We start from the raw sequence: 144,179 nt of genomic DNA on the forward strand, positions 1-144,179 counted from the left end.
TCTCAATCGCACTCCACACTGCGCTTTCCCACCTGGACAAAAGGAACACCTATGTGAGAATGCTGTTCATTGACTACAGCTCAGCGTTCAACCTCATAGTGCCCACAAAGCTCATCACTAAGCTAAGGACCCTGGGACGAAACACCTCCCTCTGCAACTGGATCCTGAACTTCCTGATGGCCGCCCCCAAGTGGTAAGGGTAGGTAACACATCTGCCACTCTTATCCTCAACACCGGGGCCCCTCAGGGGTGCATGTTAAGTCCCCTCCTGTACTCCCTGTTCACCCACAACTACGTGGCCAAGCACAACTCCCTCAATGTGAGCAAGAAAAGGAGGGACGAACAGGCCCCCATTAACATCGACCAGGTCTGTAGTGGAGCAGGTCGAGAGTTTCAAGTTCCTTAGTGTCCACATCACCATCAAACTATCATGGTCCAAACACACCAAGTAGTCGTGAAGAGGGCACGACAACAAGATTTTGCATGAGTCCCCAGATCCTCAAAAAGTTCTACAGCTGCACCATCAAGAGCATCTTGACCGGTTGCATCACTGCCTCGTATGGCAACTGCTTGGCATCCGACTGTAAGGCGCTACAGAGGGTAGTGCATGTGGCCCAATACCTCACTGGGGCCAAACTTCCTGCCATCCAGGACCTATATATTAGGCGGTGTCAGCAGAAGGCCCCAAAAAATTGTCAAAACTCCAGTCACCCAAGTCATAGACTGTTCTCTCTGCGGTACCTGAGTGCCAGGTTTAGGTCCAAAAGGCTCCTTAACAGCTTCTACCCCCAAGCTATAAGATTGCTGACCTATTAAATAATCAAATGGCCACCCAGACTATTTACATTGACCCCCCCCCCTTTGTTTTTACACTGCTGCTACTTGCTGTTCATCTATGCATAGTAACTTTACCCCTTCCTACATGTACAAATTACCTCAACTAACCTGTACCCCCACACATTGACTCGGTAACGTTATTGTTATGTAATTTTATTGTGTTACTTTTTCATTTCTTTTTTCATTTTGTTTATTTAATAAATATTTGATCAATTCTATTTCCTGAACTGCGTTGTTGGTTTAAGGCTTGTAAGTAAGCATTTACACCGGTTGCCTTCGGCGCATGTGACAAATAAAATTGGATTTGATTTTAGAAGTCGCATATAAGTGTCAAGTGTAGACATGACCTCGGTTAGACGGAATGTGTGGGCGGGGTTTTTACTTTGAGATTATACAATGCATTGCAACTGGTTACAATGGCTTTACTCAGAACTACATCAGAGCCAAGTGATACTCTTGCTCTTATCAAAGTGTCATTCTTTTATATTACAAATGACAATTTATGCTTTACTGGTTATCATCATGTGCAGATGATAACCAACCATTCCAGCTCCTCCACATCCTCTGACCCCATCTTTTCCTTTTAGCCGTACAAACTCAACACGGACGTCTTAAGGCCATTTTTCACACTGTTATGAAGGGATCAATAAACTATTGAGCACAACGGTTAAACAACAGTCATTAAGGAAGCGCTGAGTGAATTGATTTGACACTGAGAGAAACGGATCACCTTCTTAACTGGTTGTCCTTTCGGTTGAACAGCAGAGTGGACTCCACAGAGAGGTGGACCAACTTGCGGAGCGGCAAAACACACATCCAGGTGTCGAATCCTCATTTGACCTGTGACCTCATGATCTTTATTTACTCTTATGTCTTTTGTTCTGAGCGAAGCTAATCCCTCGCCATTTCTCTGTGTCTGTCTACCCCAACTCCATTTATTTTCCTTTCTCTCTCTCTTCCCCTCTTCCTCCTATTATCTGTCTGACGTTGTCTGTCAATCTCTTTCTCTCTACCCCCCTCTGTCACTCGATTGATACCTCTGCAAGTTTACCAAGGGCTGCGCCTCTGTTGACACATCACCATGACAACATCATGTCACTCAGTTGCTGTCTCCATCTGTATCTTTAATTACATTTAGACAAAAGTCAGTGTCGGTTTTTTTCTTTCTTCTTCCTCTTTTTCACATTCCCCCGTCGGAACCTGCCCTCCCAGCTCGGGCTAGACGTGATTAGCGTTCGTCGGGTGAGACAGTGGCGGCAGAGATGTGGTGTAGAAGACCCCAGGAGAGATTAGCGACATTAGCATGCTGGAGCCTACAGGGCCCTTCCTACAACTAACTGTGTCTGTGCAGGAGGCTCCACTGATCAGCTTCTTAGAGAGAAACATGGACAGTTGAAGGTTGGACAGATACAATTTACATGCCGTATTATGACTAATAGGATCTCTGTAATTGTACACAGGTTTCCTATGGGCCTAGTACATACTCTGTCCTAGGGTCCCTAGACCTGGGCTAGGGTAAGTCTAATTAAATCCAATTTTAAAATTCCTTTTAGTGCAGCATCTTGGTTAGTGTGGATCTGGCCTGGAATCTGAGCTTACAAGAGCTGCTTGTTTGCCAAGGGGCTTTTCTTGTCTATGAGGTTGTTGGCTGGGGTTTTTTTCTATGCTTTTGACAGGACAGAGAAGCCAAGGCATTCATCTCACTGTCTGTACCATTCTATACATCTGATCACAGAGATGAGAGTCCCAGAGAATCAACTACTGCATAACTGATATCAACTACTGCAGAACTGATATCAGCTACTGCAGCACTGATATCAACTACTGCAGCACTGATATCAACTACTGAAGCACTGATATCAACTACTGCAGCACAGATATCAACTACTGCAGCACTGATATCAACTACTGCAGCACTGATATCAACTACTGAAGCACTGATATCAACTACTGCAGCACTGATATCAACTACTGCAGAACTGATATCAGCTACTGCAGCACTGATATCAACTACTGCAGCACTGATATCAACTACTGAAGCACTGATATCAACTACTGAAGCACTGATATCAACTACTGAGGCACTGATATCAACTACTGCAGCAGTGATATCAACTACTGCAGCACTGATATCAACTACTGAAGCACTGATATCAACTACTGCAGCACTGATATCAACTACTGCAGCACTGATATCAACAACTGCAGCACTGATATCAACTACTGCACTGATATCAACTACTGCAGAACTGATATCAACTACTGCAGCACTGATATCAACTACTGAAGCACTGATATCAACTACTGCAGCACTGATATCAACTACTGCAGCACTGATATCAACTACTGCAGCACTGATATCAACTACTGCAGCACTGATATCAACTACTGCAACAATGATATCAACTACTGCAGAACTGATATCAACTACTGCAGCACTGATATCAACTACTGCAGCACTGATATCAACTACTACAGAACTGATATCAACTACTACAGAACTTATATCAACTACTGCAGAGCTGATATCAACTACTGCAGAACTTATATCAACTACTGCAGCACTGATATCAACTACTACAGAACTGATATCAACTACTACAGAACTTATATCAACTACTGCAGAGCTGATATCAACTACTGCAGAGCTGATATCAACTACTGCAGCACTGATATCAACTACTGCAGAGCTGATATCAACTACTACAGAGCTGATATCAACTACTGCAGCACTGATATCAACTACTGCAGCACTGATATCAACTGATATCAACTACTGCAACAATGATATCAACTACTGCAGAACTGATATCAACTACTGCAGAGCTGATATCAACTACTGCAGAGCTGATATCAACTACTGCAGCACTGATATCAACTACTGCAGAACTGATATCAACTACTGAGAACTGATATCAACTGCAGCACTGATGATATCAACTACTGCAACATATCATATCAGCACTGATATCTGATATCAACTACTGAGCACTGATATCAACTACTGAACTGATATCAACTACTGCAGCACTGATATCAACTACTGCAGCACTGATATCAACTACTGCATATATCAACTACTCACTGATATCAACTACTGCAGCACTACTGCAGAACTGATATCAACTACTGCAGCACTGATATCAACTACTGCAGCACTGATATCAACTACTGCAGAGCTGATATCAACTACTACAGAGCTGATATCAACTACTGCAGCACTGATATCAACTACTGCAGCACTGATATCAACTACTGCAACAATGATATCAACTACTGCAGAACTTATATCAACTACTGCAGAGCTGATATCAACTACTGCAGAACTGATATCAACTACTGCAGAACTGATATCAACTACTGCAGAGCTGATATCAACTACTGCAGCACTGATATCAACTACTGCAGAACTGATATCAACTACTGCAGAACTGATATCAACTACTGCAGAACTGATATCAGCTACTGCAGCACTGATATCAACTACTGCAGCACTGATATCAACTACTGAAGAACTGATATCAACTACTGCAGCACAGATATCAACTACTGCAGAGCAACTGATATCAACTTATATCTGCAGAGCTGATATCAACTACTGCAGAACTTATATCAACTACTGCAGCACTGATATCAACTACTACAGAACTGATATCAACTACTACAGAACTTATATCAACTACTGCAGAGCTGATATCAACTACTGCAGAGCTGATATCAACTACTGCAGCACTGATATCAACTACTGCAGAGCTGATATCAACTACTGCAACACTGATATCAACTACTGGGGTCAGGAATGAAATGAGTTCACTGTGCTGAAGGAAATCAACATTGAGAGAACGGAGTAGCCATCACAGCTACACACACATAAACACACACAAACATAGACACTCTCACACACATAGACACACACATTCAGTCTCATGATACAGAAATGCCTTCTCTCTCTCTCTCTCTCTCTCTCTCTCTCTCACTCACACACACGCACACGCACACACACGACGACTCTGTGTCACAGTCCATCAGCAGCAATGCCCAGCCTTGGCTGAGATGAAACGTAATTGCCCTGGCCTGCTTTGAGACTTTGAGACCACCACACAGCTGGAAAGGGCCTTCGCCATAAATAGGCAGCAGTATTTTGCTGACAGTGTGCAGATACATCACGGAGAGAGGAGCAGGACAGACTACCGCTATCATCAGGGGATATGTGCAGGAGTCTGGCTCAGAAACAACACAGGGCTGAAAGTTTGGCCCAGAGCTTGCTTCGTTTACACCTGTGGCAATGGACACCTTTCTGTCACCTTTTCCCATTTACTGAATCCATCCCTCTGCCCTTCCGCAGCATGACTGTTTTTCTCCATGTACAGTCTTTCTGCCAGTGTAACTGCGCTCTGTCCCACTGCATAGCGCTCCCTCTGTGTTTGTATAGGGTTGCTGTGCAGTTTGTGTGTGTAGAGGTGGGCTGTGTATGGGGGGGGGCAGTTGGAACAAGGATGATGATAGGAGGAGTGTGTGAACAGATGCAAATGAGAGTGATCATAATGTCCACTGGGATAATTGCTGTCTGCAGGGGCAGAGCTTAGCTTTCACTCCCATGGGTGGGAGGCATAGCCAGGGTCCCCCTTTTGTGCGTAAAATTGTGCCCAAAATGGGCAATCTCTACCTGATTTTCCAAGTTGAACATGTACAGAGAATATTGTTTTTAATATAATTTTCCAATGATTTAAGCAAGTTTTCTCTCCCATTCATGTCTTAAAGTAATGATGCAGAGTCACCTCTCTTTGCTTATTTGAGCTGTTCTTGCCATAATATGGACATGGTCTTTTACCAAATAGGGCTATCTTCTGTATACCAAGCCTACCTTGTCACAACACAACTGATTTGCTCAAACACATGAAGAAGGAAAGAAATTCCACAAATTAACCTTTAACAAGGCACACCTGTTAATTGAAATCCATTCCAGGTGACTCCTCATGAAGCTGGTTGAGAGAATACCAAGAGTGTGCAAAGCTGTCGTCAAGGCAGCTGCTTTGAAGAATCTCAAATATAAAATATATTTTGATTTGTTTAACACTTTTTTACTACATGATTCCATATGTGTTATTTCATAGTTTTGATGCCTTCGTTATTCTTCTATTATGTAGAAAATAGTCAAAATAAAGAAAAACCCTTGAATGAGTAGGTGTGCCCAAACATTTGACTGGTACTGTGTATATATGTATGTATGTGTGATTTGATGTATAGACATTATGGACAGTATGTGAATAGAATATATAGTATATCTGAAGAATACGTGGATAGAATAGTATGTCTACAGCAATAGTTGAATAGGGCACCCTGAGAGTTGATTAAGTATTCAGATTTAGAATTCAAAGCCATGCCAATGACTCGTGCAATAGAAGCATTGTTTCAGTAGTTCATTAGGTTTATTATGGAAAACGCGGTAATGCTATGTTGGAGTAAAATGAAATAAGGTTGAAGAGTTGAAATAATGTTGAAGAAAGTGTGTTTGCCTGAAAAGTGTCAGGAGTGAATGGCAGAAAATAGAAAAGCAGGCTTATGGTCATTTTTATTGGTGAGATATTCTTTTCATCATCGCTATGCAAACAAGGCTGATTTCAAATCTGGACCTCGAAGCCAGTTCCACTGCTTGTTTTCATCCTTCCCCTCTCATCAGGGACTGATTTAGACCTGGGACACCAGGTGGTGCAATTCATTCTCAGGAAGAACAGAAAAGAACATCAGCTATGGACCTCGTACGGAATAACATATTAAAGTAACCCGTGTTCCATGTCTATGTGCATAGGGAAGGGGGGGCAACATTAGGCTATAAAGGTACAAATTGAACAGGATTCATCTAGGATTCATGAAAAGGATTTTCAAAAAACATTTCAGCACTGTCTCCCTCTGGACAGCTCCCAAGACATGGGCAGATCAGAATGCCACTTTCCTAACCTTCATCGGGCCACCGTTTCCTGTCCTTCTCCGTAATTTCTTATTCAACAAAAAGAAGAGCAAGGCAAAAGAGGCGCTTCAAGTTTTAATCAACTTCAGACAGCTGAAGGACTACTCTGTCTGCGCGCTGCTGATGTTTAGGCTAATAGTAGAGTTAGCCTAAAGACAAAATTAAATTGACAGTAGTCTAATGGTTGAGAAAATGAATTGATTGTTAAATTGTAGGCCTATATGAAGAAAATGATGAACAGAGCAGGTAGGAATTGACACAGAGGCAAGGAAGCGACGCCAAAAAGAATCACACGTTTCTCTTCTACAGAATGAAATATATTGACATCTTTATAGTATCAGAAAAAGCTGATTCTGTGGTTTCCAATTATAATTTATATATTTTTTTAACTACCGGGGAACAGTGGGTTAACTGCCTTGTTCAGGGGCAGAACGACAGAGTTTTACCTTGTCAGCTCAGGGATTCAATCCAGTAACCTTTTGGTTACTGGCCCAACGCTCTAACCACTAGGCTACCTGCTGCTCCAAATCAACTATCCTTGACAAACAGCTCTTAAAAATTACTCCTTGAGCTCTATAATTTAGCCTAATATAACCTATAACTTTTTGCCAGAATTATCACAAGTCCTTGCGTTCCCTGCACCTGAACTCTCAACACTCAAAGCACAGTAATACTGTATATTTAAACAAAAGAATATGCCATTCTGTTCTTTTGAAATGCATTTTCTTAAATTCATAATTCTTTAAGACCTACCTTAACTCCTTTATAATGAATTATCTTTGTAATGGTGTTTGTTTAATGGATTTTTACACATCAATTGTGGTGTTTTAGTGGTTTTTCATTTGTTCATATAGGCTACAGTTACATAAACAAATGAAAATGCTATCGTGTTCTTTAACATACATTTTCTTTTTTCATTCTAATGTTACTTAAGACCTTCATAAACACAACTGAATTATAATTTTGGGGTTTGTATAATGAAATGTATTTAATAGACTGTTTGAATGTTGACATCCAAAAGGCTTGAAGGGGGGTCTGTCGATGCCAGGCTTTTCTAGTGTTAAATTAATGCAGATATAAATGACTTATCAATGCCAGAATACCTATTTTATAAACTAAATATAGTAATCAACAACAACAAATTCATAATATCATTTATCCTGCTTGTGACTCTTTTTTTTGCAATATGACAAACGTTCTTGGGGGCCCCTCTCATTGGCTGCCATGGTGAAGCTCCACCCCTGGCTGTGTGGTTCCCAGGAGAATCTTTTGGTCCAAATCACACAATATATCTGTGAAGGGGACCACATAATTATACCCAGCTTGTTAAAAGAGGACAGGGGACCCCACACACCTGGTTGGTCACACATACACACACACACCTGTGTCACAGTCCATTTGCTGTGATTGTCCTTTGTAGATTTCAAGGTGATCCAGTCAGATAAAATGGAGGACCTTTATGACACAGCATCCCATTGATGTTCTACAATACTGCTTCTCGTGGGAATTTCTGGGCTGTGATGAGGGTCCTTTTCTCTCACAGTTGGAGTTTTACACTGCGCCTTTTCCCAATGAGTGTGTGGGTGTCTGCGTGTTGTGTGGCACAAATGCTAGAATTTGTTTTGCTCATTGACGATGATCAATCTCTCTCTCCCCCTTTTTCTCTACCGCTCAATACAATTTGTTCACCCCCAATACCAGGGGTATTCAAATCTTACCCAAATCTTACTGTACGAGGTCCATAGCTGATGTTTCTTTCTGTTCTACTTGATAGACCTGGTGTCCCAGGTCTAAATCAGTCCTTGATTAGAGGGGAAGGATGGGGGGAAAAAAGGAGTGGAACTGGCTTCGAGGTCCAGATTTGAAATCAGCCTTGTTTGCATAGCGATGATGAAAAGAATATCTCACCAATAAAAATGACCATAAGCCTGCTTTTCTATTTTCTGCCATTCACTCCTGACACTCTTCAGGCAAACACACTTTCTTCAACATTATTTCAATTAACTCCAACATAGCATTAGCACGTTTTCCATAATGAACTACTGAAACAATGCTTCTATTGCATGAGTCATTGGCATGGCTTTGAATTCTAAATCTGAATTCTTAATCAACTCTAAGGGTGCCCTGTGGCTCCATCACTCAGTAAAATGCTACATTTTGTAAGCTTAAAGGGATACTTCTGGATTTTTGCAATGAAGCTCTTTATACTTCCCGAGAGACAAATTAACACACGGAAAGCATTTTTATGTCTCTGCATCCAGTATGGAGGAATTTAGAGGTAGGTTCACAAGAGCTACCGAAATGACTCTCAGTCTATGGCATCTACTATCATGCTAGCAGTTAACATAGAATTCCAGTCATTGCGCTTACACTAGTTAGCAATTGTGCTAACACTAGTTGCACCTTTCTTCAAAATGCATGCTGAGACATACAAATGGTATCCACAGGTTCATTTGTCTCTGGGGAAGTAGATAAAGGGCTTCATTTAAAAATTCTTGAATTATCCCTTTAAGTTGTGTGAACTGGATGGTTAAAAGTCCCTCCCAGAGCTGGCCGTTTATGCAGATATGTGATTGAGGCATGCATTAATGAAGGCAATTAGCCTTTGTCACAGAAACAATTAGCATGAATATGTGTCTGGTCATAATGCTGTGTGTGTGTCTGTGGTTGTGTGTATGAACTGTATAATGTGTATGTGCTTGTGCATGAATGCACCTCTCTTTTGCTCTTTCTTTCTTCCTTCCTCTCATTCTCTCTCTCATTCTCTCTCTCTCTCTCTCTCTCTCTTCTTACATCTTTCTCTCATTTAAATACTTAATAAAGACATGAAATGCCATATTGCCAAAGCGGATATCCATAAATAACTAATGAACTAACTACTGAATCTCTCTCTGTGTGTATCAGCAGAAGCGGTACCAGCGGTATGCAGCGGAGGAGTGCCTACTCCAGATGGGAGGAGTGTTGTGTCCAGATGGGAGGAGTGTTGTGTCCAGATGGGAGGAGTGTTGTGTCCAGATGGGAGGAGTGTTGTGTCTAGATGGGAGGAGTGTTGTGTCCAGATGGGAGGAGTGTTGTGTCTAGATGGGAGGAGTCCAGATGGGAGGAGTGTTGTGTCCAGATGGGAGGAGTGTTGTGTCCAGATGGGAGGAGTGTTGTGTCCAGATGGGAGGAGTGTTGTGTCCAGATGGGAGGAGTGTTGTGTCCAGATGGGAGGAGTGTTGTGTCTAGATGGGAGGAGTGTTGTGTCCAGATGGGAGGAGTGTTGTGTCCAGATGGGAGGAGTGTTGTGTCCAGATGGGAGGAGTGTTGTGTCCAGATGGGAGGAGTGTTGTGTCTAGATGGGAGGAGTGTTGTGTCCAGCCCTCTGTGGAGCAGGCCTGCTGCCTGAGGACGACAGAAGGATGATCCAGTGTCTGATCAGCAACGGTTTGGGATGCAGGGAGCGGCACACACACGCGCAAGCACACAACACATGAAAAGACACTGGATCTATTGTTCACTGCCCTTCATTTAGATTGGATACCCTGACCCTTGGCCCCTCCTCATCTCTTCTCGGATTGGTGTTTCCATCAGCAACACCCTCCCTGCCCTCCATCACGCAAATGCAATCATAGTACAATTAAGATGTAATTATGACACAATTTGCATGATGTTCTGTAATTAGCCAGTCGATTAAAGATTAGGATGTAGTTCACCATTCATTAGGGCTGACTGATTGCATGTTTGCAAACATCAACATCATCATTACATCTCTCTCACACACTTTTTCCTTTCTCTGTCTCTCTCTCTCTGGCTCCACTAATGGAAACAAGGTTATTTTATTGGAGCCACAGGAGTCTCCTTGCCTTCAAAGAGATATACGTCACTCAAGACTGCTGTTTTAAAAAGAGAGAAAGAGATAGAAAGAAGGAGTTTGTGCCTGTGCCTGTGTGTGTGTGTGTGTGTGTGTGTGTGTGTGTGTGTGTGTGTGTGTGTGTGTGTGTGTGTGTGTGTGTGTGTGTGTGTGTGTGTGTGTGTGTGTGTGTGATGGCACACTCGCATACGTGCGTTCCAGTCCATCCAGAAGTCTGGGGGAAGCAGATAAACCCTTTATAGGTGGCAGGCTGCTACTATAAGAGGGTAGTCCTGTCACTTTAACACTCCCGGTGATGCAGTCCACTTTCGGGGGGGGTTGATGTGCTCAAGACAGTAGGATATTGGTGAGCTGGCTTCTCTCACAGACTCCACATACATAAATCAATATCGCCCCCCTCCCTGTCCTTTTTATGTCCTCCCTGCTAGTGTTTGTGAGCTGGCTTTAGGAGCCCCCTGCTGCAGCTCTGGCAGGAAGTACAGCTCAGATAGGCTCTGGCAGGAAGTACAACTCAGATAGGCTCTGGCAGGAAGTACAACTCAGATAGGCTCTGGCAGGAAGTACAACTCAGATAGGCTCTGGCAGGAAGTACAACTCAGATAGGCTCTGGCAGGAAGTACAACTCAGATAGGCTCTGGCAGGAAGTACAACTCAGATAGGCTCTGGCAGGAAGTACAACTCAGATAGGCTCTGGCAGGCTCAAGTACAACTCAGATAGGCTCTGGCAGGAAGTACAACTCAGATAGTCTGGCACAACTCAGATAGGCTCTGGCAGGAAGTACAACTCAGATAGGCTCTGGCAGGAAGTACAACTCAGATAGGCTCTGGCAGGAAGTACAACTCAGATAGGCTCTGGCAGGAAGTACAACTCAGATAGGCTCTGGCAGGAAGTACAACTCAGATAGGCTCTGGCAAGAAGTACAGCTCAGATAGGCTCTGGCAGGAAGTACAACTCAGATAGGCTCTGGCGGACCAGGCTGCAGCCGTAAGCGCCAATAGGAACTGTGGTCAGGAGAGGCGACCTGTAAACATGGAATAGGACTGGTTGTCTCTCTGGCCGTGCAGGTCCTCGTCTCGTCCACCAGCCAGCTCTCGGTTGCAATTAGCCGGGGGACAGGCCCTAGCACAGAATCTGAACTCAGTCAGGGGAGGTCTTTAGGGCTGGATAGGGTGAACTGCAGGGTGTGTGTGGGTGATCATGTACTGTGTGTGTGTGTGTGTGTGTGTGTGTGTGTGTGTGTGTGTGTGTGTGTGTGTGTGTGTGTGTGTGTGTGTGTGTGTGTGTGTGTGTGTGTGTGTGTGTGTGTGTGTGTGTGTGTGTGTGTGTCTGTTTCTGTTAGAGAGATAACCATGCAATATTCCCTTTTGTGTGTCGGTGTAATTTTCATTAGCAGATGTACAGCAAGAGAGTGCCTTTATGTCTTGTGTCTGAAGTGACATGACTGTGTGAGAGTCAGAGGCTTTCTTCTTATGAGAGAGAGAGAGGGGGATGAAGAGGGAGATGGAGAGAAAGGAAGGGTGTCAGGGAGGGCAGAAGGGGGACGTCTTTGGCACTTCATCAGTAAGCTCTCTCACAGAGCTCTTCTTAGAGCTTCACTAGAATGCACTCATTTAGATGAGTTCGCGCTGCTGCTGTCACACTTAGTTCAAACCTTTATTCTTCTGTACTGAGACAGACTCTGCAGTGTACTGAACCTACAAAACTATGTCTGTCTGTCTGTCTGGACAGGTGGGTGGGTGTTCCAATAACCAAAGGCTAAACACCCAGCTGGCCAATGGGCGGGTGCGTGAGGGCCTGTTAGTGTTTCTATGTGTTAATGTGACCATGTATTTTTTTGTGTCAGTGTATGTGTGTATGTTTGCCCTCTGAGGGTGCTGTCTGGGGTACTGTGATCCGTTGTGTTGCTCGGTGGAGGGAGGCGAGGGGAAATGGGTTTATCAGCCACCGGAGCCCTTCTGTATCCCTTGCTACACCCACTCATGTGTCTTCCACACTCCATTGGGCAGCTCTGTCTCTGTACCAGCCGTGCAACCCACCCACTGGCCAGCCCTCAACCCCTCAACGCAACCCTCAAACCTCACCCCCACCCTCACCCTCACCCTCACCCTCACCCTCACCCTCCACCCAACCAAGCTTAGCTAGAAAAATACTTAGTCTTTTTTTTTTGCTGACCAAGTGACCTGATCAGGAAAAACAGAACCCTGGTCATAGGCTTTTGTAGATAGGCTCTAGCCGTCAAACAGTTTTCAATTTGAGTTTGTTGTAGTGATACGACGCTTCTGCTGAAGTGAGACTTAAGACGGCAGGGTAGCCTAGTGGTGACAGGGTAGCCTAGTGGTTAGAGCGTTGGGCTAGTAACCGAGAGGTTGAAGTTTGAATCCCCGAGCTGACAAGTTAACCAACTGTTCCTAGGCCGTCATTGAAAATAAAAATTTGTTCTTAACCGACTTGCCTAGTTAAATAAAGGTAAAAAGACAAGCTACTGTGAATGTTGCAGTGGGGCATTAAAAAGTACTTCACAGACAAGCAGGTCAACGTGCTACAGTTTAGTTTAGTGTTGAGTCCTGAGAGTCCCACATTTGGGCAGAGCTGCACATCGCTGTCTGTCTTTGACAAGCTCGGGGGTTTGATGAAGTGACTGTTCAGTTTTCTGCCGAAGATGGTGATGGAGGCTCATCTGAGGGAAGACTGGGAAAGAACGGGGGAGGGGGAGGAAGAAAGAGCCTGTCAGAAGCGCCCCTCTTCTCATCACAGGCGGCGCCATGCAGGAGTTTGGAAACGAAGCGGTGTTTGTCACCCAGACCCTGAGAGGAGAGCTGCTATCTGTCACACTTAAAAACAGCTGATAATATAAGGAAAAAACAACAACAAGCCCCCCTTTCCTTCAAAACTCCAGACCCTTTGATGAAGTGCAAAATCACTGTTGCACTCCAGTCGAGCTAAAAATACAAAGCATCTTCTAGACTTTCACATGCAGGTTGGGTTGCTGCTAGTGGGGGAGGATAGAGAGATAGCACCACCCAGTGTCTATCTTAGGAACTTGTATACAACCTGTGGGAGAAGATTCAGCCGGGCATTATGCCTTGAAACCAGGGGTGCATCTCAATAGGCAAAGATGGCTTCCTCTCCACGACTTGTTTCCCTCATCTGCAGTGACGTGATGGAACTTGACTGATGAAAACAAATGAATGGCTGACATCCATTGGAAAGGAAAGGGAGCCACTATAGACTATTAAGATGGATCCCAGTTCAGGTTTTCAGTGTGAATAAATTGATAATATTATTTAGGCAAGGTGTTGTGTGTCTCCTTGCAGTTTGTGTTCTGCTGTGACTGTACGGAGGGGTTCCATGAGGGGGAATGTGGTGTGAGGTCTGCACCTGTCACAGGAGGAGCTCTGCAGGTAACTGAGCCATCAGCTATGTGCTGCTCACTGATGCACTGTCTCTGCTGCCCCCCTACTGTGACAGAACCAGCATTAGTATCTCAACACTGATGAGGGAACACTCTGAAACACTCTGAAACACACTCGTCATGGCTTGTATTACAAGTGTGGCCCTGGGTCTGAACTCCGTCCTGTGCAACTGGGTCCTGGACTTCCACTCCGCACACCTCCACTCCGCTGGTCCTCAACACTAGGGCCCCACAGGGGTGTGTGCTCAGCCCCCTCCTGTACTCCCTGTTCACCCAGAACTGCGTGGCCAAGCACGCCTCCAACTCAATCATCAAGTTTGCAGACGACACAACAGTAGTGGGCTTGATTACCAACAATGACGAGACAGCCTACAGGGAGGAGTTGAGGGCTCTGGGAGTGTGGTGCCAGGAAAATAACAGCTTTTCAGGCTCAGTGGGAGCATGCCTCCCAGGAGACTATAGATGAGACTATAGATGCCCATGTCCACATTGCAAAGTCCCTGTGGAGAAGAGTGGTAAAGGCACTCTGTTTCTCCATCACTCCATCTCTCTCCATCCATTCTCTGATCCTTGTTCCAATACATACACATTAGGTTATATATCTACATTTTTTCTCATTCTCACTATATAATAGATTTCTCTTTCTTGCCTGTCTGTAATGTTGTGTTTCTATACTGTGGTCCCAGCGGTCTGTGTGCACATGGTGTGCCCCCCTGCCCAGTGTAAGTTTGAGTGGTGCTGGATCTGTCTTGTGGAGTGGAACAGGGAGTGTATGGGCAACCACTGGTTTGGCTGGCTCTATGACCTCAGGAAGGCATGTTGCCACTCAGGGATCTGTACCAAGGATTGGAATGCAAAATCAATCATGTGTTTTTTAAAGACTCAGTAAGGTTTTTCCCTGACCTATCACAAACTCTCAAGCAGTGACCTCATTGCCTTCAGTCACATTGTCTTTCTTTTTTTCACGTGCTTTGTTGACCCAGAGTGGACTTTAGCTCTTCAACACTCCACCCTTCTTTTGACATTATTGTGGCACCTGTCAATCACATTGTTATGGCGACCACGTCCTGTCAATCAATGACAGCTCTGAGCTGTCGCTGCATGTGGCCAAGTCATGGTGTTGTCATTTTGGAGGCTTTTTCTAAGATAAAAATAGATATGAAAACACCATTGGAATCATATGTCGAGGCATGATACTGGTTGTTTGTCAACAGTGGGGCCACATGTGTGTCAAATCAAATCAAAGTTTATTTGTCACGTGCCCCGAATAAAACATTTGATTTGACACACATGTGGCCCCACTCTTGACAAACAACCAGTTTCATGCCTAGACATAGGATTCCAATGGTGTTTTCATATCTATTTTTATCTTAGAAAAAGCCTCCAAAATGACCTTACAGTGAAATGCTTACTTACAGGGCCCTAAACAACAGTGCTATTTTTAAGTAAAAAAAATAGGTATTAGGTAAACAATGGATGAGTAAAGAAATAAAATAAAACTGTAAAATGACAGTGAAAATAACATTAGCGAGGCTATATACAGGTGGTACCGGTACAGAGTCAATGTGCGGGGGCGGCGGTGTCAAGGTAATTGTGGTAATATGTACATGTAGGTATAGTTAAAGTGACTATGCATAGATGATTACTTGCATACTTGGTGATTATATGTACCTTAACAAGCCAAAATGCATCTGCACTGAGCACACATCAGCTGATAAGAAGCCATAAACATGCACACAGTTTCTTCAACACCTTAAAAAACATCTTATGGCTGCAGGGGCAGTATTGAGTAGCTTGGATGAAAGGTGCCCAGAGGTGCCCAGATTAAACGGCCTGCTCCTCAGTCCTAGTTGCTAATATATGAATATTATTATTAATATTGGATAGAAAACAATCTGAAGTTTCTAAAACTGTTTGAATGATGTCTGAGTATAACAGAACTCATATGGCAGGCAAAAACCTGAGAAGAAATCCAAACAGGAAGTGAGAAATCTGAGGTTGGTTTATTTTCAACCCAGCCCCTATTGAATTCACAGTGGGATATGGATGAAGTTGCACTTCCTAGGGCTTCCACTAGATGTCAACCATTGTTAGAAACTTGAATGAGGCTTCTACTGTGTTGTGGAGCTGAATGGGAGCTGAATGAGCCAGGGGTCTGGCAGAGAGCCAAGAACTGGTCACGCGCAATTCACATGATAGCGACCTGCATTCCATGGCTTCTCTACAGACAAAGGAATTCTCCGGTTGGAAGTTTATTGAAGATGTATGATAACAACACCCTAAAGATTGATTCTATACTTAGTTTGACAAGTTTCTTCGACCTGTAATTTAACTTTTTGAAGTCCGACATTCGGATGGACCTGCACGAGCGTTTGGATTTGTATACCTAAGCCCTAACAAAAGTAGCTACTTGGACATAAATAATGGACATTATTGAACAAATCAAGCATTTATTGTGGAACTAGGATTCCTGGGAGTGCATTCTGATGAAGATCATCAAAGGTAAGAGAATATTTATAATGTGATTTCTGATTTCTGTTGACTCCAACATGGCGGATAATTGTATTTATTTTCTGAGCGCCGTCTCAGATTTTTGCATGGTTTGCTTTTTCCATAAAGTTTTTTTGAAATCTGACACAGTGGTTGCATTAAGGAGAGGTATATCTATAATTCCATGTGCATATCTTGTGTTTTCATCTACATTTATGATGAGTATTTCTGTTGAATTGATGTGGCTATGCAAAATCACTGGATGTTTTTGGAACTAGTGAACCTACCTCGCCAATGTAAACTTAGATTTTGTTATATAAATATGAACTTTATCAAACAAAACATACATGTATTGTGTAACATGAAGCCCTGATGAAGATCATCAAAGGTTAGTGATTAACTTTATCTCTATTTGTGCTTTTTGTGACTCCTCTCTTTGGCTGGAAAAATGGCTGGGTTTTTCTGTGAGTTGGTGGTCACCTAACATAATCGTTTGTGGTGCTTTCGCTGTAAAGCCTATTTGAAATCGGATACTGTGGTGGGATTAACAACAATATTACATTTAAAATGGTATAAGATACATGTATGTTTGAGGAATTAATTATGAGATTCTGTTGTTTTGAATTTGGCGCCCTGTACTTTCACTGGCTGTTGTCACAACATCCTGTTAACGGGATTGCAGCCCTAAGAAGTTTTTAACAGTTAATACAAACTCCAATGCTGTTAAACATTAGAATATAAGACCATTGCTTTGTCAGTGTCATTGCCTGTCAACTTTATGACATAAAGGCTGTTTATTCTGTTGCAAAACATGCATGTGTGTCAGACATGGGTCAGAATGTACCATATTGTTCAAGTACAGTACTACAGCCAGGGAACACTTCTCACTAGTAAACAAACAGCTTGACTGAGAAACAGTGAATAGGCCTGTAGAAGACTTTCTTTTAACCTGCTATCTGCCTAACAACAATCCACTCCTTATCCCTGTGGATCACAAGGCTTTAGCAGGTTCAGAATCTATCGGAATCTACCAACTGCCTGTGTTTTGAGTGAAAGCCTTTGGTTTGGAAATAGTCGCTCATTGCAGAGGTACTGTACCCACGCTGGCAGGCTGGTCATAGTCATATTAATGCTGTGTGGTTTGTTGTTTGCAGAGAGGCCTTGAGGCCTGGAACACAGCAGAATGAGGAAGATGAACCAGGTTAGTGCCCCTGGCCATGACAACCCGGCCATGGAAATGAAGATGACTGATGGAATGGTCAACCAGGTGAGGAGAAAATAGCACTTTGAAGTTTAATCAATCAGCCTCTCAATGTTGTTATTTGCAGTGGTGTATAGTACTTCAGTAAAAATAAGTTAAAGTACTACATTTTTGGGGTATCTGTACTTTACTATTCATATTTTTGGCAACTTTTACTTTTACTTCACTACATTCCTAAAGAAATTAATGTACTTTTTACTCCATACATTTTCCCTGACACCCAAAAGTACTCATTATATTTTGAATGCTTAGCAGGAAGGGAAAATGGTCCAATTCACACACTTATCAAAATATCATCCCTGCTCATCCCCACTGCCTCTGATCTGGCGGGCTCACTAAACATACCTCCTTGGTTTTGTCTGAAAAATGGTGGTGATTTGCTTAATATAAGGAATGTTTAATTATGTATACTTTTACTTTTGATACTAAAGTATATTTTAGCAATTACATTTACTTTTGATAGTTAAGTATATTTCAGACCAAATACTTTTAGGCTTTTACTCAAGTCGTATGATACTGGATGACGTTCACATTTACTTGAGTCATTTTCTTTTAAGGTATCTTTACTTTTAGTCAAGTATGACAATTGGGTACTTTTTCCACAACTGGTTATTTGTTGATATTTTTTCATTTCTTTCTAGAGTAATCCGAAGCCCTCTTCTCAACACATTTTCAATCCTCGCTACTCAGTTCCAAACTGTATATGATTATAAAGTGGTGTGTTACTATACTTGCTTTTATTGGGTGATACATGTAGGATTGGTTATTTGAGTATGCTATGATGCAGTTCTATGTACCGCAGTTCTATGTACCGCAGTGTGATGTACCACAGTGTGATGTACTGCAGTGTGATGTACCGTATGTGTGATGTACTGCAGTGTGATGTACTGTATGTGTGATGTACTGCAGTGTGATGTACTGTATGTGTGATGTACTGCAGTGTGATGTACTGTATGTGTGATGTACTGCAGTGTGATGTACTGCAGTGTGATGTACAGTGGACACTGGACACCGCTGACACACAGAATAACTTACAATTCAGATAAACTACTCTAACCCTCATAACCCCTGCACGCCACAATCAAGTCATTTAACCATTCAACTTCCTGAACTGCAGTTCATTCCACTGTATCTCAGCCCTTTACTTCAAAGACGTTTCACTCACTCTCTGGTCTCAGATTGGTATCAGACAGTATGATAACCTTTTTGTTTAGAAGGGAGTTCTTTGAGAGCATGTACAAAGGCCTGGTCTGGGATGAGGACGTCATAGATGGAGGAGATAGAAGCTTCAACCGCAATAAAAGTCTGCTGAACCATTTCAGAGATCTGGGTTCCAGCAATCAGGACACTGACGAGGTGAGGGGTGGATGGCATTCCGCCTTTATATTGTAAATTGGGGCTAAAGGTATAGATTAAGATTAGATATGGTCTGATTCGTACAGTCACTCATCCTGTTTGTTCATAGGTGGACCTTCAGTACTTGAATGATGTGATCGTAGATGGAGCCGACCCCAACCCAACAGACAGGTTCGGACAAACTGTCTTGCTGAAGTCTTTACACGTGATCAAATGACTCAAATACCTTCTGTTGTGGCAGATCGTTCTCTGGGAAGGCCTCCAGACAGTGTGTGTTCAACAGGGCTCTTCCAGCTGGTTGTAGATCTCGACGTTGTGGAGTGTGGGGCTGATGTCCTGCGTCCTGACTCCTACGGGGTCACGCCCCTGCATATTGCTGCATCTCTTGACTATGTGGAGATGATCCACTTCCCGCTGGAGAGGAAAGGTCAGAGGTCAAACGTGTGTTTTCCACTTGTTTGTGTATGTGCGTGAGTACTTTTAATGTGTATTGTACGGTAGTTCACATATGCATGTCCCGTCCCTTCAGCTGACATTGGTTTTAAGACCAACAAGGACCATCAGATGCCTCTCCATTACGCAGCTAAGTGGGGGGCGCTCAGGGTGCTGCTGCAGAATGAGGCAGACATCTCCGCACAAGAATACAAAAAGAGAACCCCTCTACAATTGGCTGCCAACCTAGGTACTGCTACCCTTACAGACGAAGGACCTTAATTTGAGCCAGTTTGCTACAGCAGAAAAATAATCGTGCAGCAACAGGAAATGGGAATAATTATGTGGATTATAATGAAGGGACATTTCTGTAGGGGTTGATACGTTTTTCATTTGAAATGACAACAACAACAACAAAAATACACTACAAGTTTTCATTTCCTGCTATGCAGAAAAAAGCTCAGCAACAAAAGAGTGATCAAATTAAGATCCTACATCTGTACTTGCCTCTGTGTGCACTGTTGATTCTGTTAATTTCACATTCAAATACGTTGTTTTAGAATAGAATAAAACACAACTTTATTGTCCATCCGTAGATGGAAACGTGCCCACGACCTCACGTTGCAAAAAACTACATTGCACATTACACAGTTATACTGGACCTGATCATACTGCTTTTGTGGTGCTCCTGTGTATTCAGACCGGACTGAGGCCGCACGGACGCTAATGGTCCCGGGATCAGATGCTGGGGTGATGGACTCTGATGGTCATCTCTGCATCACTGCCATGATTGACAAGATGACCTCAGTGGTAAATAAGGGTTGGATGGTCACGGACCCAATAAGTCACAGTATACACCTCCAATTGTATGGTTAGGCCTGACAATGTGCTAGTTGTTGTGAATTAGTAGGTTCTGTAGGTGGTCATCCTATAGCTTTGTTTAGCTCTCTTTGGTCTTGTCAGGCTCATTTGGTGATGAACCAGTTCCATGTGACTGAACGGATGACCAGGCAGCAGTTCTACTCCCTCCACCTGCTGGAGCCAGAGCCACCCTGCAAGCAGAATCCTGCGGTACATAGAATCCAACATTTTGTCATCTCTAATTTCTCTTTTCTTGTCTTCCAGAGAGAGTGGCCAGTGAGCCTAGATCACCAGTATGTCATCTTTAAGGCTAAACAGACTAATGCAGTGATAATGGATGAAAACTAAAATGGAAGACAATGTGTGCGGCAAATTTGTCAAGTGAGTCAACTAATTTGATGATAATTGCTGTATGAATTTTCTCTGAGACGTTTCTCTCTCTCTCTCGCCACAGTTGCCGTCCATAGTGCACCAGAGAAAGCTGGATCTCATCATGCACCCTGTGGTTCTAAAGCTCATCACTGTCAAGTGGAAACTATATGGCAGGTCAGTTAATCAGTGAGAGAGAGAGAGACAGAGAAAGAGAGAGAGAGACAGAGAGAGAGAGAGAGAGAGAGAGACAGAGAAAGAGAGAGAGAGACAGAGAAAGAGAGAGAGAGATAGAGACAGAGAAAGAGAGAGAGAGAGAGAGAGAGAGAGAGAGAAAGAGAGAGAGACTTTTGCCAAAAGGATGGGCAGGTGTGTCGCTCGTGCCAAATGGGTCTCCCCTCTTGCCTCCCCCCCCAGTCTCCTGCTCTCTCATAAATAAAATACACCAGCAGCCCTGACCATTCATGAAGTTAGACACATAGCTGAAGGGATCTGTTAATACAGTACTGAATGCTGGCTCAGTATTTCACTCTGAATAGTAAACGAGTGACTCTGTAGATTGGGGGCTTGGATACTCCTACTCCTCAACTTCCTGTTTATCGTCTCCTGGGCGACCGTGGCCATCTCAGACAAGGAGCTGTATGTTTTCCCTGAGGTGAGAAAGTGAAGGAGAGAGGGAACTTTACTCTTTTTTATATATTTTTTAAGATTCACTCAATCCTTAGTTTGGATCCAAAATAAAAAATGATGAATATAAAGGTCCCAACTATTTTACAGGTCATACAGATGCTAGGACATGCTTGGATTGCTCATAAGTCACTGATAAGGTCATTGTGGACTCCATTGTAAAAGCCAATGGGGATCCAAATAAACAAATCGAAATACATAAAGATATATCTTCCTGCATGATTGGTGGCGTGTGTTTGGGGTGGTGGCGACTCTGGGGCTGACAGTGGTGGAGGTGGGTCGGGAGGTGGTGGAGACGATAGGCTCCAGGAGGAAGCTGAAGAGCTGGTAGCGGTGGGGTGAACGCCGGATCAACGATGACCTGCGCTGCACACACCCCATGTGGCCCAAGGTACAGCACCTTTTATTTTGTTTATTTATTTGATTATTTTTTTACACCTTTTCTCCCCAATTTCGTGGTATCCAATTGATAGTTACAGTCTCGTCTCATTGATTGCAACCCCGGGAACGGACTCGGAAGAGGCGAAGGTCGAGAGCCGTACGTCCTCCGAAACACGACCCAACCAAGCCGCACTGTTTCTTGACACAATGCACACTTCACCCGGAAGCCAGCCGCACCAATGCGTTGGAGGAAACACCGTACACCTGGCAACCGTGTCAGCTTGCACTGCGCCCGGACCGCCACACGAGTCAATAGTGCGCGATGGGACAAGGACATCCCTACTGGCCAAACCCTCCCCTAACCCGGATGATGCTGGGCCAATTGTGCTCCGCCCCATGGGTCTCTCAGTCACGGCCGGCTGCGACAGAGCCTGGACTCGATCGCAGATTCTCTAGTGGCACAGCTAGGACTTCGATGCAGCGCCTTAGACTACTGTTTCACTTGGGAGGCGTACAGCACCTTTTCTCACCCAGTAGACACACACAGACACACATCTTACTGAAGTCTCTAGACCTGATCTAGGCTGACACAGTTACCCAAATGAAACTTACTTAAGATCTAAGGAGAGTCCTCCTATTGGTAGTATGCCCTTTGTCAGGCTACAGGTTGTTATAATCCCATTGAGAATGTAATTTGCAACGTTACATATTCTTGCCATTTTTTTGTCTTCCTGCTCCAAATGAAAAACATTTCTTGGAAGAGCAAATCAAGATCATCCGCCGCATGAAGAGAAACTACTTACAAGACCCCTGGTGAACGTGTTTGTCTTATACACAATACATGTCATATGGATATGATTTAACTCTGGCCTAGCTGGCAAGCAGGCGATGTTATCGATTTTGGCTGTGTCACAGGAACATCTTTGATTGGCCGCTGTACATTCTGCTGATGGCAGTGTTTGGGATCCATGTGGCAGATATCTTCTTGCTGGCAGGCACGCTGTGAGACTAGAGCCTGCGCCTCTTTGCTGTGGTCATCATTTTCCTCTGGCTCCGGGGGATGAAACGCGTCCACACTGCAACCACTAAATAGATTCCTCTTTTTGGTCCCATTTCTTTACTTGATCTCACGGCCCCTTCGTTTTAGAGCACCAATCTGGTGGTGGAGATGAATGAGTCTTTACTGCCAAACTTCACCATTCGAGACCGTTCCCTGGTCCCCAATGGATCATGGGAAGGGAGCAAAACAATGGAAAAACATTGCTAAACAGATCACATGGACCGGGTGTTAGGTTCTCATAGCAATGGGTATTGTTCATGGGGTAGCTCAGGTATAATCGTGACACCTGGTCAGTGTCCTCATGGGTACACCTGATGTTCTCAGGTTCCATGACAACAACACATGAATGGGGCGCCACATTGTCCCCACTGTAGCCATGACAAGAAAGGAACTCGAGCTCATAGGCCCCAACATGGTCATGGCCCTCCTGTCCAAAATAGGATACTTTTTTGAAACAGCATGTCTGGATATTTTCAAGTATAAAGTAACCAAATATAATACTATAATACACATAATACTGATCTTAGAATCATCCACAACATTACACCAATACCACTGCCTTTCATCCTCATTTTATACAGGGTTATGATTCCCTTCATTGTCATGCTGGGGAAGATTGTGGGGGATGTCCTATGTTTTCTCTTCCTACATGCAGAGATCTTTGTCCCTTATGCACGTGACTTCTGGATTATATTTCAGAGGTTAACCCAATTTGATCAAACAGATACCCACAAAATGACATAGTATACGCTACTGTAGCTGTGCTAGTATGATTTTTAAAAATACACTTAAAGAAATATATTTACAGTATCTGAGTGTCTGAGTCTGTGTGAACTGTCCTCCCCAGGTCAGGCGACAATGCCCAGTATGACTGTGCCACAGCTGCTCTATAGCCTGTACCGCATCACTCTGGTGGATGAGCACGAGTTTAATTCCATGGTGGAAGTGGACTCTATCGTGGCCCACTTCCTCTGTGGCACCTTCCTGGCTCTGTCCTCCATTGTAATGGTTTTCTTGTGGGGAAAGAGAGGCGGACCAAAATGCAGCGTGGTTAGTTTTGTGCATCTTTAATAAAGATGAAAGTACTACAATCTACAAAACAAGAACCGTGAAAAAACCAAAACAGTCCTATCTGGTGCCACAAACACAAAGACAGTAACAATCACCCACAAAACCCAACACAAAACAGGCTACCTAAATATGGTTCCCAATCAGAGACAATGACTAACACCTGCCTCTGATTGAGAACCATATCAGGCCTAACATAGAAATGGACAAACCAGACACACAACATAGAATGCCCACCCAGCTCACGTCCTGACCAACACTAAAACAAGGAAAACACACACGAACGATGGTCAGAACGTGACAGTACCCCCCCCAAGGTGCGGACTCCGAACGCACAACCTAAACCTATAGGGGAGGGTCTGGGTGGGCATCTGTCCGCGGTGGCGGCTCCGGCGCTGGACGTGGACCCCACTCCATAATTGTCTTAGTCCCCCTCCTTAGCGTCCCTTGAGTGGTGACCCTCGCCACTAACCTTGGCCAAGCAACCCTAACAGCGGGCCACACTGGACTGAGGGGCAGCTCGGGACTGAGGGGCAGCTCGGGACTGAGGGGCAGCTCGGGACTGAGGGATCGGGACAGCAGATCGGGACTGAGGGTGGCTCAGGCAGGTTGATAATGAGCAGATCCTGGCTGAATGGTGGTTCCGGCAGATCCTGCCTGAATGGCGGATGCTGGCTGAATGGCGGATCCTGGCTGACTGGCGAATCTGGAAGATCCTGGCTGACTGGCGGATCCTGGCTGACTGGCGGATCTGGCGGATCCTGGCTGACTGGCGGATCCTGGCTGACTGGCAGTTCTGGCAGATCCTGGCTGAATGGCGGGCTGATCCTGGCAGATCCTGGCTGAATGGCGGATCCTGGCTGACTGGCAGTTCTGGCAGATCCTGGCTGAATGGCGGATCCTGGCTGAATGGCGGATCCGGCAGATCCTGGCTGAATGGCGGATTCTGGCTGACTGGCGGATCCTGGCTGACAGGCGGATCTGGAAGATCCTGGCTGACTGGCGGATCCTGGCTCCCCCTCCTTAGCGTCCCTTGAGTGGTGACCCTCGCCGCTAACCTTGGCCTAGGAACCCTAACAACGGGCAACACTGGACTGAGGGGCAGATTGGGACTGAGAGGAAGCTCAGGACTGAGAGGAAGCTCAGGACTGAGAGGAAGCTCAGGCAGGTTGATAAATCGAGCAGATCCTGGCTGGCTGGCGGTTCCGGCAGATCCTGGCTGACTGGCGGTTCCGGCAGACCCTGGCTGACTGGCGGTTCCGGCAGATCCTGGCTGAATGGCGGATCCTGGCTGACTGGCGGATCTGGAAAATCCTGGCTGACTGGTGGATCCTCACTGACTGGCGGATCCTGGCTGACTGGCAGTTCTGGCAGATCCTGGCTGAATGGCGGATCCTGGCTGACTGGCAGTTCTGGCAGATCCTGGCTGAACGGCAGATCCTGGCTGAATGGCGGATTCTGGCTGACTGGCGGTTCCGGCAGATCCTGGCTGAATGGTCGGATCCTGGCAGAATGGCGGATCTGGCGGCGCTGGGCAGACTGGCGGCGCTGGCGGCGCTGGGCAGACTGGCGGCACTGGCGGCGCTGGGCAGACTGGCGGCGGCGGCGCTGGGCAGACTGGCGGCGCTGGGCAGACTGGCGGCACTGGCGGCGCTGGGCAGACTGGCGGCGCTGGGCAGACTGGCGGCGCTGGGCGCTGGCGGCGCTGGACTGGCGGCGCTGGCGGCGCTGGCGCCTGGGACTGGGGGACTGGCGCGCTGGCGCTGGACTGAGGGGCTCTGGCGCCTCTGGACTGAGGGGCTCTGGCGCCTCTGGACTGAGGGGCAGAAACTCTGGTAGCGCCGGACAGGCGGGAGCACCTGTGTTGATGGAACGGAGAGACAGCCTGGTGCGGGGTGCCGGCACTGGTGGTACCGGGCTGGGGACACACACCTGAGGGCGAATGCCTTGCATACTACGCCAAATCAACTCCTCTCTCTCTTCACACTCCCCCAATTCTATTAACACCTCCTCGAGTGTCTCCTCATCTCCCATCCGTTCACTCTCCTCCATTCTATCCAATAACTCCTCGACCCTCTCAGACTCAGCCCTCAGCTTCGCCGATAGCTCCGATAACATCCATGGCTCCTTACGGTTAACAGGGGGAGTTGGCTCAGGTCTGGCTCCTGCCTCTGCCACACTCTCCCTGTGCCCCCCCCCCAAGACATTTTTGGGGGTGCCTCTCGGGCTTCCAGCCGCTCTGCCGTGCTAGCTCCTCATAATGCCGCCTCTCTGCTTTCGCTGCCTCCAGCTCGGCTTTGGGGCGGCAATATTCCCCTGGCTCTGCCCAGGGTCCTTTCCCGTCAAGGATCTCCTCCCAAGTCCATTCCTCCAAATAGTGCAGCCTCTCCCACTGCTGCTGCTGCTGTTGCTCCTGCTGCTGCTGCTTCTCCTGCTGCTGCTTCTGCTGCTGCCGCTGCCTCTGTTTACCACGCCGCTTGGTCCTTGGTTGGTGGGTGATTCTGTAATGGTTTTCTTGTGGGGAAAGAGAGGCAGACCAAAATGCAGCGTGGTTAGTTTTGTGCATCTTTAATAAAGATGAAAGTACTACAATCTACAAAACAAGAACCGTGACAAAAACCAAAACAGTCCTATCTGGTGCCACAAACACAAAGACAGTAACAATCACCCACAAAACCCAACACAAAACAGGCTACCTAAATATGGTTCCCAATCAGAGACAATGACTAACACCTGCCTCTGATTGAGAACCATATCAGGCCTAACATAGAAATGGACAAACCAGACACACAACATAGAATGCCCACCCAGCTCACGTCCTGACCAACACTAAAACAAGGAAAACACACACGAACGATGGTCAGAACGTGACATCCATTCTGTGTGTCAACCTGATGATCGCCCTCCTCTCGGATACCTTTCAAAGGTAAGGCCCGCTAAAAGTATATATATTTTAAAAAATGTAACCAGGCAAGTCAGTTAAGAACAAATTCTTATTTACAATGACGGCCTAGGAACAGTGGGTTAACTGCCTTATATCATGGGCAGAACGACAGATTTGATCTAGCAACCTTCTGGTTACTGGCCCAACGCTCTAACCACTAGGCTACCTGCCACCCCAATTTGAAGAGTTAGGGTAGTTATTCCCAAACTGGGGTACGCGCAATGCCGTCGTGGGTACGCCAAATAAAAATGTGATTCACATTTAAAAAAAATAATAATCATCATAATTTCACATTTTCGAACAGTACATTTATATTTTCCAACGGGGCTATACATTTGGGTTAGGTTTTTTTCTCGCCTGAGTAGCCTTGTTTCACTGCCCAAAAGAAAATATGTCAAATACAGGTAGCCTAGTCAAATAATTAACATCCAATCACATTAACCGTTACTCTCTCGTGGGAAACCTTCACTCTAGCGCAGACATTTAGAAACGATACATGACAATTAGAAAAATAAGCCGCGGGAGTTTTTTGAGCGAGAATAAAGACAACTTTTCGAGTAGTAAGACATGTATAAAAGCAAAAGTATCAATTAATAAGAAGGTGCTAGAAGCGTATTGCATGGTGAGCTACCGAGTGGCTAGGACAGGCAAGCCCCATACTATTGTGGAGGACTTAACTCTTCCTGCTTCCGCAGATATGGCGACGGACAATGCTGGGGGAAAAAGCCCAAAAAATGACACAGACAATGCCTTCATCAAACAACACTGTTTCACGACGCATCAGTGACATGACAGGAGATGTTTTGAAACAATTACTGTGTTTTATACAAACCAGTGAATTATATGCGTTACAGCTGGATGAGTCAACAGACGTAGCGGGCCTGGCACAGCTCCTGGTATATGTCCATTACATGTATGGGGGGTCAATTAATGAAGGCATCCTCTTCTGCAAACCACTGGAAACCAGGACAATATAAGAGGATATTTTTAAAGTACTGGACAGCTTTGTGACATCAAATGGACTTTGGTGGTCAAGATGTGTTGGTATCTGTACTGATGGAGCAAAAGCCATGACAGGGAGACATAGTGGAGTGGTAACGCGTGTGCAAGCAGTTGGTCCCGACATCACTTGGGTACACTGCAGCATCCACCGAGAGGCTCTTGCTGCCAAAGGAATGCCTGACAGCTTGAAAGACGTTTTGGACACTACAGTGAAAATGGTTACTTTGTTAAAGCAAGGCCCCTGAACTCTCGTGTATTTTCTGCATTATGCAATGATATGGGCAGTGACCATGTAACGTTTTAACAACATACAGAAGTGCGCTGGTTATCAAGGGGCAAATAATTGACACATTCTTTTAAATTGAGAGATGAGCTTAAAGTTTTCTTCACTGACCATAGTTTTCACTTGTCTGACCTCTTGTATGATGACGAGTTGGCCTATCTGGGTGATGTTTTTTCTCACCTGAATGATCTGAATCCATGATTACAAGGACTCTCCTCAACTATATTCAATGTGCGGGACAAAATTGAGGCTATGATTAAGAAGTTGGAGCTCTTCTCTGTCTGCATTAACAAGGACAACACACAGGTATTTCCATTATTGTATGATTGTTTGTGTGAAAATTAACTCAAGCTTACGGACAATGTCAAATGTGATATAGCGAAGCACCTGAGTGAGCTGGGTGCGCAATCACTCAGGGACTTTCCCGAAACGGACGACACAAACAACTGGATTCATATCCCTTTCATGCCCTGCGTCCAGTCCACTTACCGATATCTGAACAAGGGAGCCTCATCGAAATTGCAACAAGCGATTCTGTGAAAATCTAATTTAAAATCATAAGTCACTGCCAGATTTATGGATAGGACTGCGCTCAGAGTATCTTGCCTTGGCAAATCGCGCTGTTAAGACACTGATGCCCTTTGCAACCACGTACCTATGTGAGAGTGGATTCTTGGCCTTCACTAGCATGAAAACTAAATATAGGCACAGACTGTGTGTTGAAAATGATTTAAGACTGAGACTCTCTCTAATACAACCCAACATTGCAGAGTTATGTGCATCCTTTCAAGCACACCCTTCTCATTAACCTGTGGTGAGTTATTCACAATTTTTGATGAACAAATAAGGTTTTATATGTAAGATGGCTAAATAAAGAGCAAAATTATTGATTATTATTTTATTATTATTTGTGCCCTGGTCCTATAAGAGCTCTTTGTCACTTCCCACGAGCCAGGTTGTGACAAAAACTCACACTCATTCTTATGTTTAATAAATGTATTGCGTAGTGTGTGTGTGTGTGTGTGTGTGTGTGTGTGCAGGCTTACAATGATGGCAAAAAAACAACATTTGAGAGTGCGCTGACCCCGGTGCTAGAGGGGGTATGCTGAGTTAGGGGATCTGTGTGCATATCAGTGTGTGTATAAGCCTTTACAGCTTACACTCGTGTACTCACTCAAGTACTATATATTGTTTGTCTTCATCAGGTATCAGTGTTTGTCCCATTCTCAACAAACCTGCATCTGTCACTCTCAGCATCAGTATGAATGAGTGTATCGCACTCACTGTGTTTACGAATCTCTTCTGTCAGGGTGTATGACAATGCACTGGCCAATGCAGTGACGCAGCAAGCAGCCGTTATCCTGCAGGTGGAGGAATCCATGCACCGTCTCTGCCGTTTCTATGACGACCACCACATCCACCGCTTCTATGCATCCGCTTGGGGAGCTTCACAATGATGACATCAGAACTGACCCAAAGCGGCACGCAGAGATGAAGATGATCACCGCTCAGATCAAGGTGACGGAATGGGACATTCATCTTAAACACCAGCATTTTGAACTATACGTCTGTATACAGTACTGTATATCTGTACCTGCCTGTGGGTGGTTAAGCTCAGGGAGGGAGAGTGCTTCTTTCTCTTACACATGCTTTTTTACTTGTTTTTGACACTTCAAGAGATCCTAGATGAGTTCCTGGAGATGCAAAATGAAGTGAATCGCTCCGAACAAGGAAGATCTGGTGATAGTGACAGGGGCTCATGGTAGGCACAGCACTGCCTCTCTTTTACCTGAATTTAGGAGTATACGACACAACTTTGCTGTATTGTGGAATATTTCCAGGCGTGTGTCAAGATCTCTCTCTTCCTGTCTCTCCTAGGGGGAGGTGCTTCTCATCTCCTGTGCAGGGGGAATACCTGCAGACTCTTCAGAGGCTCCAGATGGACGAGACCCAGCAGAGCCAGGACCTCAGTGCCCTGAGGGCAGACATGAAGATCCTGCAGGCCCTGATCCACTAACAGATCCAGTCCCAGACCAGCTCATGTCATTACTAGGTTGACACTAAGACAGACCAAATAACTAATCTAGTGTAGTCTGACCTGGTCAAAGACTTAACAAAGAGTGAAGTCCATTCAAAACCTGAGAGAGTGCGTATATAGATTGAGAGCTAAAATCTGAGTCTTTTCACATGGTGATGTAATTCGTACTGACGTTTGTTTAAATAAGAGAAGGCCTACCATAGAAATATGATCTATGGAGTTTACTCTTTGACCCAGTCAATCTACACTACATTAGTTCTATTTAGGCCTACTATGATAACCTGTCTCTGTGCCTGTTTCTTTTGTGTATCTCTGTGCTAGAGTATATGTTTCACAGTCTCCTGTCTTTCCATAGTTGATAGATTACATTATTGTGTCTCTGTGCAGGTGTGGGCTGTGGTGTGAAGGCAGCAGAAAGCACTGGGTCAGAGACTGTCAAAGCTCCACCATATAGGTGAGGTATCAGTGGTTCATGCATCTTGATTTTCTGTAATGTCTCTTTGTCGTAAGCCTGTAATTGCATAGTGCACTCTGCAGATGGCCACAGTGTGTCTAAGAAGTCTGTCTAATTTGACCTGTTTACTTTGAACTCACAAGTGTTGTACTCTCCAGTCCTCCAGGGCCTCAACAGGCTGACTCTTGATGCTGAAGATGACTGTAACCATAGAGACTGTACCAGCACCAGCAACCAGAGATACATGACCAGAAAATAAGGATGAAGCCTTCTAACTAACATCTACATGACTATAACACGTGCATTATTTTTTGCTAATGCTGTTTAGCCTATTTATTTGACTTAGTTGTCCCAGATCCTTATAACCTGCATTATCATCTAAATATAAGGCTTTGTGTTTTCAAGAGTGAATCAAGAGCCACCCATTTAGTTGTAATTTTACTGATCTGCTTGGAATATGATGCTGGCTTTAAATGTGAATTAGCAACGATCCACTAATGCCTGGCAGTCTGTCTATACAATCTCAACATTATTACTGTACAGTGTAAATAAATCTATTGCACATATGCCCTTTTGCAATGACTAATGACTTTATGGAGTATGGAGTATGTCACTACAATTGTTATCAGCCTAATCATTATCATCATCATCATCATCATCAACAACCACATCATCACCAACAGCATCATCATCCTCAACATCATCATCATTATTAATATGTTGAATTATTCTGATTTTACAACTACAGCGTGTCTAATGTCCCCAGTGCATATTTGAAACAAGTGACCTAGGTTGGCTTTCCCCTGACCCTGTTGTGTAAGCGTTGATCTTGCACAGCCTCTCATTTCCCATTAGTCAGCTTAAAAGTTTCCCCACTCTCTCGCTCGCACAACGAAGTAACGGCTGACATCCGTTTCCTTCCGCACTGGGAGAGGGAGTGAAGATGGCGGCGGCCGAATCTGATCGTGAAGTACCTTCTGCTCTGTGTACTGAATTCCTGAATTTCTCTGTCAAAGACACAGCTTCGGTAAGCGACAGTTGTTATATGTGTATATATTTGATGTGGTTGTTCTTGTCGAAGGGATTAGAGCGCACCAATTTCATCGCTGATATTTATTTCTGTATTTTTTTTTCCATCTCGACTTGTTTTTCTCTGATGCGATGATGGCAGTACGGGAACTTGGCTAACGCTTACTAGCTAGCTAACGTTAGCTATCCTTCTAGAAAATTGTATTTTAGCTAATATATGGCACTGCACTAACGTAAGAAGGATTGGATGTGATACGATTCCAGATATTTTATATTGAGAAATGTGTCCACGATTATTTAAAAACATATGTACTTTAGCTATCTACCGGTAACTAGCCAGTGTTTTATTTCTTAGATAGCGAACAGCTAACGTTAGCTGTTCACTTGGCAGACAAAACAATATTAATTTGCCCGTCTCTGCGTTCGAGCTGCTGCTGTTGTTGATGCTGTTGTTGATGCTGTTGTTGATGCTGTTGTTGATGCTGTTGTTGATGCTGTTGTTGATGCTGTTGTTGATGTTGTTGCTGCTGCTGTTGTTGTTGTTGCTGTTGTTGTTGCTGCTGCTGCTGTTGTTGCTGTTGTTGTTGCTGTTGTTGTTGTTGCTAATAACGCCATGGCTAGCACAGCAGTAGCTATCCTGGCAAACTTGCTTATCAAAACCCCCATAACATGGTTGGGCGATACATTTAAATATATAAAAATGTATGACTGTATTTGCCGTCATTTTAACTATTGTTTTAAATAATAAAAGTTCAAAACATGCACAAGTTATAAGTATGAGTAGTTTGAGACTACTCTAGTGTGGCAACACACACATTACGTGATTTCAATGTTTTTTTTATACTGTTCAATCTAACTTCAACCAAAAACACATTTGTATGCATTTTCATCCATTTCTGCATCTCCTGCACTTTTGTAATACATTCCACACTGTGCCACTTAGGGCTGCATGATAGCTATGCATTTTGGGCAAACAATCTAGGCCTAGTTTATTGGTGAATTGTTGGAATCATGGAAATATAATGATTATTGTATTTGGAATATAGTGGGCAGCACTTTGAATACATTGTTGTTTGACATGAAGACAAATTTAATAAGTCGGGATGAGTTATTGTGACAGGGTAGGACACACAGTTTTGGTCAGTGTTTCCCAGGGGACTGTATATGATGTTACATTTTCATGTAACTACACTACATGACCAAAAGTATGTAGACACCTGCTTGTCGAACATTGCATTCTGAAATCGTGGGCATTAATATGGAGGTGCCCCCCCCCCCCGCTGCTATAACAGCCTCCACTCTTCTGGGATGAAGTTTGACTAGATGTTGGAACATTGCTGCGGGGACTTGCTTCCATTCAGCCACGAGCAGTAGTGAGGACGGACACTGCTTTTTTGACACTATACTCCAAAAAGCAAGTTCTGCAGCCTCTAGTTTTGTCTTATCTTGATTATTAATCAGTCGTGTGGTCAGGAGCTGCAAGGAAAGACTTAGATAAGCTGCAGCTGGCCCAGAACAGAGCGGAACGTCTTGCTCATCATTGTAATCAGAGGGCTGATATAAATACTATGCATGCCAGTCTCTCTTGGCAAATATTTGAGGAGAGACTGACTGCATCGCTTCTTATTTTTTATAAGAAACGTTGTGTTGAACCATTGCATTTCTGTTCAAAATGTTGTATCAAGACTGCCTAAATGTGCCTCATTTGGTTTATTAATACATTTTCAAGTTCATAACTGTGCACTCTCCTCAAACAATAGCATGGAATTATTTCACTGTAATAGCTACTGTAAATTGGACAGTGTTGTTAGATTAACAAGAATTCAAGCTTTCCGCCCATATCAGATATCTCTATGTCCTGGGAAATGTTCTTGTTACTTACAACCTCATGCTAATCACAGACTACGTTAGCGCAACTGTCGCGCGGGGACACACCGATCCAGTAGAGGTTTAAAAAAAGGTTTTATTTTTTTAGTTCTGTCCTTGAGCTGTTCTTGTCTTGTCTATTAATGTTCTGTATTATGCCCTGTTTTGTGTGGATCCCAGGAAGAGTAGCTGCTGCTTTTGCAACAGCTAATGGGGCTCCTAATCAAATGCCAAAGATGTTGGGTGATTAGGCCTGGCTCGCAGTCGGCGTCCCAATTCATCCAAAAGGAGTTCAATGGGGTTGAGTTCAGGGCTCTGTGCAGGCCAGTCAAGTTCTTCCACACCGATCTTGACAAACCATTTCTGTATGGACCTTGCTTTGTGCACGGGGCATTGTCATGGGGGCGGCAATAACATGTTACAGTTTTAAAGCTGGTTTCCAGCAATTTTGCCCATTTTTGATGGGCCGAGAGAAAATGTGCAGTCTTTTTTTTAAAGCAAATTTGCTGCAATTCTACACATTTTGCCATAGCAGAAGAAACACGGCATATGCATTTGAGTGACTCGAACATTATAACAAAATCAATTGGGACCCCATGACATTTAAATGTTTTTTATTTAAAATGAAATATAGCTTCATTATCTTTTCTACATAATTTATCTGGTTTTAGTCGTTTAAGTTCACACTGAAAGTGTTTTACTATCCTGAAAATTATGTAAAGAAATAGTTAAACATAAAAAAAAAAAAAAAAAGATTTTGTAGTGACGGCCTGCTGCTGATAAATGAATATAGGATAAACACTGCAGTGAGAGAAAGGGAGAATTAATCATGTTTTTGGTGACAGTCATCTTTGAAATCAGCATATTTGGGTTATGGTTTGCGAACAAAGTACTAGTGTTGCACGGTATACTGGCACCATAGCAATATCATGGTATGGAAATAGCATGATACTTATGATACCAACATTTGAGTACCAAAGTACCATTTCAAATGATACTACCAAATGTTTCATCCCTACCGATCTAAAGAACCAGCTGGCACCTGCTTTATAAAATCTTTGTAAAGTCAGTTTTGTTTATAAATTCAGTTTCATTTTCCCAGCAACTAGTCTCTTGTATGCGCCAGTTCAATGTCCACTTTCATGGCACCTCAAGTGTGGCAGCTGTCACTTCCAGCCATCACTCACCTGTTTCTCTCCGTTCGCTCCTCCTGCACATCTATTCCTCCATCAGTTTAAAAATATATATATAATTTAGCTGTGATGGCAATTGGGGATACAGACCCTAATAAGTCTTCTGTTACATTTTATAAATTGGAGCAGAGCGAGCAAAGTTGATACTTTGTATAATTTCATTGCCTGGTATAACCAAGAGCACAGGCCAGTCGGAGTAGGCTTTGCAGTTGCATGTTTGCTGTCAAATCAAATTTTATTTGTCACATGGTCCGAATACAACAGGTGAATTTCACCTTAGTGAAATGCTTACTTACAAGCCCTTAACCAACAACGCAGTTTTAAGAAAAATAATTAAAGAGCAGCAGTAAAATCACAGTAGTGAGGCTATATATATACAGGGGGTACTGGTACAGAGTCAATGTGCAGGGGCACAAGTTAGTTGAGGTAACATTGTATCTCTCATACAGCTTCTGAGTGACAGAGGAAAATGGAGTGCAGCTCCATCACAGGCATGCTTGTAGCTTTAAAGCAAAGAATGGTGTTTCTCTAGCCAAAACGGTTTTTAAAAATCTGACCTTATTACCGGAGCTACCTTTTTTCTTCCGGAGCGATTTCGCACACATTTTTCGCACATGATTTTGCACACATTACACAAACCATGCCGCGGGCTGTTTTTTTAAACGAATTCCAGGTCGCTAATTATTGGTTTCTTATTAACAAACGTTGTTCAGTCATGTTACCTAATTAGCTAACAACCTGCTAACGTGACAGTAGGTCTGGGCAAATTTGATTGGCACAGGAAGAAAGGAACGCGGTCTGTTACTCATGAGATGTGCTTCAAAGGTAGGATTCATATAGGCCAAAAGTAAGCCACAACTCTTTCTGGTACTCCTTAAATTATGTTTGGTACGTAATGTTTTTAAAGTTGGGAGCAGTGTTTGTGTGAGAGAGGGAGACCGTGTGTGTGTTAACAGAGAGTGAAGAAGGTTTCATGCAGTATTTTCCCCTTACTGCCCCAATGAAACGCTGATCATTATGCATGTTTATTCCTCCAGACAAGTCACAGTTAGGCCTTTGCAAATGAACTCAGCAAAAAAAGAATTGTCCTCTCACTGTCAGCTGTGTTTATTTTCAGGAAACTGTGTAAATATTTGTATTAACATAAGATTCAACAACTGACACACAAACTGAAAAAGTTCCACAGACATGTGACTAACAGAAATGGAATAATGTGTCCATGAACAAAGGGGCGCATAATCAAAAGTAACAGTCGGTATCCGGTGTGGCCACCAGCTGCATTAAGTACTGCAGTGCATCTCCTCCTCGTGGACTGCACCAGATTTGCCAGTTCTTGCTGTGAGATGTTACCCCACTCTTCCACCAAGGCGCGTGCAAGTTCCCGGATATTTATGGGGGAATGGCCCTCCCTCACCCTCCAATCCAACAGGTCCCAGACGTGCTCAATGTGATTGAGATCCGGACTCTTTCTCTGTCTTGCAGAGCACTATGGCTGGTGGCATTGTCATGCTGGAGTGTCATGTCAGGATGAGCCTGCAGGAAGGATACCACATGAGGGAGGAGGATGTCCTCCCTGTACCGCACAGCGTTCAGATAGCCTGCTAAGTCCGATGATGCTGTGACACACCACCTCAGACCATGACGGACCTCCACCTCAAAATCAATCCCACTCCAGAATACAGGCCTCGGTGTAACGCTCATTGCTTCGACGATATGAGCGAATCCGACCATCACCCCTGGTGAGCGACTGTGGGTTTGTACCCATAGGCGACGTTGTTGCCGGTGATGTCTTACAACAGGCCTACAAGCCCTCCAGTCCAGCATCTCTCAGCCTATTGTGGACAGTCTGAGCACTGATGGAGGGATTGTGCGTTCCTGGTGTAACTCGGGCAGTTGTTGCCATCCTGTACCTGTCCCGCATGTGTGATGTTTGGATGTACCAATCCTGTGCAGGTCATGTTACACGTGGTCTGCCACTGCGAGGACGATCAGCTGTCCGTCCTGTCTCGCTGTAGCGCTGTCTTAGGCATCTCACAGTACGGGCATTTCAATTTATTGCCCTGGTCACATCTGCAGTCCTCATGCCTCCTTGCAGCATGCCTAAGGCATGTTCACGCAGATGAGCAGGGACCCTGGGCATCTTTCTTTTTTTGATTTTCAGAGTCCGTAGAAAGGCCTCTTTTAGTGTCCTAAGTTTTCATAACTGTGACCTTAATTGCCTACCATCTGTAAGCGTCTTAATGACCATTCCACAGGTGCATGTTCATTAATTGTTTATGGTTCATTGAACAAGCATGGGAAACGGCGTTTAAACCCTTTACAATGAAGATCTGTGAAGTTATTTGGATTTTTATGAATTATCTTTGATAGACAGGGTCCTGAAAATGGACGTTTCTTTTTTTTTTTGGTAAGTTTGAGCAAATCAGCCATTATATGCGGTTTTCTATTACACGGTGTGAAGTTAATTCTGTAAGTGTTGTGAATATCAGTGACAGTTTTGCGTAGGACATGCGCATAACATTTAGAAAACGGGAACAAGTGTCCATGGGACAGGGTGAACAGGATGCAAGGCTACTGAACTGTACCCCCCTGTGTTACCTTGATACTTGGCCTGGTGTCGTTACTAAAATGTTGGTATCGTGACAACACTACAAAGTTCTAAACAAAATGAATGTTTATTTCTCACATGCGCCGACTACAACCTTACAGTGGCATGCTTACTTACAGGCCCTTAACCAACAATGCAGTTTTAAGAAAAATACGTGTTGGAAGTATTTTTTAAAACTTATTTTACTGCTGCTCTTTAACAGTGGCGAGGCTATATACAGGAGGTACCGGTACAGAGTCAATGTGCGGGGTCACCAGTTAGTCAAGGTTATATATACAGTTGAAGTCTAAATGTATTTGGCTTAGGTGTATGTAAACTAATTTAATTTTCAAATTTTAATGTCAGAATAATAGTAGAGAATTATTTATTTCATCATATTCCCAGTGGGTCAGAAGTTTACATACCCTCATGCACAAAGTTTAACTATGATGTCCTAACTTCCCACATTAAGTTAGGTGAATTTTGGCTTTCCTCCTGCAGAGCAAAACTATAGTTTGTTAACAAGAAATTGTGGAGTGGTTGAAAATTGTTCATTTTTGAGTTTTAATGACTCCAACCTAAGTGTATGTAAACCTCCAAAAGCACCCTCAACTGTACATGTAGGTAGATGTTGTAGTGACTATCCATAGATGTAAAAACAGAGTAGCAGCAGTGTAAAAGAGTCTGGCTTTTTTATGGGGGTTTGGAGCAATGCAAATAGTCTGTGGATATAGATAGCTGTTCAGGAGTCTTATGGCTTGGGGTGTAGAAGCTGTTAAGAAGCATTTTGGACCTAGACTCCTACAATTTTTTTTCTGGGGTCTTGGCCGCTGATGTCAAGCAAAGAGGCATGCGGTAGCAGAATTATTTCAATTAGCCTATCAGAACAGTCTATGATTAGGGTGGCTGGAGTCTGACCATTTTTAGGGCCTTCCTCTGTCACCGCCTGGTATAGAAAAATTAGGTCCTGGATGGCAGGAAGCTTGGCACCAGTGATGTGTTCACTTATGGCTTGCTGTTAAGAAGCATTTTGGACCTAGACTCCGGTACTATGCCATCTGTTAGTGCTTTGACCATTTTTAGGTTCCTCTGTCACCGCCTGGTATAGGGTCCTGGATGGCAGGAAGCTTGGCCCATGATGTACCAGGCAGTGATACAGTGCTTTGTCAGGATGCTCTCAATGGTGCAGCTGTAGAACCTTTTGAGGTTCTGATGACCCATGCCAAATCTTTTCAGTCTCTTGTGGGGGCATAGTCTCTTGATAGTTTGGATGGCATAGGCTTTGTGCTCCACTGCAGCCCTCTTCACCAAAATCTCTCCTTTGTCTTGATGTGTTTCTGACCTCCTTATAGGCTGTCTCATCGTTGTCAGTGATCAGTTTGTCATTGGCAAACTTAATGTGGTTTGGTGCCTGGCCATGCAGTCATGAGGGAACAGGGAGTACTGGAGGGGACTGAGCACACACCCCTGAAAGGTCTCCGTGTTGAGGATCAGCGTGGTGGATGTGTTACCTACCCTTGCCACCTGGGTTCGGCCTGTCAGGAAGTGCAGGATCCAGTTGCAGAGTGAGGTGTTTTAGTCCCAGGGTCCTTAGCTTAGTGATGAGCTTCGTAAGGGCACTATGGTGTTGAATGCTGAGCTTTGGTCAATGAATAGCATTCTCATATAGGTGTTCCTTTTGTCCAGGTGGGAAAGGGCAGTGTGGAGTGCAATAGAGATTGCATCATCTGTTGGGGCAGTATGTGAATTTGTGTGTGTGTGTTTAGGGTTCATGGTGTTTTGGGTAGTGAATTTTTATGTTAGATTCAGCTGTAAGCTAATACGAAAATTGGCCTACAATGCTGGAAGCTACCGGTGTCGTCTTGCATTGTAAAGTGTTCTAGCCTGTAATGGACATTTTGTTTTGCGAACAGTAATTAACAGTTGACGGTTTCTACATGCTGCGGTGTATTATTCAAGTGCGTTAACTTCTGTGGGGAGCTAAATTGATGCAGCCCAATGAGTGCAGTGGTTCTCCAGGACAGGCTAATTCTAGCAATGAGTAAGTGGAGCAGGCAAGGTGCGCTCGCGCGATGTCAGGGGACATCAGCTGTGCTGATAGACTTGGTCCTTTTTCAATCAGTAGATGCAAGACATATTTGACAGAAGTGCTGAAAATACCCAAAACTTTAGTACTAGTCATGTTCTAGTTTCGAAAAAGTACCTAGGTACCAAAGATGGTGGATAAATGTAGAGTTCACTCAGGCTGTTTCCCATAGAAAAAGGTCAGTTCCGGTCTGCTGAAGGGGGGTGGCTTTCCCATACAGCAGCTAGTTCTGGTCTACTTAGTTCATTGACTGTAATTGAGGTACTTTATATTATGACAAGATGGTGTCGGGTTGCATTTCACAATTTTGTTAAAAAAGATTACGCATCAGACACGTCTTTAAACGCTGATCTAAAATGCTTCTTAGTTTAATTTCTGCTCGGCATCAAACTAATTTTGTGCTTCAGTTGCACTTCTCCACTCTGAGAATTCACAAACCGGCATCCCATCAGCTACGTTTCTCTGGTACTTTTTTCAGTCTAGCTTACTTTTCTCCAGTAAATGCAAGATGATTAATTATAAACAAAACATTAGGAAATGTAGCTGGCTCCAATTTTCTGTAAAAACATTAGTGACAGATTGACCGGAGTGGACCCTCTCACTTTGCGTCTTCCTCTCTGACTAACTAACGTTACCAGCCTGCTGCATACCCACTGCTGGTAGCCATGTGTTCTTCTAACCGTAAATTCGGTGTCCTAAAAAACACATTGCAGTTTTACCCAATAAAGCCTATGCTCACTCACAATTACAGATGCACATTTTGGCACGCTCCTGTCTCATAGATTTTCAAGTAGATTTAAATAAATGATCTCGACCACTCAGGAACCTTTCTCTTCTTGGTAAGCAACTCCATTGTATATTTGGCCTTGTGTGTTAGGTTATTGTCCTTCTAAAAAGTTAATTCAACTCCCAGTGTCTGTTGAAAGGCAGACTGACCCAGCTTTTCCTCTAGGATGTTGCCTGTGTTTAGCTCCATTCCATTTACTTTTTATCCTGAAACTCCAGTCCTTAACAATTACAATCATAACATGATGCAGCCACCACCACTATGCTTGAAAATGTGGAGAGTGGTACTCCATAATGAGTTGTATTGGATTTGCCCCAAACATTTGTATTAGGGACAGAAAGTGAATTGCTTTGCCATTAAATTCTTTTCAGTATCACTTGAGTGCTTTGTTGCAAACAGGGTGCATGTTTTGGAATATCTTTATTCTGTACAGGCTTCCTCCTTTTCACTCTGTCAATCAGGTTAACTTTGTGGAGTAACTTCAATGTTGTTGATCCGTCCTACATTTTCCCCTGTCACACCAATTAAACTCTAGCTATTTAAGTCACCATTGGCCACATGGTGAAATCCCTGAGTGGTTTCCTTCCTCTCCGGCAACTGAGTTAGGAAGGATGCCTGTATCATTTTAGTGACTGGGTGTATTGACGCACCATCCAAAGTGTAATTAATAACTTCACCACCCTCAAAGGGATATTCAATTTCTGCTTTTTTACCCATCTACCAAAAATTGCTCTTTGCGAGGCATTGGACAATCTCTTTGGTCTTTTGGTTGAATCTGTGTTTGAAATTCACTGTTGACTGAGGGACCTTACAATTATCTGTATGTGTGGGGTCATGTTAAACACTATTATTGCACACAGAGTTAATGTGACTTATTAAGCACATTTTTACTGTTTAGGCTTACTAAGGTGTTGAATACTTGACTCAAGAAATTTAGAAACATAATTCTACTTTTGAGTTTACATTTTATTTTAAATTCTATTTTAAATTTGGGTACGTAACATTTTTATTTTTTACCTTTTTATCTAACTAGGCAAGTCAGTTAAGAACAAATTCTTATTTTCAATGACGTCCTAGGAACAGTGGGTTAACTGCCTGTTCTGGGGCAGAATGACAGATTTGTCAGCTCAGGGATTTGAACTTGCAACCTTTCGGTTACTAGTCCAACGCTCTAACCACTAGGCTACCCTGTCGCCCCAACAAAATGTGTGGAAAGAAACAGTGTGAATACTTTCAGAAGGCATTGTAACTTGGTCAAGTTCATACAAGTTGAACTTTGAGTGTGTTGCTACATGCCCACATGTCTAAAAACTGGTTTGTTATAATATTCATGGTCTCACTGTTGCCCCCCTCTACACAGAAATGGCTCCAAGTGACTGACCTGTACAAGGAGGTGTACCATCACCTGGCCCGCTATGTCCCAAAGATCTACTGCCTGGGGCCCAACCTGAACCCCCAGAGTGAGGACTTGCTGGCCCAGATGCTGCTGCAGGCCCCTCTGGAGTGGTACCTGTGTGGGGAGGACCCCTCCACGGGCCTGGCCAAGCTGGAGCAGAACAACCAGCCCTCACAGCTCTGCGGACACGTCTTCAAAGTGGGAGAGCCCACCTACTCGTGCAGGTGGGGGTAGTTAAGGTCTCGTTCAGACAGACGGAGACGCGAGTGCACATACTAGCTGTCCTTTCCTGTGAATTGGGTCAGGTTAAGTCTGAGGTCAAACCATAAGCTTCCTGGTAAGCGGTACTTTCTGGATAAAGTCAAGGTCACTTCCGTTTACAGGAGCAGCTTGCTAATACTAGCCAATTCCATACACTCAGGTGTGTGTTCAATGGAAAACCATTGGGACTCATACCCATGCTTATTGTACTTGTATAGCCTAATTGTACATCCGGTTCCATGAGTATCGCTGTTTTTAAATTTTTCTTGGACTCCTTTGTATTGGCTTTGAGTGACATGTTCACTGGGTCATGTTAATATGGGATCTAGACATGACCTGGTTGAATATTGGAGGACGATGTTTGACACTGTTGGCTGTCCCTCCTGCCTCACTCACCGTCAATCTCTCCTGCAGGGAATGTGCTGCAGACCCCACCTGTGTGCTGTGTATGCAGTGTTTCCTGGGCAGTGTGCATAAAGAACATCGCTACAGGGTAAGAACAACGACGACGACAACCTCTACCACGCACTCAATGGTTCAGTAGAGGCAGACCAGCAGCCTAAACAATGGCTAGGTTTCTGTAGAGGTGCTGTCGCAGAATGGTTAAGTGAGTGTGTGATTGGCATGAGACGGGTCATTCGGTTGCTGCTCTGAATCCAGGCTGAGGATCAGGAAGGCTAATCCCATTTGGGGCTGGCCATTCTGCTGCCATGTGGTCCTCAGGATGGGTGCACCTAGGCTCCTCAGCTCTGTTCATCCAGGAGTAGGTACAAGTTGCCCCTAAGCACTGATACAGGGTCAGATATGTAGTTGCAGTCCTATTAACGATTAAGGTTAGGATTGGGGATAACGTGAATGGATCCATGGCAAATTTGACCCGGAGTGCTGACTCATGCATTCTGGTCTTATCTTACTCCACTTGTGTTTGTGTTCTAGAGCATTGTAGAACATTCTAGTTCAGGGCAATCAGATGTACATATGTCTGTTACAGGTTATGTAGAAGGTTCTAGTTGTTGTCGTCTTCCAAATGTAAATGATCCATCAGCTTCTCTTGTCTACCGTGTGTGTGTACACAAGTGTTGTCTTGCCTCATATCTCTTGTCTGCCCTCCAGATGACGACCTCTGGGGGAGGGGGTTTCTGTGACTGTGGAGACACAGAGGCATGGAAGAAGGGCCCTTACTGTCAGAAACACGAGCCCAACATCAGTGACTCCTGTCAGGAGGTGAGCATCTCTTAGCCACAGCTATATTGCGTCTCATTGACATCCAATAACTATACACAGTTCGTTCACTGCTGTTGCTCTTACACGTGTTATTACGTTACAAGTTGTTAGAGATTGCTAATTGGCACTCTAAAATAGGCTATTTCATTTGATTGAATCATTGTTTTAGTTCGACACTCCCATAGTTGCAGTGCATTTGGAAAGGATTTAGACCCCTTGACTTTTTCTACATTTTGTTATGTTACAGCCTTATTCTAAAATGGATTTTAGAATAAGGCTGTTTACACACAATACCCCGTGATGACAATCTACAGTCGTGGCCAAAAGTTTTGAGAATGACACAAATATTAATTTTCACAAAGTCTACTGCCTCAATTTGTTTGATGGCAATTTGCATATACTCCAGAATTGTGAAGAGTGATCAGATTAATTGCAAAGTCCCTCTTTGCCATGCAAAGGGGCTGAATCCCTAAAAAAATCATTTCCACTGCATTTCAGCCCTGCCACAAAAGGACCAGCTGACATCATGTCAGTGATTCTCTAGTTAACACAGGTGTGAGTGTTGACGAGGACAAGGCTGGTGCTCACTCTGTCATGCTGATTGAGTTTGAATAACAGACTGGAGGCTTCAAAAGGAGGGTGGTGCTTGGACTCATTGTTCTTGCTCTGTCAACCATGGTTTTCTGTACGGAAACACGTGCCATCATCAATGCTTTGCACAAAAAGGACTTTACAGGCAAGGATATTGCTGCCAGTAAGATTGCACCGAAATCAACCATTTTATCGGATCATCAATAACTTCAAGGAGAGCAGTTCAATTGTTGTGAATAAGGCTTCGGGGCACTACCAGTACAAAGCTTGCTGAGGAATAGCAGCAGGCAGGTGTGAGTGCATCTGCACACACAGTGAGACGAAGACTTTGAGGATGGCCTGGTGTCAAGAAGGGCAGCAAAGAAGCCACTTCTCTCCAGGAAAAACATCAGGGACAGACTGATATTCTGCAAAAGGTACAGGGATTGGACTGCTGAGGACTGGGGTAAAGTCATTTTCTCTGATGAATCCCTTTTCTGATTGTTTGGGGCATCCGGAAAAAATCTTGTCCGGAGAAGACAAGGTGAGCGCTACCATCAGTCCTGTGTCATGCCAACAGTAAAGCATCCTGAGACCATTCATGTGTGGGGTTGCTTCTCAGTCAAGGGAGTGGGCTCACTCACAATGTTGCCTAAGAATACAGCCATAAATAAAGAATGGTACCAACACATCCTCCGAGAGCAACTTCTCCCAACTATCCAGGAACAGTTTGGTGACGAACAATGCTTTTTCCAGCATGATGGAGCACCTTACCATAAGGCAAAAGTGATAACCAAGTGGCTCGGGAACAAAACATCGATATTTTGGGTCCATGGCCAGGAAACTCCCCAGACCTTAATCCCAATGAGAACTTGTGGTCAATCCTCAAGAGGCGGGTGGACAAACAAAACCCACAAATTCTGACAAACTCCAAGCATTGATTATGCAAGAATGGGCTGCCATCAGTCAGGATGTGGCCCAGAAGTTAATTGCCAGCATGCCAGGGTGTATTGCAGAGGTCTTGAAAAAGTAGGGTCAACACCGCAAATATTGACTCTTTGCATCAACTTTATGTAATTGTCAAAAACAGCTTTTGACACTTATGAAATGCTTGTAATTATATTTCTGTATTCCACAGTAACATCTGACAAAAATATCTAAGGACACTGAGGCTGCAAACTTTGTGGAAATTAATATTTGTGTCATTCTCAACTTTTTGCCACGACTGTACACACAATACCCCGTAATGGCAAAGCAAAAACTGTTTTTTAGACATTTTAGCAAATGTATTAGAAAAAAAACAACTTATTTACATAAGTATTCAGACCTTTTGCTGTGACACCTGAAATTGAGCTCCGGTTCATCCTGTTTCCATTGATCATCCTTGATGTTTCTACAACGTGATTGGGGTCCACCTGTGGTAAATTCAATTGATTGGACATGATTTGGAAAGGCACACATCTGTCTATATAAGGTCCCACAGATGACAGTGCACGTCAGAGCAAATACCAAGCCATGAGGTTGAAGGAAATGTCCCTAGAGCTCAAAGACAGGATTGTGTCGACATAGATCCTACGAAACGGTACCAGACTTGTATTGAAGGTCCCCGAGAACACCGTGGCCTCCATCATTCTTAAATGGAAGAAGTATGGAATCACCAAGACTCCAATGGATGCTCTGACTGATCTCTAGAGTTCCTCTGTGGAGATGGGAGAACCTCCCAGAAGGACAACCATCTCTGCAGCACTCTACCAATCAGGCCTTTATGGTAGAGTGGCCAGATGGAAGCCACCGCTCAGTAAAAGGCAAATGCCAGCCTGCTTGGAGTTTGCCAAAAGGCACCTAAAGAACCTCAGACCATGAGAAACAAGATTATCTGGTCTGATGAAACCAAGATTTAACTCTTTGGCCTGAATACCAAGCATGACATCTGGAAGAAACCTGGCACCATCCCTATGGTGAAGCATCGGGGTGGCAGCATCATTCCGTGGGGATGTTTTTCAGCAGCAGGGACTGGGAGACTAGTCAGCATCGAGGAAAAGATAAACGGCGCAGAGTACAGAGGGAACCTTGATGAAAACCTGTTCCAGAGCGCTCAGGACCTCAGACTGGGAAAGAAGGTTTACCTTTCAACAGGACAATGATCCTAAGCACACATCAAGACAATGCAGGAGTGGCTTCGAGACAAGTCTCTGAATGTCCATCAGTGGCCCATCCAGAGCCCAGACTGAAAATGGCTGTGCAGCAACACTCCCCATTCAACCTGACAGAGCTTGAGAGGATCTGCAGAGAGGAATGGGAGAAACTCCACAAATACAGGTGTCTAGCTTGTAGCGTCATACCCGAGGCTGTAATCGGTGCCGACGGTGGTTCAACAAAGTACTGTGTAAAAGGTCTGAGTACTTATGTACATTTGATATTTCTGTTTTTTTGTGTTTTTTTGTAATACATTTGCAAACATTTCTCAACCTGTTTTTGCTTCATTATTGGGTATTGTGTGTAGATTGAGGGGGGGAAATCAATTTAATATATTTTAGAATAAGGCTGTAACATAACAAAATGTGGACAAAGTCAAGGGGTCTGAATACTTTCCGAATGTGCTGTGTATTTCGCTGATCATTATTTAATTGTCTATTTGCAGGATCCCCTGGCCCACCTCTCAACAGACATGATTGCCCGCTGCTATAATGTCTTCTCCGTTGTGCTGAAATACGCCGTGGACATGCTCACCTGGGACAAGGAGGATGAACTGCCCCTGGGCCTGGAGCCTCCGTACGTACACACACACACACACACACACACACACACACACACACACACACACACACACACACACACACACACACACACACACACACACACACACACACACACACACACACAAAATAATTTGTGATCAGTTTTCATGTTCTTGCTGGTCATCATGACAACCCAATAATTTCCATCTATATCCAGTTGATAGTCATGTTTGTCTGCTTCTGATTTCTCAGAGACCGAAGTGACACTTATTACTGCATGCTCTTCAATGACGAGGTGCACACCTACGAGCAAGTCATCTACACCCTCCAGAAGGCGGTCAACTGCACCCAGAAAGAAGCAGTCAGCTTCGCCACCACAGTGGACAGAGATGTGAGTCGTTTGTGTAGCCCGCAAACCTACGTCATCATTGACTAATGGCTTAATATGTGTGTAATCATCTCCTGCTATACAGGGAAGGAAATCTGTGCGCTTTGGCGACTTCGCTTTCTGTGAGCTGGCCAAGTCGGTCATTGTGGTGAGTAGCCTGGTTTGGGGATCTGGATGCACCTCATTGAAATCTCATGACATCATACCGCTGCCACCAATTCATCTGTTAAGTCATTTTTAATGAGTCTCTATATATTAATTTTGTGTGTGTGTGTGCGCCCGCACGTGTGCAGAGGAACACGAGTCGTCAGTCCAAGCCCCTGCGGGTCCAGGTAATGCACTCCTCGGTGGTGGCTCATCAGTGCTTCGCTCTCAAAGCCCTCCACTGGCTGGGCCACGTCATAGGATACTCAGGTTAGTCTCCTTCCACTCTACAAACTATAAACGTGAGTATTGTCTACCTGCTGTTGGATGGTGCACTCAGTATCCTCTTGAAATATAAAGAACTTAACACAATATTTAAATGTTTATTGGGGGGGGGGCGGCATGTGTTCACCCCGTGTGCCCGAGGGCCCATTGACACTGTGTGTGTGTGTGTGTGTGTGTGTGTGTGTGTGTGTGTGTGTGTGTGTGTGTGTGTAGATGCTCTGAGGAGGATCCTGTGTCAGGTGGGCCTCGAGAGGGGGCCAGAGGGTGAGAACTCCTCCCTGGTGGACACGCTCATGCTCTGTGACTCCAAGATGTGGAAAGGTGGGGAGAAACTGCATCTTTTTAGTTCTTCCTACAGCTTTGGGAACAGTTTCACTCAATAATAAAAATCCTCAGATTTTGGGATGGGTATTGACCGACCCCAACCATATCTCCTGCAATGCACATAGAACTCATGGAAGTGTTTGTGTTTTGACTCTTAACACCTAATTTCCACTCTAGGAGCCAGGAATGTCTACCACCAGCTCTTTATGAGCAGCCTTCTCATGGACCTCAAATACAAGAAGCTGTTTGCTATCCAGTTCGCAAAAGTAAGCTCCTTCTTTTGATCCTTAATATGATAAGCCACTATTTGGGAAGTCATAGTGCATTCTGCATTAGGGTAAAGGCTAGACGTGCTAAAGTCAACTAACTGCTTCTCCAGCTGACCCCCCCCTCCCCCTTAGTTCCTCATTAATGTGTCAATATCACATCAGCAAGGGCTAGGTTTTAGTCCTAATGTACGTAAGTGCCAGCTCTGTCTCTCTCTAATGTAAACATGCTCTGGATGCACATTTCTGTCCATTTTGCTGCCGACTGAGTGTTGTTAACCGGTCAGCAAATGGTAAAAAAAAATTACAAAAATCGAAACCAGTAGAATGACGTGATCAACAGAAGTTACTATCAGAGTATATAATGACGAGATGCTTATGTCTCCACCCTAACGATGCGAGTCGTCCTAAGGCGAAGGCCCAGCCATCAGTCCATAGAAACGCAGTGGACTTATTATGGAAAGATTTTGGCGAGAGTGAAACTTCTCGCTTCGTCTCTTCTAACCCTGCATACAAGGATAGAACATTTTTTTTTTTTTTGAACTTAATGGAAACATGCAACAATAGCGAACCTATCGCCTTACAGTCAAAAGGCTATAGCAGGTAATGTAATGAAGCACTGAATGAAATGCCATTTCAAACATTTTCCCAAATTCAATTTGCGGAAAACCCAATTCAAAACTGCTCACCTAATGCGAGCCATTGCATATGTGACAGGGATGAAAATCTCTGTTAGAAAGAGGGGGGTATCCAGCAACTAATATGATGGGTTGCAAATATGACTAGGATTGGGTCTTTGGCCTCTGGACAACGAAAGAAAGTTGTTCTGAAAACCAATAGAACAGCAGAGAAATGCTGCTTGGTGGCATGAGGAAGTCTTTAGAAAAGAATTGCCTCCACGTTTCTATGGATGGATTTTTACAAGTTAAGACATGGCTCATCATTTGAAGTACATTAAAACGTTGAGGTTTCAACCAATTCTATTGCCTCAGGCTCACATTGCAAAGTGGTGGGTGATGCTCTGATAGTCAACGGTAGGCAGGCTATAGTCCTATGCATCCAAATGGCGAATGGGAGTTGCGCTTTACTAGCTGAAATTGAGAAATAAAAATAGTTTTTTATTTTCTTTTTTTTAACATTCTTTTTTTCTTTCCACGGCCAGCAAAGTTTACAACATGTAATTTGAATAGTTTGTTGCACGATGGCCAGGCTTGCAAAAGCAGGTTTCACTCAAGTTGCCTACAGGCTTTTCAAGGAGCCACTCTCGCGATGTTTGACAGGTGGTTGTCTATTCCGCTCCTCAAATTAGGCTCTGCATTGCTGAGCGAGCGTGATTTTAATTCCACAGAATTATGCAAATGAACCGATAGACCGACAAGCATGACCGGCCACCGGTCAAATGTATTTTCGCCAGCTAACCGGTTTAATAGTTACCCGTTAGCATATAGCTCTGAAAGAGAATTTGATACTGTCTTGAATTGAAGATTGATGTCAAACAAATGTATTGTATGAATATGAGTGTTTTCATAAAGATCATCCCATGAGCTCTCTGACAGAGACTGACACCATACCCATTTGGTCATGTAAACACACCAAAGCGGGTATAGTCTTATCATAACAGCAGATTGAGGGTATTTGGCACGAGCCCTGGATGGGGCGTTAACTGCGCCCATCACATCCTTTTACTCTGTCCTCCTGGGTGGCATAGCTGAGAGGACGGAAAGAGCCGGCTTTACAGCAGGCTTTTCTCTCAGCCTGCTTGACATGTAACACAGCCCCACACATGCCCAGTCCCTGTCGGACCCCTCAACCCAAACTTCTAGGCTGTCCGCTCTGCTCTCACACACCCAAACCCAAAGCTCTACAGGTGTCTTGAGCTGAACCTGAGAGCATAGATATGCACTCACTCGATCACACGAGCTGAACCTGAGAGCATAGATATGCACTCACTAGATCACATGAGCTAAGACTTAGACTGGATATTGGGTAAGATTGACTGCCCAAAGCGTGCGTGGAGAAATATTGAATCCAAACTTTTTGATTAGACTCTATTGGTCTCTGATACTATTTTGTGATTCTGTATCTATGCTCTCTGAGACCTGGGTGGTCAAGGATCAGAGCGCTTTAGATGCTTAGTAGGGGGAGTAGGATGAAGTTGCCCGTAGACACTCATCTGAGGTCAGTTTTGCTTTCGCTCTCCAAAAGGGTTAAGCTTACGATTTGGCAAGTAAACTGATCCTAGATCTGTGTCTAGGGGCAACTGCTCACCAGAGCTTAGAAAGGTATTGGGGGAGTGGGGAAGGGGGGCCCACGGCCTTTGACCAGGAGGTGAATGTCCCCCTTGTCATTTAGAATTACCGGCGCCTCCAGACAGATTTTATGGAGGATGACCACGAGCGTGTAGTGTCAGTGACCTCTCTGTCAGTTCAGCTCTTCACCGTCCCCACCATGGTGAGTAACCCAAAACTCCATGCCTGACCGCACACATCTCAACACACACCTCTTCTCTTGTCTTCCCCCATTCCACTGCTGTTAGAATTATGAGCGCTTGCAGAGCGACTATGTGAAAGATGACCACGACAGGGAGTTCTCGGTCACTGACCTCTCGGTGCAAATGTTCACAGTGCCCTCCCTGGTGAGTACATGCTGCACGGGTCGGGGTGACGTGAGTACCACCCGAGATGGGACGCATGCTGAGAACCACAAGGATTTTTAGACTGTTAATTGATGTCACGCCCACAGAGTGAAAGGATGGCTGTCTTAACCACGAGTGTGTCATCTTCATTATGTTCAGAATATCTCCGTTCTCGTCGTTGATTCCTTGAAAAGGGTGTTGCATGCCAAACTGATGTTTTAGATGTTTCTTAAGTAAAACATTATACATCTAGGATCCCATTTCTTGTGTTTATCACAATAACTATTATAGAAATGAAACTGTTAAAGATTTGTGATCACCCTAGCAAAGTATGCTATTCCAGTTGTATGCTAATGATGTAGTGTACTTTTAAAGGGATACTGCAAGATTCTACTTACCCAGAGTCAGATTAACTCGTGAATACCGTTTTTTAAAATCTTTTTTATATATAGACAGTGGGGCAAAAAGGTATTTTGTCAGCCACCAATTGTGCAAGTTCTCCCACTTAAAGATGAGAGAGGCCTGTAATTTTCATCATAGGTACACTTCAACTATGACAGACAAAATGAGAGAAAAATATCCAGAAAATCACATTGTAGGATTTTTAATGAATTTATTTGCAAATTATGGTGGAAAATAAGTATTTGGTCACCTACAAACAAGCAAGATTTCTGGCTCTCACAGACCTGTAACTTCTTATTTTAAGAGGCTCCTCTGTCCTCCACTCGTTACCTGTATTAATAGCACCTGTTTGAACTTGTTATCAGTATAAGACACCTGTCCACAACCTCAAACAGTCACACTCCAAACTCCACTATGGCCAAGACCAAAGAGCTGTCAAAGGACACCAGAAACAAAATTGTAAACCTGCACCAGGCTGGGAAGACTGAATCTGCAATAGGTAAGCAGCTTGGTTTGAAGAAATCAACTGTGGGAGCAATTATTAGGAAATGGAAGACATACAAGACCACTGATAATCTCCCTCGATCTGGGGCTCCACGCAAAATCTCACCCCGTGGGGTCAAAATGATCACAAGAACGGTGAGCAAAAATACCTATGATGAAAATTACAGGCCTCATCTTTTTAAGTGGGAGAACTTGCACAATTGGTGGCTGACTAAATACTTTTTTGCCCCACTGTATAAACCTCTGCGTGCGGTACAGTATGAAGGATGTTAGCGGTAGTTTTACAAGCCAATGCTAACTATTGTTAGCGCAATGACTGGAAGTCTACAGGTGTGGTAGCATAACCGGTAACTTCCTGTATACTGCACACAGAGACATAAAAACGTAATCCACGACTGGGTAAATTGGGCCGAAATGCCAGAATATTGAAATATCCCTTTTTAAGTCTGTAGTATATTGTCATATTTTTACATAGATTTGCCTGGATTGTGTTTAGGGGCGATTTTTGACTCCGGAATGTCCTTCTACTTGAGGCCTCTAACCCTCATCCTCTCCCCCCTGGCCCAGGCGCGGATGCTGATCACCGAGGAGAACCTGATGACCACCATAATCAGGACCTTTGTGGACCACCTGCGCCACCGAGACTTGCAGGGCCGCTTCCAGTTTGAGCGCTACACCGCCCAGCAGGCTTTCAAGTTCCGCCGCGTCCAGAGCCTCATCGGAGACCTCAAGTAAGATGACTGTGCTAACACTGGGCTGTGTGTGTAGATTTAGTTAAGAAAGTGTTGTACAAAGCCAGTGTGTGTTGTAAACATTGTTGTTTGTGTGTGCGCGCAGGTATGTCCTCATCAGTCGGCCCACAGAGTGGAGTGACCAACTCAGGGAGAAGTTCCTGGAGGGCCTGGACACCTTCCTGGAGCTGCTCAAGTGCATGCAGGTTAGAACTAGTCACTGTTAGTGATGGGGGACTGCGTGTCCGTAACCCCTCTGAGCTTGATTGAGACTATACGGGTCTATGGAACAGAGTGACGATGTGTCTATGTGTATCTCTGTAGTCTAAAGGTGCTTCCTCTCGGTCTCCCCTCATTCACCTACACTGCCCTACAAAATACGATTTGGTGAAAGAAATATGATAGTAAAACTTGCTTCCACCTGTCCAGATCTTTCACATCAGATAAGAACGAGGCATTTAGGTCAGAGGAATGCATTTCTGACTCCTATGTAGAGGTCGACCGATAAATCGGAATGGCCGATTTTAATTTCAGGCCGATTTCAAGTTTTCATAGCAATCGGAAATCAGTGTTTTTGGGCGCCGATTTGCCGTATTTTATTTATTAAAAACATTTTTTTTACACCTTTTTATTTAATCTTTATTTAACTAGACAAGTCAGTTAAGAACACATCATTATTTTCAATGACGGCCTAGGAACGTTGGGTTAACCGCCTCGTTCAGGGGCAGAAAGACAGATTTTCACCTTGTCGGCTCCGAGGATCCAATCTTGCAACCTTACAGTTAACTCGTCCAACGCAATAACGACCTGCCTCTCGTTGCACTCCACAAGGAGACTGCCTGTTACGCAAATGCAGTAAGCCAAGGTAAGTTGTTAGCTAGCATTAAACTTATCTTATAAAAAACAATCAATCATCACTGGTTAACGACACATGGTTGATATTATCTAGCGTGTCCTGTGTTGCTATAATCTGACTGAGCATACAAGTATCTGACTGAGTGGTGGTAGGCAGAAGCAGGCACATAAACATTAATTCAAACAGCACCTTCGCACTATTTGCCAGCAGCTCATCGTTGTGCATCAAGCATTGCGCTGTTTATGGCTTCAAACCTCAAACTCCCGAGATGAGCCTGGTGTGACCGAAGTGAAATGGCTGGCTAGTTAGCGTGCGCTAATAGCGTTTCAAACTTCACTCGCTCTGAGCCTTGGGGTGGTTGTTTCCCTTGCTCTGCATGGGTAACGCTGCTTCGATGTGCTGGCTGTTGTCGTTGTGTTGCTGGTTCGAGCCCAGGAAGGGGCGAGGAGAGGGACTGAAGCTATACTGTTACACTGGCAATACTAAAGTGCCTATAACAACATCCAATAGTCAAAGGTTAATGAAACACAAATGGTATAGAGGGAAATAGTCCTATAATAACTACAACTTAACTTCTTACCTGGGAATATTGAAGACTCATGTTAAAAGGAACCACCAGCTTTCATATGTTCTCATGTTCTCAGCAAGGAACTGAAACGTTAGCTTTCTTACATAGCACATATTGCACTTTTACGTTCTTCTCCAACACTTTGTTTTTGCATTATTTAAATAAAATTGAACATGTTTCATTATCTACTTGAGGCTAAATAGATTTTATTAATGTATTATATTACGTTAAAATAAGTGTTAATTCAGTATTGTTGTAATTGTCATTATTACAAATACATTTTTTAATTTTTTTAATCGTGCCGATTAATCGGTATCTGCTTTTTTGGTCCTCCAATAATCGGTATCGGCGTTGAAAAATCCATATTCGGTCAACCTCTACTCCTATGTTCCTCCCCATGTCTGGTTGATTTTGGGGGTGGTGTTTAGCAGCGTCTGTGCTTTCTGTCTCTCCCTCATCAGGGAATGGACCCGGTTGTGAGGCAAGTGGGCCAGCACATTGAGATGGAGCCTGAGTGGGAGGCAGCCTTCACCCTGCAGATGAAGCTCACACACATCATCTCCATGATGCAGGAGTGGTGCGCTACAGATGTGAGTGACTTGACATATACATGAACACGCACGCACTTTTCTCTCACAAACTCTTTGTGGGTCACTCGCAAACATGCACCAGCCTTTTCTCACCTGTGGTTCCTACTGTTTTTTCTTTTTTTTTTTCTTCCTGTGTGTTTACAGGAGCGTGTGCTGATTGAAGCCTATAAGAAGTGCCTGACAGCCCTGACACACTGCCACAGTGGCTTCGCCGATGGGGAGCAGCCCATCACACTGAGCATGTGTGGACATTCTGTGGACACCATCCGCTACTGTGTGTCTCAGGAGAAAGTCAGCATCCACCTGCCTGTGTCCCGCTTACTTGCAGGTCGGACACTAGCACACAGCTGAATGACATACCGTTGATGCTTTGGCTATGATATTGACGGAGATTCTACCCTTTTGTTAATATGGTCACTGCTTTTTTCTGTTAAGGTCTCCACGTTCTCCTCAGTAAGATGGAGGTGGCCTACAGATTCCCTGAACAGCTTCCGCTGGTAAGTAGGGCTGTCACGGTGACCGTATTACCGGCGGTCACGAGGTCATGACCGCAGTCAAATTCCACGTGACTTATTAGTCACGGTAATTAGGCTTTTCCAAGCTCTGATGCTGCTGATGGTCATTAGTAGCCGACCAAATGCCCTACTTGTCTGGTGCTTTGCACTCTCTTGTCCCTCGAATCACCCTGACATTAATGCAAATGTCATTGAACATCTGAATCAAACAGATGTTCATGAGAGCCCATGAGCTCATGTTGCGCAACATTTCTATAGGCTATGCAGTTGCGTGAGGAAACAGTGATGTCCTCCATTTAAAAAGAGGATCCCATCAGCTTTCTATGGGCTAGGCCTACTATATTTATTTCTCAACGTTCTTAATATTAAGCACATTGCTTCTCATTACAACAGGAGTATAGCCTACCTGGCTGGTGTGAAAATGCATGATAATGGTCCAAATCAAAATTAATTTCACACATATACTAAATGATACACTAAATAATAGTACATATTAATAATATATGTATAGACCAGATTTAAATCAAGAATAGTCTGATTGGTGACAATATTACCATATCACTTTTTCATGCCTTTTTTTGCGACCTTTTTCTAATCATAGGCGCACACTTAGCATAGCTTAGCCCATAGGCCTATATTTTCTGAACTAATGTTGCCAATTAACTTCTTAAAATGAAGCACATTAATCAACCGGTGTAGAGTCTAACTGGCATACATAGGCGGCGTGTGAGTTTCAAGGGGAAGAGAACTATTACTGTAAAAATGTACCTTTTTTTAATAAAGCATTACATAATAATTGCATTTGCGGTCACTTTTGAGAATGGTGTTTTTTTTTTCCCGGCTAATTGTTTGCATGTTGGAACATTATAGCCATTTGACGTGTGCACATTGCTGCGCTTATAATGGGAAGAAATAGTTTATCAACATTTGAACCTAAATGTTCTGATCTGTTGCATCAGCCTCATTGCTTTTAAAAGTTTTATTTTTTATGTTAGTGGTTGTATTAATCTGTCGCATCCCACAACTGTCTCAGACTATGTTTTGAAGTATTTATTTCTCGCACAGAAGGACAAGTTGACCAATAGAATAGGTCAACTTTTGTACTATGGGGTACAGTAGAATGTCATGGGTTTGTGCTTTTGCTGTTCGTTAGGCCTGCTCATCTTGTTGGCTGACAGTAAATGTGTACAGTTTTTTTTTTTTCAACATCTTCAATATAAGCGCCTCGGAATTTGATAAGGACACGCACAGGTGCGTCCCCGACGTGTCTGTCTTCACTTGTAGCCTGTGAGAAGGACCTGTGATGTCTGCAGGACCCGATCACAGGCATTGGCTGATAAGAATTGAGATGCAGTATCTGAGAGAGCCATGTGAGTGCGAGGCGCTTCGGAGCGCAAAGTGGGCAGAAGGGAATTATAATTATTATATTCAGCCCAAGGGCACAATGGCCGCAAAAAGCATGGATTTTTTTTTTTAGGGATCATTATTGCCACAAAGGGGATGCCGCCGGGAAATTCGAGGAATTATCAAGTGCATGTGAAAATGTGAATGAGGGACTGATTAAACGTGTGCTGCCTGCTGCCTTCATGCAATCCCCCAAAATCGTCTCGTCATGCAGTCTTAGAATGTATTAAAATCAAAACATGTAGAACAACCTAAAGTTACATAAATACCTCTAAATTAAGCGTATAGGAGGACCTGTTTCTTTGTTAACCGCTCAACACAGAATGGCTGCATGCGCACACTCCCTCAGAAATCACTTGGAGAGAATATCCTTTCTATTTTATTCAGCTATGTTCAGTTGTATTCGTCCTACTATAAAATAATGCCACTGAATTCTATGAAAATCTTGTCTGCTTAATGAACTAGTGTAGCCCACCGCCATATGGCATAGCCGGATCAGGGTCTAACATAAGGGCAACTCAGAGTATGTTATTCTGTTCTTCTGAAATAGACTACATTTTCTTCATATCATGCTTCCTTTAGACCTGTCTAAAATAAAAAATGGATTTATTGTGATGGTGTAGGCTATATTGCCAGTGAGACTGGCAGTTATTTGCTTGACAATCACCAGCTGACACATTTTCATCACTGCCACAGCCCTACTGTTAAGCATGCAGGAGTTGTCTGTGTATTTCTGTAGCAGCTTGCCTTGGCAAAACGTGTGTCTTTTCTAATAAATGCATCTCATTTGTCTACAGAGTGAGCTAAGCCCCCCCATGCTAATAGAACACCCCCTTCGCTGCCTGGTGCTCTGTGCCCAAGTGCACGCTGGGATGTGGAGGAGAAACGGCTTCTCATTGGTCAATCAGGTAAAAATGTCCCCTTCCATCACAATAATACCTTTTTTTTTCTCTTTTCCCTCTGCGCTGTGTATCAGAGCACTAACACGTGTACGTTGTTGTTCTTGTGGCATTTATAATGAAGGTAGTTCATAGTGTACTCTGGTTGCAGATCTACTACTACCACAATGTCAAGTGCAGAGTGGAGATGTTTGACAAGGACCTCATTATGCTGCAGGTCAGTTTTTCTTTTGTTGTTTCAGCTGACAACTTAACGACGTTACCGTTAAACGGAGGCGCTTCGGGCTTTAACGAGAGCGCGCGCGCGTGTCTGTCGCCGTTATCGTTCTCTACAGGCCGGCGCTTCCATGATGGATCCCAACCACTTCCTGATGATAGTCCTGAGCCGCTTCGAGCTCTACCACATCTTCAGCTCCGCCGACTGCAGGAAGAGATACAACCGGGAGAACGTCAACAAGGTCTGCTCTCTCGCTGACAATGACAACATAGATTAGGCGTTTTATGCCCTTGCTCATCTCGGACTGACCTGACTCCCTGTGCCTCTGTCAGGATGTGGTCCAGCAGAACAACACCCTAACGGAGGAGATGCTGCACCTCATCATGATGGTTGTGGGTGAGTGCCACTCTACGCTACCGCTCACTAGGACTGGTTTTGTTTCAGCTTACATTGTATTCTGAGCCTCTGTTTGACTTGTTTCCTTATGTTATGGACATTTTTTTGGGGGGGGAAGTGGGTAAATGGTTGGGGTTTGGCTGGTAAATGGTTGGGGTTTGGCTACAGTACCTGACGGGTATGTGTGTATTCAGGTGAGCGTTTTGAAGCTGGTATCGGCCAGGTGGAAGGCTGTGACGAGATCAAGCGGGAGATCCTTCACCAGCTTTGTATTAGACCCATGGCCCACAGCGAGCTGGTCAAAGCCCTGCCTGAAAACGTAAGGCTTTTCACTCGCGCCCTCTCTCTCTGCCTCTCCCTCCCTCCCTGTCTCACCACATCTAGATCAGGCTGATTTTCCGGCTGCAGTTTCCACTTGGAATATCTCAACAACGAGTTATAGCCAACAATATTTAACTAGTTACGTAAGCTGTCGTGGCATCTGCTTAGACGGCTCCTATTTCCCATGATCTACACGCCATCTGCACTTTTGGGTGTGACGTTTTCTCTGCAAGTGGATTAATAGTGTATCTATTTGACTAGCCTGACACCTAGTGGCGAATCTGGGCGGTGCAGGACAGGTGCAAGTCGAAGCTAGTAATCTCGGATGGTTAACCCAGAACTAAAATGTTTAGTGATTTGGTCAGATATATTTACATAGTCCACATGAGAATAAGCTTGGCCAAATGACCGCTAGGAATGAGGCTGTACTAAAGCCAACCTGTATGTGTCTGACACTTTATCCTTTAGGAGAACAAGGAGACTGGTATGGAGAGAGTGATCGACTGTGTTGCTTCGTTTAAGTAAGTAGCTTTCTTCAGTTGTTTGATGTTACATTGAGTCTCAACTGACCACTTCTTGACCACCCAGGTTGTTAACGTAAAATAGTTTGTTCCTGTTTGCTTGGCTAAATGAAGATCTGACAGTTGGATACGTATGATGCGCCCGTTGTGTCCAGCTGTGTGACATGTTGATCACACATGCCCTCTGTGCCCACAGGAAGCCTGGCGTGACAGGCAGAGGGCTGTATGAGCTCAGGCCAGAGTGTGCCAAGCAGTTCAACCTCTACTTCCACCACTACTCCCGGGCTGACCAGTCCAAGGCAGAGGAAGCCCAGAGAAAGCTGAAGAGACAGAACGGAGAGGACACAGGTAGAGCGTCTCAACGAGAAACACTTGCTTCATCTCTGTGGTGATTGGTCGTGGTACACAAGAACGTCTTGGAAGTTAGTATTAACTGTAATTGATTATAAGCAATTGTTGCAGACATTGTGGTGATTGGTTGTGGTATTTCAGCTGTCTATCGAGTGCTGCTTTGCTCTGACTATATACACTGAGTGTAGAAAACATTAGGAACACCTGCTCTTTCCATGAGACTGACAAGGTGAGTCCAGATGAAAGCTTTGATCCCTTATTGATGTCACCTGTTAAATCCACTTCAGTCAGTGTAGATGACGGGGAGGAGACCGGTTAAAGAAGGATTTTTAAGCCTTGAGACATGGGTTGTGTACGTGGGCCGTTCAGAGGGTGAACGGGCAAGACAAAATATCTAAGTGTCTTTGAACTGTGTATGGTAGTAGGTGCCAGGTGCACCTGTTTGTGCCAAGAAATGCAATGCTGTTTTTCATGCGCAACACTTTCCCGTGTATCAAGAATGATCCATCACCCAAAGGACATCCAGCCAACTTGACACACCTGTGGGAAGCATCACAGGCAACATGGGCCAGCATCCCTGTGGAACGCTTTTGACACCTTGTAGAGTCCATGACCCGACTAATTGAGGATGTTCCAAAGGCAAAATGATTGGGTGAAACTATTAGGAAGGTGTGCTTAATGTTTTGTTCGCTCAGTTTAAGTCTGTGTTGTAGCCCTCCCTCCACCGGTGCTGCCCCCGTTCTGCCCGCTGTTTGCCAGCCTGGTGAACATTCTGCAGTGTGACGTACTGCTGGGCATGCTGGGAGCCGTGCTCCAGTGGGCCGTGGAGCCCAGCGCAGGACACTGGTCTGAGTCCATGCTGCAGAGGGTGAGAGAGACCAGGACCACGCTCTGCGTGTGTTAGTGTCCTATGTTTATTCGCGGGACCAGTCGAGGTAGCGCTGTACATAACCGTGTCTGTCCGTCTCCAGGTGCTCCACCTAATAGGCATGGCTTTACTGGAGGAACAGCAGCAGTTAGAGAACAGTAGTGAGGACAACGACGTCTACTTCAACTTCACCCTCAAAATGTCCCGTAAGTCTCTCGCTCTCGCTCTTAGCCTGGGTGCCAGTCTGAGTTATCATTCCACTCCTTGTCATGCTGAACCTGACGTGGATTACAAGGAGTGGATTGTTAGCCTGAAGTCCAGAACCTGTTTTGCTAACTTTCTCTCCTTAAATGGCAACATTTTGTAATATTTCCACTATTTTTTAAACTAGTGTATATACTGCTGTATTTGCATGTTCTAGGTCCAGGGGAAGCCCCCAGTAACACAGCCAGTGTCCTGGCCCTCCTGGAGAACCTACAGAATGCCCCTCATCTGGAGGTCCACGAGGACATGATCCGTTGGCTCCTCAAGGTAGGTCACCGTTATTACAACCTCCACTACCAATACAAATCTCACAGTTTGGGTGACCACATTTTAAATACCCAAATGCGGGACATGATTTTTCATCAAATCAAATTGTATTTGTCACATACACATGGATAGCAGATGTTAATGTGAGTGTAGCGAAATGCTTGCGGGACAGTGAAGCCAAAACATTAATAATCCCCCCCCCCCCCACTCACAATCTCCTTCCCGCTGGACTGAGCGAGCTAATTCAAGCACCCTTCTCTTTTGCCTTGCGCAAAATTTGGTGATGCATAAATGAAACCGCTTGTTTGGCCAAGGAAACATTTCTGGTTGGTCTCAGGGAATGTAAACCGTTAGTTAGGAAGGGAGACTTAAAAATATTTAAAACATATTAGTAGCCTAATGAGTAGCAACTAATGAGGATGGAGGGCCTTACACGTTTGACGAAATGACCTTTCAGTCTAATACGGATATTTCCTTATTTTTGCAGCTCTTCGTTAGACGCACACTTTTTGTAAGTAGTTAACTGTTCTCCAAGTTTAGCTGGAATTTAGCCCGACAGGATTTGACAAATGTGATTGGCTGACAATGTGACATTGGCCTATTGCGCTGCTCAAAATATCAGATCTCAATAACGATTGGAGAAGTGTTTACCATCACCGGTACCACGTCCTTATCGAATATCTTGTGCATTGTGACTGCGAAAGAGACTGGTTGGAATGTTTATTCTCATCAAATGAATAGGGAGTCTCACTGAAATACAGTACTTTTTTAAATAAATTTTTTAATGTATTGATAAAATCCGAGACATGATTGTTTGGTTGTCACATAGGGTCAAAATTCGGGACTGTCCCGCGCAATTGGGGATATGTGGTCACTCTGCTCACGGCAGACATCTCATCCAAGGGTGACATCTATTCGAGTTGGTACAATATTGTACATGCCATGGCCACCAGGAGGCAGCATAGAACAGCATGCAACCAGTGGTCCTCATGACTAATCCATATCTACAATGACTTCCAATATCAGAATACAAAGATTTATTATTAGAATATATTTTGTACTTTTTTCCCCCTGTTTGCTGAGGTAACGTTATTGTGTCCCTGTGCAGACGGTGGCCGGCATCAAGACGATGCGGGAGCGTAGCGCTTCCACTTCCACCGTGACCGCCAGCGGGAGCCGCGGTCAGGAAGAGGTGGGTCGAGCACATCCTATGAGGAGGCAATTTTTTTTATGGTTACTCCGTGAATTTGAATTGAAAAGTGTACGGACACATCTGCGTCTCCCCTCTTTCAGACAGCGTGCGACAAGGACAAGGCGGAGAGGAAGAGGAAGGCGGAGATGGCCCGCCTGCGAAGGGAGAAGGTCATGGCCCAGATGTCGGAGATGCAGAGGCACTTTATCAACGAGAACAAGGAGCTGTTCCAGCAGAGTCTAGAGGAGCTGGATGCTTCCACCTCTACCTCACTGGAGCACAGGTAGTGACACACACAGTTTTTAACTCTATCCCCCACCACACACACACTAATTTCACCACCCAAATCCCCACCGTAGGCGTATAAAGATTCTCTCACCGCTCCTGCAGCCCCGCGTTGTCAGACGCAGCCCTGGCATGTGTGGGCCCCAGGCGGTCACGTCCCAGGGAGAAGAGGCAGGTTGTTACGTGTATCCTGTGTCAGGAGGAGCAGGAGATCCGGGCTGACGGCAAGGCCATGGTGCTGGCTGCCTTCGTCCAGCGCTCCACCGTCATGTCCAAGAACCGCACGAGACCACCGCACGACCCCAGTGAGTGGAAGAGAGAATGGAGGGCTTTAGGTCGAAGTTGCCCTTAGGTACAGATCTAGGATCAGCTTTCCCTCCTCCAAATTGTGACTTTAACGATTTTAAGATCAGTGTTAACGGGCGTCTTCAACCTACATCCCTTCCATGGTCTTGTCTATTTCTGCGTTTTTGTCTGTGAATGATATACTAGCATTGCTTGACTTTCTGGTATGTTTTCCAGAGCGCTACGATCCTCTCTTCATGCACCCTGACCTGTCGTTCGGCACGCACACAGGCAGCTGTGGCCACATCATGCACTCTCACTGTTGGCAGAGGTGAGCCAGGCTCCGGGTTCTACAACACACTGGTAGTAGAGGCCTTCACGGGTCCATAATGGACATTGGCTTTGCCATCCGGACCCGATATGCATACGTAAAACATTTGGACCTGTTTCAAATGGACCCGAGGTTAACTAGACCCATTCCTGGGTCTGGATTCACACCCGACATGAGTGAGAAAAGCAGCGGAAATGTCAAATGAAGCTAGTTTATTAACCGGAGCTAGAGAGCTAGAGAGAGACGCGCGCGCTAGTAGCAGCCTTCCTGTTGACTCTTGGTCTTTGTAGCCTATCCTTCTCCTTTAACTTTTAAGTCTGTCATTGTCATTCCCTTTTCCATTGGCTAGAGACGTAACTTTCGCCCCACATGGAGGCTCTATAATTGTAGCCTATTGCTGCTTTGATGACTTATGATTGGCGAACAGGCTACACACACACCACTCTCTTGAAAAGCAAAGTGCGTAAGCATAAATGATACAATTTCTCTGGGGAAAACTTTGGCCAGTAGTTTCCGTGTGTGTGCAGGTACTTTGAGGCGGTGCAGGCCAAGGAGCAGCGGCGTCAGCAGCGACTGCGTGTCCACACCAGCTACGATGTGGGGAACGGAGAGTTCCTGTGTCCGCTCTGCGAGTGCCTCAGTAACACCGTCATCCCCCTGCTCCCCCGAACTATGGGCTCCAGCAGGTACCCAATCTGTCTCTCTCTCACATACACACGTTACTTTGAGGTGCGTCTCTCAAGTCATGTTGTTTCCTCCCCTTTCCCTCGATCTGTGCTGATCTGAAAGGGGATGGGTGAAAGCAGAAGGTCTATAGTAAATTCTCAATGGGAATTGTCTCTCCCCGTCCAATACCTTTTTAGATTAGCACCGATGAAGGAGACGACGAGAGGAAGACACTTCAGACTATTGAGATGCACCCTCGGTCAGGAAACCAAACATTTGACTGGTAGTGGGTACATGGCCACTGCAACCCCAGACTGTTTGGTTGTCACGAGATGAACCCCCTCTGGTCACCCGCTTCTCACCCCCCCCCCAGTTAAACCAGCGTAATCTCCTGTGATGTCACTGGTACCACCCTCACCCGAGGTCAAGGCTCACTCTGCACTAAGGCTCGCTCAGTTGTTGGGCTCCCGAGTCTAAGGCACTGCATCTTAGTGCTAGAGGTATCATTACAGACCCTGGTTCGATTCCAGGCTGTATCACAACTGGCCGTGATTGGGAGTCCCATAGGGCAGCGCAGCGTTGGCCCAGCATCGTCCAGGCCGGTGTAGGCCGTCATTGTAAATAAGAATTTGCTCTTAACTGATTTGCTTAGTAAAAAAAATAATGAACTCTGCAAAAAAAAGTCCCTTTTTCAGAACCCTGTCTTTCAAAGATAATTTGTAAAAATCCAAGTAACTTCACAGATCTTCATTGTAAAGGGTTTAAGCACGGTTTTCCATGCTTGTTCAATGAACCATAAACAATTAATAAACATGCACCTGTGGAACGGTAGTTAAGACACTAACAGACGGTAGGTAATTAAGGTTACAGTTATGAAAACGTAGGACACTGAAGAGTCCTTTCTACTGACTCTGAAAAGCACCAAAAGAAAGATGCCCAGGGTCCCTGCTCATCTGCATGAACGTGCCTTAGGTATGCTACATGGAGGCATGAGGACTGCAGATGTGACCAGGGCAATAAATTGCAATGTCCGTACTGTGAGACGCCTAAGACAGCGCTACAGGGAGACAGGACGGACAGCTGATCGTCCTTGCTGTGGCAGATCACGTGTAACAACACCTGCACAGGATTGGTACATTCGAACCTCACACCTGCGGGACAGGTACAGGATGGCAACAACAACTGCCCGAGTTACACCAGGAATGCACAATCCCTCCATCAGTGCTCAGACTGTCCGCAATAGACTGAATGAGGCTGGACTGAGGGCTTGTAGGCCTGTTGTAAGGCAGGTCCTCACCAGACATCACTGGCAACAACGCCGCTTATGGGCACAAACCCACCGTCGCTGGACCAGACAGGACTGGCAAAAGGTTCTCTTCACTGACGAGTCACGGTTTTGTCTCACCAAGGGTGATGGTCAGATTCGCATTTATTGTCGAAGGAATGAGCTTTATACCGAGGCCTGTACTCTGGAGCGGGATTGATTTGGAGGTGGAGGGTCCGTCACAGCATCATCGGACTGAGCTTGTTGTCATTGCAGGCAATCTCAACGCTGTGGTTACAGGGAAGACATCCTCATCCCTCATCCTCTTACCCTTCCTGCAGGCTCATCCTGACATGACCCTCCAGCATGACAATGCCACCAGCCATACTGCTCGTTCTGTGCGTGATTTCCTGCAAGACCGTAATGTCAGTGTTCTGGCATGGCCAGTAAAGAGCCCGGATCTCAATCCCATTGAGCACGTCTGGAACCTGTTGGATCGGAGGGTGAGGGCTAGGGCCATTCCCCCCCAGAAATGTTCGGGAACTTCCAGGTGCCTTGGTGGAAGAGTGGGGTAACATCTCACAGCAAGAACTGGTAAATCTGGTGCAGTCCATGAAGAGATGCACTGCAGTACTTAATGCAGCTGGTGGCCACACCAGATACTGTTACTTTTGATTTTGACCCCCCACCCCCCTTGTTCAGGAACACATTATTCCATTTATGTTAGTCACATGTCTGTGGAACTTGTTTAGTTTGTCTCAGTTGTTGAATATTGTTATGTTTATACAAATATTTACACATGTTTGCTGAAAGTAATTGCAGTTGACAGTGAGAGGACATTTCTTTTTTTGCTGAGTAGAGAGAGAGAGAGAGCTATAGCTATATATATATATTAAAATAGTTGTCACCTCCACAACCCCAGAGGTCCTTCAGGCATGTATGTGTTGGTTCTTTTTACACAATTCCGGTCAATATTGAGACAGAAAATGCGTTTACCTGCTTAAATGGATGGTTATCAATCAATCGGAAAGGCTTTCATCTATACCAACAGCCTTGTTTATTTAGCATGTCAAATGAAGAAGCAAGGGCCAGCCCGAATTCCTATGCTGTCTATAAGTGTATTAATGAGTAGGTCAATGCCTTGTCAGGTCCACTGACAGTCTCCTCCTCTCCAGTTGTGAGCAGCCTGGCCTGGGTCAGTGGCTGAAGACCAGCGGTCAGCAGATAAAGGCCATGCACTCTGCCCACAGGAAACTCCAGCCCGTCAGTGAGTATTGGAACGCTGAACATTGTGTTAAAGGCACCCACATGTTCCTGTCGTCCGACAAATGTCCGATGTCATTGTTATGCAGAGGTCCCATTTTACACCGGCGTAGAGAGGAAATTGTGATCGAAAACACTTACTGTGTCTATGCGCTCAAGTTACGTCACTAAGGTGTGTGTGTGTGTGTGTGTGTGCAGGTACCGTTGAAGAGACAGTGGAAGAAGAGTGCCCTGCGGTTTTCAATGTGGACTACATTCCCACGTACGTGACCGCTGACCCCTGAGGGAACATGAGAGAAAGACAGGACATTTTGAAGTCTTGAGATGAGTTACCACGTTGACTCGCCCGTGCCTCTTTTTTTACCCTCTTCAGGAATCCCTACTCCAGCACCATAAAGGAGATGCTGACCACTTTTGGGACAGCGACCTACAAAGTTGGCCTTAAGGTGCACCCCAACGAGCAGGACCCTCGCATCCCCATCATGTGCTGGAGCAGCTGTGCCTACACCATCCAGTCCATAGGTGAGACCCCACACACACACACACACACACACACACACACACACGTTTGCTTTACTATCCTTATGGGGACCAAACAATTGATTCCTATTCAAAAACCCAAACCTAATCCCTAAGCCTAAAATAGCAGATTTCCTTGTGGGGACCAGCAAAATGTCCCCACTTGTATGACCTTTTCTTTGTTTTACTATCCTTGATGAATTCTGGTCCCCACACGGATGGAAAACCCCAAAAGCGAGCACACAGAGAGAACAAGATAATGATCGAATCAGAGCAACAGACAGTTTACAGTGACGATAAAACTCATATCAAAGGCATTCATGTGGGATTGAGTTATGTCTTCATTATTTAACGGGTAAATGAATGTTTCAACTGCTGCCAATGGTCCACAATGTTCAAACACCACTAGAGCATAGACGCCCATTTTTAGAATAGATGTTTGTCTCAATGCCACGTTCAACTGACTTTCTTTCCTTTTTCTTCTCCTTCCTTTTGCAGAGCGACTGTTGGTGGACGAGAAGAAGCCTTTATTTGGAAGTTTACCTTGCAGACAGGTAACGCGTTCTTCCTTTAATTCCAACCCGTCTTTGAAACAGTTCCACGTGTAGAGATGGATCCGACGCCAGTGTTGAGTGTGTTTCTGTGTACAGGACGACTGCCTGAGCTCCCTGGCCAGGTTCGGCTCGGCGTGTTGGACTGCGGCCTGTCAGCCCACCGTGCAAGGCCACTTCATCCGACTGTTAGCAGGTAGGACAGAGACTTAACAGGGACCTGCAGGACCCGCTCTATTTAGGATGGCCTACTCAGTGCCTGAAGCCACGTTCACTTTTTATGTGTTGAGGTTGTTTATTTATTTTGTTGCGGGATGGGGCGGGGGGGGGTTGTGACGGTTTACAGTTTCATCGTTATAGTGATGGAGTGTGTGTGTTTGTGTAGCTTTGATTCCAGACCCCCAGGTGGAGGCCTCTCCGTGTATCCTGGACGTAGACATGTTGCACCTGCTGGTGAGTCCCCCCCCCCCCCCCCCAACACACCAATAATACCATCAGCCACACAGACATGACCAGTGGCATGACGTCTCTCTGGGTTGCCAGATCAGACACAAACTCATTGTTTACACTACCGTAAAACCTTTTTACATTGTTCATAAGTGTTATAGGTCAACACTAATCCCTGTCTCTCTCTCTCTCTCTCTCTCTCTCTCTCTCTCTCTCTCTCTCTCTCTCTCTCACCCATTCTCAGGTAAGTGTGGTTCTGTCCTACGGGTCGGTCCACTCCCAGGACTCGTCAGGGCTGAGCGTGGACGCTGTCCAGCTGCACCTCTTCCACCTCATCACTGTGGCTCACATGGTCCAAATACTACTCACTTCTGGCCCAGGTAAGGAGAGAGGGAACCCAATACCTGTGTGTGTGTGTGTGTCTGTCTGTCTGCGCGGGGTCTGCAAGAGTGTGAGTGTGTGCATGCTTACCAGACCGTTGGAAAGTTGTCTAAACACCGGTTAAGATATTACCTTCTGGATAGTTGGAAGAGAGGGTCATTGCCATTCAACCACTGTCGTATGGCGTAGAGAAGGAAACAAACATGACATTCCGTGTGCCAACAGAGGAGGTGACCATGGAGCAGGAGAGCGGCGAGGCGGAGCGGGGGGAGGAGGAAGGCGCCTGCCGTCTCTACAACACCCTCAGAACACACGTGGGCAGGTGAGGTAACGCTGACCCTGTAGCCATGGAGAACTCCCCTGAAATACACACTCGCCTATCATAATCCACCAAGCAGCCGGCTTTTCCCCGGCATTCACACGTTGTGCTTAAACCATGCTGTGTGTGTGTGATGACAGTTCCCTACCTGAGGTGGGCTCTGGTTGGCACCTGTGGCGGTGTGTGAAGACTGGCATCCTGCCCTACCTGAGAGGAGCGGCGCTGTTCTTCCACCACCTCCATGGAGTTCCTGCACCCCCAGAGCTGCATGGTCAATACAACGCACAAACACACTCGCTCTCTTTTACTCCTCTTTGAACACCTATGCGGTACCAAGCAGAGCCATGCGGGTGTTGATGTTCTCCCGGTGTGTGTGTGTGTGTGTCTCTCTCCTAGCTCTGTGTCCTGGTCAGTGGGAGGTGCTGTGCGGATACCTCAGTCTGCCCTCCAACCTGCTGCAGCTCTTCCACGGTCAACAGGAGCTACTGGAGCCCTTACTGCATGAGTAAGAGTCTCTCTCACACACTTACACTCACCAGTAACCTGTCTTTTCTCCTCTTGTATCTTCTGATTGGTTCATGGCTGATTTGATGTAGTGCTCAGGTTTATTTGACCCTATTGCTCTCCACCAATGATGTCGTACAATGTAAAAAGATGAGACCCAATTATATGGACAGTGCATCATCAATAAGTCATAAACCACAAATCGGCACACCGCTAAATCAATAAATATGCATATCAAGTGTCTTTAGTGGATTTCGTCATTGTCACGCGATGGGGAGGGGGAGTAACACCTTTTGGAGTGAAGTTTGTCTTGCATTTTTTCCTCCTTTCCTGTAGGTGGTGCACTCACCCAGGTATACAGCAGACCCTTCAGGGAGGTGGTGTTCTTGTGAGGTCAGTCCTGCTATTTTACTGTCTCGTAAGATGAGGGGGGGGGGGTGTATTCTAATGAAGGCAGAAACATCAAGCTTTTTACCTTTGCTTAAATAAAAAGTGGCAGGTAGCTTAGCGGTCAAGAGCGTTGGACCAGTAACCGAAACGTTGCTAGTTTGAATCCCCAAACTGACTAGGTGAAACATCTTGTCATTGTGCACTTTAGCACTTAACCCTAATTGGGCCCGTAAGTCGGTCTGGATAACAGTGCTAAATTACTAAAATATAAAACATTGAGTTTAATGGTGAGCGAGCGTTCAGCCTTTTGAAATATATTTTTTGTTGCGCCTCGACTCGCCTCTTCTTACCATTCCTGATATGAGGGGGGGGCTCTGATTACTTAGGTTGGATATTGGTATAAATGATTGTGTGGTGTTAGAACTATACAATTCAAGTAGTTGTTGATACTGTTTAGAACTCTAGGGCTGACCAATCCTCCCTTTGTCCAGTTTCCCGCGGGAGTCCAACAGCCTGATTGACCTACCAGATGACTACAGTGCCCTCATAAACCAAGCCTCCAGCTTCACGTGAGTACCCAAAGAACAACTGTCCATTGGTAATTCAAAAGATTTCACAACACAACACAGGCTTACAAAATGACAATCCGGAGCGTTTGGATCACATTGCGCTCCTCACTGTCCTATAGAACAGTGTTTCCCAAACTGGACCCCCCGGTGCACATGTTGGCGTCTGCCTTAGCACTACACAGCTGATTCAGATAACTAACTCATCAAGCTTTGATTATTTTAATCAGTTGTGTAGTGCTGGGGGGGTCCAGTTTGGGAAGCCCTGCTATAGAAAATTTGAGTAAAAATGTGTTTATGCCCCCCTCTCTCTCCCCCCCCAGGTGCCCTAAGTCGGGTGGGGATAAGTCCCGTGCGCCCACCCTGTGCCTGGTGTGTGGCTCCATGCTGTGTTCTCAGAGCTACTGCTGCCAGACAGAGCTGGAGGGAGAGGACGTGGGAGCCTGCACTGCTCACACCTTTGCCTGTGGAGCTGGAGTCGGCATCTTCCTCAGGTACAGACCCGACCGTGGGCGTGTGTGTGTGTGTGCCTTCGTTCGTGAGTGTGCAAATCTAATTCTGTCCCTTCTGTTGCAGAGTGAGAGAGAGCCAGGTTCTGTTCCTGGCTGGTAAAACTAAGGGCTGTTTCTACGCCCCTCCTTACCTGGACGACTATGGAGAGACAGACCAGGGCCTAAGGTGAACCACCCTGCACATTCACTCCTTATAGTCCAGTAGTGGTTCTCAAAATGGCTTCTCGAAAGGTCGGAACAAACACATGCGCGCACTAATCTCCCAGAACCAACTTTGAGACCCATTGCTGTACATGTTATTGGTCTGTGCTGAAAGATGCCTTGTAGTGTCATTGTGGGTATTTAATTTTTTTTTTTTTAAAGCAGTTTGTCTCTGTGTTTATCCAGGCGGGGGAACCCATTGCACCTGTGCCACGAGCGCTACCGTAAGATCCAGAAGCTGTGGCGCCAGCACAGCATCACCGAGGAGATAGGCCATGCCCAGGAAGCCAACCAAACCCTGGTTGGCATCGACTGGCAGCACCTGTGATGTCTTAGGTCACATCTACCGGAGTCGGACACAACCCTTCTCCATATGAATGGGAAGGGGGGGCACGGCACATGGGGGTGCGGAATGGTTGTCAAGGCAACACAGCCCCACCTCTTTCGCTCCTCCCCCCCAATTGGAGAAGGGTGTATGTGTCGCCCCCCCCCCTTTGTCTGAGAGCGGATGAATGCATGTAGGTTTTTCTCCTTTTCTTTTTGCTGTTTCTCCCTTGAAGAAATTTAATATAAAAGTGTGTGTGTGTGTACACACACACACATCGCTCTCAAGCATATAGCCGACGCATGGACTGGCACCCATAGCACCCATGGACTGGCACCCATAGCACCCATGGACTGGCACCCATAGCACCCATGGACTGGCACCCATGGACTGGCTCGGGTGTAACATGAATACTCAGAGTATAACTTCTTTATAGGAATGCTATTTAATTTCTGCCTATTCAAACACCATTAAATTATTTCTAAGGTAGATGGCTGACGTATTGGTTTATTTACAGTTGGATTTGCTTTGATGCTGAACAGTTTTGACTAAGCACCAGGTTTTCCTTCTTGCTCTTGTCAGCCAGTGACAGCTCATTTCAGAGTTTGGGACACAATCTCATCAGATAGGTGAGGTCAGATTGTGCCCCTTACCAGTATTGGGATCCATTCTATTTAAATTTCAACCCAAGAGCTGAAAAATCCTTATTGAAAATAAATGGTGCTTTTCAGCTTTCGATTTGGAATTTCAAATAAAGTCCTGAAATGTATTGACCCCCCCCCCCCATTAGTTACTTTCTCCAGTCTGATGGACACCCACACCCTGATGGACACAGTACTCAGAGAATACAAGCCAATGTAAGGTAAGTTTGGTAACACACTGGTGTGAATGTTTGTGTTTTTGTGTTTTACTCCTGAGTGCCTGTGTTCTGGTTTTTAAATTTGTCAGGGTGGATGTTGGAGTGTGTTAAGTCTTTTTGCAGGTTGAGTATGTGCGCTTTGTATTTTAACACTATTTAAATGAACCCCTTAGCCCACAGATATGAGCCCTTTTAAGGCAAGGCTGTCCCTTCCTTTTTTGCTAATGTGTGTGATTGGTTGAAGTCATTTTTATCTGATATGCATTGATGGTGTTTGTTTTGGTAATTGTTTTTGTATTGTACATTTTTTTTATGTTCAGCAGAAACATTTTTTTCTGTATGAGAAGAGAATGCAGAAACATATCCCTCTACCTGTTTTTTAAAATAAACCCACTGATCCATATACACATTATATATATTATATATATGGACCAGTGGGTTTGCCTGACCCGACCTGGAATAAAACTATCTTAGTTCATTTTTTGGTCAGATAAAAGTCTTAGCCCTCTTAAGGTTGCCTCTGCACTGTACCATTTTTCTACGGCTGGGTGGACTGACACATTGGGGCAAATATCGTCCTTAAGGCTCGGAAACAGAATAGATTAGACAGGCTCACAAGGCACTTTAGAGGAATGAACACACGCAAGCGCACACACACACACTGCTCTTTGATGCAGGTTCTCTCTGATGCTGGGACCTGAAGCTCCATATTCTTCATCCCATCACTCCGTTGGCATGTTTTCCTGGTAACCACCCCCACCCCATTCTTTGACACGCTCCCAATATCGAGGCTGTATTATTATTATTATTATCGTGTCAGACTTGTTAATATGTGAATTACTGTATAAATGAGTACATTGTACTATATTGTAAAAGAATACCAAAATAAATCAAAAGGAAAAGGAAGGCCTGAGTGTCTATTTGTGAGCCGGGGGGCTTTTGATTAGATACTAGCTATTATGATGATTGTTTTTGCAATAGTGAATCGATTCAATGGCTTACGAATCTTGGAATTGTGATATTTGGTTGTGTTCATTTAACAGTTAAATTACATGCAACAACAAATACATTCTGACAGGAAGTGCATTAATCAGGCAAAAAGTGTTCTTCCTGGCCCTAGTCTTTTGTGGGCTCTAAGTGAAATTCTGTTGGGAGGGGGCCCCCCTACGAGGAAAACGTTTTAATGCCCCCCCCCCCCCTCTTGACAGCTGCAGTTCTGTAGTTTTTGCCATGGTGCAAATTTCCTGCCATGACTTATGCCATGTTACTATATCTGAGTGAGAGTGACTAACAAAATCCATTCGCAATACATGTGACGTATCGGAATATGATTTGTGTCATGAGGCCAATATCCAGCCTTATTACGAAGACCGTACTGGGTTTAGTGTGTGATAGACACCTATGTAATATCAATATCCCTATTGCTGTGAGAAGCGCTTGTCCCAGTTTGGTCAGGGCCTCCCAGCATGACCACCATGGAGACGGGCCAGGAGAATACGGTGGATTGTGCCCCGTTCAAGTGCTAGTCGGAACTAGGAAACATGGATATTTCCCGACTTGCTTACTGGTCGTAGGTATACAAGTGCCACGTTCAACGAATCAGAAAGTCTGAGTGAGTTTCCTAGTTCCGACTAGCATCTGAACGCGGCATTAGGCTCCCAAGGCCCAGCTGGAGAAAGAGCTGATGGTGTAATGAGAACACTTAACCGGTTAACCAGGTATACAATGAAGCTGAGGCTAAAGAAGTGTGCTCTTCACGGATGAATCCCGGTTTCAACTGTACTGGGCAGACAGCTTGATATTTAACACCTGTCAGCTCGATGGATCATCTTGGCAAAGGAGAAATGCCCACTTACAGGGATGTAAATAAATTTGTGCACAAAATTGGAGAGAAGCTTTTTGTATGTATAGAACATTTCTGTGGTTTTCTATTTCTGCTCATGAAGCCTTGGATCAACACTGTACATGTGTTATTTTTTTCAGTATACATTTCTATTCTTATAAAAATGTCATTCATATGGTTTCCTTGGTTAATTTACATAGTGTATATATAAGATCTATGAAATGAACCCAATCTCGTTCATAGCCACTAGTCTGGGGATGAGATTAAAGTGACTGCACTTCCTGATTTAGCCTTGTTTTAGATTTGGTTCATTAAGAAATGCTAGTAGCCATGACTGTATTCAGACGTGAGTTGGTTTTGGTTGTGTTTTGATGTGGGTGTCTCTTGTTTGCAGGTTAGAAAGAGTTATTAGCCAATTAGCTTCAGCCAGCTGTGAATGTTGGTTTGACTTTGGGTAGTCTATCAATATTTTCATGTTGCACATCTTTTATTTAAATGCTCTGAATTGATGACATAGATGCTGCCAGATGAGGGCAGGATTAAAATAAACACAACGCACAGAGAACTGTTACGATACCCTTCATTCCGTGACGTACCATTTTTTTTTTCATACTGACTTGGACCAAAATGGTCCTATTTACACTTTTGTAGTCCATTTTGACACTATAATAAGTGTTTCTAACTGACATCGATGCCACATGGGACATTTTCAAAAGGAGAAGTAGCTTTTTCTTTAAAACTAGCCAAAACGTCTTCACACTTACCCCCCCCACCCCCACCCCAATCGTCCTTACCTAAAAAATGTAATATATTGGACAATAAATTGTGCCTTCCTGTAATATACTTATGCTGAAATGTTTAATCTATTCTATTGAGCCATTTACTTCGTTTGTATTCTTATCCTTTATTATTTCTCATTGTTGCTGCATTGTCGAGAAAGAACCTGCAAGTAAGTGTTTCATTGGACGGTGTATCTCATGCATCCTGTTCTAATAAAACTCCTGTGATAAATGTGCATCACTAAGTTTCCTAGTTTAGCTCCATCATTAGATGTAACGTTCTGGCACTGGACACACATCCAGGCATCCTGAGGATTTGAGAACATAATTGGGTCGCATCCTGCAGGAGGGAGGCGGCGTTGCCCCGTCCCATCCGGCCCAAGATGCTTTGGGCACCTCCCTGCGTTAGAGGCACCTGTCCTTGCCGTCACCTGACGGTTGCTAAGCTGCACATCAAAGCCTCTTACTGCTCTTATCGCCTCATCTGCTGTCTATGTGCTTTAGGGTTATTATTCCAGATGACACATGTCCCTGTCCCTGTCCCCCCCCCCAACTACCACACACATATACCAATGTCTTTACTGTACCTGCTCATCTGAACCCACCTCTCAGGTAAGGATACCTCCGATCATAGCTTAGTTGGACACATTGAGGTATAGGTGATGTATATGTATCCTTTCAATTGTCTTGCCAAAATGTACATCAACCTTTCAATATGAATTATCCAACACTTTATTTAACCGGGAAGTGCCTTTGAAGTCAGAAGGCCTCTTTCATAATTGAGACCTGATAACTACAGATTAATTATCAGATAACGTGTGTTAGGAAATCTATGCTAGAAAACAATCTCCTGAGGGTGGCCCAGTTAAAGTGACGCCAGTCACCTGTTTGTCCTGGAACAGAACTGAGGACTGGATCCCTGCTGAGTGGAATCCACACATTCCTGCTGATCTCATCAGGTAAAGCTGGCCTCCTCCTGGGTTCTTTACATGTACTGTACCCTCATCTCACTCGAACCTCCGGCTCTCCTTAACTCCTTATTCACCAGGTCCATGCAGCCTACAATTAGCATTTCTCCCCTCCATTCTTTCACTCATTCTCTGCTAGCTTCATGATTAGTTGAAATAAGGCTGAGGACCTCAACAAGAGAAGTTGTGTAGGGTAATACCTTGTGTATTAGGAAAAATACTGTATGAATGTACATACAATCTTCCTGTCATAGGCGTATTCTGTAAGTATGGAATACCAATTTAAAAATGACCCATGTCAAACAAAACCCTATGGACAAAACGGACAATCATACTCTTGTTCTCATTATATATCTTTATCTTACACAGCGGAGCTGCTAAATTCTCCAGCCAACCCACAAGACTGACAGTTTTGCTGATCAAAATCCAAATTTACAGAAAATATTAACTCTCAATATTACAAAGGAAGAAAAATGGTCGCACAGAAAGTAAAAATATTACAACTGATAAGACTTTTTGTATCCACGGAAAACTGACCCGTATCTCTATGTACTCACACGAGGAACGCTGATTTTAAACTGCCAATCGGATCATATTTCGCTCTCCAAAAAGTACAGAACATTCTCCTTCTAAGTTCCCTCAGCACTTCATCTGGCCACTCAACCCACTGTATCCCCTCAAAGGATTACAAAACCAGAGTTAAAACCGCCTGGTACACGAAGCAGACATATAACCCGATAGCAACACTGATACGTTACTAATGAATGTAAAAGTGTGTGTTGTATAGGTGTGAATGCATATGGCCCTGCACTGCCAGGACCTGAGTGACAGGGACAGGGGGCTGGGACAGCCAGGACCCCAGTTCCGCAGCTACCCAATTTAAGCTGCCATAAGGGGACATTTGACCGGGTTGCATTGGGCACACTGGTAATGTTGAGTTTTGGAGTCGGTTGAACTGAGCAGGCTAAATTACTTCACAGAACTACATATATATGTGTGTGCCTGTCAGGTTACATGTCCACGCAACACAAGTTGTGGAGTGTAACAAGGACATAGGAGTAGATCTATTAGATATGAGCATAGAGAAACTGTATTAGGCTTGATTGGTCTCAGGGTCTGCCCATCGTTTTTCATGGAGAGGATTGCCAGGCAGGGGAGGAGATAATTATTCATTCATGTCATTTCCTTTCATATTCACAAGCCCAAATTCATGTATACTGTACAGATGTTTTGACAACCCAAATATATTTTTCATTATTTAAAAAAAAAAAAGAATGATTAACATATATACATAATTATTATGGACAGGATATACATTCACATTTTTGAGTTTGGTTCTGACTTCATCTGAGCAGTTGGTTAAGTTCTTCACTTTTCAAAGGGTGTGTGCATGTGTGTCAATGTTTGTGTCTGTGTGTGTATGTTTGTGTACGCATTTGTTTTCATGTGTTTACATTTGTTTGAGCGTGTGTGCGTCGTTTCACTGAGAAGATCTCTCTCCTCTTTCTCTTTGAGCTCCCATCGATAGGACAAGCCTCAGTCCCTTTGGGTGGGACTCTCTCAACTCACAGTGGCCACCGCCTCCTCACCCTCCCCCACCTGGTTCCCTGCACCGGCCAGACCCTTGATCGTTGCTATGAAGTCCGCCACCGTCTCCTTCACACTCTTCTCCAGGAGCCAGCCCTCGCTCTCACTCTCCGGGTTCTCTGGGTCTGCCATGGTCTCCAGAGAAGTGGTCAGGTACTGTAAGCCCACCATCACTCCTGCCTGAGGACCACACAAACAAGATATGTACATCACTGAGTCTCTATACAGACACACTGCAATTAAACCATCTGTACGGCCTCTGAAACACCATAGATCTCTGTTATTGGATTTAGAAAACAGTGATTCTAAATCTATTCAATCACTGATCCAAATCAAATGGATTCATAGTCACTAAGGCTTGGCTTTTAGATCAAATCTCCCATTGAAATCTTCCAATCAATTGACACACATTGGTCACACAATTTGGTCCAAACTGACAATTTAGTGTTGTTGTTTTGACCCAGACAGCAACCCAGTTAGTGTTCAGTCTGTACGTTGGCACAGTGAGATCCTGCTTCCAGGAAGGATACCTGTTGCACTTTGCTCTGCCCAGATTAACCCCCTCTCAGAAACCCTGATCCTCCCTTACCGCCTGTACCGCCCCCACATTACGCAATCCCTCACCCTTTCAGTCCCAAGACTCCTTTAGCTGTCATTATGGGCTATAATCTGCCTAGGGTAGTTTTCCCCACGGTCAGTTTATAACTCAGTGAATAGAGGGAGGTTTGAACAACAACAAAAAAAGGGTCACTCACATAGTCACACTTTCAATGGAAAAAAAGAGTTTATAATCAGATTCCATTTCAAACGCCTCAGAGAAATATGGTAATGAAGGTAAGGTAGACCTAGTTATTGGTGGGTGGGTTGACATTCATGCTCATTCATCTGTGTACCATAGGTCAGACACTGGAGCTCTACACCTCAGCCTTTTGGAGAGGCAGTTAGATGGAAGTCAAGTTGAGTCAAGTGAGTGCTAAGACCAACCAAGGAAATGGCATGTTTTAGTGCCTGCTTGGCAGAAGGTCAAAGGTATAGTGATAGTTGGCTCGTTGTGTGCCACGTGTTCTCTCAAAGTCAAGGCCAAGAGGGTTGGCATGTGTGGCCCAACGAACTGATCAGATGTGGCCAATTTGGAACAGCTGGACCTTTCCTAATAATACTCACTGAGCTAGATACTTAGAAATGGCTGTCGTCTTCCACCATGGGAAACCTATGGGAAAGCCTTCTTTTCAAATCCTCTTCTCCTCAGCACTGGGCCTAGCCCTGCCCTGCTTCCCTACCTACACATGCCTTTTAAGACGGTAATTGAATCAAATCATCAGCTAATCAATTACTTTTCAGTCTGGCGTGTGAGGTCACATCAATTGATCTTTAGCATTTGTAGCCAGCTACCCTTTGAAGTGAAGGACATTGACAGAACCTCCCGAAAGTACAACCAGACATTTCCCTTTCAGTTCCCTATTCTACTCTTTCTCACCTCCAGTATGATGTACAGTAGCATCAGGCTCCCAATGCTGTTCATCATGCCTCCGTAGTAGGCGACCAGGGACTCGCGGCAGCCCCGGGTCCAGATGTTGAGCTCCTCGGTGTGGTGGTCGTAGTCATAGTGGGCTGAGTTGTTGGTCAGTTGGTGCTGGATGCAGGGTCTGGGGGAGCCGGGGTTGCAGCAGCTGAACGGCACACTCTCCATCAGGAACTTTCCCTCCACGTTGCTCAGGACACGGCTGTGGGAAAGGCCCAGAGAGACACGTCAGATCCGTCACAAGTCATGTCAGCCATGTGACGCAAAGTATGGCATTCGAGTAACGGGTGGATGTCCGTTGCCGTAACACAGACCTACGAGGCGCGGATGTTTAAACGATGTAAAAGGCCAGTGATTATGAAAACGGTGAACCCATGAGCCTCGGTAGGAAGAGTAAACAAATGGATGGCTCACATGGTAAAGTATGCGATCGTAACTGGCCACCTGTCGAGTGTCAGTTTAGACTAACTGTATGAGTAAATCATCAATCAGTGTTTGGCAGAGGTATCCTGTCGAGGCCTTGGCTGAATTTCTGTTGACAGGAGAAAAGTGGGTGGGTCTCCTGGCTAATATTGACAGGTGTCGAGTTTAAACCCCGGGTTCACGAGGATCCTCTTGATGTGATCGTGAGTGAGTGAGAGAGACGGCCGATATCCCTTGAGTAAAGTAACAGAAACATGGACGCATAAAGCACAGTCAGTTACACTGCACACACACACACACGTATACACACGTCAATGAACTTACTCCGATGCATTTAAACATGCACGTGTACTATCCACACATTGCCGCACACTTCCAATGATATTCTCTCAATGTCCAAATGATCCTAGAGAATCTCAAGTAGTTGTGTAGCTCAACGAAGTTACTTCGTTGATTTGGCTCGAAGCGCAAAACATTCTAATAGGTACCATTGACTTGCATTGGATTTGTGCCACAAATGCTAAAAAGTTAGCACTTAAAACAGTAGCCTGTTAAACCAAACCAAAGCTTGGATTGCTGTCATCCTTTATGCTGAGACTGCTTACAGAGTAAGGAAACAAATGTGACATGTTGTAATCTGGGTGAACGATACTTTTAATCAATGCCTTAAAATCAGAATCTAAATTGACTAAATATAAGTATCAGTTGCCACCAGGGCACAATATTAGGGAGAGAGGGGGGTAGTGTGTTTGCATCAGTCTATTAGTGACAGTTAACGGCTGTTTTATTATGATTTTGGGGGACAGTAAACTGTGAAGGACGTGAAATTTAGATCCATGGAGATTATCTACTTATCAGAACCTGGCACATGAACCTGACTTCACTTATACTGGTATCCTGTCCTGACACCTTGAAAAAGATTAAGGTACAACCCTCCGCTCCCCCCATTTCAAAAATATAGCATTTTGTCCCAATAAAAGTGTTGATTTCTAAATGTAGCAAATAACTGAAAGTAGGTGACTAACTAAACTGCTTGTTTTGTATGTATGTTTTACATTAACTAAGTTGTCACTACCATACACAAGCAAAAGCATATGCTACCGTGGCCCATTTTCTATCTCAAGCTTCCTGCACAAGATCACAAGAGATCAAATGGGTAAAGATGGAGACTATGGGCAGGAGTGAGGAAAGCTCTTATGTAGTAGCCATGTCAAATATGTTTCATAAGACTTAGCATGGATTAAACAAACTGTTTCTTTCCTTAAAATAGCCTTTTTTTTCTCTCAATTGAAAGACTAAAGGCAGCTTAGGATTCCAAGGAGATTTGGTGGAACGGTAGAGTCATCTGTTCTGGCTGACACCCAGAGAGACTGTCAACTTTTACTGTACATGGTACTTTTTGGCCTTCTGGATACCCTAATCAACCCAACATTGCTCTCACTCAGCTACGGATTCTAATACTCACTCTTTGACTTCATCGTTGCTGAAGTCCAGATAGCGGTTGCTGATCCACTGGACCACAAACCAATCCCTATAGTTGTTGTTGCCACAGCAGCGGAACTCGATCTGGGTCATGTCCAGCGTCCTCTTCATGAAGCAGCGTCCAGGTGTATCCGTATCCTTGTAGAATTTGATCCCATTCTTCAGACCCTCGGCCAGGGCGAAGTACAGCTGGAACTGCATGCAGAAGCACAGCAGAGCTGTGAAGAACAGGAGGATGTTGAAAGCGAAGCAGCCCATCAGGTAGCCCTTGACCATGGGCTTCCACTTGGCGAACTTTATAGCATCCAGAGAGTCGTGACACACTTTGCCGCCAAAAACATTGAGCCCGCAAGCTGCTAGGCCTACTAGGATCAACAGGTTGGGCACAAAATGGCTTTCGTTGTTGTTCATCATCTCACTCCTCTTCCGGAGCTCGATCTTAAAGAACAGCCCCAGGCTGAAGACCAGGATGCCGGTCATCACTGCCAGCCAGTACATGAGCCATAGGCCCTGGGCAAGCTTCACCCGCTTGGGCAAGTCAAACTTTACCTTCATCAACGCCATGCTTACCTCAGAGTGTATGCTATTCCCAAATCAAAATTAGATTTTTTTTTAAAGAGACAAATTTGAATTTACAAAAGATTCTAAGCTATTTTTTCGATGTTTTTTTTTATTATGTAACAGGTAAGGATTTCAGTTGACCTTAAGCAACTATGTTCCTTTGGAGAGTTTCAGTTGGAAAATTGTAATCCATTCCAGAAAGGAGCTGCAGAATGGGTTTTGGCAAGCGTTTCCCTCTTCATATCCATTCTGACCACCCTCAAATCAGGAAAGTCCATAGTGCTGGGTGGGCAGAGGAGTCTGCCACCCAAAATTCCACCCCAAAATATTCACATAAATTCCCTCAAAATGACAGGATGGTGGGCTACACAGTTATTCCGGGTGGATCTTTTTCCTGCAAAAGGAGGTAGCCAAGCGAGTAGCCGAGTGATCGAGCCACAAAGTTGCAGTACGTCACCCTAAACTCCGCTAATCACCCCTGATCCAATTTGCAGCAGATGAGCCCTGGGCTCTAATCTCTTGTCTTACCATATAATTGATTTGTTGCTTAAGAGTCAACTTCCTCCATTACCTGCCCGTGCTGGGAAGGGGAGACCGAAGACAGTCTTGCGGCCGCAGGAACTACTAACTTGTCAAGTGTGAACCATTTCGGTGACAGCCTGGGTGGTGTTTGAAGAGTAAGACTGTACTGCCTAATGTGTTTGCCAAAATAGCTACCTAATAATGGCACAGCATAACATCATTTTGCCTCTTCACCAAGCAGAATCTCTCATTTATTCCTTGCAAACAAGAACAAAGGATCCTCATTATCTCCTTGTGTTGTCAGGGTTTGGATTAAGGTTAAGTCAATGTATTATTACCTCCTTCCTTTGAGGCTCTAAATTCTAAGTCTTAGTGCAGGGCAGAATGTAGCACAAAATGATCACCTAAAATGCCTTTTTGTATTGTTGTAGCTTTACCATCTTTATTGCGGAGATAAATACAAATACACGTGCCTTTTCTCTGTTGGCTCCACATATCACTCCGAGGCACTTCCTGTTCCAATTCTATAGTTGCTAATGTTTATAAGGGTCAATAAATATAACTGTTTTGAACATTAACTTTCATAGGACTTTCCATAAAATTGACAAATTGCTGGTGGCTAATGTAGTTTCCTTTTCCAGTGCAAAGAAAATGTATAATTATATGTTTGGCTCAGAGACTTGGCGAAGTCTCAAGCTTTATTTAGCCCAACCTTAATCCAATTTGTGGCCCACGTTTGTTTTAGTATTTACTCTAGGCCTATCATTGTCTTAGAAGTATGAATAGGCCTAGGCATTTACAAAAGGCTTTGTTCCCCACCCCAACTACATCAACCTGGACTCAGGGGTGGACGTAACATAGTAAATGTAATTCCGGAACACTCCAATTACTGTGAGATGTCACGTTTCATATGGTGTGTATTTTATTTGTGGATGTTCATCATCCATCACGTATGATATGTTACAAATTCAAATGAGTATATGTTACAAATTGCAAAAGCCCTCTTACTAACAACAAGAGGGCTTTGTCAAGAGGGCTAAAATCAAACATGATTTTAGAATACAGAGACAAAGTCAGAAGGTCAATGGCATGGAGGAGGATTGCAGAGATGTTGGTGGGTAAAGAGAGATTTGCTAGTCAAAGCCACAATTTCCTTTACTCAAAATACCCATTCATGTCCATGTAGACCTACTGTATGTATTTTACAGGAAGTGAGCAAAATCATCAATGTCATGACACAAGTATAATGAAAGAGCCATATGCTATAATATATCAGAATCATAATGTTAAGATACCATAATCTAATTGGTAGCATGTTACATGAGAAATTCATGCTTAGTGTATTATTTACAATATTATAATGCGTGTTACTGGTGATTTCTGTCCTTTGGTGGGCAAATTCCACAATTTAATATGCTCAACACATTCCCAAATTGTGGCTATGATCACAGTTTTGAGGTTTAGGTTGCTTGAAGGTCATAGCTAGCAGGCAGCACAAGCAAACATTGTTGTGCAAATCTCTCTTCACCCATAATCAACACCAACTCTGCAATCCTCTATGCCATTGACCTTATGACCGTCTCTGTAGCAAAACCAGACACTGCAATGATTGGCATTCCTCCATCATTTTTGGTTGTGCTTGCCCGGAACTATGTTTCACGAAGGGAAAATGTTCAAGCAAACATCTGTTCCTCACCTAATTGGTTAACGGCAGCGGTGGTTGCGTGTGTAATTTGCATGAAGAAAGGCTCTGGAGCAACGAACCACCCATGCTGTCTCTGCCTGGCCGGTTCCCCTCTTTCCACTGGGATTCTCTGCCTCTAACCCTATTACAGGGGCTGAGTCACTGGCTTGCTGGGGCTCTCTCATGCCGTCCCTGGAGGGGGTGCGTCACCTGAGTGGGTTGATTCACTGATGTGGTCATCCTGTCTGGGTTGGCGCCCCCCCCCCTTGGGTTGTGCCGTGGCGGAGATCTTTGCGGGCTATACTCAGCTTTGTCTCAGGATGGTAAGTTGGTGGTTGAAGATATCCCTCCAGTGGTGTGGGGGCTGTGCTTTGGCAAAGTGGGTGGGGTTATATCCTTCCTGTTTGGCCCTGTCCGGGGGTGTCCTCGGGTGGGGCCACAGTGTCTCCTGACCCCTCCTGTCTCAGCCTCCAGTATTTATGCTGCAGTAGTTTATGTGTCGGGGGCTGGGGTCAGTTTGTTATATCTGGAGTACTTCTCCTGTCCAATTCGGTGTCCTGTGTGAATCTAAGTGTGCGTTCTCTAATTCTCTCCTTCTCTCTCTCGGAGGACCTGAGCCCTAGGACCATGCCCCAGGACTACCTGACATGATGACTCCTTGCTGTCCCCAGTCCACCTGGCCGTGCTGCTGCTCCAGTTTCAACTGACCTGAGCCCTAGGACCATGCCCCAGGACTACTTGACATGATGACTCCTTGCTGTCCCCAGTCCACCTGGCCGTGCTGCTGCTCCAGTTTCAACTGTTCTGCCTTATTATTATTCGACCATGCTGGTCATTTATGAACATTTGAACATCTTGGCCATGTTCTGTTATAATCTCTACCCGGCACAGCCAGAAGAGGACTGGCCACCCCACATAGCCTGGTTCCTCTCTAGGTTTCTTCCTAGGTTTTGGCTTTTCTAGGGAGTTTTTCCTAGCCACCGTGCTTCTACACCTGCATTGCTTGCTGTTTGGGGTTTTAGGCTGGGTTTCTGTACAGCACTTTGAGATATCAGCTGATGTACGAAGGGCTATATAACAGAGCTTTCTCTATCGCTCCGCTAGCAGAGTTCGTGCCACTCACCTTCCCACAATGCCCTGCGTATTGCTCCGCCTGCTCCAATAGAAAATGAATGGGGGCGCAACTTCGTCTGGCGAATTCGGAAGTGGTGAAAACCCTACGTAAAAGGTTAATTGGCGGGAAAATCTATCTGACTGGAAATGATGAACAAGTAGGAGTTTAAGGAGTGAACGTTTTATAATAAGGATTACATGGTGAAAATCGGACCTCTCTTAAATGAATATGGATGGCACTCCCTTCAGCAAAATATATTTAACCGAAACTCTCCCGCTTGAATAAATAAAAAATAACTGTCCCTATATCAAAAAAATAGGCGAATTAAAACAAAGTAGATAGAGAACATGTCTACCGTTTACTCTCACTTCTTGGACACAGACCAAGTTGATCTTCATCATGTACCATTACGTGTCAAAGCGGGGATGTTGATAGCGCACAGGCCTTCGGGCTAAAAGGTTGTGGGTTCGCAGAACACCTTGGACAAAAGTAGGGTTGGAAAGATCTCCTTTATAGTAAAAGCAAGAATCTATCGTCGTGTTTGTAGCTCCGATTAAAAAAATGCCATTTATAAAAAATATCAAATTCTACATAATTGTAAGTATTGGCTGAATCTTTTTTTTAAATTGCCTACAACGCAAATAACCGAAAATACAGGCTAAGAATGGACAGAGAGATAGGTTTGTGCTTTTAGACATTTTATTTAATAAAAGTTAGACCTCTCATACCATCTCAATTTGAGTCTTGGTTTTAACTTAACAGCCCTTTACTGACACGAACGTAGGCTATTTAAAGAGTACATGGTGGGTGGAGGAGTTGACGACAAATCTATGGATATAGCAGCCTATAGCCTAATTATTTAACTAGGCAAGTCAGTTAGATAGGCCTACCTCTTATTTCTTCAATAGGAAGAAATTAGTCTCCAACACAAAGCCCTCTTGTTGTTAGCAAAGTCCAATTAAAATGAAGACGGTTGAAATTAATTATGCCTACCGGTACTCTAATTTGCCTACTTTCAGCACCATGAGCTGTCCATTTCCGACGGATCGTGCCGCAGGTGCTTTCAAGTTTCAGCACCACAATGTAAATTGCTAGAATCTGGTTTATTGTGAGTTTATTTTGAGGTCAATAGTGCAGTTTTGGGACTAGGCCTAATCAAATATATTTTCAGAAGAAATCTTTGACTCTCCTCCTGAACTGCCATTGTAGCCCTACACAGCACAGCCATTGGTTAAGCAGCATACACAAACATTTTTGACCAGCAAGAGCAGAGCAGAGCAGGCCGGGGCTCAGGGTTGGAATATCCATTGCAGTTTGTAATGCAGCCTGGTTTTATTTACACCATCCCAGCAGCTATCTTAGAAATATAACTTTGCTCTGTGCTCCTCTGAGCATGAACTTCGTAGCATGTAGGGGATGGATCATTTGATTGAGACCACACTAAATAGCCTATAGGCGCAATTGATATTGCTTGCCCAGCGGAGAATCAGAGATGAGGAGCAGCATTGGGTACACATCAATATATAGCCTAATAAGCAACTAATTCTAAAACATTGAGAAATATTGAAATTTTATCAATTACAAATACATGACCCTACCCAGGACTAGATTATTATTTTTTAACTCCCCTTGACTGAAATTGAAAAAGCATTGTCCCTCCCCCTATTTTCCCCCAGGTAACCATTCTGTAAATGTCGATCTCCCCCTTAGTAATAGGTGACATATAAATAGTTGGATGTAAAACATTTCCAAAATTAAAAATAGTTAGATTCTTTTGTGAATAGGCCTGTAAAGTATGGTGACACTTGGTGTTAATCTCCATTCTTATCCAGCTATAGCCTGTCCTGAACCTACTCCTAAATGTGATGTCAATGGTCAAGACAGCAGCTGGCATCACAGTTAGGAAATAATGGATCAGTCCTTTTAGATATCAGACAGAACTAACCCAGGTGTTTATGCTCTCCAAGCACATAACACACATTTCTGCCTCTCCTTTTTTTTGCCTTTCTCCATAGTGACCAAGGACTATAACGATACCCCCACCCTGCATCTCTCCACTTCAGTCACTATGGATTATGATCGGTTGCCTACTATGCATCCCCTGGATCAGTGATTCTAAAAAGGTTGGTCACCAAGGGGACAACTTCCAGGCAATGTTCTGAAGCAGGGCTTTCTTCACCGGCTTCAGTTAACCAACCCACAGCCTCTTCAAAATGATTCAATCCAGCATTCAGTCATGTACAATGGGCCGTTGCCTGAGTGGAAGAGAGCAGGTCTGTTGCAGGGACAGGGGGTGGGTCTCGGTGCAGGGTTCACCCCCTCTTTCGTTGTGGACACAAAGGTCCATAACAGTAGAATCCAGCCTGGGCCTAGCATATCCCAGGGGCTGTTCAGGGCCTGCCCCAACTCAACACTGAGTACACAGTCACCAGTATGGGCCTACAGTGTCTCTCCTCCACTGATACCAGACACAGCCCCCAGGAGGTCACAGTCAACCACACTGGCCAGAAGAGACCCACCAGCAGCCCCCAGATGGTCCACCACATTATAGTCCCAAACCACTCCAGGCCCAGGGCAGGACCTGAATAGACCAGTGCATCAGACTCAACTGACTGGATCCACAGAGACCATCACCCCCATTATCAATGTACCATCCTTTCCCGGGCATATACTGGCCAATCACAGAGCTGAGGCTGAGCCAGTTACTGGGCAGAACTCTGGGTTCCCGGAAAACCATGCCCAGTCACCTGTTGAAAAACGGCGACTGGAGCAAGTTTCCAGGTAAGAACATCATGATAACCTATACAGATCTCAATACACATTTACTCAGTCATGTCATGTTTGTCATTCATATTTGTTCATAATTCATTGTTTTGTCTTCACTACTTCCCCTCTCTTCTCACAGTTGTTCTAATTAAATGTCAAACACTATCAGTGACAGAGATGACATGCATCATTTATCCTCTTCTCCCTGTAACATGATGGACTTAACAGACCTGCCACTCAGCAGTTCCCTAAAGGAGACCTGTAAGTACTTGTATCTGCCTGTGAAGCTCAGCTCAACTGGGAAATCCAGTTCCAACAGTAACTGGCCACCGAATACAGTTTATATAAATATCTGACATACCTACTTGTCCTTATCGCTACTGCCTTACCTCTCCCTGAACTGTATAGCCAAAACAGTAGACTCCGCACTTCTCTATGACTGTGAAACTGGGGTAGTTATTGAGTGTGTGTTTGTGTGTGTGTCTTAGGATCCTCCAGCAGATAGAGCAGGACCATGCCAGGGTCCTGGAACCAGACCTGTCCCCCTTCACTTCTCTGGAGGATGCTGCCCACCACCTTCTACCATGGCTTCCAGATCAAGCTACCCACACAGGAGGATCTATGGAGAGGTAGAGTAGTCAACAGCCCACACTAAAGGGCAAGCTTGTAATTCTTTCAAATCTCTCTTATCTCCCTCTGCAATGGATGAGGAGTTTGAAGCAGAGGCCACTGAGGTCATGATGCAAAATGAAGCTATGATGAACAAGTACCAGTGTCTCAAGCTGGAGGAGTTTGAGCTCCTATCTATCTATCTATCTATCATTTATTTCTCCTTTGCCAAGATAATCCATCCACCTGACAGGTGTGGCATATCAAGAAGCTGATTAAACAGCATGATCATTACACAGGTGCACCTTGTGCTGGGGACAATAAAAGGCCACTTTAAAATGTGCAGTTTTATCACACAACACAATGCCACAGATGTCTCAAGTTCTAAGGGAGAGTGCAATTGGCATGCTGACTGAAGGAATGTCCAACAGAGCTGTTGCCAGAGAAATGAATGTTAATTTCTCTACCATAAGCCACCTCCATTTTTGTTTAAGAGTATTTGGCAGTACATCCAACTGGCCTCACAACTGCAGACCACACCAGCCCAGGACCTCCACACCCAGCCACTTCACCTTTGGGATCGTCGGGGGGGGGGGGGTGCTGAGGATTATTTCTGTCTTTAAGAAAGCCAGTGGGTGGACCTGGCACTAAAGTGGCTGGGCCTATACCCTCCCAGGCCCACCCATGGCTGGTCATCTGCCCAGTCATGTGAAATCCTTAGATTATGGCCTAATAAATGTATTTCAATTGACTGATTTCCTTATATGAACTGTAACTCAGTAAATCTTTGGAATTGTTGCAAGTTGCGTTGATATTTTTTTTTCAGTATTGCTTGACAGCAGGGTTGATTTATGGACAGATTTCAGGGGTGAGGTATTAACACCTCGAGAGGAAGGAAAGTGTGTGAGTTCTGAATCAGCAAGAGGTACCCCTATTATTAGCATGCTGTGGACAAGATTAGAGTCAGCCTTGGGATTGCAGTGAATTACTACCCGATCTGTTTACAGGGGCACAGAGTCACACGCAGATCCACACGCAATGAAACTGCGCCAGCAAAACTCACGCCCATCCATGATAGAACAGTATTATTATACCCAGCGGGCGGTGGTTGGGTACGTCAGGGCCTGAAAGTATGGGCACACCCACCCTTGCTTTAAATGTCATTATGACATTGGTCTATCTCCAAAAGTAACAGGATACCAAGTTAGATTATATTGTTATAAGATCTGATTTAAGGATCAAATTCTGATAATTGTCAGAGAGGTGTTTTTTTGTCATTTTGTCCAAAATGTGTTTGTTTTTTTACCTTTATTTAACTAGGCAAGTCAGTTAAGAACAAATTCTTATTTTCAATGACGGCCTAGGAACAGTGAGTTAACTGCCTGTTCAGGGGCAGAACAACAGATTTGTACCTATGAACTTGCAACCTTTCGGTTACTAGTCCAATGCTCTAACCTCTAGGCTACTGCCATTGACTTAATTTTAAATTTATAGAGTAAGATTCTATATAAGTATTAATCACATGGAGACACAAACAATCCTACCAAAAGCAAGAGGAGGGTATTTTTGAAAAATGTATTGAGTGTGGTCGAGCCCCCTAAAACACTCTGAATGGCTCTGTTATAGAGCTGTTCCAATGTGGGAAGACACCACTGACATCTTGTGGTACAATGCCAAAACTTCATTCACTCACTGCCATCTCATGGATGAGAATGAGTTCACACGTGCTTCCCATTTTAAATTGTACCCTGACACGCAACTCATTGTATTTGCTTTTGCCAAACAATCATTACCCTCACACGGAATTCAATGTGTTTGATTTTGCCAAGCAGTCATTGTCAAAGAGTATGTAGGATCCACCTGCTCTACTCTCGTCAACCTGAGAAGCTATTCCAGAGTTGGCATGCTACTGAGAGCTCCTCTGACTCAGTTGTGGGACAGGGATGGTTTGAGCTCATCATCATGGAAGCCAAATTTGGTTCCACATGGCCACTCCTAGATAGAGACAGAGCATGTAGCCTGTCTCCAGCCCTACCTTATGGCACACAGGCCTCAGCCGCCTCACTCTCACAAATAAACTGTGGATTAGCATTGTCTGTGGCTAATTAAGGACCTGCCGAGGGATTCACGTACGCTTCAAAGGGCCGTGGCCGCCCTCCCCTTCTCTCCTGTCCTCTGTTTTCCGCCTGGGTTTGATGGTTCTCTAAACGGTGCCACGTGTGAGAGAGAGCCCTGTTTCAGGCCCCTGGTGAGGAAGAGGTGGGGGAGAGAGGGGGAGAAGAGGACACTGGAATGTGTTTGTTCATAATCCTCCTTTTATCTATAATCATCTGTTTTCACATCCTGGGACGGGTTATGGGCAGAGAGCTCGGCTCAGCGCTCCCCTCTCTATCTTTGCCTTTTGTTGTCTTTATCTGCCTCCCTCTCTATTCTCTATGTTCTCTATGTTCCCAGCTGTCCCTTTGGTAAGGAATACATAGTGGTTGCTGCTGAACTTACACACCCACTGGCCTGGGTATCTCAACATACATGAGAGAGAGACAGGGGGGTTAAAGATAGTGACCTTTCATGTGTACTTATATGTAGGCGAGTAGAATGGAGCTTGTTTTGATGTGATAGAGAGCGATGAACAGATAGTAGAATCCCCAGGGGGATGATGGGTGTATACACACTCCCCTGAATGGAGGGAGAGGGAGGAGAACGTTACAAGAATTTCATAACAAGCATAAAACCATTAATGTGTCACGGCTTCATTGGAAGCAGATGTGTGATTTATTTTTATAGGCTGGTAGTTGAGGTCGCCGCAACAGGCTTTGGAATGCCTCCTCCTCTTCCACTTCCTCCTCCTACGCCTTTTCCTCCACCCTCCTCCTTCATCGTACTCCTCCTCCTTCATCCTCCTCCTCCTCCCTACACCTCTTCATCCTCCTTCTCCTCTTTCTCATCTGCTACCATCCCAGCCTCAAGTCCCTCACCCTTCTCACCCTTTGTCTTTTTTTTGTTGTCAAGCAATTATGCTTCTTCATCTTTATCTTTCAGCATCCATGTTTTTCACACTAGATGCCTAATGGCCTACACAGATCAAACTTTATGAACTAGGAGAAAAGTGATAAAGCATGGTTGAGATGCAGGACCAAGCTTCTCTTGGCTGCCATTGGATGCTGGGGAGCCGTGTGCTGGTGTGATAGACAGCTTATCCATCTCCTCGTGCTCTACCACACGCACACACAGAGTGATGTCAAGTCCTCAGACTGACAGCCTGATCGCAGGAAGTGGTCCATTATTCAATCAATGGAATTTCCACAATTTGGGAAAATTTGTCAGAAGGAAAAACAAACGAGCAGCCAGTGTGCTCATAATTCAGACATCAGTTTAAATCAGATAGGAATGTAAAAATGTGTTCATGTTCTGTGTGTGGGAGTCCGGTCAGTTAATGGTATGGGTGGACTGTACTGAAGCAGTTCTAGAAATGACTAACAGGTCCGGAGAGAGAATATCGGTGTGTCTGATTTTTTTTTGAAGAGAAACAAAACCTTCCTATCCATCATGCAAATGTATAGTGGGGTCCGAAATGATTGACACCTTAACTTAAATAAAGATGAGCAAAAATTTGGGAAACTATATTATTTTACACTAATACAATTGCTCAGAGAAAGAGATTTTGTTTTAACAAGTAATATTTTTTTCTCCCAACAAGGTAGGGGTCCAAATGATTGACACCCCTGTTTTCAATACCTCACCTTGCAAGGGTAACGTCACTGAGCCTTTTTCTAGAATATTTTATCAATTGGAGAACACATTGGGAGGGATCTTAGACCATTCCTCCATACAGAATCCTTCCAGCTCCTTGATTTTTATTTTTTTTATTCATAACGATTGTTCACTTGAAAGCACTACAGTGGAAAAGGAAATGTGAGTAACGTCTGCAACAGAATGTTCTACTGTGGTGAAAATCAACTGTCCCTCGCTTCGGCCCTTACACTTTTTCTTTGATGACGCTAACCGAATTGGAAAATGGCACACTCTGTGGAATAAGCCAGAGCCAAGAAAAGGTTAGCCAATAAAAAAAGAGAAAAAGTCACCACCGAAAACGAGCACATTTCTTCTGTCAGTGGCAATGGCGTTCACACAAACCCCTTCTGGCCAAAATGCCTCTCCGTGAGCGGCCTGACATGCCGTTTTTACGTGAGGCTAAAGGTGAGTAAATAAAGTCGTTAACAGTGACTGCTCCGGGTTATTTTACTGTCTGAGCAACTCGACAGCTTTTGGTAAGCTGCCACATCAAACATTTTCCACAGAGAGACGTACTGTGCAGTGCACAGACAGATAGAGGAATCGAAGAGAGTGAGAAAAGAGACACAGGAGAGAAGAGAAGGGAGGGATATGTGGAGGAAGAACAGAACTACAGTACTGTCTACACTCGTCTCTCACGAGGCCATTAAACGTGAACACATGCAAACAACTGGTAATACACATTTGATTTCCATTAGCCTTTGCTGCAAACATCCCCGATTTATCAAGATGTTGGAAACTCAGCCCAGACCTGAAACAAGGACCAGTCATATTTACACAAAGCGGAGTTATCATACTTTGTGTGTTTGTCCATGTTAACTGTCGACAGGAAATAAAATAAGCGATGCTATTGACCGAGGGGATGCTGCAGGATGTCAAGACCCAGCATGGGGTCTCCGCACCACACCTTGCCCAGACACACTGAACATAGCATGGGTCCTGGGAGAAAGAAACCATTCTCTTCCTCTCTCACTACCCATTATCTCACGCAGACACACACGGTTGGGTGCTGTCGCAAAATGTTCTACAAGCTCTCACAGTTTCACGTCATCAATGTTTCAAATGACAAATTTAGAAGTGTTTAAGGTTAAATTTAGGTGCTAACTCAGAATTCTAAAGGTTAGGCATTAACTCCAAATGGTTAAGGTAAGGATTAAGGTTTGGGATAGGCTTATAACAAAAATGTTTTGAAAAACGACTTCTATCACTGGATTTGCACTCACAACTTTTCAGATGCTTACACCCAACCGCCATCCCCGTCCACAATGCCCTGGCAAAACCCAGACCTACTTGAAGGTAACAGCGATCACTGTTGCCCCAGTGGCCTGGCTTCCACATCATATCCCAATGTCCTCAGACGTGGCTGGACGTTGAATACTGACTTGTATCACGGGTGACCTGTAGCTGTAAAATCGGACAGCAATAAATCACACGGAGACACACTCAGTAGAAAAACACTGGTTATGAGGCCAAGGAGAGAGAGGAAATATAAAATACAAATATAGTATAGTCCTCACAGTGTTAGCGTGATAGGAGCCAGCGAAGGCTTGAGTGTGATGAAATGTGTGTGTGTACTGCGTGAGCTAAAGGCTGGGTCGTTACTCCAGCTTTTCCTCTCCAATTACAGCCCTGTTGATCTGAGGGTCTCCGCTTCACTGCTGTCTCCTGCTATTCTCATCCAGCTGCAATAACATCTCTATAGAACACTCCACACTTCCTACAGACACACGCGCACATACAGTATACGGACACACGCGAGCACGCAGGCACAGAGTGCAAACACACACAGTAAGCATGCAGGCACACACAGATCAACCCTAACACATTTTACACAGAACAGACAAAAAAAAAAATTGCAAATAGTATGCCATTTAACAGATTATTTTATCCAAAGCGACTTCCTGTTATGCATGCATATATTTTACATTCCTGGGTGGTGCCAGGAATCAAACCCACCACCCTGCTATTACAAGCACCATGCTCTACCAACTGAGCTAAAAAAGGACCACACCAACACAAATACAAAAGCAACATCATCCGCATGAAACACAAATCACTCGCATGCAGGCTCACACGTGCTCGCGCGCACACAGACAGACAGACAGACAGTTAGTTGTCAGCTGAGAGTCTGCCTGATCTCAGAAGTACTAGGTTCAGACTCTGTCTGTCCCGTCCCATTTGGCTGAGTGCACTTCAAAGTGCCCTGCTGGAGTCCACAGAAACCTCCCCTCCTGCCTTTTCCCCTCCAGACTTGGCCCAGAGAAAGTGAAAACCAGAGGGCTTTTAGGAAACACTCCCTAGGGGACCCTTAGACGATACATTCCCGCCTCATTGTAAGAGAGATCTGTCACTTTGAGTTTCCCTTGCGCCAGAGCCAGAGTAGGGCCCGTACTGGGCTGATAGATGGCCAGACGAGGGGCCTAGAGCTGGGGGAGACTGGTGCGATGCAGGTCCGGTGCCCCCTGGAGGTCATCAAAGAGATAGAACACAGGAAGAATAAGTCATAAAGTACAATGACAGTCTTGACGGCTGCAGCATGGATCCTATCCTCCGCTTGTCTGAAATGGAAAAGACGTTGCTGCACTTGAGCTGTCTCCCGGACATTTGTTACATCAACACTCAGTTGTGTTTCTGTTGGGCTAAAAGAAAGAAAAAAGAGCCCCTCTCTGATTCCGAACGTGGTGCTCTGCCAAAAAAGGCCGGGGAAACTGATCTACCTTTGGGTCCTGGATTATATTCTTTGTCTGAATTCCAAGATTCCACAAGCGGCCAGAAGAGATTTGAGGTTTCTCCTGAACCCACGGTCGACGGCGGCAACAGCTAGCAGCAAGCAGCAATCAATGTGTATTAGCCCTGATGTCTGCAGCTACCACCTTTACCTGAACTTTATCCGATGCATTCTCCATTGAGAGTTATCCAACACGTGTGTAAGTGTGTCAATAGACCTTCCATTCGGCCAGGAGTTTTCCCCCGCTCAGGCCAGGGAAAACTCCAGGCCCTACTAAAGGCATGTCGTCCCGGACACACATACCCCCCCAATCCCTCAAACACCTACATAGAACAGGTCAGGGTGATGCTGTTATTGCTCTGCAGTAAACGCAAGGCCCTGGGTCATAGAGTATGTACCAGAGGTGTCAGGTCATAGCAGCTGTGTGTTTGTGTAGTTGCAGTTACATTGTAGTTACTCCACAATACGAACCTGAGTGACAGAGTGAAAAGAAGGAAGCCTGTACAGAATAACAATATTCCAAAACATACATCCTGTTTGCAACAAGGCACTAAAGAAAAACTGCACAAAAATGTGGCAAAGCAATTAACTTTTTGTCCGGAATACAAAGAGTTATGTTTGGGGAAAATCCAACCACTCTCCATATTTCCAAGCATAGTGGCGGCTGCATCATGTCATGGGTAATCGTTAAGTACTGGGGAGTTTTTAAGGTAAAAAAATAAACCGAATGGACCTAAGCACAAGCAAAATCCTAGAAGAAAACCTGGTTCAGTCTGCTTTCCACCAGACACTGGGAGATGAATTCACCTTTCAGCAGGACAATAAACTATAACACAAAGCCAAATCTACACTGGAGTTGCTTACCAAGAAGACAGTGAATCTTCCTGAGTGGCGAGTTGCAGTTTTGACTACTTGAAAATCTATGGCAAGACCTGAAAATGATTGTCTAGCAATGATTAACAACACATTTTGCAGAGCTTGAAGAGTTTCGAAGGGCAAATGTTGCACAATTCAGGTGTGGAAACTCTTAGAGACATCCTCAGAAAGATTCCCAGCTGTAATCGCTGCCAAAGGTGCATCTACAAAGTATTGACTCAGGGGTGTGAATACTAAATGAGATATTTCTGTATTTAATTTTCAATAAATTTGCCAAAATGACTAAAAACATGTTTTCAATCTGTCATTATGGGGTATTATATGTAGACGGGTGAATAAAAAATACAAAAAATTCAAAAAATTGAATTCAGGCTGTAACAGAACCAAATGTGGAATAACTCCAGGGGTATGAATACTTTCTGAAGGAACTGTATCTTGTTTGTTCTATCAAGACAGGTGCGTGCAGGACCAGGGCAGCTGGAGCGCACCTGATTGGTAGGGTTAAAGACGAAATGTCATTAAAAAAAATACAAAAACATCTTCTGTTACATTCCCATTAAAAGTGAGATTATGTGATCCATTTTAGTCTATATAATATTGTAAGGCAAAATATTGTGGTTGTGTAACATTGCAACGTTGACGCATGGGTTCATTTCCATCCATTTCAAACTTTTGCCATTATTAATTATACAAATCAACACAAACATGAAATTATGGCTGATAGTACATTTGTTGGCAGTAACAAGCATTACAAACCAGAAACGTGGATATAAGACAGATATTGTGCACTTCTCGCCAGCTGTACTTCCCTCCCCGCCGGCAGGTACAAAAGTAACATTGCGGTAGTTCTATTCTCTGTCTATTTCATTTCAACTAATTTACCCTAGAAATTAAATTACTGTTGCTAATGATCGAGGACGTATGTGACCGACCGGCTCAAATCACTCTTATATATCAAAATTTTATATTGGATAAAAGTACTCAGAGCTACAAAACTGTATATCATACATTGCTTTTTGAGGAACATGGGCAAGTAATTCTGCTTTGAAAGTTGATAAACTTGGAAACTCACTTTTGAGAAAATGGCCTTTGAATGTTTTGGTATCTACTGGAAAGCTCTCCACTTCCTAAACCCATTCAGAATTGTTCACAGCCTCTTAAGCCAACCCCAGCCATCTCTTTAATGATTCACATGTGAGGTCATGTGCTAAACAGTGAGTAGTGTAGAAAAGATTACTACACTACAAAAAGTGGAAAAAGTCTTAGCCTACAATAAGGAAAAATTCCAGTTAAACAGAGTGTCCAGATAAATTTTAGGTGACGGGCTTCTGAGTGGCACAGCGGTCTAATGCACTGCATCGTAGTGCAGGAGGTGTCACTGCAGTCCCTGGTTCATATCCAGGCTGCATCCGGCTGTGATTGGGAGTCCCATAGGGGGGTGCACAATTTGCCCAGGGTTGTCCAGGTTTGGCCGGGGTAGGCTGTCATTGTAAATACGAATTTGTTATTAACTGACTTTCCTAGTTAAATAAAAATGTAATTAAATAAATTATGCTTACCCAGACACACTTGCCTAAATTGATGGGTCACGTGAAAGAAATGCTATAACCCCCAGCCACATCTTGCCAAGTGGATGGGTCTCTATGGTTACTTTTGTAGTAGCAATATCCAAAATAGATTGTGTCAATATGAATATGGTATGAACAATATCAATATCAGTGATAGATGAGGTAGTTATATGCATACAATCAGGGGTAAAGTGGTTGAGCAGCAGGATTTAAAAAAATTGTAGCAGCAAATGTACATGTGTGTTAGGAGAGAGTCAGTTGAATAAAGGCACTGCAGATAGTGCTGATGACTGGTCTGTCTGAACCATGCATGAACAAGGGAATCTGTATTCGGAGAGCCTGTTTCTGTCCTGCCCTTGACTTTGGTACAGGGCATGTGATGTCCATAGCCTTTTCGTCACAAAACTCCGCGATCTTCTCAAAAACGAAGTTTGTCGAGATTGTGTCCAGTCCAGGTGGTGCTTGTACAGGCAGGAAGGATGTCAGATTGCGCAGCAGCTGAAACCTGGTCCTGACTGAGTCCGAACGCTCCTTGGCGACAACAACACCAGGCTCCAGAGCATCGAAACTGTAAAACAGGAAATAGCAAAACATATTGAGACGACATTACAACCTTAGACAACATCAATTCACCTCCCAAGTTTAGATAAGAAGAAAAACCTCATAAAATGCTATAAAAAAAGCTATGCCAGCCATAGCTTTCCACCGGCACTGTACCATCCTCCAGTTCAACCAGCTGTGGGATGTTGATCGCTGTCACACTGCTGTCCTTCACAACACCAGCAATCTCAGACAAAGTGTTCACGCTGGTCTTTCTGAAGCGCTGCTCGATGAGGCCGAAGTACTAGTCGGTGGCTAACTTGGTGTGGCCTGTAATCAGGAAGGTCCAGACTGTGGTCCAGCTTGTGCATGGTCTGCCAGGCACAATACCAGAGCACAAACTTGTTCTTGTTTTGGCCACTGCAGCTGGGAGGAGTTGAAAAGTAGATGGGATCTGGCTGCATAGATTCAGAAGGATAGTGCACCTGCAAACAACAAAAAAACGAAGATAAGTTAAATAAAAAGAAAATGTTACGTAAGACGTAATAAAACATTTTTATGCCTCATTATCAGGCAAGTTTCACTTACAGCAGCAGCCCTGCATTCAGAAACATAATACTGGAAACTGGAAGTTAAGATTATAACACAAACCCAACTACACGTACCTCTGGAAAATACTGAAATAATGTGAGATCAATAAAAGTAGGTCAATTAAATAATCAAAATGTGTTTATGGTTTACATACCAAATGTTATCGATTCCTTGTAGAGAAGCCACCCTGCTGCTTTTGTCACATGGGATGGCAGCAGCTTTCCACCAAAGTGTTTGTGTCCTGGGTGGCTTCCTGGTAATACTATTGCATTATCCTCTGTGTAGTTGTTGATGAAGTTCCCCTCTCGCTGCAAGTCCTCATGCTTTAGGTGTAACCTGTGCTTGCTTGGGCCAGATCTCTATTTGATGGGAGGCATTAGACCATTCTCCTTGTATGACTGGTGGAGGAGAGTCAGGCGTGTTCTACTGATGCTGAAAGACAAATTCCAGATACAAATATTTTGGCATTATTATACAACCGTCGGACACAACAGGTTAAGTTGATGGGTTGTGTAATCATCTGGCGAGTCTTTTGTTCATACATGCTAGCTAAACAATGAACCATAATCCTAAACCATAGAGTACTAGCGATACAAAACAATTGTCATAGCTAGCTAAAGTCAACCAAATAGGTTCAATTTTAGCTAGCTAACATTAGGCTATAAATAGCAATGCGAAATGGCATTCTGAGATAACATTACTACACACAGATCATAAACGTAATGTTAGCTAGCGAGTCAGTCTGCTAGCTAGCTAACGGTCAGCTTTAAGGAGTACTTTGTTTATACATGGAGCTAGCTAGGTAGCTAAACAAGGGACCATAATCCAAATCCATGTAGTACTAGCAATACAATTTATCGGCTCTCCTATGAAGTAGTGACCCTCGACCTACGCCTAGTTTCCTGAAACGGGTCACATATATACATGGTTTGTCATAAAATATGGTGTCTCTCGCTCTTTCGGTCTCTGAGTAATTAGTAAAAAAACAAAAAGTGTTACTTTTGCCCCGGTTCTCACCTACAAATGTTGGACCTTATTTTGACTCGTTTCGTTACAGGAAGAAAATACTCTTGCAGTTTTTTAATATCTGAAGAAATATTTAGAATCGCCGCCAGGTGTCATAATCAGCCATAAAATAACGCAATATGTTACGACAGGTGTAAATATATATATATTTTTTTTACCTTTATTTTACTAGGCAAGTCAGTTAAGAACAAATTCTTATTTTCAATGACGGCCTAGGAACATCGGGTTAACTGCCTGTTCGGGGGCAGAACGACAGAACCTTGTCAGCTCGGGGATTTGAACTTGCAACCTTCCGGTTATGCTCTAACCACTAGGCTACCCTGCCGCCCCATATTATGACAGGTTATGTCAGCTGTTAAGACACATTATGTCATAATATGTTATGATGCTGGGTGTCAAGTAAATATTTCCTTATTTCCCACAGCAAATCTACTGTAGCAATTTACCCACCATTTCGTATGAATGGAAACTAATGTTGGTGTAGCCTACTGTTATTATTTTATTCATTTCCCATTTATGTTATCCGAGAGTGTCTGGTACGATCATTTCTTATCAAGATCGGGGGTAAAATGATATTTGTGCCAGAAGGGCATGGGCCAGAATCAAACCCACGCCGATACGGTAGACCTATATGTGAGACCTGAAGGCAGTGGCCCTAATCGCTACACCATCCCAGGCCAAAGTTTTACCAATGGTTTGACAGTTCATTCGTAACGTTAGGATACACTTGACACTTATTTCTTGTATCCTATTGTAGACCAATATCTATATAAAACGACAGTTGTTGATGTGTATGGCTGCATTTCAGATACATTTTTGTACATTTGAATGTTGCAGCAATAGGATCTAGGCCTAGTGTTTGAGCGAGAGATCAATTATTTTGATAACAGGCCCTGATCCCAATGAATCGACTTCCCCCGCACGGTGAGGAGGAGATCTGCTCATTTTCAGGGACTCACAAGGCTCATTTGAATTTCCTAAAGCAGTAGGATAATTCTCTGCAACAGAAGTGTGATCAAGTTAAGATCTGACATCTGTACATTATGTCAAATATATTCATGTGTATTTATATGAACGTACGTCTAAGTGTGCATGTTCATTCTTTGTATCTGATCGGAGTGTGTGTGTGTGTGTGTGTGTGTGTGTGTGTGTGTGTGTGTGTGTGTGTGTGTGTGTGTGTGTGTGTGTGTGTGTGTGTGTGTGTGTGTGTGCGTGTATCTCCCTCTCTCTGTCTTTAATCAGTGCAAGCTCTGAGTTCCACTGTGCCAAGTTCCATTCAGCTGTGCGTAGTCAAAGAATGATTTCCACCGACCGTCGTTCCACACTGCTTTTCCTGGCTGATCCTCGTGGTACTGTGTCAGCTCAGGGACCTCTAATAGACACACATACACACACATACACACATATTTGCGCACACACGCATGTACACACACACTATGAATTATATATGCTGTGCATCAATACCGTCTTATAAGCCCCTCATCCTCCATCAGTATGATGCCATTATGACCAGCCTATATTCATTAAATGCCTGTCAGAGTGAGGATTCTGATCACAGATCAGTCCATGCTTATTAAAGTCCTGTCACATAGAGAGGCTACGCTGAACAGAGATCAGTGTGTCTTTATTACAATCCGTGTCACGGTGGGGGCATTCTGAGCAGCACAAAGCCTCCATTGGCCTAATCCCTCGTCAGGGGCAACGGCATTAAGTTGTCAGTCAAAGCGGAGGACAGGTTATTATACACCATAGGGTTGCTCAATAATCACCTCACCTGCCACAGATTAAAGGACCTGTTGGAGGGGGCCATGCTGATGCCTGTTGTAACTCCAGTCCTTCCAATGAGTATTACCTCCTCTAGAAAGAGTTTTGTGGTCAGAGCTTTGTCCAGTGGGATAAATAACAGGCAGATTTAACACATGCCTGCTACAATAGGCCTGTTTTATATTTAAGTTGTACCTAGGGCACAGAACCACACAGAAACAGAGAGACTGGGCAGATTAGCAGAGAGTGTGAGAGAGATATCAGGAAAGACAGAAAAAGACAAGGAGTAGGTTAGGACTGGTGAGAGGTGCCTCTGTGTCTCTTCTAGGGCTGGTCTCCCTCCAAACGTGCACGCAAACCCGCACAAACAAACCTCAACCCCCCCCCCCCCGTCGCCCTATGCTCTGCACTGTCCTCATGCGCTCCCACCGGTCTGCGTTTAATAAGGCATAATGCTGCGGCTCGGCGGGCACCGTTTCCAACAGGCAGGCTTAAAAGCTATTTTCTCCTTATTACATGCATGATTTTAACTGATCCCAGAAAAGCAAACACATGGATTCCCCATGGACCACTCGGATTCAGGCTCAACTGCTGAACTGACAGAATGTGGTGGGAATAGAAGGTGCAGGGTGGCGGGTGGACAGAGAGGAGGGGTTGGGGGGGGGGGGCCCTCTCACACCTTCGTTCAGCATGGCCTGGCTATACAACTCCCCTCTTGTTGGAGGAGGGGGAGTAGGAGGGCTATACAACGTCCTGGACCTCTGAAACCTCACCTACTATCGATACAGAGACACACCGTTGATATACGCACGCACGTATTCTGTCCATCCAATATCAGAACGAGCAATGTCAGAGTCCAAAATATATATCGATATATGTACACAGATATAATGTAAACTTCCGAGTCGGAGGTTTACATTCACTTAGGTTGGAATCATTCAAACTCATTTTTCAACCACTCCACAAAATTCTTATTAACAAACAATAGTTTTGACAAGTCGGTTAGGACATCTACTTTGTGCATGACACAAGTAATTTTTCCAAAAATTGTTTACAGACAGATTATTTTCACTTATAATTCACTGTATTGCAATTCCAGTGGGTCAGAGGTTTACACAAACACTAAATTGACTGCATCTTTAAACAGCTTGGAAAATTGCAGAAAATTATGTCATGGCTTTAGATGACTCAAGTTATGTCAATTAGCCTAATTGGAGGTGTACCTGTGGATGTATTTCAAGGCCTACCTTCAAACTCAGTGCCTCTTTGATTGACATCATGGGAAAATCAAAAGAAATCAGCCAAGACTTCAGAAAAGAAATGTAGACCTTCACAAGTCTGGTTCATTTTTGGGAGCAATTTCCAAATGCCTGAAGGTACCACGTTCATCTGTACAAACAATAGTAAAGTATAGTATAAGTATAAACACCATGGGACCACGCAGCCGTCATACTGCTCAGGAAGGAGACGCGTTCTGTCTCCTAGAGATGAACGTACTTTGGTGCGAAAAGTGAAAATCAATCCCAGAACAACAGTACAAAAGTATCTATATCTACAGTAAAACGAGTCCTATATCGACATAACCTGAAAGGCCGCTCAGCAAGGAAGAAGCCACTGCTCCAAAACCGCCATAAAAAAGTCAGACTACAGTTTGCAACTGCACATGGGGACAAAGATCGTATTTTCTGGAGAAATGCCCTCTGGTCTGATGAAACAAAAATAGAACTGTTTGGCCATAATGACCATTGTTATGTTTGGAGGAAAAAGGGGGAGGCTTGCAAGCCGAAGAACACCATCCCAACCGTTAAGCACAGGGGTGGCTAAGTGTTTGGCTAAGGTGTATGTAATCTTCCGACTTCAACTGTATATATAAGATGTTTGTCTTTCTGCGTTTGTCTTGGATCAACAGCAACTGAGTCCTCAGCCAAACCTCTGTCTCGAAATGGAGAGCAGCACTCCAAACACAGTGGGGTTTATTAAAGTATAATTAAAGTGATTAACAGAAAGTTTCGAGAGGGAGGTCCTTTCTGGTTTCAAGATTAAATAAAGAGTGAAATGTAAAGTAAATAGATGTTTTGTTCTTTGATTCTTTTGGTCTTGGCCACAGCAAGCGGGATTAGATCATCAGCAGATGTCATAGCCTTCTGTCATCTGCCAAGGAAAATAAGAGAGGGAGAGGAGATGAGAGGGCAGAGAGAGAGAGAGGGGGGGGAATTAGAGACAGAGGGAGAGGGAGAGAGAGGAGTTAGAGGCAGGAAGAGAGGGAGAGAGGAGGGAGAGGCTAAAAGGAATAGGGGTCAGAGAGAAAGTAAGAAAGTACATGTGAGAGGAAGAGAGCCAGAGAAAGTGAAAGAGAAAAGTAAAGGATGAAGTATGTCGAGACAAAGAAGGAAAATAGTTTGAAAAAGAAAGAGAAGATACAAGCTATGGGTTGAGTTGGAGAGTGGGAAAGATAACTGAGAACTCCAGCAAACTGGAGACATGGTTTGAAATCTGGATAGCTTCTAGGTGGAGAAATGTTGTTGAGCATTGGGTTGGTGAGACTGAGCTGAATATGAAAGAAGAAGTGCACCACACACACACACACACACACACACACACACACACACACACACACACACACACACACACACACACACACACACACACACACACACACACACACACACACACACACACACACACACACACACACACACACACACGCCACTAGACCAAGTCAAACTGCTGCAATAAAAGAGGCTGACTGATTGCTGAGTTAGGAGAATGATGGACTCAAACTAGGGCGGTCGCTTAGTCACTGGGTGTGTCCCTGACAGTTGTACTGGGGAAATAACCAACACACCAGCCTCTGGTGCTGGTACATACATCTAATAGGGAGGAACCGTCATCAATCCTGTATAAAGACTGGACCTAAACTCTGAGCTATAGAGCAGCACAGGCTGCTGGTCAGTTTGTTTGAATCATGAACAAAGACACAGGACACGAGTAGAACATTATCTGTAGTGTGGAGAGATTTACTTTGACATTTTTTTTTTTACCGATTGCTTACACACTGAAAGTGAATGCTTAGACAAAAGCATCAAAACCTTAACTTTTGCAACCATGCCTTAAACAAAGGCACCAAAAGTATAAACACATGTTCTGCTTTGCACTTTGTTTGCAATTCTGCAACACACTTGCAAAACACTACCCACTGTTTCTTACATTAGACACTTCGTTCAAGAATGAAATCTCTTGCAATCATTGGGGAAACACATATTCAAAATGCAAAAAATACCTGAAATGTGCAACACCCACACACACACACACACATGTAAATGTCTCAGCCTCCAGTATTTATGCTGCAGTAGTTTATGTGTCGGGGGGCTAGGGTCAGTTTGTTATATCTGGAGTACTTCTCCTGTCCTATTCGGTGTCCTGTGTGAATCTCAGTGTGTGTTCTCTAATTCTCTCCTTCTCTCTTTCTTTCTCTCTCGGACCTGAGCCCTAGGACCATGCCCCAGGACTACCTGACATGATGACTCCTTGCTGTCCCCAGTCCACCTGGCCGTGCTGCTGCTCCAGTTTCAACTGTTCTGCCTTATTATTATTCGACCATGCTGGTCATTTATGAACATTTGAACATCTTGGCAATGTTCTGTTATAATCTCCACCCGGCACAGCCAGATGAGGACTGGCCACCCCACATAGCCTGGTTCCTCTCTAGGTTTCTTCCTAGGTTTTGGCCTTTCTAGGGAGTTTTTCCTAGCCACCGTTCTACACCTGCCTTGCTTGCTGTTTGCGGTTTTAGGCTGGGTTTCTGTACAGCACTTTGAGATATCAGCTGATGTACGAAGGGCTATATAAATAAATTTGATTTGATTTTGATTTGTACACCAATTAGTCTGAGCCTCACCACTACAAATAGACCTCAGGTAAGCTCACCTCTTTTGCGAGCACTTTGCAAACATGGAGGCAGTGAGAGCGAGAGGAAGGGGAAGAGGAAGAGGAAGAGAGAGAGAGGAGGAGGAGGAGGACAAGGACAAGAACAAAGAAGGGGACTAGGCAATAGACGGAGACATATTTCCGGTGACATTAGGGTCATTTTGGTGGACCATGTCATAAATCATGGCCAAACGATGAGGGAGGCAGAGATTCCAGCCCAACCTGAGTCGCTACACGGTAGCATCCATAACACAGACTAGAGAACAGGTACACCTTCAACTTTCTACGCTAGACTGTACCTATGTAATTGTTGCACATCATTCTGCATCACAGTACAATACAATGTAGTCCTACAATATTAGGTCTATGCACCTCAGTGAACCAAACAAATAGGTATAGAGCTGTGAAGTAATGTAATACAGGTGATGTTACTGTGTACAGTTTGACAGTACAGGATGTAAAACTTAAAAAAAACGAACCAATGACATAATATTCTTGCATTTTCTACAGAACTGCCAGACGACCTCGTGAGAGTGGAAGGAAATGTCTGTTCACCATTAACAGGAACATTGCCATTGTCACTCTAGTGTTGGCAAACAACACCATCCGCCTACATCAACTACGAGAGCAAACCATCGCAGACCACACAACATTCCGTATTATCAACCATGTCAGTATGTCGACACTCTGCCGCATCTTGCGTCAACACCAACTTACGATGAAGCTGCTGTCCAGGGTTCTATTTGAGAGGAACAGTGTTCGAGTCAAAGACCTTCGCTGTGACTGTGTGCAAGCAAGTGTCACTGTACTATACTGCAATAGAGTAATGGCAGTACATTGTGTCCTATTGGCACTGCATAGATACATTCAGACAAAGCACTATGTGACCTAGGTTGTCTGTGGGGGCACCTGCCTTGCCTGTAGCTTGTAGTTTTGACTGAATGTTTCTGACCCCACCCAACCCAACCCAACCCACCCACCCCCCACCCCAACCCCCATCCTTGTGTGAAAATGTAGGCATTGTAGTCCTGTGTTTTGAGTGTCTGCATTTTCTGTTACAGAGAGTCCTGGACTTTGATGCAGTTGCACAGCCTCATGAGTTCTATTTCATTGATGAAGCTGGATTCAATCTAGCTAAAACCAGGCGTCGGGGTCAACATGTTAAAGGACAAAGAGCCGTTGTGAATGTCCTTGGGCAGCGCAGGGGGGAATATCACCTTTTGTGCCGCCATTAGTCTGCAGGGAGTTCTCCATCACCATGCCACCCTCAGTCCCTACAATAATGCACACATATTCCTATTTCTGGATGCTCTACATAATGCAGTTGTGCAGGACGGACCAGAGCAGCCCAGGTTTGTTGTCATCTGGGATAATGTTAGTTTCCACCGGGCTGCTCTGGTCAGGGACTGGTTCACCAACCACAATAACTTCACAGTTGTATATTTGCCCCATTGCTCCCCATTTCTCACTCCGATTGAGGAGTTATTTTCGGCTTGGCGTTGGAAAGTGTATGACTGCCAACCACATGACCGCCTGCCTCTTCTGCAAGCAATGGATGAGGCATGTGGAGACATTGAGGTGGGGTCAGTCCAGGGTTGGATACGGCACGCCGGGCATTATTTTCCCCGTTGCCTAGCCAGGGATGACATTGCTTGTGATGTGGATGAGGTGATGTGGCCAGACCCTAACAGAAGGCGGGACCATCCACCCCATCCCTTCCAATATGATTTTTTGTTTACCATTGCACTGTAACGTTGCTGTAATTATTTTTGCTTCCGTGAGTTTACAGTAACATATTGTGTTGATTACTGTACTATAATTCTACTTTTCTTTGTGTTTTTTGTTGTTGTAAAAACCTGCAATGGCAAAAAATAAGATGTATGTTTCTTTTTTCTGAAGCCTTTCTATTTTCTGTGTTCATTGGAATGTGAGTTGATGTACTGTACTGGAACAATCTTTCACAGAAGCCTGTATGAGAAAATTACAAAGCTATATGAAGTACTAAAGACAGCAATGTGTCTGCAAATGAGAAGCAGGGGCTGGCGTTTTCCTGATGAAAACATGACATCAGAGTCATGTGTGTCACACATGTGCACGGGCTCTGGACTCACACTTCATAAATGAAACGGATGCACAGGACTGCCGACTGTGGAGAGGGCCAGGAGGCTTAGAGGCTGGGGAGGCAGGGAGCCTGGGAGCCTGGGAGCCATGGACTGAGGCTGTGAGCGGTTGAAAGCGGCACAGATATCGTTTCATGTCCTACAGTGGCTCCTCACTTTCTGTACCGATTTTTAAAAAGTGTCCTCACATCCCGAATAGAGACCAGCGTCTCCGTAATTTTGCCAGTGTTTCATTCAAATCAAATCAAACGTCATTTGTCACACGCCATTCACGGCAGGTATGAAAGGTGCAGCAAGGCGCTTATGTGCTAGCTACCTCCACAATGAATTGCATTAGTGAATAATTAGTCAAGCACACACCATGGACGTAGCTGAGGGTGTTATTGTGTAGCTGTAGGTACAGTTCTTTGGACAACTGTAAAATTGTTCATAGTAGGACTCTGTTTGAAGGTCTGCAAGTCACAGGGCTGGCGTGTGTTGAGACAAATGTTTGTGCGTGGCTCAGGCAACTTGTATGCGTGTCAGTGGAGGTGTGTGTGTGTGTTTGTGTGTCAGGGACTGCTCAGGTCCCAGTGAGAGGACAAGCCGTAGCATTAGGGGAGCACAGTGAGTCTGGGAGGGATGAAGGCTGTGGGCTGTGGGGTGAACATTGGTTCCTCTGGAATCTTAATTCTTCCCCAACAACACAAATAGGACATAAATCCTCGCCCAGTCCCAGTGCACAAGACAGTATGGAATTCTGCTCTTTCATGTGGCTGCGCTGGATAATCACCCTCTCTTTCTCCCCCCCCCCTCAGACTTTTCCACTTTGCAGGGCGCTTTCTCTCTCTGCCTCTCTCTTTCTCTCTCTGCCTCTCTCTTTCTCTCTCTGCCTCTCTCTTTCTCTCTCTGCCTCTCTCTTTCTCTCTCTCCCTCTCTTTCTCTCTCTCTCCCTCTCTTACTCCTCGCTCCTTCTCTTTTCCTCCCTCTCTTTAACTCTAGCTTTCCTTGCCTTACTCTCTGTGTCTCTCACTCTCTGTCTCTCTCTTGCTCTGCCTTTCTCTTTATCAGATTCAACATTATTAGTTTTAATGACAATGCCACTGTTGCTAAAGCAAAACGGGATAATGACAGTAAAAATAAATAATGCTAATGGTGATTAGAGAAAGGGGAATATATAAAATGTAGTACCAGTCAAATGTTTGGACACACCTACTCATTCAAGGATTTCTCTTTATTTATACTATTTTCTACATTGTAGAATAATAGTGAAGACATCAAAACTATGAAACAACACACATGGAATCATGTAGTAACCAAACAAGTGTTAAACAAATCAAAATATATGTTATATTTGAGATTCTTCAAAGTAGCCACCCTTAGCCTTGATGACAGCTTTGCAAGCTGTTGGCATTCTCTCAACCACCTTCAGGAGGTAGTCACCTGGAATGCATTTCGATTAACAGGTGTGCCTTGTTAAAAAGTTAATTGTGGAATTTCTTTCCTTCTTAATGCGTTTGGGCCAATAAGTTGTGTTGTGACAAGGTAGGGGTGGTATACAGAAGACCAAATAGGTCAGTCAGTCCGGAACATTTCAAGAACTTTGAAAGTGCAGTCGCAAAAACCATAAAGCACTATGATGAAACTGGCTCTCATGAGGACCGTCACAGGAAAGGAAGTTCCAGAGTTACCTCTGATGCAGAGGATAAGTTCATTAGAGTTAACTCAGATTGAAGCCCAAATAAATGCTTCACATAGTTCAAGTAATAGACACATCTCAACATCAACTGTTCAGAGGAGACTGCATGAATCAGGCCTTCGTGGTTGAATTGCTGCAAAGAAACCACTACTAAAGGACACCAATAATAAGAAAAGACTTGCTTGGACCAAGAATCATGGGCAATGGACTTGAGACCTGTGGAAGTATGGAAATTTGAATGGAATTTTGAGATTTTTGCTTCCAACCGCAATCTCTTTGAGAGACGCAGAGTAGGCAAATGGATGATCTCTGCGTAAGTGGTTCCCACCATGAAGCATGGAGGAGGAGGTGTGATGGTGTGGGGGTGCTTTGCTGGTGACACTGTCTGTGATTTATTTAGAATTCTTAACAATTAACCAGTGTGGCTACCACAGCATTCTGTAGAGATATGCCATCCCATCTGGTTTGCGCTTAGTGTGGCTATCATTTGTTTTTCAACAGGACAACGATCCAACACACCTCTAGGCTGTGTAAAGGCTATTTGACCAAGACGGAGAGTGATGGAGTGCTGCATCAGATGACCTGGCCTCCACAATCACGCGACCTCAGCCCAATTGAGATGGTTTGGATGAGTTGGACCAGAGAGTGAAGGAAAAGCAGCCAACAAGTGCTCAGCATATGTGGGAACTCCTTCAAGACTTTTGGAAAAGCATTCCAGGTGACGCTGGTTGAGAGAATGCCAAAAGTGTGCAAAGCTGCCATCAAGGCAAATTGTGGCAACGTTATGTTACAGCCTTATTCTACACACAATACCCCATAATGACAAAACACAAATAAAAAACAGAAATACCTTTTTTTAGTAAGTATTTAGACCCTTTATTATGAAACTCGAAATGGAGCTCAGGTGCATCTTGTTTCCATTGATCATCCTTGAGATCTTTTTACAACTTGATTGGAGTCCACCTGTGTAAAATTCAATTGATTGGGCATGATTTGGAAAGGCACACACCTATCTATATAAGGTCCCAAAGTTGTCAGAGCAAAAACCAATCCATGAGGTCGAAGGAATTGTCCTTAGAGCTCCGAGACAGGATTGTGTTGAGGCACAGATCTGGGTAAGGGTAGAAAAAAATACTGCAACATTGAAGGTCCCCAAGAACACAGTGGCCTCTATCATTCTTTTATGGAAGACGTTTGAAACCACCAAGACTCTTCCTAGAACTGGCAACCTGGCCAAACTGAGCCAGGGGGGAGAAGGGCCTTGGTCAGGAAGGTGACCAAGATCCCTATGGTCACTCTGACAGTGCTGCAGAGTTCCTCTGTGGAGAACATTTCAGAAGGACAACCATCTCTGCAGCACTTCACCAATCAGGCCTTTATGGTATAGGGGCCAGATGGAAGCCACACCTCAGTAAAAGCACATGACAGCGCGTTTGGAGTTTTCCAAATGGCACCTAAAGACTCACAGATCATGAAAAACAAGATTCTCTACCGTCATGCCTGGAGGAAACCTGGCAACATCCCTACGGTGAAGCATGGTGGTGCTGTGGGGATGTTTTTCAGTGGCAGGGACTGGGAGACTAGTCAGGATTGAGGCAAAGATGAATGGAGCGAAGTACAGAGAGATCCTTGATGAAAACTTGTTCCAGAGTGCTCAGTACCTCAGACTGGGGCGACGGTTTACCTTCCAACAGGACAATGACCCTAAGCACACAGCGAAGACAACGCAGGAGTGGCTTCTGGACATGTCTCTGAATGTCCTTGAGCCAGACCTCGGACTTGAACCCGAACATCTTCAGAGAGACCTGAAAAAAGCTATGCAGCAATGCTCCCCATCCAACCCGACAGAGCTTGAGAGAATCAGCAGAGAAAAATGGGAGAAACTCCCCAAATACAGGTGTGCAAGGCTTGTAGCGCTATACCCAAGAAGACTCAAGGCTGCCAAAGGTGTTCAACAAAGTACTGAGCAAAGGGTCTGAGTATTTATGTTAATGTGATATTTCATATTTAATGTGTTTATAAATTAGTAAAACAAATAAAATAAAACATATTTTTGTTTTGTCTTTATGGGGTATTGTGTGTAGATTGATGAATACTTTCCGAAGGCATCACATTACCAAAAGTATGTGCTCTCCGAACATCTCATTCCAAAATCATGGGCATTAAGATGGAGTTGGTCCCCCCTTTGCTGCCAGAACAGCCTCCACTCTTCTGGGAAGGCTTTCCACTAGATGTTGGAACATTGCTGCAGGGACTTGCTTCCATTCAGCCACAAGAGCATTAGTGACGTTGGGAACTGATGTTGGCGATTAGGCCTGGCTTGCCGTCGGCGATCCAATTAATCCCAAAAGTGTTTGGGCAATATCACGCTGAAACAAGAAAGGGGCTTCCCCAAACTGTTGACAAAAACTTGAAAGCACAGAATCTTCTAGAATGTCATTGTAGCGTTAAGATTTTGCTTCACTGGAACTAAGGGGCCTAGTCCAATCCATGAAAACAGCCCCACACCATTATTCCTCCTCTACCAAACTTTACAGTTGGCACTATGCGTTGGGGCTGGTAGCGTTCTCCTGGCATCCGTCAAACCCAGATTCTCCTGGCAGCCGCCAAACCCAACTGTCTTGTTGGAAAGGTGCATTATAGGAGGGTGCCACGCTGAAATTCACTGAGCTCTTCAGTAAGGCCATTCTACTGCCAATGTTTGTCTATGGAGATTGCATGGCGGTGCGCTCAATGTTATACACCTGTCAGCAACGGGTATGACTGAAATAGCAGAATCCACTCATATGAACAGGTGTCCACATACTTTTGTATATTTATATATATATATATATTTATATATATATATATAGTGAAGGAAAAAAGTATTTGATCCCCTGCTGATTTTGTACGTTTGCCCACTGACAAAGAAATGGTCAGTCTATCATTTTAATGGTAGGTTTATTTGAACAGTGAGAGACAGAATAACAACAAAAATCCAGAAAAACGCATGTCAAAAATTGTATAAATTGATTTGCATTTTAATGTGAGAAATAAGTATTTGACCCCCTCTTAATCAGAAAGATTTCTGGCTCCCAGGTGTCTTTTATACAGGCAACGAGCTTAGATTAGGAGCGCACTCTTAAAGGAGTGCTCCTCATCTCAGTTTGTTACCTGTATAAAAGACACCTGTCCACAGAAGCAATCAATCAGATTCCAAACTCTCCACCATGGCCAAGACCAAAGAGCTCTCCAAGGATGTCAGGGACAAGATTGTAGACCTACACAAGGCTGGAATGGGCTACAAGACCATCGCCAAGCAGGTTGCTGAGAAGGTGACAACAGTTGGTGTGATTATTCGCAAATGGGAGAAACACAAAAGAACTGTCAAACTCCCTCAGCCTGGGGCTCCATGCAAGATCTCACCTCGTGGTGTTGCAATGATCATGAGAACGGTGAAGAATCAGCCCAGAACTACACTGGAGGATCTTGTCAATTATCTCAAGGCAGCTGGGACCATAGTCACCAAGAAAACAATTGCTAACACACTACGCTGTGAAGGACTGAAATCCTGCAGCGCCCGCAAGGTCCCCCTGCTCAAGAAAGCACATACATGCCCATCAGAAGTTTGCCAATGAACATCTGAATGATTAAATGGGCTACTGGGTGAAAGTGTTGTGGTCAGATAAAACCAAAATGGAGCTCTTGGGCATCAACTCAACTCTCCGTGTTTGGAGGAGGATGAATGCTGCCTATGACCCCAAGAACACAATCCCCACCATCAAACATGGAGGTGGAAACATTATGCTTTGGGGGTGTTTTTCAGCTAAGGGGACAGGACAACTTCACCGCATCAAAGGGACGATGGACGTGGCGATGTACCGTCAAATCTTGGGTGAGAACCTCCTTCCCTCAGCCAGGGCATTGAAAATGGGTCGTGGATGGGTATTCCAGCATGACAATGACCCAAAACACACAGCCAAAGCAACGGCTCAAGAAGAAGCACATTAAGGTCCTGGAGTGGCCTATCCAGTCTCCAGACCTTAATCCCATAGACAATCTGTGGAGGGAGCTGAAGGTTTGAGTTGGCAAACGTCAGCCTCGAAACCTTAATGACTTGGAGAAGATCTGCAAAGAGGAGTGGGACAAAATCCCTCTTGCGATGTGTGCAAACCTGGTGGCCAACTACAAGAAACGTCTGACCTCTGTGATTGCCAACAAGGGTTTTGCCAGCAAGTACTAAGTCATGTTTTGCAGAGGGGTCAAATACTTATTTTCCTCATTAAAATGCAAATCAATTTATAAAATTTTATCACGTGTTTTTCTAGATTATTTTGTTGTTATTCTGTCTCTCACTGTTCAAATAAACATACCATTAAAATTATAGACTGATCATTTCTTTGGCAGTGGGCAAACGTACAAAATCAGCAGGGGATCAAATACTTTTTTCTCTCACTGTTATATATAGTTCAAGTTGGAAGTTTACATACACTTAGGTTGGACTCATTAAAACTTGTTTTTCAATCACTCCACAAATGTCATTTTAACAAACTATAGTTTTGGCAAGTCAGTTTGGACATCTACTGTGTGCATGACACAAGTAATTATTCCAACAGATTATTTCACTTATAATTCACTGTATCACATTTCCAGTGGGTCAGAAGTTAACATACACTAAGTTGACTGTGCCTTTAAACAGCTTGGACAATTCCAGAAAAGGATGTCATGGCTTTAGAAGCTTCTGATAAGCTAATTGACACAATTTGAGTCAATTGGAGGTATACCTGTGGATGTATTTCACTCAGTGCCTCTCTGCTTGACATCATGGGAAAATCACAAGAAATCAGCCAAGACTTCAGAAATAAAATGTAGACCTCCACAAGTCTGGTTCATCCTTGAGAGCAATTTCCAAATGCCTGAAGGTACCACGTTCATCTGTACACACAATAGTATGCAAGTATAAACACCATGGGACCACGCAGCCGTCATACTGCTCAGGAAGGAGACGCGTTCTGTCTCCTAGAGATCAACATACTTTGGTGTGAAAAGTGCGAATCAATCCCAGAAAAACAACAAAGGACCTTGTGAAGATGCTGGAGGAAAAGGTACAAAAGTATCTATATGCACAGTAAAACAGGACCTATATCAACATAACCTAAAAGGCCGCTCAGCAAGGAAGAAGCCATTGCTCCAAAACCGCCATAAAAAAAGCCAGACTACGGTTTGCAACTGCACACGGGGACGAAGATTGTACTTTTTGTAGAAATATCCTCTGGTCTGATGAAACAAAAATAGAACTGTTTGACCATAATGACCATCGTTATGTTTGGAGGGAAAAGGGGGAGGCTTGCAAGCCAAAGAACACCATCCCAACGTGAAGCACGGGGGTGGCAGCATCATGTTGTGGGGGTGCTTTTCTCAAGGAAGGACTGAAAATTATGTGGATATATTGAAGCAACATCAGTCCTGACATCAGTCAGGAAGTTAAAGCTTGGTCGCAAATGGGTCTTCCAAATGAACAATGATCCCAAGCATACTTCCAAAGTTGTGGCAAAATGTCTAAAGGACAACAAAGTCAAGGTATTGGAGTGGCCATCACAAAGCCCTGACCTAAATCATATAGAATATTTGTGGGCAGAACCGAAAAAGCGTGTTCGAGCAAGGAGGCCTACAAACCTGACTCAGTTACACCAGCTCTGTCAGGAGGAATGGGCCAAAATTCACCCAAGTAATTGTGAGTAGGTTTTGGAAGGCAACCCGAAACGTTTGACCCAAATTACATTTTTAAAGGCAATGCTACCAAACACTAATTGAGTGTATGTAAACTTCTGACCCACTGGGAATGTACTATTATTCTGACATTTCACATTCTTAAAATAAAGTGGTGATCCTAATTGACCTAAATCAGGGAATTTTTACTTGGATTAAATGTCAGGAATTGTGAAAAACTGAGTTTAAATGTATTTGGCTAAGGTGTATGTAAACTTCCGACTTCAACTGTATATAGTTGTATATTTTTAATGATTAGAAATAAAATAAATACAAATTTTAATAGTAATGTGATCATTTAAAATGCATTTTTTTATACAAGTAAACAAAAAAAGACTAAAGAAGATGATAGACATTGCTTTCAGAAAGTATTCACACCCCTTGACTTTTTCCACATTTTGTTGTGCTACAAATTAGGATTGAAATGAATTTAATTGTAATTTTGGGACAATGATCAAGACAAAATACTCTGTAATGTCACATTGGAAGAAACATCTTTACATTTGTAAAAAATGTAAGAAAAATAAAACACTTGAATATTAGAAATACTTTTGGCAGCGATTACAGATGTGAGGCTTTCTCGGCAAGTCTAACAATTTACAGATCTGGATTGTGTAACATTTGCCGTTTCTGTACCTTGTCACACCAGCCTGGATTATTGACCACTGCCTGCCCTGACCCAGAGACTTCCTGCCGCTCTGTGCCTTTTGCACTCTGATTTGGATTACTGACCTCTGCCTGCCCTTGACCTATCGTTTTTCCTGTCCCCTAGTAATAAACTTTTGTTACTTCGACATTGTTTGCATCTGGTTCTTCCCTGAAACATGATAGATAATTTCATGCTCATATTTACTTAATGGCAAATAAACCTAGTAAATATCTCACAGCTCTCACGAAAACGAATACATGCTAAACCAGAGATAATCTTAAAAGATAATGATACAAATGTGGTAATTAGAAATAACAATGTGGTTAATGACATTTATAGCAATTATCAGCTGACAGGTTGCCATCACTAAAAACAGATATCACTCAAAAATAAATATTAGATACAGTCAAAACAGTTACTGCAGGTAACTGCAGGTATATTAAAACTATGAAAATCTGTAGAGTTCCCTGATTATAGACCCATAAATGTAAGAAACTGTGACAATAAAATAACAACAAAGATTATAAGCAATAGAATTGCAAAAGTCTTACCAGACATGATACATATCAATCAAACAGTTTTTTTTAAACAATTGGACAGCAGATCTAATTAAATTGAACAACCTTCCCATAAAACGTACAGGTAATATAAATCTCTTCAAATGGCATGGCTCCCAAAGTTTTTGTATTTATTTTTGGTAATACCAATTACCCCATCAAAGCCATTTAAAAAAAAAACTATACTCTTTCATAACTGACTTTATATGAGCAAATAAAATTCATAGAATAAAAAGGAAAGTTTATATCTTCCTAAGTCTGAGGGTGGAGGCTTTTACTTGTGACACAGAGTTAAATGGACTAAAGAGGACAAAATGGGTACATACTAAAGATGTGCATGCTCATCCCCATAATCTTTTCACGTGTCTATTTTCAAAGGATAAAGCAACGAACATGTAGAACTTCCTAGTTAAGAACACTATAACAATATGGAAGAAAATGGAACGTATTCTACAAGAACCAATATCACTCCTAAAAACTCAACCCTATGGAACAATCCTTGGACAGCTTTTCAGAATTCACAGATAAATTGGTCCACATGGAAAACTAAAGGCATAGAAACCGTAAATGACTTGGTAACAGGAAATACATTTATTTCCATGACAGAATTAAAAATAAATTTTGGACTGACCAATAGTTTCAAATACTTTCAGGTTAAAGTTACATATCACAACATATTGATTTTAAATATTTTGGACTGATTAGCAAAAGAAAGTGAATCTTATTTGAGCCAGAGAAATATGTTCATATTATAGGTAAGATATACAAAATCTTGCAGGGAACATATCCAACTGTCACGTTCGTTATAAAGATCGGAACAAGGCGTAGCGTGGTATGCGTACATTCTTATTTATTTAAGGAATGAACACTGAACAAACTAACAAAATAACAAAACTAACTCACCGGAAGCTCTGGACTGGGAACTGTCGCCGGAAGCTCTGGACTGGGAACTGTCGCCGGAAGCTCTGGACTGGGAACTGTCACCGGAAGCTCTGGACTGGGAACTGTCGCCGGAAGCTCTGGACTGGGAACTGTCGCCGGAAGCTCTGGACTGGGAACTGTCGCCGGAAGCTCTGGACTGGGAACTGTCGCCGGAAGCTCTGGACTGGGAACTGTCGCCGGAAGCTCTGGACTGGGAACTGTCACCGGAAGCTCTGGACTGGGAACTGTCGCCGGAAGCTCTGGACTGGGAACTGTCGCCAGAAGCTCTGGACTGGGAACTGTCGCCGGAAGCTCTGGACTGGGAACTGTCGCCGGAAGCTCTGGACTCTGAAACGTCGCCGGAAGCTCTGGACTGGGAACTGTCGCCGGAAGCTCTGGACTGGGATCTGTCGCCGGAAGCTCTGGACTGGGAACTGTCACCGGAAGCTCTGGACTGGGAACTGTCGCCGGAAGCTCTGGACTGGGAACTGTCGCCAGAAGCTCTGGACTGGGAACTGTCGCCGGAAGCTCTGGACTGGGAACTGTCGCCGGAAGCTCTGGACTGTGGAGGTGCACTGGAGACCTAATGCGTGGTGCCGGCACTGGTGGTACCGGGCTGAAGACACACATCTCAGGGCGAGTGCGGGGAGCAGGCACAGGACGCACTGGACTCTGGAGGCGCACTGGAGGCCAGGTGCGTGGGACAGTAACAGGTGGCACCAGGCTGAAGACACGCACCTAAGGGCGAGTGCGGAGAGGAGGCACAGGACGTACTGGACTGTGGAGGTGCACTGGAGATCTGGAGCATAGAGCTGGCACAATGCGTCCTGGCTGGATGATCACTTGAGCCCGGCAAGTGCGGGGCGCTGTGACAGGACGCACTGGGCTGTGCAGATGCACCGGAGACACAGTACGCAGAGCCGGCGCAGGTTATCCTGGTTCAAGGAGGTGTACTGGAGACCAGGAGCACTGAGCCAGCACCATCCATCCTGGCTGGATGCCCATTCTCGCCCGGCAAATGCGAGGAGCTGGAATAGAGCGCACCAGGCTATGAATGCGAACTGGAGACACCGTGTGCATCACTGCGTAACATGGTTTCTGACCAGTCACACGCTTCCCCACGGTGAGGACGAGGAGTTGGCTCAGGTCTCCAACCTGACTCAGAAAATCTCCCCATGTGCCCCCACCCCAAATAATTATGGGGCTGCCTCTCGTGCTTGTCTCATTGGTACAAGTCCTCGTAATATAGCCATTCCGCTTTCGCTGCCTCTACCTCCTCCTTAGGACAGCGATACTCCCCAGCCTGCGTCCAGGGTCCTGCTCCATCCAGGATTTCCTCCCAGGTCCATTCCTCCTGACCACCCTGCTTGGTCTTTTTGTGGTGGGATCATCTGTCACGTTCGTTATAAAGATCGGACCAAGGCGCAGCGTGGTATACGTACAGTGCCTTGCGAAAGTATTTGGCCCCCTTGAACTTTGCGACCTTTTGCCACATTTCAGGCTTCAAACATAAATATATAAAAATGTATTTTTTTGTGAAGAATCAACAACAAGTGAGACACAATCATGAAGTGGAACGACATTTATTGGATATTTCAAACTTTTTTAACAAATCAAAAACTGAAAAATTGGGCGTGCAAAATTATTCAGCCCCCTTAAGTTAATACTTTGTAGTGCCACCTTTTGCTGCGATTACAGCTGTAAGTCGCTTGGGGTATGTCTCTATCAGTTTTGCACATCGAGAGACTGACATTTTTTCCCATTCCTCCTTGCAAAACAGCTCGAGCTCAGTGAGGTTGGATGGAGAGCATTTGTGAACAGCAGTTTTCAGTTCTTTCCACAGATTCTCGATTGGATTCAGGTCTGGACTTTGACTTGGCCATTCTAACACCTGGATATGTTTATTTTTGAACCATTCCATTGTAGATTTTGCTTTATGTTTTGGATCATTGTCTTGTTGGAAGACAAATCTCCGTCCCAGTCTCAGGTCTTTTGCAGACTCCATCAGGTTTTCTTCCAGAATGGTCCTGTATTTGGCTCCATCCATCTTCCCATCAATTTTAACCATCTTCCCTGTCCCTGCTGAAGAAAAGCAGGCCCAAACCATGATGCTGCGACCACCATGTTTGACAGTGGGTATGGTGTGTTCAGGGTGATGAGTTGTGTTGCTTTTACGCCAAACATAACATTTTGCATTGTTGCCAAAAAGTTCAATTTTGGTTTCATCTGACCAGAGTAACTTCTTCCACATGTTTGGTGTGTCTCCCAGGTGGCTTGTGGCAAACTTTAAACAACACTTTTTATGGATATCTTTAAGAAATGGCTTTCTTCTTGCCACTCTTCCATAAAGGGCAGATTTGTGCAATATACGACTGATTGTTGTCCTATGGACAGAGTCTCCCACCTCAGCTGTAGATCTCTGCAGTTCATCCAGAGTGATCATGGGCCTCTTGGCTGCATCTCTGATCAGTCTTCTCCTTGTATGAGCTGAAAGTTTAGAGGGACGGCCAGGTCTTGGTAGATTTGCAGTGGTCTGATACTCCTTCCATTTCAATATTATCGCTTGCACAGTGCTCCTTGGGATGTGTAAAGCTTGGGAAATCTTTTTGTATCCAAATCCGGATTTAAACTTCTTCACAACAGTATCTCGGACCTGCCTGGTGTGTTCCTTGTTCTTCATGATGCTCTCTGCGCTTTTAACGGACCTCTGAGACTATCACAGTGCAGGTGCATTTATACGGAGACTTGATTACACACAGGTGGATTGTATTTATCATCATTAGTCATTTAGGTCAACATTGGATCATTCAGAGATCCTCACTGAACTTCTGGAGAGATTTTGCTGCACTGAAAGTAAAGGGGCTGAATAATTTTGCACGCCCAATTTTTCAGTTTTTGATTTGTTAAAAAAGTTTGAAATATCCAATAAATGTCGTTCCACTTCATGATTGTGTCCCACTTGTTGTTGATTCTTCACAAAAAATACAGTTTTATATCTTTATGTTTGAAGCCTGAAATGTGGCAAAAGGTCGCAAAGTTCAAGGGGGCCGAATAATTTCTCAAGGCACTATACATTCTTATTTATTTAAAGAATGAACACTGAACAAACTAACAAAATAACAAATGAACCTTGACGCTATATAAACAAGTGCTAGGTAACTACACATAGACAAGATCCCACAAACACCAAAGGTAAATGGCTACTTAAATATGATCCCAATCAGAGACACCGATAAACAGCTGCCTCTGATTGAGAACCATATCAGGCCACCATAGACATACAAATCACCTAGACCTACAAAAACCCTAGAAATACAAAAAACCCTAGACAATACAAAAACTAGCGTATCCACGCTAGTCACACCCTGAACTAACCTAAACATAAAGAAAACAGAGATATCTCAGGTCAGGGCGTGACACCAACTGACAAACTCTTAGACAAAAAAAATACTGGGACCAAGACTTAAAAAGAACTGATGTTGGCACAAGATGGAGGGAAGCTTAACTAACAAAATTACAGTTATCGAAATTGGACACTTAATCCAGTATAAACTAACGTACAGAATTTATTATACAAGGGAAAGAGTTCACAAATTCTACAGCGCAATGGCAGAGTCATGTCTTAAGTGTAAAACGAACAATGATTCAATAATCCATGCTTTCTAGGAATGCTGTAAAGTCCAAAAATTAAGGGCAGAGCTAGAAAGTTGTCTGTCCGAAGTCTTACAATGTAAACTATTAATCCGTCTCTCTGCATACTTCAAGACATGGCATAGGGGGTATAGTGAGATATCCAATGGACTGGACGATTCTCTTTTCATCACTCACTGTAAGGGGTGCGTACTGGGGGCAGAGAAGTCATACGCAAGAGAGCAAATCCATGTTTCCAAACGGCGCAGTTTAATATAAAAAAATCAAATAATGGGTATATAACCTGACCCACACCAGGACAGACGTGCACAAGCACTTACAATAAACAATCACCGACAAGGACATGAGGGGGAACAGAGAGTTAAATACACATGTAATACGCATACCACCCTGCATACCACTGCTGGCTTGTTTCTGAAGCTAAGTAGGGTTGGTACTGGTCAGTTCCTGGGTGGGAGACCAGATGCTCCTGGAAGTGGTGTTGGAGGGCCAGTAGGAGGCACTCTTTCCTCTGCTCTAAAAAAAATATCCCAATGCCCCAGGGCAGTGATTGGGGACACTGCCCTGTGTAGGCTGCTGTCTTTTGGATGGGATGTTAAACAGGTGTCCTGACTCTCTGAGGTCATTAAAGATCCCATGGCAATTATCGTAAGAGTAGGGGTGTTAATTAACCCTGGTGTCCTGGCTAGATTCCCAATCTGGCCCTCAAACCATCAAGGTCACCTAATAAACTCCAGTTTACAATTGGCTCATTCATCCCCCTCCTCTCCACTGAAACTATTCCCCAGGTCGTTGCTGCAAATGAGAATGTCTCAGTCAACTTACCTGGTAAAATAAACAACTAAATAAAGTAATTGATGGGAATGGAACCAGGTGTGATGGAAGACAAGACAAAACCAAAGGAAAATGAACAGATGATCAGCGATGGCTAGAAGGTCTGTGACTTTGACTGCCGAACGCTGCCCGAACAAGGAGAGGGACCAACTTCGGCGGAAGTCGTGACACTCAACTTGAGAAAAAGTATACTTAAAATGGAAATGAATCAATCCTCCATCCTTAACACATTGGAAGAAACTAATGATTTATTATTTAAAGATTGAAATAGCCTGTGCGACCGAGAAAAACAAATTGATATAATTTAAGGCCATGTGGTAAACAATAATGCAGGCATTACTCAGTAATGTACTCTACTGGATTTGTTCCAAACATAACACTTTGTATTCAGAACAAAAAATTAATTGCTTTGGCACATTTTATGCAGTATCACCTTAGTGCCTTGCTGCAAACAGGATGCATGTTTTTGAGCATTTTGCACTCAGTCACCGCTGAAGTTTGCTTGAAAATCTTCCGTTCATGAAACATAGTTCCACCTGTCATTAGTTCCGGGCAAGGAAAACCAAAAAAGATGGAGGAAAGCCAATCCTCGCTGTGTCTGGTTTTCAAATTTTGCTTCGCTAGAATACAGAGACACAGTCCTAAGGTCAATGGCATGGAGGAGGATTGCAGAGAATGTTGGTGTTGATTGTGGGTGAAGAGATCATTTCACAACAATGTTTGCTTGTGCTGCCTGCTAGCTATGAACATCAGGCAAACTTAACCTGAAAACCGTGATCAAAGCCACCATTTGTAAATGTGTTGAGTAATTTTGAAGGACAGAAATCACCAGTAACAAGCATTATAACATCATAAATGATACACTAAGCATGAATTGCACATGTAATATGCTACCAATTGGATTATGGTACCTTAAAAAACGTATTCAGTTTCTGCTTCAGTTTCAATTTCCGCCTGACTCACGTGCCCAAATTAAACTGCCTGTTGCTCAGGCCCTGATGACAGGACATGCATATAATTGGAACCATTGGAAAGAAAACAATCTGAAGTTTGTAGAAAGTTGAAAATAATGTATGAGACTATAACACAATAGATATGGTAGGAGAAAATCCAAAGAAAAAACAATACGAATGTGTTTGTTTTTGAAAGCCCATGTTCTTCCAGTGAAACGTATAGGGAAATCATTCAATAAAGCTCCCAGTATGCAATTCCTATGGCTTCCACTGTGTGTCAGTAGTCTTTGTTGAAGGTTTCAGGCTTGTTTCTTCCAAAATGAGGAAGAATAATGAGTTTTAGTACAGGGACACAGACTTGGAAATTCGTGTATGCGTGCGCGACGAAGAGGACACGCACCTGCTAATATCGTTTTCCTATTGAACATACTTCTTTCTGTATGAAATATTATAGTTTAATTACATCTTTTGATATCTGAGGATTAAATAGAAATGTATTTTGACTTGTTTAAACAAAGTTTAGTGGTAGCTTTTTGGATTCCTTTCTCTGCCTGTTGAACGAGTGGATTACTCAAATCGATGGCACCAACTAAACTGACTTTTTGGGATATAAAGAAGGATTTTATCTACGAAAACGACACTACACGTTGTAGCTGGGACTCTTTGGATGACATATCAGGGGAAGATTTTCAAAAAGTAAGTGAATATTTAATCGCTATTTGTGAATTTATGAAACCTGTGCCTGTGGAAAAATATTTTGAGGTGGGGCGCCGTCCTCAAACAATCGCATGGCATGCTTTTGCTGTATAGCCTACTGTAAATCAGACAGTACAGTTAGATTTACAATAATTTAAGCTTTTAACCAATATAAGACACTTGTATATACTTAAATGTTTAATATACAAAATTGTCTGATTATTTATTTGCATTGCGCGCCCTACATTTTCACCGGAAATTGTCCCGCTAGCGGGATGCCAAACCTTAAGATTCTCATATATTATAGCTTATGGCTCTTTCATTATATTTCTGTCATGACATTGATGATTATAGCTCACTTCCTGTAAAATACATACAGTAGGCCTACATGCACATGAATGGGTACTTTGGGTAAAATAAATTGTAGCTTTGACTTGCAAACATTGTGCAAATCTCTCTTCACCCACCATCCGCACCAACATATCTGCAATCCTCTTCCATGCCGTTGACCTTCTGATTGTCTCTGTATTCTAAAATCCTTCTCTGCAAATAAGCAAGGTAGAATTAAAACACTCGCCCTGCCACATTTTCCTTTTTGATATTTTGAATTAGCCTACAAATTGCCAGTTCCTTATTTTCATGTACGGTATTGTACCTAGAATAGAAGGTTTGGATTTGCACTAAACATTTTCATGCCAGAAAAATTATGTCGAAAAATGGTTAACCTCATATACCTTATCTACTGGTATAATTTTAAGTTGGAGAGCTCACAACGGGACAAAAAGTTCATGTTCATTTGAGAAAGCAACACAGAGACAGATCCCCATTCACACCTTTTTATTGCAGAAATGTGATCTGTAATGATTAAAACAAGTCTAAACACTTCACTTGAATGAATCAACATTGATTGAATCAAAATATTTAAAACATGTACAAATAAATGTTTGTAAATGTTAGGCATTTTAGTAAGTACGCTATTATTACTAAAGCATAATTTCAGGTGAACAAAAAAATCCATACCAGAGTTTGCCAACCTTGCTCCACTCCCTGATAACCTGGTTGAACAGGCTTCTATTCCAGCCCAGCAATAATACACATTATTATCAACTCATTAGGTTTGATCATTTGAATAAGGTGTGCTAGTGCTGGGCTGGAATAGAAGCCTGCACACCCAGCATACCTCCAGGAGAAGGATTTGACCTGCTACAGTTGTAATACGTTTGTAGCCTACATTGTTTGGGACTTTTAACTATATTGTTGTAAACAACATTTGCTAACATAAGTGCACATACAAACCATGGCATACAAGGATGTGCCAGCAGTCTATTGGGACATTCACTGGGACCTCTTCATCTACAGGCAGGCTTTCACAGCTCTCCATATCTGAGGACAGACATCACAAAGAAACCATCTTAATTGTATTACAATTCGACAGACCTGAATATTATCTCTCTGTCTGTCTTCATAGTTTTCCTCTCTAGGTACTAAAACTGGAGAATATTTGCATAATGTTCTCCCACAACCTACCCTATCTAAGTAGTACACCAACTTCCTTGTCTGACAGCTGAAGCATACAATCCTTTCACCCGATTACATTGCTGTTATCTACAAATTTACAATGATAAATAGGCCTACATCAAGATAACAAGCTAATATGAAGTTAACTAGCTGTAGTACAGTGGGGCAAAAACCAATTGTGCAAGTTCTCCCACTTAAAAGATGAGAGAGGCCTGTAATTTTCATCATAGGTACACTTCAACTATGACAGACAAAATGAGAAAGAAATCCAGAAAATCATATTGTAGGATTTTTAATGAATTTATTTGCAAATTATGGTGGAAAATAAGTATTTCCACACCAACATACAATTATCTGTATGTGTGGGGTACAGAGATTTTATTTTATTTTTGTATTTTTTATTTCACCTTTATTTAACCAGGTAGGCTAGTTGAGAACAAGTTCTCATTTGCAACTGCGACCTGGCCAAGATAAAGCATAGCAGTGTGAACAGACAACACAGAGTTACACATGGAGTAAACAATAAACAAGTCAATAACACAGTAGAAAAAAAGAGAGTCTATATACATTGTGTGCAAAAGGCATGAGGAGGTAGGCAAATAATTACAATTTTGCAGATTAACACTGGAGTGATAAATGATCAGATGGTCATGTACAGGTAGAGATATTGGTGTGCAAAAGAGCAGAAAAGTAAATAAATAAAAACAGTATGGGGATGAGGTAGGTAAAATTGGGTGGGCTATTTACCGATAGACTATGTACAGCTGCAGCGATCGGTTAGCTGCTCAGATAGCAGATGTTTGAAGTTGGTGAGGGAGATAAAAGTCTCCAACTTCAGAGATTTTTGCAATTCGTTCCAGTCACAGGCAGCAGAGAACTGGAACGAAAGGCGGCCAAATGAGGTGTTGGCTTTAGGGATGATCAGTGAGATACACCTGCTGGAGCGCGTGCTACGGATGGGTGTTGCCATCGTGACCAGTGAACTGAGATAAGGCGGAGCTTTACCTAGCATGGACTTGTAGATGACCTGGAACCAGTGGGTCTGGCGACGAATATGTAGCGAGGGCCAGCCGACGAGAGCATACAGGTCACAGTGGTGGGTGGTATAAGGTGCTTTAGTGACAAAACGGATGGCACTGTGATAAACTGCGACCTGAGATGAGGTAGTCATTAAAACCTCATGTTAAAAATGATTCCATACAACTTATTATTTCACTTGTTAAGCACATTTTTACTCCTGAAATTAGTTAGGCTTGCCATAACAAAGGGGTTGAATTATTTTTGACTCAAATCATTTCAGATTTTCATTTTTTATTAAATTGTAACAATTACCAAAAACACAATTCCACTTGGACATTATGGGGTATTGTGTGTAGGCCAGTGACAAAAAAAATATATACATTTAATTCATTTTAAATTCAGGTTGTACCACAACAAAATGTGGGAAAGGCAAGTGGTGTGAACACTTTCTGAAGGCACTGTATATCAGTACAATGATACTGTAACAATCATGTGTAACAATGAAATCATCTATGGAAGTAGAGGTGCCAGTAGTGCAAGCCGAAATTATGTTCTCAAATTGTCCCCAGAACGTTAAGAAACAACGTTCTTCTGTGGGAATGTTTTCAGAACATTAAGAAAACTTTTCATAAAAATCACTGGAGAATGTTCTAAGAATGTTTTTTTTTAAACATATTAATTTTGTTCACAGCATCAACAAAATTCTCTCGAGCCACGATCTTCTTAAGTGTGTTCACGTGTGTCTAATTGGCTACACTTCTTTATTTATTTTTCCTTTATTTAACTAGGCAAGTCAGTTAAGAACAAATTCTTATTTTCAATGACGGCCTAGGAACAGTGTGTTAACTGCCTTTTCAGGGGCAGAACGACAGATTTGTACCTTGTCAGCTCGGGGATTTGAACTTGCAACCTTTCGGTTACTAGTCCAACACTCCAACACTCTAACCACTAGGCTACCCAAGTACTTGTTTCCTTTTGTAATGGGAATAGACTAAAATGAACAGCTTTGAATGCTTTCTATGATGGCGCAGTGGACAAATTCCATGGATAGAGAACAGACAGTCATAGGTTTGAATCTCCCTGAAGCTGTGTCAAAATAAAATGTTCACATGATTCACTTTTTGATTTTATTGTCACATACAGTAATGCCTCAGGAAATTCATTTCCATGTGTGCATCTCCATCTGTGCTTGGAGTTCAAAAAAGGTAACCCAAATAAAGCTAGCAGTGTTATTAAAAGTCATTGAAACATTCAGTGAAAGTTTTAAAGAAGTAATTAAAAAAACATCCAAATAACCTACAACTTCCATTCTCAAGCGTTAATAAAACCTCCCTGAAAAAATGTTCAAGGAACCAGAGTAAAACCTTCTCAGTACCTCCCTGCAACCTAAAAATAAACGTTCCCAGAACAGGCAACATTTTCACACATTTTACCTGTTAGGAAACTTATGGCTTCGTTCCGACAACCAATGTCAAACAAAAAACACATACTCTCACAACTTCCAAGGTACTAGCTGGGTAACAATTTCAAAGGCAACATATTCACTCCTGCTCTTAGAACGTTTAAAAAACTTCCGTTTTACTGGTCAGGAAATGTATGGCTTTCCCCCACAAGCAATGTCAAACAAAAAACACACGTTCCCACAACTTCAAAGGAACCAAATTTGCTAGCTGGGTAACAATCGCTGAGTCTATCCCACCTCTCTCTGGTTGTGGCACAGGGTTACACATTTAGCTGCCAACTTAGCTGACTCTCCAAACAGGATGGATGGGAATGGATGGGGTTTGTGTACGCCAGGGACCTGTCTAAGGTTCAGTATATATTTGTCAAAATCTGGCTAGTATGTTTCAATCTAGAGAGAGGAGTGATTGATTAGTGCTGTTTCCACCGTAGTTATGATTAATGCAGAGTCATATAGAGATTTTTCTACGGTACATGAATGTGGAGAGATTTTTGAACACACATCCTGTCATGGTCCATTTGCAGGCATATTTGTTGTGTGCTGAGAGCGGACAGTGTCCCCGGCAGCTCCGGGGGCGTGATGGTAAGAGTGTGTTTGTGTTGGCTGCAGCTCATCTGTGTGTGAGTGTCCGTGTGTGTGTCTAGGGTCTGGGCCGGGCCGGGCCTGGGTTCTATCAGTGCTTCTAGTTTATTTAATCTGTCCTCTCCGGGCCGGTCCGGATCCTGGGAACAGAGTTTAGGTCACGAACAATCCAGCCTCCTCAAAGACACAAAGTCTAAACACACACACACACACACGCACACACACACACACATACACACACACATACACACACAAAACAATCCATACGTATATTGTGGGGAGTCGAAGCCCTGAAACTGTCTCTCCGTTTGACCCAGTCATTCCCTGTATCTCTCCATCGTTGTCTGAACTCTCTTCAAGGTTTCAGCCAGACCTGCTTTCGTCTGATGTGGTTTCGTGTATGTTTACTCAGGTTTGGGTTTTATAGTTCTATTGTGTGTAGTATGCCGTGGTCTCCATCGTTCCTGAACTCTGTTGTTTGAAGTGTTTCCCTCTGCATCCTCACTAGAGGACTGATCTCTAGTGCATTGCCCTACATTCAGGAATAGCTATCTGATTCTTAAAGATTGATTAGGCCACTTGTGTTGACTTGTTTATAGTCTATGCGCTCCAATTTCACATATTCTATTGTGTGTTTGTTTGCGTGGCCCTGTGCGTGAACTCTATTCCTTCTCCTTCCTACGTTATTGTTAGGAACTCTGTGACTCTTGGTTGACTCTTGGTTGACTCTTGGTTGACTCTTGGTTGACTCTTGGTTGACTCTTGGTTGACTCTTGGTTGACTCCACTGTGAGAGCTGTGTCCACTTGCTCATCATTAGCTTGGTATGATAAACTGCTGGGATCCGGGGCTTGTCTGTGTGAAATATACAGTGCATCGGAGTTATATTTGAGCAATTCCATAGTGCACCACTGTAACCCGTCTATATTGAAAACAGGAGTCTAGTTATGATTGTCAAATAGAAACTTAAACTCTCATTAAGTAGGTCACTCCCCTCGTCACCACGACAACACAATTTATAGCCCCAGTATTATAATTTAGCCCATTTATATGGGAAGCAAGGATTCAATTTCAAAGTGTTCCGTGAGATTTGCCATTAACATGGTCTCATAAATACAGAGATATTTATTACATCTACTCTTAACCCCTTCTAAATCAGTCTCATATCAATAAATAGAAACATATTGTAGGAAACGCTCAGGCCCTTACCAGTAGGTTTTAAGGGGAGTGGCGTATTGGCTGCATGCCTGAATCTATGAGCCGAGTTATACCAACACATCTGAGCAATATTTTCTTCTTCTTTGCACCCGTCTTCTTCAGTAAACATTCTACATTTTAATAAGATTGTTTTTACTACTCTGCAGTGTGTAAATCATAGAGCTGGGCCTGCCTGCTGAACTTTGAGAGTGTTAAGGCCGGAAGGCAGGGAAGAACGAGTCCTGACACAGGGTATCCAGTTTCAACTGTTCTGCCTTATTATTATTCGACCATGCTGGTCATTTATGAACATTTGAACATCTTGGCCATGATCTGTTATAATCTCCACCCGGGACAGCCAGAAGAGGACTGGCCACCCCACATATGCTCTCTCTAATTCTCTCTTTCATTCTCTCTCTCGGAGGACCTGAGCCCTAGGACCATGCCCCAGGACTACCTGACATGATGACTCCTTGCTGTCCCCAGTCCACCTGACCGTGCTGCTGCTCCAGTTTCAACTGTTCTGCCTTATTATTATTCGACCATGCTGGTCATTTATGAACATTTGAACATCTTGGCAATGTTCTGTTATAATCTCCACCCGGCACAGCCAGAAGAGGACTGGCCACCCCACATAGCCTGGTTCCTCTCTAGGTTTCTTCCTAGGTTTTGGCCTTTCTAGGGAGTTTTTCCTAGCCAACGTGCTTCTACACCTGCATTGCTTGCTGTTTGGGGTTTTAGGCTGGGTTTCTGTACAGCACTTTGAGATATCAGCTGATGTACAAAGGGCTATATAAATACATTTGATTTGATTTGCATTTGATTTGTATAGGCTTCTGCAGACCAATACCAACAACACTGCTGAACCCCACTCAGTCTGATGAGTAGCTAAACTGTAAGTGTGTCGTGACAGCCCTAAATGAATTGTAAACCGTCTCCGTCTATCCCCTGCTGATGCTGTGCTTCCCCTTTAATTCCCATTGAATAGCCGGCATCAGATGCAAAACATGGGGACTGTTGCGTGAATGAGAAAGTTCAAACACTTAGTTCCAACGTTCTTTCATCCCGTTTGTTGTGTTCTATACAGTGGTGGAAAAAGTACTAAATTGTCATACTTGAGTAAAAGTAAAGATACCTTAATAGAAAATGACTCAAGGTAAAAGTAAAAGTCTAAATGTATATGGTTTTAAATGTACTTGAGTACAGTGGTGGAAAAAGTACTAAATTGTCATACTTGAGTAAAAGGAAAAGGAAAGGGAAATGTTATTCATCAAATTCCTTATTTTGATAAGTGCGTGAAGTGAACCATATTGCTGTCCTGCCTGAGCATTCGAAATGTAGCGAATAATTTTGGGAATAAAAAGCACATGTTTTCTTTAGGATTGTAGTGGAGTAAAAGTAAAAGTTGTCAACAAAATATAAACAGTAAAGTAAAGAACAGTTATCCAAAATAAGTAGTACTTCAAAGTATTTTTCCTTAAGTACTTTACAACACTGGTTATAAATTGTGCATTGTTGTCTAAAATGTAACAAGTGATCAGATCAGACCCACTAATTTAAAATGTTGGATTACAAATAACAGCCAAGTTATTTGTTGAGCTCTGCTGTTCTCTGCTGGAGTTCCATGGACAGATTGAATTGACGGACCCAACTAACTGACTGGTAACTGTTTAACGTACAGTATTTCATTCGTGTTCATTGGGATCTACTCCATATTTGTTTGCTTTATATACTGAGTTATTGGTACTGAATACTGTGAATCCTCCTGGGCTCATTATTACTGTGTGGAACCGATGTTCATATTCGGAGTTTGTGAATGAGACTGGTTTGACACACTCATACATTTTTGAATGAACATTGTGAGACTGAGGTCAAACAGGTTCACTTTACTGGGCTTGACTAGTTTTTATGCCTGAGGAACAGGACTATTCCTAAGTGAACCTATATTATTATTTCAATGTGACGTAATTTGTGCTGTGACACGATTATGTACAATTTTGGTAAATCAACCTTTGTAACCCTTAGAAAACACCCCCTTTGACCTCCAATTAAGTCCCTTCTTTGAATTACAGGAAGATGAAATGCAATGTACAGCCTAAAGGGGACACTTTAACAAAGCCCTGAGTTTCACATCTTTATGTTAAGAGTGTAATTGTAGGGAGAAAATGAAGGACCATGATGAGACTGAATTAATCCATTGAACCTGAAGGATGATTGGCTAGCTCAATCACAGTCCTTAGGGGGGGTCCTTGTTGTCTTTGGGACGACATTTTCACTGTGAAGAGGTCATTTCACATGGTCACGTTGTAGGCTTCCTGCTGAACAACATCATACACTAGTTGTGTTTCGAGCCTCAACCGTTCTTCCAATGTCACTCAAAAGCACCTTATCTAGGGCATGTTTAAAGTGAGCCTATCTTTCTGCCATGTAGTGGGGAAGAGGAGCAGATGAATTACTTCATCATTTGATTAGGGTTGGGATTATGTGTAGGGAAGATAATTAAACTCATTTTTCTAAAGTAATCCAATCATTTAGTTAGATTTTTGTGTGTGTTTCTTTCCGTTCTTTGACCCATGTTAATGTTGCAAGATTAGTGTACATACAATTACAAGAGAGAATAGTGTACAAATAGTAGGGTGTACACTCATCTATTGCATGCACTAACCATGGAACTTTGTGATGACACAGCCAATTATTGAGCCATGTGTCCTGTTCCAAATGTCATGGCTTGGTCTGCTCTCCGCTCCATAGCGAATGAATCAGCCTACATGTCTTTTTTTGGTCAATTGGATCGTCCCTTTTCATTCATCTTGTAAACTCACAACTCACATTGCTTCCTCTTACTCATCAGCATAGCATGTATTTATTTATACGGTAGTGTTTATAATGTTACCACATCAGTATAGCTCGTGTTTATAATGTTGTCTCATTAGCATAGCAGGTATCTATAATGTTACTTTGTCAGCATAGGAGGTATTTACTGTATAGGTTAGTGTCATAATGTCACATCCTCCTTCACTATTAACAAGTATGTGGGATGCCTTCACCTATTAACTTCAGCCTTTGAGCATGGCAAGTCCATCATGGTTGCTGATTAACCTATGCGCTCACTCATGCAATAATCAATGTATTTATATAGCCCTTCGTACATCAGCTGATATCTCAAAGTGCCTTACAGAAACCCAGCCTAAAATCCCAAACAGCAAGCAATGCAGGTGTTGAAGCACATTGGCTAGGAAAAACTCCCTAGAAAGGCCAAAACCTAGGAAGAAACCGAGAGAGGAACCAGACTATGAGGGGTGGCCAGTCCTCTTCTGGCTGTGCCAGGTGGAGATTATAACAGAACATTGCCAAGATGTTCAAATGTTCATAAATGACCAGCATGGTCAAATAATAGGTCTGGAACAGGTAGCATGTCCGGTGAACAGGTCAGGATTCCATAGCCGCAGGCAGAACAGTTGAAACTGGAGCAGCAGCACGGCCAGGTGGACTGGGGACTGCTGTCATCATGCCAGGTAGTCCTGAGGCATGGTCCTAGGGCTCAGGTCCTCCGAGAGAGAGGAAGAAAGAGAGAATACTTAAATTCACACTAATCACAATAATCACTTTCCTTTCAACTCAAACCTCTCCCAGTTGCTGGTTTGTAGCAACAGTCTTACATTTAACAGACACTCTTATCCAGAGTGACTTAAAGTAGTGAATGCATTTAAAAAAAAAATAATCATACTCGCCCCTTGGGAATCAAACCCAAAACGCTGCCGTTGGAAGCAACATGCGCTACCAACTGAGCCACACAGACAGCTGGTAAAGCAGAGCGCTTCTGTGTTGTTTAAAACTTCTTCTGAATCGGTGTCCCTTCCACGGGACAGTTGAGCTAACGTAGGCTAATGCGGTTAGAATGAGGTTGTAAGTAACAAGAAAATCTCCCAGGACATAGACATATCTGATATTGGCAGAAAGCTTAAATTCTTGTTAATCTAACTGCACTGTACAATTTACAGTAGCAATTTACAGATCAATTTACAGTAGCTATTACAGTGAAAGAATACCATGCTATTGTGAGGAGAGTGCACATTTTTGAACATAAACAGTTAGGCATATTTGGGCAGTCTTGATACAACATTTTGAACAGATATACAATTGTTCATTGGATCAGTCTAAAACTTTAAGCATATAGTGCTGCCATCGAGTGGCCAAAATGTATATGGCACCTGGGCTGGAATAATACATTATGGCCTTTCTCTTGCATTTCAAAGATGATGGTAGAAAAGAAATACAAAAGAACGGTTGGCTTTTTCTTTGTATTATCTTTTTCCAGATCTATTGTGTTATATTCTCCTACATTCTATATGGGTGGCAGGTAGCCTAGTGGTTAGAGCATTGGACTAGTCACCGAAAGGTTGCAAGCTCAAATTCCAGAGCTGACAACGCAAAAAACTGTCATTCTTCCCTGAACAAGGAAGTTAACCCACTGTTCCTGGGTAGTCATTGAAAAAATGAATTTGCTCTTAACTGACTGCCTAGTTAAAAAATATATATATTCTAACATTTCCACAAACGTCAAAGTGGCTCCTTTCAAATGGTCCCAAGAATATGCATATCCTTGCTACAGGCAGTTACATTTGAGTATGTCATTTCAGGCGAAAATAAAAAAAGGTGGCGGTGCCTTATGAGGTTTTAAGTCATGTCAGACTCTGAGGGAGAAGCTATGTCTATCATTCCAGCGATTGATCTACAAACACTCTCAGACAATGGTATTCCTTCCTCGGGATAAGAGGTTGGTTGTCCCAGAGGAAAGGCTTCTGAATCAGCTTTTGCCTGCAAAGGGGGAATATTCCAAGACGTGAGGCTATGGGTGCCTCTGACCAGGCTGGTCTTTCTTCCATTTCATCGCAGTTTTTCGTAGCATACATCATTTACCGCTATGTTTTGCTACACGTTTACCCCCTAGGAGAAGAGGACTGATAAATTAGCCATCATTCCACATTGATATTAAACTTATCATTAATTTCAGTTATCAGATCTGGTTGGATTTAAATGCTAATTTCACGGATGGTCTCGAGGCTATTCACACGGTACTCTGGAGTTGAAAGAAACACCTGTTTAGGCGAGGTGCTGGCGAGCGGAGTAGAACGCTGGAAAATGAAAAGGAGAGGCGGACACTCTAGAAGCTCAGATGCAATCATTTAATAACCTAATAACCAACGTTTCGACAGACAAGCTGTCTTCATCAGGGTATAATGACAAACACTGCCGGTCACTAAATGATACAGTTTCAGGAAAACTACATAAACTAAACTACATCAATTAGTGACCTGCAGTGTATGTCATTATACCCTGATGAAGACAGCTTGTCTATCAAAATGTTGGTTATTAAATTATTGCGTCTGAGCTCCTAGAGTGTGTGGCTCTCCTTTTCTTTTTCAAGTATTCATGGGGTACACCTACCATATGGGATTTCTGTACATCCGGGTTTCATATTCACCGTCATGAATGTAATATTTAGTGGGTGAAATAATCCTGATGGACTATTACTCAGAACTTCATCGTTAAAACTTTAGGTTTCAGGTCATACTTCCCATCAGCGTCTCGTCAACAACACTAAACAAGTCACTGTACTTACTGAATAATTGTCAAAACATGAACAATGATTCATGTTTGTCAATATTGAAGCGCTTCAACCACTCACGCCAGTATAACTACTTCAATCAATCACATTTAATTATGAAGCCCTTCTTACATCAGCTGATGTCACAAAGTGCTGTACAGAAACCCAGCTTAAAACCGCAAACTGCAAGCAATGCAGGCGTAGAAGCACGGTGGCTCGGAAAAACTCCCTACAAAGCCCAGAACCTAGGAAGAAAAGGTGCTACCTTTCTCCTTTACGCTACACTAGTCTTTCTTTCAGAACTGGAGTGGTAACCACTGCAGCTACATTGGGTATAATTCCACCATCCCTCTCCAGCAACGAGGTCATTGGTTATGCTCTGCAACACGTCACACACTCGACCAAATCTATTTGACACCTTCTCAGCAACGGCTACTTACCACGCATGCATGTGGCGGTCATTCATAAAACACTCAGCTTTTGGGTCAGACAATCTTTGGGATGTGTCCCCCATCACTCGTTTACCGTATGTACGGCTGGGTTTAAAGCAGAAACATCTTGTGTCTTACAAATAGCATTGCGTCATGTGTGGTTGGGTACTAACTACCATCATACGTATCATCTCTCCTAAACAAATCAGCGTAACATTGGGAGGCACTCAGGTTCGGCATTGGACCTGTACTTGGGCATGTGCACATATCTTCCCACATTACGGCATGCACTGTTGTGAACCTCTTAGAGATCGGGCTACTTTTTTCAACATTCTGTTAAAAATCGCGCAACATTTCAACGTCCTGCTACTCATGCCAGGAATATAGTATATGCATATGATTAGTATGTGTGCATAGAAAACACTCTGAAGTTTCTAGAACTGGTTCAATGGTGTCTGTGACTATAAAAGAACGAGTTCCGTGGTCAAAATTGCCAGAAAACCTGGTCACTAAATCGACGAAGAAAAAAATCAATCCGCCAGCCCATGTATTGTCTATTGGAAGGAAAAATAATTAAGAGTGAGATTACAGTTCCTACAGCTTCCACACGATGTCGCCAGTGTTGTGATTTCGATTCAACTAAATCCTTGGTCATCTGAGTAATAGCCACATCCGGTTGTCAAGTCCACAGCTGTAAACAATGGAACCGGAAAAGTTAGTTACGTTAACCAAACTCGTGCTTATTGAATTCAGATCGCTCCGTGATCAATTTGATCATTTATTAACGTTTAGTAATACCTAAAGTTGGATTACAGAAGTAGTTTGAAGTGTTTTGTCAAAGTTTATAGGCAACTTTTTTAATTTAAAAAAATAACATTGCATTTAAAAAAATTGTTTTTACTGGATCTGACGGTGTTCATAAATTGACATTTTGGGTACACAAGGACCGATTTAATCGAAAAAAAAGACCCAAATGTGATGTTTATGGGACATATAGAAGTGCCAACAAAGAATCTCGTCAAAGGTAATGAATATTTTATATTTTATTTCTGCGTTTTGTGTAGCACCGGCTACGCTAATTCCTTTGTTTACGTCCCTTCTGGTATTTCGGCGTGTTGCTTGCTATCAGATAAAAATCTGACACATTGGCTTGATTCACAACGAGTGTAGCTTGAATTGACTACCCTGCATGTGAATTTTAATGAACGTTTGAGTTTTAACGAGTGCTATTAGCATTTGGCGTAGCACATTTGCATTTATTGTTGGCAGGGGGTGCGGTTGCGTCCCGGGTGGGCCAGACAGGTTAACGCTCGGTTAGCGTTTCATGTTAATCATGCATATCTCTGACAGCATGCACTGTTGTGTTTAACGCTCGGTTAGCGTTTCATGTTAATCATGCATATCTCTTACAGCATGCACTGTTGTGTTTAACCTTTTGCGACGACTAATCCCGGATCCGGGATCGTAATCATAGCCTCAAACGAATTAGCATAACGCAGCGGACATAAATACCCCTAGAAACTTTTCCTATTCATGAAAATCGCAAATGAAATGAATGAAATATATTCAAACACAAGCTTAGCCTTTTGTTAACTCTTGATACTCCCCATCCCGGATCCGGGATCGTGAATACAGCCTCAGGCTCATTAGCATAACGCAACGTTAACGATTTCTGAAAATCGCAAATGAAATGAAAATAATATGCCTGCTCTCAAGCTTAGCCTTTTCTTAACAACACTGTCATCTCAGATTTTCAAAATATGCTTTTAAACCATAGCAAATCAAGCATTTGTGTAAGAGTATTGCAAGCTAGCTTAGCATTTTGCGTAGCATTTAGCACACAACATTTTCACAAAAACCAGATAACCAAATAAATAAAATCATTTACCTTTGAAGAGCTTCGGATGTTTTCAATGAGGAGACTCTCAGTTACATAGCAAATGTTCAGTTTTTCCTGAAAGAATCTTTGTGTAGGAGAAATCGCTCCGTTTTGTACATCACATTTGGCTACCGAAACAAACCAAAAATTCAGTCACCAAAACGTCAAACTTTTTCCGAATTAACTCCATAATATCGACCGAAACATGGCAAACGTTGTTTAGAATCAATCCTCAAGGTGTTTTTTCACATATCTCTTCATTGATATGCAGTTCGTGGAAGCCTGCTTTCCCCTCAGAATCGCATGGAAAAATACCAGCAGCTGAAAATGACGCACCAATTTCGACGGAGGACACCGAGCGGACACCTGGAAAATGTAGTCTCTTATGGTCAATCTTCCAATGATATGCCTACAAGTACGTCACAATGCTGCAGACACCTTGGGGAAACGATAGATAGGGCAGGCTCATTCCTCTCGCATTCACAGCCATATAAGTTCTGGAGGTTCTGGAAAATTCAGAGTGTTTTCTATCTAGCTATCAATTATATGCATAGTCGAGCATCTTTTTGTGACAAAATATCTTGTTTAAAACGGGAACGTTTTTCATCCAAAAATGAAATTGCGCCCCCAGAGTTTCAAGAGGTTAACAACACTGTCATCTCAGATTTTCAAAATATGCGTTACAGCCAACGCTAGACAAGCATTTGTGTAAGTTTATCATGGCATAATGCTATGCTAGGCTCTGCTGGCAGAAGGCAACATTTTCACAAAAATAAGAAAAGCAACCAAATTAAATAATTTACCTTTGAAGAACTTCGGATGATTTCACTCAGGAGACTCCCAGTTAGATAGCAAATGTTCCATTTTTCCAAAAATATTATTTTTGTAGGCGAAATAGCTCCCGTTTGTTCATCATGCTTGGCTGAGAAATCGACCGGAAAATGCTACCACTACAACGCCAAACGTTTTTCAAAATTAGCTCCATAATATCGACAGAAACACGGCAAATGTTGTTTAGGATCCATCCACAAGGTGTTTTTAACAAATATGTTCGATAATATATCCGTCGAGGCAATTGGTTTCTCATAAGAAGTCATTGGAAAAATGGCTACCTCAGTATTTTACGCAAGATTTTCTGCGGTAGACACCATGTGACCACTTGTGATATATGGTCCCTTACGGCTATTCTTCAATGGAAATGCGTAAAATGATGTCACAATGCTGTAGACACCTTGGGGAATACGTGGAAAACGTAAGCTCATTCGTAGCTCATTCACAGCCATATAAGGAATCATTAGCATGAGGAGCTTTCAAAAAATGTGGCACTTCCTGGTTGGATTCTTATCTGGGTTTCGCCTGTAACATCAGTTTTGTTGCACTCACAGACAATATCTTTGCAGTTTTGGAAACGTCAGAGTGTTTTCTATCTAAAGCTGTCAATTATATGCATAGTCGAGCATCTTTTCGTGACAAAATATCTTGTTTAAAACGGGAACGTTTTTCATCCAAAAATTTTAATTGCGCCCTCTAATGCTTAACTGGTTCGCTCGGTTAGCATTTCATGTTAATCATGCATATCTCTTACAGCATGCATAGTTGTGTGGACGTACACGCAGACGTCTCGTTTCAATCAAACACATTGCACTATTTTCTTTCTGTGCTCAGCGCACTTGAATGAGTTAACATTCCATGTGATACTTTGAATGCCAAGCATTTAACCAATGTTCACATTTTTGATGATTATTATTTGTGCCCTGGTCCTATAATAGCTCTTTGTTGCTTCCCATGAGCCGGGTTGTGACAAACTCACACTCATTCTTATGTTTAATAAATTGTATCGTATAGTGTGTGTGTGGCAGGCTTACAATAATGGCAAAAAAACAACATTTGAGAGTGCGCTGACCCTGGTGCTAGAGGGGGTATGCAGCTGGAGGTTGAATGTTTGAAGGGGTACGGGACTATAACAAGTTTGGGAACCACTGCTTTAAGGAATGAAAAATGATAAAGTAATCAAGTGAAAACTAAGTATAGTAATATATACTACTGACAAGTGAATAGTTTCATTGTTTTGGCAACTGAATGTCTTATTTTTTGGCTTTGAAATGTCTATGAAAATGCTCTGAAATCATTCTAACTTCATTATCTCATAATACAGTTCCTGTTAAAAATGTTTGTTGAAACCAAAATCCAAAATGTATTTCCTAACAATCAAACCTGGAACTGAACAGACATCAAAGCACTAATCGCTCAGCACTACTGTCGATACTACCCAGTACAGCGTAAATTCACCTGTTCTATTCTTCGCATGCATCTCTTTTACATATATTTGTCTTCAATCTTTAGATCCAACCATTGCTCCGCTATGGGGGTTTCAATGCCAGCTGCCCAGCATAGGATAACCTGTTATCAGCATCTGGCTCTGAGGAGCGTTCCTCTGGGACAAGGCCTACCCCAAACTATTCAATACAATTCCATATTGTATTCTCTGTCTGTCTCTGTCATTCAATTAAGCCTGTACTCGATTGAAATGTAGTTACTAAAGTTAAATCGGTAAGGCTGATCTGAATGGATTGTCACTTTTCATTCATCTAGTAAACTCAACACACATCACTTCCTCTCACTCATCAGTGTAGCCAATATGTTTAGGGTAGTGGTTAATGTCACCTCATTAGCATGGCAGGTATTCATATGGTAATGATTATAACATTACCTCATAAGCACAGTAGGTGTCTATGAAAGTGTTTATGTTACAGCGTCAGCAGAGCTCTCCTCCTCTACTACTAGCAAGCGTGTGGAATGTCTTCACCTATATACTTCAGCCTATGAGCATGGCCCACTAAGGCAGTTCTCCCACGCTTGCTGATTAACCTATGGGCTCACTCGTGCAAAATTCACTTTCCTTTCTTTCAACCAATGGGCATGAATCTAGGGGAGTGTTTCTATGTGAACTCAAACCTTGTCTCCCACTTGCTGTTTTGCAATAAGTCTTCCAACGACCTTCCACCTCCCCACCACCATCACCAACAGAAGGCCCGTCATCGGATCCCTGTTCTCCCAGTGAGGGTTGAGATGCCAGCTGCCCAGCTCCAGCATAGGGCAACCTGTCATCAGCATCTGGCTCCGAGGAGCGTTCCTCTGGGACAAGGCCTACTCCAAACGACTCAATACAATCCATACTATATTGTGTCTCTGTTGTCATTCAAATTAAATTAAATCAAGCTTTATTTGTACAGAACATTTCAGACATGGAATGTAACGCAATGTGCTTCACAGGGAAAAAAAAAGAATAATAAACTATGAAAATAAAAGGTCACATATTTACAACACAACAAGTAAGGTAAAAAACTCTGAAAGAAACGGAATGTCTAAAAAGCACCCTAAGTAAAAGCAAAGCTAAAAAGTGTTTTACTATTTATTTTAAATGTGTCCACAGTTTCAGCCCCCCTCAGGTTCTCTGGCAGGCTATTCCAGAGGCTGGGGACATAATAACTAAAGGCTGCCTCTCCATGCCTCTTGGTCCTAGGCTTTGGGATTGTTAAAAGGCCATTGCCAGAGGATCTGAGGGACTTAATGGGTACATAACTTAAAAACATGTATTGGGGTGCACAATCGTGGATTGATTTAAAAACCATATTCTAAAACTCACAATCAGCCAGTGCAGATGCCTTAAAACCAGTGTAATGTGTGCTCTCCGTCTGATCTTGGTCAGTACCCGTGTTGCAGCATTCTGTATGTTTTGGAGTTGACCAATGGCTTTTTTGGTTAGACCAGACAGGAGCGCATTAGAGTAGTCAAGCCTGCTTGTAATAAAAGCATTGATGAGAGAAACGGTCGCACCTTGGCAATGTTCCTCAGGTGGTAAAAGGGTATATAAAAGGGTATATAAAAGGGTATATAATATAAAAGTCTGTTCAGCATGTACTAGATTGAACTGTTACTAATGACCCTCTACAACCGCTACATGGCTGTGACGACATTTATAGAGGAATCAAATGAAAGTAAACTAAACAGTGTAATTAAATGTAATGATAATGTAGGCTATACCAACTGAAGGGAACTAACATTAAATTGGAAGTTAAATATGTGTTGTTATTAGGCCTACTGACGGTCGATACTGACAGTGGCTAATATTTAACATGATTGTAACGGTTTTCTTGAGGTGAAGGAGAGGCAGACCAAAATGCAGCGTGGTTTCTATGCATGTTTTTTAATAAGACAACTAAACATGAACATAATACAAAACAACAAATGTGGAAAACCAGAACAGCCCTATCTGGTGCAAACACAGAGACAGGAACAATCACCCACAAACACACAGTGAAACCCAGGCTACTTAAGTATGATTCTCAATCAGAGACAACTAATGACACCTGCCTCTGATTGAGAACCATACTAGGCCGAAACATAGAAATACCCAAATCATAGAAAAACAAACATAGACTGCCCACCCCAACTCACGCCCTGACCATACTAAATAATGACAAAACAAAGGAAAGGAAATAAAGGTCAGAACGTGACAATGATAGAAATAGGAAACATAGAAAGTCGGGGTAGCCTATAATTAAGACATTCGAGAGTGCCCATCCCTGCAAGTTAAAAGTCCTTACAATTACAATTCTGCATAATGGCACAGCATTTCATAAACTTTACTCTAGGAAAGTTGATATGCTTCAGTTTGCTGCCATATGACCTGTTTCACATTTGTTTCACACCATATGACCTGTTTCACATATAACCTGTTTCACATCCAGGGATTATAAGGTAAAATATATCTAAAACAAGTGTCATTTATATTTACATTTCCCTTATCCAAATGAATTGCTCATTTTAACATCTCTTATCAATAGCTTTTATCAAGTTGTAAATTACAGTGCATGGAAAATGGTGCTATTTATATGTGAAACAATGGATGCTTCTTCCATTTGGAACTGGTAGGTTCGCTAAACCTTATTCATGCTTTCCTCGCACTTAAAGGTGGTGGAATAGAGACCAATAGTAATGGCGTCTTTTTTTGTAGGGTTTTTGGATAAGCGACAAAAATAAGGTCTGTGGTAAACACAGGCTTAGGAGATCTAATACATTTTGTTCTATAAGATAATCTTCAGGTAATGTCACTTTTTGTGAATTTAAGAAATCACGTAAAGCAAATAAAGGCTTCATAATTCATAAAGGTCACATTAAGTGACTGATATTATTATTATTAAGCTTTCGTTAGACCTTATTTTCTGTGTTTATCCCTATTCTCTTCATTTCATTCATTTTCCCCATAGGAATGGCTGAACGAACCAGAGGTAACTCATTTCCAGGTTTTAGGACTGCAAGCTGGAAAGCTCTATTGTTAGGGAATTAAATCAAGGTCAGAATATGGTGTATCTGTGGACACCTCCACTGCACCTTCATTCATACGTTTCTACCCACAACAAATAGAAGGGGAATGGCACGCTATTATCATGCTTAAAGCAGAAATCCGTAGGTCGTTGGCGACTACGCTGCCCCACTTATTGTGTAGTGTTTTCACTTTGAACGAAAACAGGGGGGGTTGAAGCCGCCTTTGGCTGGCCTTCTGTGCTAGGTGAGTCTTTGCGCTAATGCCTCCTACTTGAATGACCCTGCTGCCCTGGAGCTGGAGAGGAAGTGAAAGCCACTTGTAACTTAAAGTTACAGCTGGCAGAAACAAAAACAGCAGACGAAGGCAACGTTTCAGTCTCTGTTCTTGAATCAGAATCAGCTTCGACCCCAAAAGAGAGAAAGTAGCGAGAAAAAGAGTGCCCATGAGTCATGACCAAACCATAATTTTGAAAGGCTGAAGAGTGATGCCGAAATGGCCACCATTCTCATGGACCGGTAATGTTGGGTAAGTGTTGGGTTGCCTTTATAGCCTGTTAACTATGTTAGCTGCTAACCTTAGTATGTTCAATTTTCAAGCTAGCTAGCTTGACTAGCTAACATCTTCTGTATTCGGACTGTTTTGTACTCAAAGGAATCTAACGATAGCATCATGTATCTACACTGCATGAACCCCACAAGAGACCCAATGCCTTTATTTCAGCTACCTAAGGTTAGCTAGCTAAAGATCGATATGCAGATTGTTGACATGATATTGTGTTTCGTTGGATGGTAATGCTGGCTAGCTTGGTGGTCAACAGCATTTTCAGCCCAGGAACACCCTCAAAAATGTATCTAGCTATACAATTTGGTTCAGTAACATCACACAAACATGCATTATTCAGGGAGATAATGGTGGAGACAGTCTGATTTTGAGGGAACCTGAGGCTGTATAAGTTATGGTTGTGCAAACCCCAACACTGAAAGAGTGGTAAGAAATGCTGTATGCTTTTTCTGTTATGCTTTGTGATTCAATAATTATTTTGTTGGTAATCGACCAAAATAGTTAGCTATGGTTGCCTGTTCAGCACATTGCCTGCCTATATCAGTGGCATGTATTCACGGATGCCAAGGGTAGCCAGGCTTCCCCAAATATTTGACCAATTACATAATGTATCTTTCATCTCTCTCTGTGTTTTCATAATTTTCTGTCAATTTGCAAGTGGCTGATTTTCACCGGAGAAATCATTCTCTCTTGCTAAACAAATGACAAAAGAATTAGCCAATCAGCGTTGAGCTGAGCTCAACTGTGGGTTATCCTGGTTCAACAAAACTCCTCCCAAGGGAGGCCAGTTTGGATTTGGCTTCACACCAATCAAATCACTTTCTAAGCAAAATGTCATTTTCAAAAAAAACGTGTCTGTTTTTGGTCTGCTTGTGTTGACGTCCTGCAGTAGCTAGCTTGCTAAATCGGCCCTTTCCTATGCCATGGATGGAGATGGGGATTTGGAATTAATTCTCTGTACCAACCAATTATTATGACGCCGATTCTTATATAATCATAAATTAATATGTTTTGCCACTGACCTGAGATAATTGAAGTTCAATATGTAGCCTGATGTAGCATTGTAGGCTCACATTAACTAGCTAGCTAACTTAGCTGGTTCATTGTTGTCCATGCGAGGAAGTTAGGATAGGAAGCATTTTAACTCGGTAGCCTATGAAAACTAGACTGTTTTACCAACATGAAAGAGAGGAGGAATGCAAGTAGGGCGAGACAACATTTGTTGTTTTACTTGCGCGCACGCACACACACACACACACACACACACACACACACACACACACACACACACACACACACACACACACACACACACACACACACACACACACAGGCAGACACACACAGACAGACATAAATCAGTACCATGTACAGCCAACTTATATTTAGCAACAGTGATTAGACTAAGTTGTTTTTGGTGTCTTTAAGTTTGTTTTCATTGTATTTATTAATTCTTAGGATAAGCCCCCTTTTTCCCCCCAATTTTCGCCTAACCAAATCTACCTACCTGTAGCTCAGGCCCTTAAGCAAGGATATGCAAACACTTTGAAGTTTGTGGAAATGTGAATTGAATGTAGGAGAATATAACAAAATAGATCTAGTAGAAGAAAATACAAATAAAAAACAACAAGTATTTTTATACCACCATCTTTGAAATGCAAGAGGAAGGTCACAGTTATAGCCATCACTCTTGTTGTAATTCCGATAGTGTTCACAAGATGGCAGCAAAGTTTCAGATGGATAACTTGAAAAATGAGTGAACAACAAACTTTTTAGTGTGAAGTCCCCAGGTATATTTGGGCAAATCGTGAAGACATTCACATTCATATTCTATTTATCTGCCAGAAAATCATCAAATCTGTATACTTGAACTTTGATTTAGCTTTCCAAGTATTAGTAGCCATATTATAAGTTCAACATTTACAAAACAACCAGTTTTCATAACTTCATAACTCTGAATATCCTTATAATTTTTGTCCGAAATGAAAAGGCATGCTGTTGTACAAGGTTAGAAGCTACATTTTACGACATATATATGGTTTCCGGATACTCCCATAAAGCCCAGCTCATTGGCTATCTAGCTAGGTTTGTTTGACTGATTGGTGCTTATTTGACAAAGATACAGTTGTTCAAGTGATGACGTGCCATGAAGGCGTCGCTCTCTGACCAAATATGGTGTCCTATATGTTAAACTACACCCCTAATAAAATAGTGAAGTCTTATTACCTTCTAGGATCTCTGAGGAATAGATACAAATGTGATTTGATTCTTTCAAACAACGTTTAGGGTGAGATTTTCACAGATACCTTTCTTTGCAGATTGAGTGGAAATACAAAATCGATCGTGCATTGCTAGATGGACCTTTTTAGGATATGAAAAATGATTTTATCTAACAAAACAACACTTTATGTTATCTCTGGGACCCTTTGGATGATAAATCAGAGCACGATTTCAGAATGTAAGTACACATTTCACCTTCAGAGGTGATTTTATCTAACCTATTGCGTTGAAAAAAGTGTTTTGTTGTTAGGAGCTCTCCTCAAACAATAGCATGGCATTTTTACAAAGTATTAGCTACTTTAAATTGGACAGTGCAGTTATATTAACATGAATTTAAGCTTTCAGCCAATGTAAGACACTTCTATGTACGGACATTTGTTACTCTAAAATCTGTAATCTTGATATAACACGCTGCATGATTTACAACTGTCCCATTGACGGAAGAGCAATCCTTATTAAACTTTTGATTTTTAAATGTTTTGTTGAAGTGGTGCTGGAATAGTGAATAGTGAAGGCAGTTCTCCTGTTGTCTTTGTGCTGACTTGCTTTGTGCTAAATCTGTGGATCTAAATCAGTAGTTGTTCAGTGAACTGTTGAAAACATTAACTTGCTTGACCATGCTGCAGGTGATATAACAGGCAATATTTGCTTTGTGGACTTCACCAGCCAGATGTTGTTGCTCTCCGGTTTTGTGATGAAACAAACATATGTTCAGTTGAATTTATTCCACCACTTGTGTGACTGTTGTTTTTTAGTTGTCACGG

The 144,179-nt window shown here is 43.5% G+C and overlaps 3 protein-coding genes across 7 annotated transcripts; 2 read left to right on the plus strand and 1 right to left on the minus strand.

Moving 5' to 3' along the window:
• The first annotated feature begins 17,744 nt into the window (after window positions 1-17,744).
• On the plus strand, window positions 17,745-29,722 carry LOC135511414 (uncharacterized). Its single transcript, XM_064932928.1, has 14 exons — window positions 17,745-17,828; window positions 18,580-18,680; window positions 19,037-19,178; window positions 19,288-19,373; window positions 19,448-19,619; window positions 19,725-19,860; window positions 20,311-20,420; window positions 20,574-20,681; window positions 20,736-20,747; window positions 20,926-21,017; window positions 21,399-21,495; window positions 23,056-23,116; window positions 23,816-23,984; window positions 29,575-29,722. Exons 1-14 carry the CDS (start codon window positions 17,745-17,747, stop codon window positions 29,720-29,722), a joined length of 1,518 nt encoding a protein of 505 aa, XP_064789000.1.
• Window positions 29,723-31,640: 1,918 nt separating this feature from the next.
• Window positions 31,641-71,976, plus strand: LOC135512415 (E3 ubiquitin-protein ligase UBR2-like). 5 transcript variants are annotated; one of them, XM_064934432.1, is made up of 46 exons: window positions 31,641-31,784; window positions 41,666-41,925; window positions 42,377-42,455; window positions 43,076-43,186; window positions 46,398-46,528; window positions 46,747-46,885; window positions 46,968-47,030; window positions 47,176-47,296; window positions 47,525-47,632; window positions 47,813-47,901; window positions 50,254-50,352; window positions 52,010-52,173; window positions 52,280-52,379; window positions 54,059-54,187; window positions 54,332-54,515; window positions 54,623-54,684; window positions 56,904-57,014; window positions 57,157-57,222; window positions 57,341-57,463; window positions 57,555-57,618; window positions 57,813-57,937; window positions 58,408-58,460; window positions 58,657-58,808; window positions 59,525-59,679; window positions 59,783-59,885; window positions 60,101-60,210; window positions 61,319-61,402; window positions 61,504-61,685; window positions 61,793-61,992; window positions 62,210-62,303; window positions 62,831-62,989; window positions 65,382-65,500; window positions 65,695-65,758; window positions 65,870-66,018; window positions 66,514-66,569; window positions 66,666-66,762; window positions 66,952-67,019; window positions 67,258-67,393; window positions 67,620-67,716; window positions 67,854-67,984; window positions 68,110-68,218; window positions 68,554-68,610; window positions 69,099-69,176; window positions 69,497-69,667; window positions 69,750-69,851; window positions 70,073-71,976. In XM_064934432.1, the coding sequence occupies exons 1-46, from the start codon at window positions 31,701-31,703 to the stop codon at window positions 70,212-70,214; spliced, it is 5,280 nt and encodes a 1,759-aa protein (XP_064790504.1). In that variant the 5' UTR covers window positions 31,641-31,700; the 3' UTR covers window positions 70,215-71,976. The 5 variants fall into 5 exon arrangements, with proteins under 5 accessions (XP_064790504.1, XP_064790506.1, XP_064790505.1 ...); XM_064934434.1 differs by having other exon boundaries at window positions 65,409-65,500; XM_064934433.1 differs by lacking the exon at window positions 50,254-50,352 and adding an exon at window positions 50,438-50,536.
• A 2,472-nt stretch (window positions 71,977-74,448) lies between these two features.
• On the minus strand, window positions 74,449-80,238 carry LOC135512416 (peripherin-2-like). Its single transcript, XM_064934437.1, has 3 exons — window positions 79,658-80,238; window positions 77,725-77,971; window positions 74,449-76,427 (listed from the first exon to the last, which is right to left on the minus strand). The coding sequence occupies exons 1-3, from the start codon at window positions 80,236-80,238 to the stop codon at window positions 76,221-76,223; spliced, it is 1,035 nt and encodes a 344-aa protein (XP_064790509.1). The 3' UTR covers window positions 74,449-76,220.
• Between the last annotated feature and the right edge of the window lie 63,941 nt (window positions 80,239-144,179).

This window comes from Oncorhynchus masou, chromosome 24 (assembly GCF_036934945.1).
Source record: "Oncorhynchus masou masou isolate Uvic2021 chromosome 24, UVic_Omas_1.1, whole genome shotgun sequence".
NCBI lineage: Eukaryota > Metazoa > Chordata > Actinopteri > Salmoniformes > Salmonidae > Oncorhynchus > Oncorhynchus masou.

What these genes read in the sequence shown, in the direction of transcription:
- LOC135511414 (XM_064932928.1), top strand. Translation starts at nt 17,745, where the DNA reads ATGAGGAAGATGAACCAGGTTAGTGCCCCTGGCCATGACAACCCGGCC. An exon ending in TTGACAAGATGACCTCAGTG is followed by an intron (nt 20,421 to 20,573) that starts GTAAATAAGGGT and finishes TGGTCTTGTCAG; the next exon opens with GCTCATTTGGTGATGAACCA. An exon ending in AAGTGGAAACTATATGGCAG is followed by an intron (nt 21,018 to 21,398) that starts GTCAGTTAATCA and finishes GTGACTCTGTAG; the next exon opens with ATTGGGGGCTTGGATACTCC.
- LOC135512415 (XM_064934432.1), top strand. Translation starts at nt 31,701, where the DNA reads ATGGCGGCGGCCGAATCTGATCGTGAAGTACCTTCTGCTCTGTGTACT. An exon ending in TCAAAGCCCTGCCTGAAAAC is followed by an intron (nt 57,938 to 58,407) that starts GTAAGGCTTTTC and finishes TTTATCCTTTAG; the next exon opens with GAGAACAAGGAGACTGGTAT. An exon ending in CGAACTATGGGCTCCAGCAG is followed by an intron (nt 62,990 to 65,381) that starts GTACCCAATCTG and finishes ATGCCTTGTCAG; the next exon opens with GTCCACTGACAGTCTCCTCC.
- LOC135512416 (XM_064934437.1), bottom strand. Translation starts at nt 80,238, where the DNA reads ATGGCGTTGATGAAGGTAAAGTTTGACTTGCCCAAGCGGGTGAAGCTT. An exon ending in AGCAACGATGAAGTCAAAGA is followed by an intron (nt 77,972 to 79,657) that starts GTGAGTATTAGA and finishes CCTTTCCCACAG; the next exon opens with CCGTGTCCTGAGCAACGTGG. An exon ending in TACTGTACATCATACTGGAG is followed by an intron (nt 76,428 to 77,724) that starts GTGAGAAAGAGT and finishes TGTGGTCCTCAG; the next exon opens with GCAGGAGTGATGGTGGGCTT.